Source organism: Phymastichus coffea, unplaced genomic scaffold (assembly GCF_024137745.1).
Source record: "Phymastichus coffea isolate CEN01 unplaced genomic scaffold, Cenicafe_Pcof_1.1 PCOF00066, whole genome shotgun sequence".
Classification (NCBI taxonomy): Eukaryota; Metazoa; Arthropoda; class Insecta; order Hymenoptera; family Eulophidae; genus Phymastichus; species Phymastichus coffea.
Genome location: NW_026706877.1, coordinates 940,282 through 1,083,293, shown reverse-complemented (window position 1 = coordinate 1,083,293; position 143,012 = coordinate 940,282). Strand labels below are relative to the sequence as shown.

The 143,012-nt window shown below is 38.4% G+C and overlaps 12 protein-coding genes and 1 long non-coding RNA gene across 21 annotated transcripts; 4 read left to right on the top strand and 9 right to left on the bottom strand.

Annotated features, from left to right (window-relative positions):
• The first annotated feature begins 19,692 nt into the window (after positions 1–19,692).
• Positions 19,693–21,048, top strand: LOC131667474 (uncharacterized). Its single transcript, XM_058940905.1, has one exon. It carries the CDS (start codon positions 19,693–19,695, stop codon positions 21,046–21,048), a length of 1,356 nt encoding a protein of 451 aa, XP_058796888.1.
• Positions 21,049–29,059: 8,011 nt separating this feature from the next.
• Positions 29,060–34,329, bottom strand: LOC131667507 (cytochrome P450 4C1-like). Its single transcript, XM_058940957.1, has 9 exons — positions 34,206–34,329; positions 34,016–34,125; positions 33,841–33,931; positions 33,503–33,767; positions 33,308–33,434; positions 33,154–33,229; positions 29,912–30,024; positions 29,596–29,833; positions 29,060–29,501 (listed from the first exon to the last, which is right to left on the bottom strand). Exons 1-9 carry the CDS (start codon positions 34,222–34,224, stop codon positions 29,374–29,376), a joined length of 1,167 nt encoding a protein of 388 aa, XP_058796940.1. The 5' UTR covers positions 34,225–34,329; the 3' UTR covers positions 29,060–29,373.
• Positions 34,330–35,619: 1,290 nt separating this feature from the next.
• On the bottom strand, positions 35,620–41,141 carry LOC131667473 (cytochrome P450 4V2-like). Its single transcript, XM_058940904.1, has 11 exons — positions 41,119–41,141; positions 39,231–39,251; positions 38,636–38,715; positions 38,464–38,573; positions 38,289–38,379; positions 37,059–37,323; positions 36,858–36,984; positions 36,724–36,790; positions 36,386–36,498; positions 36,066–36,303; positions 35,620–35,969 (listed from the first exon to the last, which is right to left on the bottom strand). Exons 1-11 carry the CDS (start codon positions 41,121–41,123, stop codon positions 35,620–35,622), a joined length of 1,467 nt encoding a protein of 488 aa, XP_058796887.1. The 5' UTR covers positions 41,124–41,141.
• On the top strand, positions 40,801–42,439 carry LOC131667509 (uncharacterized). 2 transcript variants are annotated; one of them, XM_058940959.1, is made up of 4 exons: positions 40,801–40,898; positions 41,405–41,773; positions 41,888–41,986; positions 42,054–42,439. In XM_058940959.1, exons 2-4 carry the CDS (start codon positions 41,447–41,449, stop codon positions 42,258–42,260), a joined length of 633 nt encoding a protein of 210 aa, XP_058796942.1. In that variant the 5' UTR covers positions 40,801–40,898; positions 41,405–41,446; the 3' UTR covers positions 42,261–42,439. The 2 variants fall into 2 exon arrangements, with proteins under 2 accessions (XP_058796942.1, XP_058796943.1); XM_058940960.1 differs by lacking the exon at positions 40,801–40,898 and adding an exon at positions 41,077–41,197.
• A 208-nt stretch (positions 42,440–42,647) lies between these two features.
• On the bottom strand, positions 42,648–45,424 carry LOC131667508 (aldo-keto reductase family 1 member B1-like). The gene is made up of 5 exons (XM_058940958.1): positions 45,267–45,424; positions 44,158–44,443; positions 43,231–43,631; positions 43,002–43,150; positions 42,648–42,925 (listed from the first exon to the last, which is right to left on the bottom strand). Exons 1-5 carry the CDS (start codon positions 45,402–45,404, stop codon positions 42,883–42,885), a joined length of 1,017 nt encoding a protein of 338 aa, XP_058796941.1. The 5' UTR covers positions 45,405–45,424; the 3' UTR covers positions 42,648–42,882.
• Positions 45,425–45,671: 247 nt separating this feature from the next.
• On the bottom strand, positions 45,672–48,019 carry LOC131667486 (aldo-keto reductase family 1 member B1-like). Of its 2 annotated transcripts, none has more exons than XM_058940914.1 (5): positions 47,857–48,019; positions 46,802–47,087; positions 46,117–46,523; positions 45,894–46,039; positions 45,672–45,821 (listed from the first exon to the last, which is right to left on the bottom strand). In XM_058940914.1, exons 1-5 carry the CDS (start codon positions 47,926–47,928, stop codon positions 45,779–45,781), a joined length of 954 nt encoding a protein of 317 aa, XP_058796897.1. In that variant the 5' UTR covers positions 47,929–48,019; the 3' UTR covers positions 45,672–45,778. The 2 variants fall into 2 exon arrangements, with proteins under 2 accessions (XP_058796897.1, XP_058796898.1); XM_058940915.1 differs by having other exon boundaries at positions 46,117–46,517.
• A 10,227-nt stretch (positions 48,020–58,246) lies between these two features.
• Positions 58,247–63,015, bottom strand: LOC131667446 (aldo-keto reductase family 1 member B1-like). Its single transcript, XM_058940861.1, has 5 exons — positions 62,849–63,015; positions 60,222–60,701; positions 59,834–60,040; positions 59,602–59,750; positions 58,247–58,601 (listed from the first exon to the last, which is right to left on the bottom strand). The coding sequence occupies exons 1-5, from the start codon at positions 62,921–62,923 to the stop codon at positions 58,559–58,561; spliced, it is 954 nt and encodes a 317-aa protein (XP_058796844.1). The 5' UTR covers positions 62,924–63,015; the 3' UTR covers positions 58,247–58,558.
• Positions 63,016–69,312: 6,297 nt separating this feature from the next.
• Positions 69,313–79,130, bottom strand: LOC131667472 (uncharacterized). The gene is made up of 20 exons (XM_058940903.1): positions 79,029–79,130; positions 78,705–78,872; positions 78,477–78,593; positions 78,200–78,394; positions 77,865–78,062; positions 77,645–77,793; positions 77,535–77,565; positions 76,891–77,010; positions 76,619–76,786; positions 76,423–76,539; positions 76,145–76,342; positions 75,800–75,997; positions 75,592–75,732; positions 74,519–74,644; positions 70,429–70,596; positions 70,243–70,359; positions 69,971–70,165; positions 69,661–69,858; positions 69,431–69,579; positions 69,313–69,355 (listed from the first exon to the last, which is right to left on the bottom strand). The coding sequence occupies exons 1-20, from the start codon at positions 79,098–79,100 to the stop codon at positions 69,313–69,315; spliced, it is 2,868 nt and encodes a 955-aa protein (XP_058796886.1). The 5' UTR covers positions 79,101–79,130.
• Positions 79,131–79,370: 240 nt separating this feature from the next.
• Positions 79,371–88,806, bottom strand: LOC131667447 (aldo-keto reductase family 1 member B1-like). Of its 2 annotated transcripts, none has more exons than XM_058940862.1 (7): positions 88,720–88,806; positions 81,504–81,616; positions 81,137–81,304; positions 80,956–81,072; positions 80,048–80,407; positions 79,777–79,925; positions 79,371–79,703 (listed from the first exon to the last, which is right to left on the bottom strand). In XM_058940862.1, the coding sequence occupies exons 2-7, from the start codon at positions 81,582–81,584 to the stop codon at positions 79,661–79,663; spliced, it is 918 nt and encodes a 305-aa protein (XP_058796845.1). In that variant the 5' UTR covers positions 81,585–81,616; positions 88,720–88,806; the 3' UTR covers positions 79,371–79,660. The 2 variants fall into 2 exon arrangements, with proteins under 2 accessions (XP_058796845.1, XP_058796846.1); XM_058940863.1 differs by lacking the exon at positions 88,720–88,806 and adding an exon at positions 83,189–83,207.
• LOC131667449 (tubulin polymerization-promoting protein homolog) lies at positions 87,847–93,121 on the top strand. 5 transcript variants are annotated; one of them, XM_058940864.1, is made up of 5 exons: positions 88,925–89,061; positions 89,128–89,297; positions 90,990–91,293; positions 91,507–91,639; positions 92,209–93,119. In XM_058940864.1, the coding sequence occupies exons 3-5, from the start codon at positions 91,007–91,009 to the stop codon at positions 92,386–92,388; spliced, it is 600 nt and encodes a 199-aa protein (XP_058796847.1). In that variant the 5' UTR covers positions 88,925–89,061; positions 89,128–89,297; positions 90,990–91,006; the 3' UTR covers positions 92,389–93,119. The 5 variants fall into 5 exon arrangements, with proteins under 5 accessions (XP_058796851.1, XP_058796848.1, XP_058796847.1 ...); XM_058940868.1 differs by lacking the exons at positions 88,925–89,061; positions 89,128–89,297 and adding an exon at positions 87,847–88,208 and having other exon boundaries at positions 90,993–91,293; positions 92,209–93,121; XM_058940865.1 differs by lacking the exons at positions 88,925–89,061; positions 89,128–89,297 and adding an exon at positions 87,852–88,208.
• A 459-nt stretch (positions 93,122–93,580) lies between these two features.
• On the bottom strand, positions 93,581–122,831 carry LOC131667444 (protein TANC2). Its single transcript, XM_058940858.1, has 17 exons — positions 122,572–122,831; positions 102,059–102,441; positions 101,884–101,977; positions 101,669–101,809; positions 101,298–101,438; positions 100,214–100,558; positions 99,875–100,144; positions 98,642–98,958; positions 98,250–98,528; positions 97,736–98,179; positions 97,445–97,651; positions 96,991–97,257; positions 96,623–96,918; positions 96,074–96,534; positions 95,680–95,981; positions 95,167–95,592; positions 93,581–95,084 (listed from the first exon to the last, which is right to left on the bottom strand). Exons 1-17 carry the CDS (start codon positions 122,645–122,647, stop codon positions 94,773–94,775), a joined length of 4,761 nt encoding a protein of 1,586 aa, XP_058796841.1. The 5' UTR covers positions 122,648–122,831; the 3' UTR covers positions 93,581–94,772.
• LOC131667445 (probable E3 ubiquitin-protein ligase bre1) lies at positions 103,291–107,880 on the top strand. 2 transcript variants are annotated; one of them, XM_058940860.1, is made up of 3 exons: positions 103,291–103,436; positions 103,678–104,001; positions 104,871–107,880. In XM_058940860.1, exons 2-3 carry the CDS (start codon positions 103,740–103,742, stop codon positions 105,965–105,967), a joined length of 1,359 nt encoding a protein of 452 aa, XP_058796843.1. In that variant the 5' UTR covers positions 103,291–103,436; positions 103,678–103,739; the 3' UTR covers positions 105,968–107,880. The 2 variants fall into 2 exon arrangements, with proteins under 2 accessions (XP_058796843.1, XP_058796842.1); XM_058940859.1 differs by having other exon boundaries at positions 103,291–104,001.
• Positions 122,832–141,880: 19,049 nt separating the features above from the next.
• Positions 141,881–142,783, bottom strand: LOC131667485 (uncharacterized). The gene is made up of 2 exons (XR_009302200.1): positions 142,533–142,783; positions 141,881–142,447 (listed from the first exon to the last, which is right to left on the bottom strand). It is a non-coding gene; the product is annotated as an uncharacterized LOC131667485 (long non-coding RNA).
• Between the last annotated feature and the right edge of the window lie 229 nt (positions 142,784–143,012).

The window sequence follows — 143,012 nt, the reverse complement described above, 5'->3', positions numbered from 1 at the left end:
GCCTGAGAGGAAATGCGGTCGGTCATCGTATTTATTGGTTGCGAGTCTGACGAGATCGCTGGTAGACAATTCGACGATTTAGTTGACTGAGCCCCACTGGGCCTCACTTATGGCGGCACTGGGGCTAGTGTTAGCTACCATATTCTGCAATGAAGTCGGCTGAGAAGGAATATTCTGGTCGTATTGCTGGGCTAGCTGTTGTTGTTGAAGGAGGTGTTGCTGCTGCTGTGCGAGGAAATGCTGTTGCTGTTGCTGTTGCAGTTGCAGTTGCTGTTGGTTGAGTTGCTGAGGCTGATGTTGGAAATGCGAGGTGCGCCGGTAGTTTGGGTTTTGCTGGTACGACGTGTTGGGAAGAGGTAGAGCATAGGGGGGCTGGGAGAGTTGCTGACTGAGATCAGAGCCGTAGTCTATTAAGAATGTCTACTTCGGAAAATCACGTGCGCGAAAGACTCGGGACATATGCGCAAAAGATTCGAAACATATGCGCTGAAAACGCGGCTGTTCTACTCACCCGTGGACCTATTCGTAATGCGAGCGAAAACACTTTTTAAGGAACAAGAGAGGGTGTTATGGTCGAACGAACGATAGTGCGAATATTCATGTAAACTTACGTGCATTTTAGAAATTTAAGTAATTTATGTCAATTACCTGCTAAAATGTACGCGTTTTGCAAACCTCGAGAAAACGAGACGACGAGACTGAGCGACGAATTGAGTGTGTGTGCTGACTCGGTTTTTACTCTCTCGTAACTCTACCTCTGCGTATGGACGTGCGCGAGTGCATCATAGCGTCATCGTGGCCATGATACCCACCCTGTTGAAAAATATTGGTCAATAATTTGTTGCAAAATATTGCTCAATATTTTTGCCCAATAATATCGGACGAAAATATCGGGCAAAAATATCGGGCAAAAATATCGGGCAAAAATATTGGGCAAAATTATCAGGCTAAAATATAGACGAATTTTGCTGTTTCTATGGACTATTGCATAAAATTTGTTTAAACATAATTGATTTTGGAATTGAAATTTGCAATTATTACACGTTGATTCGTAACATTCTTTATTATTTTTTATCACGTACGAGTACATCGTAATCTTATCGTTAAAAGGTGCGTTATACTCAATTTAGATTTACAGAATTATTCTCCAGTACAATTAAATATTTATAGAATTTATGATACATTCCATTTTTAGTTTTTATACGTTAATAAAAGTATTATAATTTCGTACTTTAATTTTTACTAGATCTAAATACGACGACAATAAAATTATGGTACCATTTGTTGAATAACAGTATTTGAACTACACGTGACTTTTATTTATACTTTACGTAGTTCCTCTACCATAGTAATTACTATGACATGGGGCTATTTCATAAAAGTCACTTGTTAGTTAGAATGAATATCAATAAAATTTGTAAAAGAAAATTAATCAAATCGTTCTACATTTGAGCAGTTAATATGCTCATTTTGAAAAACTCTTAATGATAATTGAAAATCAATATATAGAAATATAAGGTAAGCATTTGAATGTAACACAAATAATAAGTAAAGTAAATCACAAAATAAGTGAAGAAATACTGCAATAACTTTCTGTGATTAACTGTGAATCGACTCTTCATAACATGATGACTGGCTAAGCTTCATCTGACGAGGAAACGCTGGATTCTTGTTGTCTGGCTTATTTAGCTTTCCGAGCTTTCAATACTTTTGCATCTGGAAAAGAGGTTCATTTTTTATTGCGAGACACAGTGATATTTTCAAAGGGTCATTGCGTATACTTACGCATACTCTTCTCTCTTTGAAGCAAAGCATTAATGTGGTCACTTATGTATGTTTTCCAGTGATTCTTGTACATTTTAGCTTCCTTCTTATTTTTCATATACTTATCTACTTGGAGGAAAAAGGTTTATAGAAAAAAATGAATGGGGCGCCCCGACTGACGGACTAGTAATCCAGGGGATAGCTCCTTCCGTGGACTGGTAGCGTGGTTTCCGCGACGGCGGCTATCGGCTAGGTGACAATCAGGTTATTCGCGTACGCGCCTACCGATCTCAAACCGATCGCGGAAGCTACGGGGGATAAGGCGATCAAGTGGGTGTAGTCAATAACAAATCAAATTTAAAGGTAACTCAGATTTATTAGGCCGAAACTTCCCAGGTCAACCCCAGTGATCTATCCCTCGCGATGGTTAGCCTGGTCTAGGTTACTGGGGGACGCGAGTGGCGCACTACGACGCGAAATCAATCTAGGCAGACAATAGCTCGGATGAATACTTCGGGTTTCAGATACGGTTAAGCAATGTCGTTTTTTTTTTTCGCGGCGATAATTCCAGCTCGTTCGAGGTAAATACGCGTAAGAATTCGGTCGGTCGCGCGAAGGTTAGTCACTGCTCGCGGTGTTGTTGGCACTTTGTAGCGATGATCGCGAACGAAACAAAGACGACAACGTATATCCGAACTTTGCCGGTCAAGCGAAGGTCTAGCACGACTCGCGTAATGTTTTCGATCGGCTCGGAAAAGGAATTCGTAGACGCGCACACTTAGGAGACTCGTTTCTCGGATGACAACAGTATAACGACGCATAAGACGATGCTCGAAAGGTCGGTGGCGAAAACACGCACAGCAACGACGACGGGCGCGTGAAGGTCATACGACATACCCGAGCCGCGGACATTCGGCAATCATGCGGCGATTTCGCCTTCCGGATATAGAACAAAGACGACGCAACAAAGGAAAACTCGGGAAATCAACGGCAAATGTATGATCGGGAAGCGTAAGGCGCACGAAGGTCGTACGACACTCCCGTGCCGCGAACGTTCGGCAATCACGCGACAACTTTGCCTCCCGGACAATAGACAACACAACGGCTCGACAAAGAGATTTTCAAAGGTCGGCAATAAGTAGGCACGAATGTCACATCATCGAACGTGCGAAGGTCGTACGGCACTCCCGAAACGCGACGGTCAACAACTACGCGGCAATCTCGCGTTCGTCGGTCGTATAAGAATTAAGGGAGGAAAGCGTACTTACTTCGACAGAACTTAAGGGTGATTGCGGTTACGGCCACCGCCGCCAAGGCCGCTGTAGCGGTCGTTAAAATTGTCGTTGGCGTCGCCGTTGTTGCTATTGTTGCGGGTGTTGTCGCCGCTGCTCTGTCACTTCGCTACTCTATCATTATCTCTATCGCTGCTACTATCACTGCTCTTGTTACTATTTTTCACTATTTTTCACTACCTCTCACTACTTCTCACTACTCTCACTACTCTCACTACTTTCATTACTCTCACTATGCTTTTTTCTGCTTCTATTTCCTGCTTCTATTTTCTGCTTCTTTCTGCTTCCATCTGCTTCTATCTGCTTCTATCTGCTTCTATCTGTTTCTATCTGCTTCTCTCTGCTTCTATCTGCTTCTATCTGCTTCTATCTGCTTCTATCTGCTTCTATATCCTGCTTCTTTCTTGGGTACCGTTCGTCAGCAAGGCTCAACGGGTACTGGCGCGCCGTTTTTCGGCGACGCGCCGCTTCTCCTAGCTTACCTCTCCTTAACTATTTGTTGATTGGTCGGCTTGTTGCTAAGCCGGGTCTCAGCGCCGTCTATACCGATCTTCCTAGCCCGCGTAATTTATTCATTGGTCGGTTTTTCGCGCCTAATTTGCCTACTGGTCGCGGAGATAGCGTCGGTTTCGTCTCATTAGTCTAACCACCCCTAAGCCGATAACGATTGGCCGGTCAACTAGCGTCGCTTGTCTATCCTTTTCTATCCATTGCTCGTTTGTCTAACCGATTCCCCTCACTCGCGTCCGATCGGTCTAGTATCGGCGGTCTCGCTCGCTCTCACGCGCTCGTTTGCCCCTACCTTAGTCTAACTAGGTCTGCCTTAGTTAACGAGGGCTTGCGATTAGCTGATCGCGGCTGGAAACTTTAAGGGCTTCCAGCTTCCCGGGGGAGTGTCGGATCGGGTCTTGAGTGCGCGAGGGGTTGTACGCGAGCGTAAGGGTCGTGCGAATCGGTTAGGGAGACTTCTGGGGGTCATAGTTCGCGAGATCCGGACGTGCGTGGGCGGGTGTATGCGGTCGTGACTGTTCTGCCGCATAGTGCCGGGAGTGAATATTTTCGTGTGATGACGCATCATCACATAGCCCCCCACTAATCCGGTGCATACACATGCACCGTGATTCGTCGGTCATCGCGGGTCTACTGGTGATCTGCTCATACCTGGTCCTCAGCTACTGGTTTAGTGACCTGAAAAGGGGTGCTTAAGGGATCGGATTAGGTTAAATAATTGAGGCTGAGTTTGTTAATTAAGTTCGGTTTATTAGCCAATTATTCACTGCTGGACTCATTATTGGTAGGGTTTCTTCGCCGTCTACGCAGGTTCAGCCGATCCCGCTCCGCGGCCAGCATAGCTTCTACTGCTTGTCGCAGTCGGTCCAGCTCTCTCAGACGGTCTGTGATCGCTTCGGTGTCGTCTGGCGGTGATTCTGTCCGAGGTTTAGTATGGTTGCGGCGGTGATACGGGCGTTCCTCGGGACGGGGTTGTCGGGGGATAGCGCCTGTCGATGGTCTCGGCCGTTCCAATCCTAGACGTTCTAATCCTTGTCGTTCTAATCCTGGTCAGTCTAATCCTGGACGGTCTAATCCTGGACGTTCTACAGCTTTATAGTAGGATGGAGGTGGAGCTTCTGGGTGTTTCAATTGGAGCGGTTGGTAACCTGGGGGAAGTCCCCACCGGTCACCGGGTCTCCCCCTTCTAACCTCAGCTTCATCCTGACGGCGCCAATATTCGCGGGCACAGCGTGGACAGGTGTGGACCGTGGTCCCCCGTCGTCCGCAGTTGCCACAATATTCGCCGGTGGTCTCCGCTTGGCGTGGACACGTTCGGAAGCTGTGTCCAGGGAGCCAGCAGTGGAAGCAACTCCAGCCTGGTGGATCCACTTTCGGGTCCGTTGGGATTAAGTCCAGGTTCCCGAAACCAGCCCCGGTGTCTCGGGGGCGGGTCTCGGAGTTCGTCCACTGCCGGGGTCCCCTGATCTTGGTCGTACGCGTTGGAGGGCCTGGTTCCTCGTCGGGGGATTGTTCGATGTCCACCGCACTCACGAGGTCATCCATCTGCAGATGTCTTCTGGGGTTATAACGCCGCCGACGGCCATTTTCCCCACGCACCATGATTGCACTGAGTTCCCGTTCCGTCGTTCTGGTAGCTGAGGACGAGCTGGGGTTGGTCGCTCTTCCTGTGGTTACCAAATTTGTTGGGCTGTTGACTGGTAGCCATCCCAGGTGTGGGGTCCTCTTGTGGGATTGGTCTGGTGTCTCGGGCTGGTCTAGTTGGGGAGTCGGCGGTGTCATTTGTTTTAGGTTTGATTCTGCTGTGGGTGGGTCTTCGGTGGGGCTGTCTAGGCCTTCTCCTTTGGTTAGAAGAACAATACCTGATTCGTCCGAGCTTTGGCTGCACACCCCGGGCTTGTTTCCCTCTGATTTTCCTAAGAGTCCGGCCAGGTGTAGTATCTTCTGGTCGTCCCCGGTCTGTTCTTTTTGGGGGACCAGGATTGCCACTCTCTTAGCGGCCACTGCTAACCATTCCTGTAATCCTGAGGGTGGTGGCTGGTCTTCTTCGAGGCGAGCCTTTTCTCTTAGGATCTCCTCCTCGATCTCCATGATATAGGAGGAGATCGAGAAGGAGGGGAATGGCGCCGCTGCCCTCTGGTTGTCAAGGGTCTTGGTCGTCAGGTCGTTTTCTTCGTCCGAGGAGATGGTGACGAGCTCGGGTCGGATTGGTGGTCTGTCCTCAGTTGGTCTGAATCCCAGGTCCGGTCGGTGGTGTGGGGACCGTTGTGCGCGTGTCCCAAACTTGGGAGGCATCGTTGAGTCTGTAAATCGAAAAGGTTTTAATTTTCGGTCAATAGGGGAGGTCTGTTAGTCAAGGTCATCAACCAGCACCAATCGTGCGATGTTAGTCTGATTAGTTCATTAGTGTTTTACGCGACCTGCACCTCTCCCCCCCCCCCTTTTGTAAAACTAGAGAGGCTTGTCCTTTTTAGTTCTCGACTCAATATGATCTTCGGGGCGTGATCTTATCTGCTTAGTTTCTATGGCCACAGTTACGCGGTGGTCGTTCGATAACTAACCTAACATTGACCGGATTTTTCTCCTTTATAAGGTTTTAACTGGGTGACATGGACTTTTCCTGTTTCTTTGCCGGATGCGTTTTCGATAATGTACACGTTATCTGATAGCTGTTTCTGTATCCGGAATGGTCCCTCATATTTCCCGGCTAATTTTGCCGAGAATTGGTTGGTCGCACTGGATAGGTGGTGAGCTTTTCTCCATACCAGGTCTCCTGTTTTGTATTTTGTCGGCCTCCGACCTTTATTATAGCGGTCGGCCATCTGGCTGTGGGCTTGGTCCAGTCGATCTTGAATCGTTTCTCGAAGGTCGTCCAGTTTCTTCAGTCGGTTCACCCATTCATTTGGGTCTGACGCCACTTTAACTTCGGTGGACTCCACTTTCCGGCGTAAGCTCTTGGGAGGCTTCGGTTGCCGTCCGAAGTTTAGAAAGGCTGGTGACGTTCGCGTGGTCGACTGTACTGCCGTGTTTATCGCATAGCGGAGCTCGTTTAGATGTTGGTCCCAATCCTTATGGTTGTTGTCGACAAAGGTCGCTATCATGGTCTTCAGTGTACGGTTCGTGCGTTCGACTGGGTTAGCCTGCGGATGGTATGGCACGGTGGTGACATGCTTGATACCATACTCTTGTAGCATGGTATCTACGCATTTATTGGCATATTCCTTGCCGTTATCAGTTAATAGGTAATCCGGAGTCTCCCACCGAAATAAAATCAACTCTTCGATAGCTCGGGCGACATTCTTGCCATTAGCTGCTCGTACCGGCTTCAACTCTATCCAACGAGTGAACAGGTCTTGGAACACTAGTAGGTATTTGTTCTGGGTCTTGCTCCTAGGGAATTCCACGGTGTCAGCTGCAACTACGGCCCATGGTCGGTCAATATTCCGCCGGCCCATCAGGTCTTGGGGTCCTAGTTGACTGGCTTTATACTTTTGACACTTTTCGCAACGGGTCACGTAGTTGTACACGCTTGAATACATCCCCCTCCAGAAGTAGTCGTGAGCAATTCTCAGATAGGTCTTTTCAACCCCTAGGTGGCCGTTCGTTGTCAAGCAGTGGGCATCATACATTATTTGCTGTCTATATTCGTCCGGTACCACAAGCTTCCAGTTAGTCTCTCCGTCAGTGACCGGGTCGGTTGAGTCATCCAGTCGGTGATAGTATAGCATGTTGTCCTCGACCTTCCAGTCCGGGAATTTCGCTGGGTTCTGATTAACATCCCATCGACGTCGCAGGTACCAGGTGTCTTTGATCAGCTTGAAGGCTGATACGACATCTGGTCCTTTATTTATCGCATATATCACTGCCAAGCACTCCTTTTCGGTTACTGAATAGTTACGCTCCGGTCCTGTCAAAGATCTGCTGATGTATACTATGGGATGTTGGCCGTCGTCGAATTCTTGGCTCAACACCCCTCCGATGGCGAAATCACTCGCGTCGGTCTGGACGGTGAAGGGTCGACTGAAGTCGGGACGGGCTAATACCGGAGCTTGCGTCAAGGCTTGTTTTAGTGTTTCAAAGGCTAGTTGCTGTTCCAAGTATACACTTGGTTCTTCTTCGTTAACTTCTGTAGCGGGACTTTAATTTCGGAGCAATTCTTGATAAATCGGGAGTACCACTCCACCATCCCTAAGAAGCTCTTTAATTGTGTGACGGTACGAGGTACTGGGAATTCCAGTACTGGTCTAGTACGGTCTGGATCTGGTCGGAGGCCGTCGTGGTCCAGTAGAAATCCCAGGTAATTAAGGCGAGAGCATCCAAATTCGCATTTCTTAGCGTTGATCTGTAAGCCAGCATCATTGAGTCGTCTGAGGACTAGTTCTAAGAAGTGTAGATGGTCATTAAAGCTCTCTGTTGCTATTATAATATCATCCAGGTAAGGGAAAACATATGGTTCCCAGTCTGATCCGAACAGGGCATCAGCTAGTCGTTGAAACGTGTCTGGTGCGTTTACTAATCCGAAAGGCATTACAACGAACTCCCACAACCATTCACCAGGGCTTGCGAAAGCTGTGTATTGGCAACTATCTTCTTCTAGTGCAATCTGGAAATATGCTTGTCGTAGATCTATCTTGCTGATGTACCTTGCATGCCTAAGTCGGTCTAATATCGAGTCCATGTTTGGCAGCGGGTATGCGTCCTTGCGGGTCACCTTATTCAGATCTCTGTAGTCAATGCAGAACCTCCAGGTTCCGTCAGGCTTCCGGATCATTACAGGTGCGCTTCTCCAGGCACTCTTGGACGGCCTTATAATGCCTAAATCATACATTCTTTTAATCTCTTCTCGGACAATCTTCTGCACTGCTGGTGACATCCTACGCAATCCTTGCCTTACCGGTTTAGAGTTTCCTATAGTAATTAGATGCTTTACTACGGGTGTACGTCCTAGCTTGTCTGTCTCAGGCGGTAGCAGCCTTTCTATTACTTCATTAAGCTTTGCGGTCTGGGCGGTCGTCATTTCGATCAACCCCGCGTATTCCGCAGAAAAGGTTATAATATCGTGGGGTTTGCGAGGCCTCAAATAGTGCCATCGCCCCCCAAGTACTCTCCATTTCTTATCCTTGAACAGCAACACCATGTCCCATTCGGTCAAGAAATCTAGTCCAAGGATGATGGGTGGTCCGGTCAGGTTAGTCATAGCTTTGAAATTAAACCTGGCCGTATGCCCATCGCAGCTCACTTGGAGTGGTAATTCTCCTTCAGTCCTCTCAATTACCCCGGTCACTCCTTGTACCTCACTGAAACGCGATATTAGTCGGTCTCGGTACTGGGCTGTGATCGAGGGTCCGATGATAGATACTGACGCGCCTGAGTCTATCAGGGCGTCGTATACTATCTTGCCGATAGCGATAGGAATGAACAGGCGGTTGTCGCAGTGTGCGCTCTTAACCGAGAGGGTCCCTGGCGTATGTGTAGCCCCATACTGGTCAGGTTCGGACTCGTCTGGTCGATCGGTTAATCCGGCGTCGAATGACGTAGTCGTTCCTGAGCAGTCGGCCGGCCCGCATAGCTGGGTGTCCTCCTCCCTTTGTGGGTTCGCATGTGACTCCGAGTTATTTTTGCTGTCCTCGGGGTCAGCGAAGGTCACCGTCTTTTCCTTGGTGCCAGTGTCTGTCCCACCTGGCTCCCAAGGTCCTATCGGTCCTTTCGGCTCCCGTCTCCCTGAGTTGTCGTAGCTTTCCTCAGGGCCAACGGTCATTGCTTCCTGCTGCTTCATTCTCCTGAGGCCTACAACTATCTGGCCTGACCCACAGGAGTCTCCTTCGCTGCACTTCCCCCTGGGGCCTACAACTATCTGGCCTGACCCACAGGGGTACTCATTCGCTCTTACGCTCATCGCTCCCGACTCTGAGTTATTTTTGCTGTCCTCAGAGTCGGGTGGTTCCTTTCGCTTCTTCATCTTTCTCCTGGGGCCTACAATTATCTGGCCTGACCCGCAGGAGTCTTCTTCGCTACTCTTCCCCCTGGGACCTACAACTATCTGGCCTGACCCACAGGGGCCTTCTTCGCTATCTTTCCCCTTGGGGCCTACAACTATCTGGCCTGACCCACAGGAGTCCTCTTCACTACTCTTCCCCCTGGGGCCTACAACTATCTGGCCTGACGCCCAGGGGTACTCATTCGCATGGCTTGCTCGCTCTCTCACGGGTCGGTCGCCGGGAATCTGGTCGTTGCTGGGTTTAGGGTCCGATTCTTCCACGGCCCGTTCAGCAGTGTCCAGGTTTCCTAGCTTCCTCTTACTCAGGGGTGGGTACTTTGCGTTTTCCACCCTTGAGTCGGCCGGGATGCACTTGGTCGGAAGTTGCAGGATGAGGGTGTCCGGCGTCTCGAGCGTCCGTAGGAGCTTGCTTAGAGGCTCGTCGTCCGTCCAGAGAGGTCGGTCTATGGGCATGTCTGACTCCTCAGAGCTCGTCTGCAGGGTCAAGTAAGGCGTTTCGACTACGTCCTGGTCCATAGGCCCCAGCTCCGTAGTCGCTTTTCCTCGTCCAGTGCGCCAACTCTCTATTTTCTCATCCTCTTCTCTCCATTGTGCGTCCGTCTCGAAGCCCTTTATCGCAGATTGTCGATGGTTCGGGGAAGTAGCGGGCTCGCCTGCTCCCCCGAAGCCTCGTTTCCCAGAAGCCCAGTACGACGATTACTGCAGTTTTTGCAGAAGTCAAAGGGGGCTCCTGGTAACTTGCATACTTGGCAGAACGTTCCTCTTGCTTCTCGCGGTCTCTCTCTTGGAAATAGTGCGCTCTTTTTGGACATTGTCCTGCCATATGTTCAGGCTCGTAGCAAAAGTAGCATTTCCGTCTCGGGCATCTTCGGTAATCGTGGTCATCTGGGCACGCTCTACATTGATCGGGCCTATACAGCTGGCGGTCTGGCTGGGGCGGCTGAGGGCTAACAGGCGGTCGTAGGGGGAGAATCGAGGGTCGTAACCATCGAGACTTGAATGTAACCATCCCTTGATCTAGCTGCGGGGGACTTGAGTTCATCATACCGGTCGAAGGTGGAACGGTGACGGTCGGGGGGATCGGTGGTAGCCCCAAATACTGGTGCGGATTCATCGACGACATGACCTGGGCTAACATCGGTGCATCAGGAGGTTCCTTAGGTACCGTGGTCGTGGTGACCTTCACGGGTTCCTTGGTCTTTGGCTTCCTGTCTTGCTTCGGTGTCAGGTCAGGTAAAGTCTCCTGACTCCGGTTTGGTTCTACCTTATCCGAACTTATCGAAGAAATCTTGGCCATTCTTTTACTGGTCTTCGGAGCCGCTGCTGGAAAACGAGTCTTATTCGACGGAGGATGATACTGTTCATCCATCTCCTCCAGATTCTCCCATTTTCGCCCATAGTAGGTTAGGTCGCTGAAGTGTCATATGGACTTATCAGCCATATACCTCCTATAAGCCGGCAGCAAGTTACGCTGGGCAATCTTGATCTGGGTCGAGGTGGAGAGTGGATGTTTAAAGAAGCTCGCGATATGTCGAAAAGCATCGAGGTAGTCGATGATGGTCTCCCCCTGGGCCTGTGATCGACGTCGTAGCTCCTCTTCAATGTCATCATCGGTCAGCCTGCGTCCATAGTGGTCTCGTAGGGCTCGTTTTAAATTCTTCCAGCAGTGGATTTCTCTGGCCAGGCTACGGTACCAGGATGCGACTTCCTTGGTGAATGTGGACGATATCACATGCAGTAGGTCGCTGCTGGTCATTCCGGTCCGGGCCTTAACTTCCTCAATCTGTCCGATAAACTCCTCCGGGCCGTCTGATCCATTATACTTTATCTTCCTGCTTTCCAGTATCCTGATGTTCCTCAAATCACGTTTAGCTACATCATACTCCTCGTAATGCCTGTCTCGATGTGGACGCCGTCGGTCCGGGCTACTCTGGAGGTCGCTCGAGTATTCTGATTCGCTGGTCTCGGATGCGTAGCGTTCAGGTTCACGCCAACGGTCACGGTCACCCTTATGACGATGGTGTGACTGGGCCTTAGCGGATCTATGGCGGCGGGCTGGACTGTCTCGTTCACTACTGCTGTCTGATTCCGAGGACGAATCCCTACTTCGATAGGAGTGTCTCGAGTGTCGGTCAGCTCTCTCAGGCCTACGTCTTCGACCGCGGCTCTCATGCCTTTGGCGTATTCGTGGCTTCGGTGAATCGTGGTCGCAGCAGTGGGCCTTTCCATGTGATTGCACAGGGCTCGAGCTCACTTGCTTTGACCTAGACTTGCCAGAGCGGGTCGATTTTGTTGGCCGTCTGATAGTCCGATCGGGGGATCTGCAGTCAGTCGTGTGCGATCGAGTACCGCGTTTGTCGCTACGTCGGTCCGGACTCGAATGCTTAGAGTGTCTCTGCTTATGCTGTTTTGAAGAGGGTCTACGCGGCGACGTCCTCCTATCGCTCTCACTGGCCGTATCATCTGATGATAAGGCAGCCATACAAGTAGAAGTCCTGGTCTGGCGGTGCGAACTGATGAGCCGATCTTCACTAGGGCGCAGCTGCCTACTGCATGATTTCCTAGATCTCTCTTGCCCATATCCGGTCAGGTTACCCTTCCGGCAGGTTTCTGGTTCAGCTGACAGGTCCATTCGGTCCTCTTCTGCCAACTGAAGCAAAGATCGGTTCAGGTCCGCCCTCCTAAGAGGCTCTTCGCCCCGGCCAGTCCTTCGGCTCTCCTTGATGGCTGGCTCGTCGGTATCGGTCCCTCTGTCTACCCCACTTGATTCAGCGACACCTCTCTTCGTTCTATTAACTCGGCGAATGGTTCCGGTGCGTTTCGAAAGCTCCAGATGTATCTCGGGTTGGTCGGCTGCCCCATGCGGCGGTATCCTTCGAATATTTCTGCCCTTCTTAGCCGGCTGTTCTACGACAGCGTCGGCCTTCTTGTGATTGTGTGCTCCACTGATCGCTGAGGCTTGTTGGGTCCGTTTAGATCGCCGTAACCTTCCTGTCGGATCGGCTGTGTCGTCCTCTGAGGTACTTGGATCAACTAGGTCGGGCGGGTTAGCTTGACTTGGTACTTTAGAAAGCGGGCGGACTTTATACGCCTTCACTCCCGGTCTGGTGTTCTGGTCGTGGTCGCTTTCTTCGATAGTCTTAGCAACTTTAGGTTTTGGGCGTCCTTCTGCTGCTGTGGATTCCGATTGGTGCGTTTGAGCATCACTACTGGTTTCCACAGGGCGCCATAGTACGGTGCAATACGCTGGGAAGGTGCTAAGGTGTAGGGATCCTTTGATTCGTTGGTCCGATTTTACCCGCTCCTCCCGCAGACGGTACCGCAGGTAGTCCAGGCGGTCAACGTCAGGTAGTCCAGTGATAGGGAGTCCAAGTCGCTCCATTTCCCCATGTACTTCGTCAAGCGTCATCTCCTTAATCGTCACTGCTATTTCTCGTCCGGCATGTGACTTCTTAAGGGTGTCCCACATCCTCATGTTATCCCATGGCTGATCCTCGGATCCTTCAAGGGTGTCCACATCCTCGGTCCTGGAGGTCGGTGCTCCTGTACTTGCGTTGGATGCCATTCTACGCCAAACAGCTAGTGCGTTAAGCACTGTGGTTTCCTGGCTTAATACTCGGTCTAACCTAGTTATCACTGAAGAGGTTAAGTCCAGCCGAGGTCTATCACTGAGTTCTACGGTCGCGAGGTCATTCGGTTTCCGAAGGTCAGGCTTACCCTTACTAGCCAGTTCGACTGGTCAAGTTTGGTCTCACTCCACACTCAGAGTTAAGTCCAATCGGGATTTGCTACCCGGGACAGAAAGTCGCGAGGTCGTACGGACCAGTGGTCAAACCCCTAATCAACGACCTATCCAAGGACGGTCAATAACTGGTTTCGAGCCCTTAGCTAAACAAAAGGTCTAGCCGGATACTCTCGCAGGTCAACCACAGAGAATCTTCCCAACGCAAACACAGGGGATATAAAGGTCCCAGGTCAGGCCCAATAATCGCAATCTCCTTAAGATCTACCTGGACAAACTTACAATTATTATTCTCTCGGTCAGCCCACACACAGGTTAGTAAATTATTACTTAGCAGCGTAAATTTATACATATATTCACATATAATCACACATAATCACATATACATCGCATATAATCACATGTAATCGCCAAATTCATCAAATTATTCGCTTCGCTAATTATCGCCGTATTCGCGGTCGCGGTACGCCACTTGGTCGGATCGGGGGCGGGGATGCTATCCTAACAACTAGTCAGTGATCGACTCGATGGCGTGGGCCCCACGTTGGGCGCCACTTGCGACGGGGGAGAGGGAGGGGAAAAATGAATGACACCAATTTTTCCGGTCTCGCACTGTCGCCAGCGGCACAGGGAGCGGAATAACGCGTGCAGCTTTATTTAGTTTGTTGGGCGCCAGCTACCGTGCTCTCGCGTTAGGAGAGCAGGTAGCGCTGCAGCGTTAACTGGTTCGGCGTGGTCCTGCTGGTCGCTGTGATGGTCGGGTGGTTTCCCCGCTGCCTCCCTCCTCGTCGCCGTCGGTGCATCTGCGCGCGCGGCTGGCTGGCTATCACCTGTGAAGGATGAAGTGGGAGCGCGAAGTCCTAGGTTAAGAATTCGTTCGAGTCTGAAACGGGGAGACACATCGAGCGAAAGGGGAAGGGGGACAACGGGTGGTTTACAAGGCCACCGACGGCTGCGGCTCGTTCGGCTAGCTAGGTGTAATTCGGGGCATGGCGGCTCTTAATTCAGAAGCGGGTACATCGAGGGGGGGGACGTCACAGGGGCGCCCCGACTGACGGACTAGTAATCCAGGGGATAGCTCCTTCCGTGGACTGGTAGCGTGGTTTCCGCGACGGCGGCTATCGGCTAGGTGACAATCAGGTTATTCGCGTACGCGCCTACCGATCTCAAACCGATCGCGGAAGCTACGGGGGATAAGGCGATCAAGTGGGTGTAGTCAATAACAAATCAAATTTAAAGGTAACTCAGATTTATTAGGCCGAAACTTCCCAGGTCAACCCTAGTGATCTATCCCTCGCGATGGTTAGCCTGGTCTAGGTTACTGGGGGACGCGAGTGGCGCACTACGACGCGAAATCAATCTAGGCAGACAATAGCTCGGATGAATACTTCAGGTTTCGGATACGGTTAAGCAATGTCGATTTGTTTATTCGCGGCGATAATTCCAGCTCGTTCGAGGTAAATACGCGTAAGAATTCGGTCGGTCGCGCGAAGGTTAGTCACTGCTCGCGGTGTTGTTGGCACTTTGTAGCGATGATCGCGAACGAAACAAAGACGACAATGTATATCCGAACTTTGCCGGTCAAGCGAAGGTCTAGCACGACTCGCGTAATGTTTTCGATCGGCTCGGAAAAGGAATTCGTAAACGCGCACACTTAGGAGACGTCAACGTGTGATGACGCATCATCACACGTTGACTATCGATGGATTGTACATCAAATTGCGAGATTTGATTTTTGATGAAGAAACTTCTAGCGAGTATGTTTTATGCAAAACAATTAATGTCGGGAATATTATATATGATAATATTAATAATTCGTTTCCTACACGGAGAGAAGGATCAGCGTAAAAATTACGGTGACCGTCCCGTAAAGCAGGGACATCTACATCGTACTAGTAATTTGTACGTAGAAGCCCCAACAATAATTACGAAGATGTCCCAGTGATTTTTACGTGATGAACAGTAATTTTTGTGTACTTGAATATTTACACAGAAAATCTTAAAGTTATTGCGCAGATATCTCCGCACTTTTTACCGAGTGTCCTGTAATTTTTACCTGTACACTTTGCGTGCTCAATGGTCACGTGGTCGGTCATGAGTCGTTCATGAGTTGAATGTTCCGACCGCTGACCGGCAACTGATTGCTTGCTTTTCAATATAAAATCTCTATGTAAGTACATAATTGTAATAAAAGTAATTATTAACAGTAGTGTCGATAGTGTACATCTTTGGATAAATAGTATTCTATAATACGTATTTCTGTCAGGTAACACGCACTTTTCTCGAATCTATTTCGTAAACATAACCTCTTGCATGCACTCATTATTTTTCTTGTTATTTATTTACAGAGTGTCGTAATGGTAATGGTTGACTATTATAAATCACCAAGTCGTTAATAGAATTTCATTTATCGCTATGTATATCATAGAATTTCTAACCTCTATCTTTGTTTGAAGGATCCACGACCTTGGCCGGCTGGACGTGAAAATCTTGTGAGTTTTTCAGATGAAAAGTTTTTTATTTTTAATTTACTATTTTTATTTTCTGCAGCCGTTATTTAGATTACTTAATGACAGTGTTGATGGGAAATCAGTTTTGTCAGTGTACAAGAAAAATGGACTGTTATATAAAAATAGTAGAAATTTGTTGTCAAGAATCATAATAAAAGAAGAAAAAGACAGAATTTTTGAAAATATAGTGATAGGTCAAGAGCCTGATCATTTAGAGAAGTTCATGTGAGTCAAAGATTGCAATAACAACAAAGTATTGAGTATTACACTATTCATATGATATGTAACTGATGGACTGATGTCGATTCTAGCATTTCTCCAGACACATTCAAGCGTTTAGCTCAATCAATTGTTGATCTTTTCCCCAGTGAATGTACTGAAACTTATTATATACCATACCATAGAGTGAATAAGAGAAAAATAAATCCATCGGGCACTCTATTTGATCACTGTGATTACACTAGAAGAAAGTTGAAAAGGATAGGTTTGGTGGTTCGCAACCAGGAAGAAGATCCTTTAGCAATACCACGGCTTTTATTTAATGGTGAGTCATAATTGAATAATGAATAGTCTCTTGCATCATTGGGCATATACTCAGTCGAACATTGTTTATTATCAGAATAATTTTTATAGCATAGTAGTTTGAGAGTATAAGAAATCAACTAACAGAATTGCACTTGAATATTTTATACTGATTTCTGTATAGATCAAAACCGAGATGATATCGACTGGCTTTCTACGTACATTGAACCTGAAGAAGAAGTTGAGTTGAGATGGGAGAGAACTTTTCCTACTAGGCAGAATTTACTAAGACAAGAGAAATTTCCCATTCATGAATATTATGATAAATTCAGGTGTCTTCAGACAAGCCAAGGAATATGTACAGTGACTGCAAATGACTGCACCTACTGGAATAGACATTCAAGAAGAATCTGTTATAACGCCTCCCAAACTACCTGAAAGTACTCTTCCGTCGAAGAATAAACAAAATAACCTGTTTGCTATGCCAGCTTTGCCTAAAAAAAGACATCTGTCTTTAAGCAATAGCAGTACTTCGTCACAATCAAATTCTCCGGTAAATCTCTCAACAACTGACAACAAACTTGATTCCACAAATAAAAATAAGGATGGTCACTTTGTGGCAGTAAAAACAATTCTAAAGCCTGCTTCAGAAGTACTTGAGAAAGGAAAGGATATTTACCCGTTGTGTTTTGACGATTTTGCAAACTTTTTAGTGACATCCCACGGTTGCTTTAATATCCCCGAGGAAGCAAAGAAATACACTGAAAAAACTGATGGATTGCTGCTAATGATAAAAGCTGCTCATGATAATATTGACGATCGAAATTTAAAATCGAGCATGAACAGAATTATTAAAAAACTCGAAAAAAACAATTCATCTATTAAGCTCCAAGTTAGTGGTGAATCTAGTGCCGATGAAACGTAGGTGTGAAAAAGTAGTATAACATTCAAAAGAATAAAAAAAAAAAAAAAAAATGGATCCTGATCTAAAAGACATTAACCTTAAAATAGTTTTCTGGAATACCAGAAGTTTTGTAAAAAGAAGAGCTAACATTGAACTTATCCTGAAGGATGTTGACATTCTTATATGTGTGGAGTCCTGGCTAACAAAGAAGCATATAATTCGCCATCCTAATTTTGTTGTCGTTAGAAGAGACAGAAGAACGGAAAGAGGAGGAGGCATCATTTTCCTCGTTCGAAAAAATCTAGCGTTTTATGAAATTGGCAACCTCACTTCGCCAGCTGAATCAGTGGAAATATGTGGAGTTTGTATAAATAATGTAAGTCCATCCGTTGACATCATAGCATGTTACAGATCCCCGAGCCTCACATTAACTCAGTCACAGTGGTACACATTGCTCGATAATGTAAACAGTCGCTCGCACTGTCTGTTAGTCGGCGATTTTAATGCGCACAATACAGCTTGGAACTGTAACGATACCGATGATAATGGCGAATATTTTTTCAATTCAATAGATTTGCATGATTTACACATTCACAATTTTGATACATATACCTATGAAGATATACATCGCAATTACAGTTCTAACCTTGATCTAATTTTAACCTCTTCTAGTTTGAATGCCAAAACCTCAGTCACTGTTTATGATGAGCTTTGGGGATCTGATCATTACCCGATTTTCATTGATGTTAGTACGAAAAAACATTGCTATGAAAAAAAGTCGTTTAAAATAAAAAGCGTCCGAACTGATTGGTTAAAATTTCAAAATCATCTGGAAGAAAATCACGAATTATTTTTCACAACAGAGTACAACTGCAAATCGGCTAATGAAAAATATAAATTTTTTACTTATTTAGTAACTCAAGCTATGGAAATAAGTACGCCAAGAACTAAAAATTTTGTAAAAAAAAAACACGTGAATAGTAACCCGCTCCCTTGGTGGGATAACGAATGTGCCTTACTAAAGAGATTGCGTCGCGCTTCGTACAAAAAGTGGAAATTCTCAAAAAGCCTCGCAGATCTTATAACTTATAAGAAACAATGCGCTCTCTTTCGCAAAACTACCAAAAAGAAAAAAAAGGAATGCTTCGTGAAATTTGCGGAAAGTCTATATGCACATTCGAACATGAGCTATGTAATGCAAAAATGTAAAGTTCTAAAAAATAGTTGGACAAAACCGTGTAATCAAAACTCATCGAGTAACTTCAGAAAAAATAGACACAGCGCTGAAAAAATTGTGCTCGCTACCAACAAAAATTTCCAATTCATCGTGGATACCAGAATGTCAGCCTAATCTTTTTTTCGATTCGCCTTTCGATTTTGTCGAATTCAACACAGCTCTCGATACAAAAAATACTAAATCAGCCCCCGGTATGGATGGTATCGACTTTGAAATACTACAGAAATTGCCAATTAAACTGAATCTAATTTTATTAGATATATTTAATGAAATTTATCTCACTAATGACTTTCCACCAACTTGGAAGCAATCATACATATACTTTATACCCAAAGCAGACAACAACGGCGTGAGACCCATCTCTCTAACCTCTTGTATGTGCAAACTATTTGAAACTCTTATAAAAAATAGACTTTCTTGGTGGATTGAATTCAACAATCTCCTTCCAAATAGTCAAAATGGCTTCCGCAAAAGCAAATCCTGCGCTGATAATCTCACCACGTTAACACTGAAAATCGAAGAGGCATTTATAGAAAAAAAACATCTCCTTGCGGCTTTTCTTGATGTACAAGGGGCTTTTGATAGCATTAATATTGATATTCTTCTTATTAAACTTGTCGATATAGGATGTTCAAGAAATGTAGTTTTATTTATTAAATTTATAACTTATGGAAGACTTATTTATGCGGGTTTCCTTGGGGATGATCATCGAGAAACCTACAAAGGGGTGCCACAAGGAGGTGTTTTGAGTCCGTTGTTGTATATCATATATGTAGCATGCATCCTCTCAAACATTCAAAAAAGTATTATTATATCACAGTTTGCTGACGACATCGCAGTATACATAAAATGCGGCTCGATTAAAAGAGGAAAACGGATTCTAACTAATTGCATTAAAAAAATAAAAAGCAACTTGGAAAATATTGATTTAGATCTCACGTCTTACAAAACTAAGTTCGTCCACTTCAACAACAAAAATATTCCCCCGGGTTCGCTCGAAATTCACCTCGACAATTGTTCTATCAAATCAGTAGAAGCGGCTCGTTTTCTCGGAGTTATATTTGATTACAAATTGTCATTTTCTCAACACGTCAACGCAGTCACAACAAAATGTTCTAAATCGCTCAATATAATTCGTTTTTTGAGAGGTACGTGGTGGGGTGCTCACCCCGAAACGCTTATTCTTCTTTACAAAAGCTATGTAAGATCCATAATGGAGTATGGTTCTTTTATCTACTTTCCCAAACGCATCGAACTTGCTGAAAAGTTAGAATTAATTCAGCGAAATGCAATCAGAGCTGCTCTTGGCTATAGGAACAGTACTCCGAACAATGTAATCATCGCAGAATCGAAACTACCTTTAATGATTAAAAGAATTGAATTCCTTTGTAAATGCTTTCTAGTCAAGTCAATTTCTAACAATAACAGCCAAACCGCTCAAACGATCTCTAAATTCTATTACATTGTTCAAAAGAAAAAAAAGATCAGTTCTCGCCTCATTTCTAAATGTTTAGCCACTGTTATGGTCGACCACTCTGCTATCGAAACACGCCCCAATTTATTAATATATCAATATCAATACGAAACGCTAGCAACTTCCATTCCGATCGAAACCGAACTAGGCAACAGACTGAAGGAAAGTAACAATGCGAATGAAGAGTTCATGCAATTTATGGAAAAAAGTCATGCAGTCTCTGTGTACACGGATGGCAGCAAAATCTCTGAAGGGCTCCATACTGGAGCAGCTTGTTATTGCCCAGATTTAAACATTCATATTAAAAAAGCATTACACAGCAGGGCATCTGTGTACACGGCAGAGTGCTTGGCTCTTAATGAAGCGATTGATATCGCCTTTCTTACTAAAAACCGTGAAATCTTTATCTTCTCAGACTCACTAAGCGCACTTGAATCTTTGAAATCGACTAAAATCAACTCAACCACTAATTCATACATCTTAGAGATCAAAAGAAAATATAAAGCATTGTCAACCTCTAATCGTAACGTAACTTTTTTCTGGATTCCTTCCCACAAAGGTATTTCGGGCAACGAACAAGCAGATGTTCTCGCCAAAGAAGCTACTGAAAGCACTAGTTCTGATATCACTGCCATTCCGTTTACTAACCTTTATGAAGATTTTAAAAAGCAGGCGTACGCGGAATCTGAGAAGATTTATTTAGATAAAAGCGTTACTACAGGCACTATATATTTTAATAATTATTACAAAAGTAGCAGAAAACCTTGGTTTGTCGGTAGATCTCTCAAGAGAGAATTTATTATTACAATAAATAGATGTCGAGCTAACCATTATAATCTAGCAGCGTCGATGTATCGCAAAAATTTAGTAAATGATCCTAAATGTAAATGCCAAAACGAAGATGAGGATTTAAATCATGTATTATGGCAATGTGCCCTCTACGAAGAGCCTAGGAAAAAACTACATAACTCTCTTATGAAATTTAAACTGTTTCCACCGTTATGTATTGAAATGCTTATTGCGGATCCAAATATCGAAGCTTGTATTTGCGTCTTTGAATTCCTAAAAAAAATGCTCTTTAAAAGTGTAAATTAATGTAACATATGAAATGAATAGATTGTAAGAAAACTGTACATTCTGTAAATTAAAATTGTAACTTTACTGTAGCATATATATATCTCTATAGAGATATGAAATGCTTAATAAATAAAAAAAAAAAAAAAAAAAAAATAACCAACACAGGTAGATGTGACTTTGAAACTCACATAAAAAAAATATTTGAATATTTATTTCAGATATACATAATAATTTCCTACTGTCAACTGAAACTTTTTGCAATTAAAAAACTTAAGCAATGATTGTTACTGTTTTTGGACCTGGTATGAGTTCCAATCTTTCACGAAGAGATAAATATACAACAATTCACATAATTATACGTAAAAATAAAATAAATAATATAAAAAGTCCTATTAAAGTAACTACCATTCTGTACATGAACTAATGAATATTTCGGCAGACTATGTTAGTTAAGAATGAATAATTATGTTTATCACTTAATTTATTCTTAATAATAAAGAAAGATAGCGATGATGCATAACGAAGATTGTTTGAATTGTGTATAGTTGAATGAACGGGGGAAGAAATTTTTTAAACTCTTTTGAGAACAATTGAAAAAGATGTTTTATACACTTTTACTCCATTCCTAATGTTAAAAACAAAATTTATTTTATAGGTGTAAAATGCAGTTCAATTTTCTCGTTATGGGGTCTTAAAATAAAGTTGAACACCATTTTTATTTCAGATTGTTTCATAGTGCTCGAAACGTGCCATTTTCGTAATATTGCAGTCAATGCTGTTTTTAGTTCCAATAGCGCAAATTTTTGACCGATGCAATTTCGAGGTCCAGCGCTAAAAGGTATATAAGCATAAGGATTTTTAAAACGAATATTGTCTGGTAAAAAACGATCAGGATCAAATTTATCGGGATTGTGACGTCGGGGTCACTCTCAGGTACGCTTGGAGCAAGCGTAAACTCAGGGTTGCTCTGATTTGGCTATCGTGTAACACACAAGCCGGGACGAGCAATATTGTTGCGTTGAGAAAACTGTATGCTAACGGGGAATGTAATAACCAAATGTTATTACGAACACACCAGACTCACGCTTAATGTGTTCTTAAGGGACTTTAATGGAAATTCACCAGACTCACGCTTAATGAATTTCCAAAAGAAAGGCGGATTACTTAAAGAAAGAAAAGGATAGCCAGGTTTAAGATTTTACTTACTTTTATTTTATCAATTTAGTTATTATTAATGTTGCGTTCTCTCTCTGCTCTTTGGCCTCTTTCTCTCTCTATATGTTCTGAATATAGTTGGGTGATTTGATGCTTGCTCCGGGACTCGCTCACTAGTAAAAACTTCTTATTACGGACTTCCTGGTGCTCACTCCGCACTTACTCTATCTGAACTTGACTTCCTCTAACTTAACTGACTGAACTGAGCTTAACTTCACTTAACTTCCTCTCCAGCCTTGTACAGAGCTTTTTATAAGCCGTGGGTGGTTGGGTGGAAATCCCTTTCCTCAGGCCCATGAAGCGATAACGGCTAAATTTTGTATTGGTCGGAAATTTTCTAATCATATCCAGAATTTCTTTATTGGTCTGTGGGCGTGAATTTTCAGAGAGAGAAAGGGCGGTCCCTTTTTAACTTGGGCCCTTTTCTCCAGAGATGGCTCTCGGAGTGCCACTTTTAAGAGCAAGAGTAACGCTATAGCTTATAATTACTTATACATAATTGTACTAAACTTAATTAATTATGACGATACATAGTGACTATTATGAACATTCAGAAAAATTCAAACCTTTTACGATTTATTATAAAATACATTATTGTTCTATTTATTGGTTATTCGGTGACAAAAAGGTGCGCATTATAATGGCTTACAAAATTGATGAAAATCTATTTAATATTACGGATATTTTCTTAAAAATCGGTGGGAAAAAAAAAGATAGATTGCATTTTTATGGTCCCCTTCCATTATCGGCGTGATAACACTTCACGATGTATACGCGATGATCGTAGGCCCCTGTCAACACATACGTGTGGGACAAAGCAGGATAGAGCGTTGATTGTAAGCTTGAGTACGCAGGCTCGGGCCACTATCAAAGTTTATATTTCGAATGCGTTTTCATCGTGGGAAATCAGGAAGGTTCCCACTCCGTTCGTCATATTTAATAATTAAATATAAAAAAAACTAAGTTATGGCTAGCCGTCACACCCCCACACTTAAACGATTGCTAGAGGAGTGCAACGAGGAAGAGCAATCGAAATTTTTATTCTAATTATAAAGATCTTGTCGTATCATGCTGTAATCAAGGTTTTATTATTATTTTTATTATTTTATTAATCTCGAAGATCTTACCCTAACATGGGAGGAACCCAAACGATGGTTTAACTGCTTGAGATTGTGATGCTGGAATCGAATTACTCTGGTTGTGTTGTGTTATTTCATTTTCTGTTGTATGTAGAGTCGGATATAACTCCTGTCCAGGAGCGGTGGCAATATTTGCTGGTGATTCTACATCCCTTTTCGCTTCTGTGGGTTTTGGTGCTAAATGTATCAGAAACGTAGTTAAACTGTTCCATATGGCCCCAATCAGATGAAAAGACCATCCATAAATGCTATGTAGAGTTATTCCATTGATGAGGACTTCTATTAATTTTTTTGTAGTTTGGACAATTAGTATAATTGCAAGTATACCGGCACTGAAAGTACCAAAGGTCATAAATTTCATCCACATTTTGCTCCAGGTATTGATTATTAACTGCTCCATTACATTCTCGTTCATTAACCTTCCAATTATTCCATTACTGTCTCTTATGGTGTGTCCACGAATTTCTCTGGTTACATCATTTATTACTGCAGGTTGCTCCAAGGGGAACAGGATTCTGTTCATTAAATCTTGTAGATCCTTTTCTGTATATATTCCGCTGGTGGCTAGTGAGGGAATATTCTGGTACTTCCAAGTTAATCCAGAAAAAGGCTTAAGAGTGGTGGGAGTTTTTGCTTCTACTGCTCTTGGTAAAAACTTATACCAGTCATCATTAAAGTAAAAAAATGTGGGTAGGAGAGCATTACAATCAACTACTGTCCCATAAGCCTTCAAAATATGTGTTTTTGGAGATAAAAATTTGGTATGGTTGTTATGGATTACTTTTAGTTCAGCATAACATTCGTCTCCTTGCGATACCTTCACATCAACGGGTATACACTTAACGATGTGTACTACCTCTCCTGCTGTCACAGCCATGTATCCGGGTCCTTTCATGAGATTATAGGCAAACTGATCGGGAGATTGACTAGCAATTGCAAGTGCATTTTTCATAATTTCTCTTTCTTGCTTACAGCGATGTACGACAACATCCTTGTACATACGACTTAATTGTACTTTTATGTGACGTTCTACATATACAAATTTAGAATTTACATACGCAAATATATCTAGGTTGTTCATTGATATTTTCTTACTTAGAAAAAATGCATTATTTTCGACAATATAAACGAATAATTTTGGGTGTTCAGTAACTATAATTTCGTAACCACATAGATTACGTTTAGATTTGGATATTAACGCAAAAGCAATGTCTTGTGTTACTAACGAGTATAATGTTTGTTCTATTTCACCTTCAATTTGATTAGCTGTTCCTTCATACAATATTTGATACCGATTAAATTTGCATACATCTTTAGGTACACTTTTCCAAAAAGTGTATCCTCCTTCAGAATCTACACAATGTTCACTACCTAAAATACATCTAACGCCACTACGTAATATTATTTGGTTATTATCTAAATCGACAGAAGCGGTGTATTCTTGTAAAGTTACTTTTATTTTAGCTTGGACAACTACGGAATTCCAGCTTCCATAAGCATCGGAATAACTACCATAGGTACATTCTCCATTATGATCTACACTTCCTGCAAGTATAGCGGGTCTAACCGTGGTTTGATTAACTTTAATATCTCGAAATACATGTGAATTGTCAAAATAAAATGTACCGCTTTTGTGTAAATCATAACACGTTTGTTGGCTTACATCCATTAAATATTCTATTGCGCCATTCTCTATTATGGAATTATGTGAATGCATTCCACAATAATAAACAGTTCGGTCTACTTGGACTTTACATTGAATCACTTGAGCAGTTTCATAGTTATTTAACTGTAACAATTGAATGTACTTTCTTGTTGCGTTTATTTTTGTAGAAGGCATTTCACATTCTTCCACACTTAATAAAGATATAGTGGTTATATTAAGAGATCTTGCTCCGCAGTCGTATCCTATGATGGCTGTAACTGGATTAGTTATTGTTAAAAATATTAGTGATAACAGAGAAGAATGCATCATGTTTTCGGTTCTGTAATCAGAAAATATTTCATTATATGTTCCTTTTGATCTTTTGTTTGTTTCATAATATATATATATTTTGTTTTATGATTTATCTCATTTTATTTTATATTATATTATATTTTTCCTCTCTACCCCTTTTTCTATTTCGGCTTATTTTCTTTGGTTGATTTGTTTATATGTGAAATTCGGAGTCTATTTGAATGAACTATTTTTGTGCCCTTTTTAGTCTCTATTTTTACATTATGTTTTGGAAGAATACCAACTATTTTATAAGGCCCTGAGTAATGATCCCCGAATTTCCCTGGTTTAGGTCCGGATTTTAAGAAAACGTAATCACCTAAACTAAAGTCTTTTGGATTTATATGTCTATCGTAATATTTTTTTGATTTTTCTTTAGAGCTAACTAAATTTTCGTAAGCTAATTTTCGTATACTACATAAACGCGCAACTAAATCTATTATATATCCTTTATATGTAGGTAACGTATCGCTTTCACGAAGGGGATTATTTGAGGGCATTCGAGCTAAGCGGCCAAATACAACTTCATACGGCGTATGTTTGGTACTTTCTTGTACACAGGTATTGTAGTTTAGGATAGCTAGGTCGAGCCAATCATCCCAATCGTTGTCAAGATCGGTGTATTGCTTTAAGTACTCAATTAACACGTGATGAGATCTTTCTAGGGAACCGTTCGACTGAGGCATGAATGCTGTGGTTTTTAATTTCTTTATTTTGAATCGCTTGGAAATACGCGTCATTAGCGAACTCAAAAAATTTCTGCCTTGATCAGTAAGCACAGCTTTCGGACATCCAAAAACACAAATGAATTTCTTAAGAAATGCATCCGCTATTGTTGATGATAAGGTGTCTGCTAATGGGACAGCTAGACAAAATTTACTTAATTGATCCTGTAAGGTTAAAATGTATTCGTTTCCTTTTATTGTTCTATATCCTAGTTCCACTAGAACAATATCGAAACAAAGACACCAAACTTATATTAATACTATATTTCAATAATTAGAATGATTTTAAAAAAAAGTCTGAACTTCATACTTTTACTAGAAATCTCAATCTAATTTATCGTAATAAAACCTTATCTATTTCTGTGTATAAACTAAGGATTATCGCGAATTATTTTACTTATAATTGTAAATTTTCAAATGACTTTGCTAATTTATCTACTTTATTTGCTAAAGCCCTTTTTGAAATCGTATTCCTATTAATTAGTTTGTTATTAATTTTTACTTGCTTCCTAAGATTTTTAACTTGTTTCTTTAGGGCAGTATTTGTTTTTATTAAGTCTACACAAATATTTCCCAAACTAGCTATCTGTTCAATTCTATGCTTATTTTCTAATTCAAGTTTCGCGACACGTGCGCTAAGACTACGACCGTTATTATTTATTCTTGTGATATCGGAACTATGATTATTAACCCTATCAATTACGGATATTTGACTGTCCTTTAAATGTGTAATATCTTCGATTAATTCATCTACCGTGTCGACTACTTCGTTAGAAAAAGTATTAAAACTTACGAACGGTGGCATTACAACTAAAAGAAAGACCAAAAATCTTATTTATCTAAACAACGAAATTTTATTAAAACTTATTCGTTTGTAGAATTATGAAAACTGTATGTGAACGTTTTATTAAAATTTTATTTTTACAGATATATTGCGGCAATTCATTTCTTAGATATAAATTTTGATTCCTACAGAAAGATATTTATCTTTATTTTTACTTAAACTTTCTTAATTAAACCTTTCATTCTTTGATACTATTTGTTTTTAAAATTATTTATTTTACTTATAACAGGCAATTTTCTTATTTAAATTTTTCTAGTTTGCAAAATTATTTATTTCAAAATTTCTACTTTTATATTATTTTTCTCAGCAAGATTTCCTAAATTTCTTTTAAACACAATACTCTTTTATTTTTACTCCGAGTTTTATTTATTTATTTATTTTTAAGTTTTCTTCCGCAAGATTTCTAATTTCTCTAATTAATTTTTATTGCTAATGTATTTCTTTCCGACTCAGACAAGATTCGTAATATTATCTCAAAAAATTTTCCTGTATGTTATTTTCAATCTTTCTAAATTAACCTTTTTATTTTTAAATACAATTTTTAGAACAAAACATAAATTCAAAACCCTCTTTTTTCTATAATAAGCATTTATTCTTATTTCTCTCTTCAAGGCACAAAAGAAGACTTTTCTTTGGACGAATTTTCTATTCTGATTTATAATTTTACTTTCATAAAAAATGATTCTTCTCTGAAAATTTTTTCAAATTTCAAATATTTTTCAAACTCTTTTCTTAAACAACTTAATTTTCTTTATTTTTCTCTAACTCTTCTATTAATTTACTCATTCAAATTTCAATATTTTCTAAATTATTTCACTATTCTTTATTACAAAATAAATTCCCATTAATTTTCCCAAAATTTTCCTAAGTTCAATCCAAATAAACTCCAATTAATTTTCACTTTCAATTTAACCTATCTCCTTGTTTAACACAAAACTTATTTTCTATTTTCTCAATTAAATCAGTGATTTTCTGACTAATAAATTTGTATTCTTATTCAAAAAAAAAAAATTTTATTACTTTATTTTATTCTTCACAGATTTCAAATTCAATAAAATACTTTAAGTAGTATCTATTCTTAATTTTCTTTTACTCTAACTGATCACTGATATAATTTAAGAAAGGAAAACCCTAACAGTTTTCTTTGCAACAATTTAATCCCTCCGGGGCCTCCAAAATTTTTATGTGACGTCGGGGTCACTCTCAGGTACGCTTGGAGCAAGCGTAAACTCAGGGTTGCTCTGATTTGGCTATCGTGTAACACACAAGCCGGGACGAGCAATATTGTTGCGTTGAGAAAACTGTATGCTAACGGGGAATGTAATAACCAAATGTTATTACGAACACACCAGACTCACGCTTAATGTGTTCTTAAGGGACTTTAATGGAAATTCACCAGACTCACGCTTAATGAATTTCCAAAAGAAAGGCGGATTACTTAAAGAAAGAAAAGGATAGCCAGGTTTAAGATTTTACTTACTTTTATTTTATCAATTTAGTTATTATTAATGTTGCGTTCTCTCTCTGCTCTTTGGCCTCTTTCTCTCTCTATATGTTCTGAATATAGTTGGGTGATTTGATGCTTGCTCCGGGACTCGCTCACTAGTAAAAACTTCTTATTACGGACTTCCTGGTGCTCACTCCGCACTTACTCTATCTGAACTTGACTTCCTCTAACTTAACTGACTGAACTGAGCTTAACTTCACTTAACTTCCTCTCCAGCCTTGTACAGAGCTTTTTATAAGCCGTGGGTGGTTGGGTGGAAATCCCTTTCCTCAGGCCCATGAAGCGATAACGGCTAAATTTTGTATTGGTCGGAAATTTTCTAATCATATCCAGAATTTCTTTATTGGTCTGTGGGCGTGAATTTTCAGAGAGAGAAAGGGCGGTCCCTTTTTAACTTGGGCCCTTTTCTCCAGAGATGGCTCTCGGAGTGCCACTTTTAAGAGCAAGAGTAACGCTATAGCTTATAATTACTTATACATAATTGTACTAAACTTAATTAATTATGACGATACATAGTGACTATTATGAACATTCAGAAAAATTCAAACCTTTTACGATTTATTATAAAATACATTATTGTTCTATTTATTGGTTATTCGGTGACAAAAAGGTGCGCATTATAATGGCTTACAAAATTGATGAAAATCTATTTAATATTACGGATATTTTCTTAAAAATCGGTGGGAAAAAAAAGATAGATTGCATTTTTATGGTCCCCTTCCATTATCGGCGTGATAACACTTCACGATGTATACGCGATGATCGTAGGCCCCTGTCAACACATACGTGTGGGACAAAGCAGGATAGAGCGTTGATTGTAAGCTTGAGTACGCAGGCTCGGGCCACTATCAAAGTTTATATTTCGAATGCGTTTTCATCGTGGGAAATCAGGAAGGTTCCCACTCCGTTCGTCATATTTAATAATTAAATATAAAAAAAACTAAGTTATGGCTAGCCGTCACAGGATCATCCCAAACATCAGGATTGTGGTGTAGTTGATAAATGTGAATGTTCAAAATTGTTCCTTTGGGTATTAAATAATCACCTACAAACACATGTATTTTTAAAACAATAAATGATAGTTATTTAACATCAGAAGACATTTTATTTTATTTTAACTCGTGAATTGCATTGCTTACCAATAATAGTATCGCTGTCAACACGTCGGCTAATGGACGGAGCACTGGGATACAGTCTAAGTACTTCTTTTATCACTCGATCTAGGTATTTCAATTGGCCTAATTGCTTCATTGATGCTACTTCAGTTTTGTTGCTGAATACTTCATTAAGTTCTTCATGAACTTTATTTTGAATTTCTGGGGCATTGCCAAGTGCAAATAATGCCCAGCTAATAGCAGCGGAGATTGTATCATGACCCTAGAAAGCCACAAAGTTATAATCTTTCAAATATTCAGAACATATGCTTTCTTACAGCTATAAGGGCAAATTTCTCACAGCAAACATAAATGTGTCAACTTCTTCTCGAATTTCTCGTAATGACAACGCATTTTCAGTCTTCTCGCTAGCATCAAATAATAAATCTAGAAAAGCTTTTCGTTTTCGTTTTCCTAAAAAAGATAAAACTTATATGAAATATAAGCTAAATTTGTAGCAATTTTTTGCTTGATCAAACTTAAATAAGTATTAAGTATAGTAGAGAATGGAAATTTAGATCTATAAATATTTAACTTAACTGGATTTACGAAAAAATATGTCTAGACTATTCGAGTCTTCAAATTGAATTTTACGAAATGATAACAGTGCAATACGTGACTCTTTCTTAGAATTAAAGATGTAGTTCCTTCCATTTCCATCAATCTAACCGACTTTCCACAAAGTAAACGGCTCCAAACTAATCTCTATAATTCTCAATAATCACAAAAGCAGTCTGAAACCTAGCTAACATTGTAATTATTTAGGTTTAATTTAGGATTACTACTTTCTGATTATTAAATTACCGCAGAAGAAAAGATTTTGTGCATCGAGATTTCAGTTGAAAAATTATTAAAATTATGAAAATTTATTAAAACATTAGGTTACTTGTTGCGGACGGCTAGACGATCATATGGCCGAACACCTAGAACACATCTGACCAACGGATGTTGGCAGCTCAAGACAATACTGAGAAAAACCCGGACCAAAAGAAAACCTGGTCATTAAGGGAAGTTTGCGCTACAAAAATGTGCGACACGTGTCTCCTTGGAAATAGTAAGTGTGCAGGCTAGTTGTTCCGACGCTGCGAGCACCATATTTATGGATTCGGCATGCCTCCTCAAGGTTTCGCTCGTTTGGTGGTGTGGCTTTTAGCCAGGACAAGTGCCGCATTTTACTCAAGACTGTTTCAGCCTCTAAAAAGTTTCGCCTGCTTTTCAAGATAACAGAAGATCGCACCTAAATCACTCAGCGACCCACGTGCGAGTTAGAGGGTAGAAGAAATCCGATAAGAGTAAATAGGACCCCGCCCTTAAGCGGAGGAGGTGGGAGGCTCGGCTAAGAGAGCTGATTGTGGCGGAAGAACAATTAGCCTAGTTACTTGTGTTCTAACATCGGATGAGCGAAGTGTAAATTTATTGTATATCGGCGAGCTACATAAGTAATTGTATCGCGATGACGCTATTATATGCACGCACGAATGGAATATACAATTTTAGTAATATAATAACGTGTATGTGCGTGAATAAAATCAAGATACTTTGAAATTCGATTGTTCAATTACTTGCTCCCGTCCCCAAAATTAATTGATATGATGTGTAATAGTAAATTATAGTCTGACACCTTGAAAGCCTGTGAGATATATAAATATTTAATACAACTGTAGAATTATAATGATTCAGGCGTAAAACTGAAACATTTAACAGAGACATAATGAACAATTGTGTTGGACTTTATGGTTTTCTACAACGTTTCAACCAATCAGAAATAATTTTTTTGAACTTGAAATCGTTAGTGGTCGAGTCTCTAATAAGTCGGATGTTTTTAATGGAAAATAGAAAGAAAGTGAAAAACTTCAAAATATCAAATATTTAAGTGCCATTTTCGCACTACAATCGTGTGCATATAACTACCAAATTATTAAACTCTATTGCGATAACAATACAAACTATATTAACCGTCAGAGTCATGGTGGCCTGTATGGTGAACAATACTTTAAAACAATAGCAAAATTAAATAAAGACTAGATTTAATCTTTAAATTACACCAATCGATTGAACAATTTATATTTAGTTCACGGTATCTAATAGGATAAACTAATCAAACCAAAATTAAAATTACTTAAAATTATGCTTTGAGCGTAAGTACGAATTAATATTCATGCTACCGATGCTTTTGTAAAGCTGTGACTGTAACAATAAGGGTTAATAAAATGGATGAAGTTCAGCTCGAAAATTTCAATAATATAAAACGACCGATTTTTTTGGTGCAAAAATAGGCATATTTCGATATCTGAAGCTTACATCATCTAAATAAAATGCAGATGCTGATTTTGAATTGCATAGACCGAAGTAGATTGCAAAGATTCAATTATGAGATAAAGCTTTCAGACACATTAGTAATAAATTTAGTGTTCTTCAAATTGATGTGTTCAATTCTTGAGTAAAATATATTAAATGTATCAATTATCTTTCTTGGAAAAACATCCAGATTATTTTGCAATCAATGCGTTCATATTACATTAGACCGAATTCTTCTTTCATACATAAGTGATGAAAAGGTAAAAGAAATTATGGCTATACCAGAGTGGCAGGCCAGGACTATTACCTATTATTCTTTGATTTGCCGATATCAAAGCCATCGAGCTCCAAAATTAAACATACTATATTTTTCTAACAGAAAATCGAATCCATTCTGAATCAAGGTTATTCTTGTGGTTGGAATATTTGTCAGAATACCGTACGAGTTAAGGGGAATACCGAAAACCTTACTTTAGACGTTACGATTGCATATATTTCTACTTCCTCGTATAAGCAACAAAAAAATGTCATATTGTGTTTGAAATAACGTCGATTCATTCATCACGTCTATTTCACATGTTTTGATTTTCTTAACTGAAGCCGAAAAAACACGGAGTTGATAATATACTCGTAATCTACAGGGTGTCCCATTTTAAAGGAACCACCCCGAAATTTTCAACGGTTGGCGTTGTACAAAAAAATTGTTCAGACAATAGTTGTTTGGGACAATGGGGGCAATCTTTCTGTGAAATCCGATTTGACCTTGAGATTCATTTTCAAGGTCATTTGAAGGATAATTTTTTGGGGATATTGGGGTTATTGAATTATTGGGGTTATCGGGTTATTGGATTATTGGGTTATTTGGGTTATCGAGTTATTGGGTTATTACAATTAACCTTACCCTTGCCCGATCATCCTTGTGCATAGATGAAGAAAATCATAAATTTGACCCCTACATGACCTTAGGCGAGGGGGAGGGGGCCGCACCCCACACATAATACGTTATCTAAACGTAGAATTTTCCGCTCTTTCCGAATCCGGGATCAAAAATATGGGTTCCTATTCAAAAAATGAGTTTGACCTTCAAATGACCTTGAAAATAAATCTCAAGGTCAAATTGGATTTCACAGAAAGGTTGCCCCATTGTCCCAAACAACTATTGTCTGAATAATTTTTTGGTACAACGCCAACCGTCGAAAATTTCGGGGTGGTTCCTTTAAAATGGGACACTCTGTATACACTTACCGCAATCATCAAAGTTATTTTCACTTGGATTCTTAGCCAATTTATTTCGCCTTTCCAGCTGTTTGTATATAATCACCTGTTATTTAATAACATTGAATTATTATATTAAATGATATATACGGTATAATGACATATAGATTTTGTATACATCCACCTTTTCCGTAAAATTATGCATAGTTTTTATAGCTTTCAAAAATTCTTGACCTTTTTCTGTATAATAATATAGGGCGTCCCATCTCAGCCAAAATCGAAAAAATCTATCAGACGATAAGTGAGCAAAACTAGTGGAAAAACAACTGATGAAATAAAGTTAGAAAAACCAACAATATACAAATACAATTATCATTACTTGTGTAATGCCTTAACATATTCACTATTAGGTATTCGTTGACAATCGATATTTATACCCATAGCTGTCTCACAAATTGTATCGAGCGTATATTTTACAGTTAATTCGAAAACATTTATTGGACTATTTCTACTTTTGTCTAGTTGCGCTTCAATACTGTCAATTAGAATTTCGACCTTGTCTCTCATAGCAGCAGCATACTCTTCCAGTATGTTAAAATGAAATGCTGGTGTTATTATCCGTCTATGTTTAAGCCATATTTCACCTATAATTATTCTTTTAGATACAGTTGTACAATGTACTGTATTAAACGAATGATTGTAACGTTTCATTTTTACCTGTTGAAGTAACGAGCCCATCACCTAGCCACGGTTTGATAATATCATACATTTTAGCTTTAGTTATGAGCCTATTACTTGGTAGAACTACCTGAAAATTAATAAATAAATCATTACTATTATTACTCATAAGAACAATGCTCTTTCGAACTAAACATTAAATTATATTGATAACCTCCATGTACTCCGGTTTATTAATAGTCACAATCGGTTCGACGCCAATCCACGTTAAAATTATCCCATTTTTGAATTTCCTCGTTAAATTATTAAACCATTGGAATCGATCTAAAAAGTCAGGTTTTTATGTTGCTATTAAAACATAAAATTATTTCTGATATTCAAAAGTAGGTTGAATAATTACTTACCTTCATTTGGTGTATGCATGATCTGCAAAGTTAACCCAATGAATGGTGCGCATTTCGGACCAGGAATAACACTTAGTGTTTTCTTTAGTATATAATAATGCCAAAACCATCGACAAACGATAACAGTTGATATTACAAGTAGCCCTCGAAATATTGTTTGTATCATCTTATCAATTGTTTTCACTAAAAAAATCATTAAAAACACGTGATAAAATATTATTCATAACGCGTTGACAACGTCGTGAGGTGACAGCCACTGAGTAACTTAAGGATGCACAAGATATGACCATTCTTCTTGTTACGTTCTTCTAGTTAAGATGAATTTTAGTGTATTGCTACGAGAACCCGTCCTAGTCATAAGAATGTAAATTATATATACATTTAGTTAAAAATATACATCTTATGTAAATACAATTTGAAGCGATTGCTCTTAATAAACAAATCTTACATTGTGATATAACAAAGATATATGTCAATTAAATTTTTTAGTATATATATATATATATATATATATATATATGCACCATGAATAAATATTGTTATACGAAACTATTCCCCGGAGGCTCATGCTCAATTCACGTCCAAAAAATAAAATTCAATTGAAAATTTTCGTTGTCTTAACAAGCGATGTAATATGCACTGGTCATGAACGTTGAATTATTTTAATGTATGGTCGAATCAAGATTCGAGCAAAATAACTAGGCAATTTATGGCATGTAAAGGAGAATGAATGGACGCCCTTCAAAATAATAACCTTTTTAAACATACGAAAAATTTCATTCATCTATCTCGTTCAATTATTGTATTATATTGTTATTGCTCATTATAATATTGCTATCATTCAGTAATAAATAAACACGTTTCTTTCAAAATTATGATACAATTTAATTTGATAAAATGTTAAAAAGTAATGTAAAACTGTCTACAAACAACGAAGATTGATTTACAAATAAAGTAATTTAAAGTAAAAATATTCTTCAAATAAAAAATAAATATAAAAGAATTGCAAATTCATATGGTTTCATTCAAAGTCGAATCATTAATGATCCTGTATTAATATTTTTGAAAAGTTAGCAATGACTTCAACTATAAAAAACTGAAATATCTCTGTAAATACTGATAAATATTGTTACCAGAAAGCTAACTAAATACAATTAATCATAGTTATGTGTTAAATTATTTATATTTTGTCCGATAGATCAGTTGATTTTTATTGGCAATTGATTTTCATATTGCTTTGGGTACAGATTAGGTCATGAAAAAATGTTTATATAATTTTTATCTTTTATGAGCTAAACTCATAAAATTTATAATTATTACCAGAATGTATTTGTTTTAATTGGTAGGATAACATTTTGATAATATCAAATTATATAATTTCCGTCTTAAAATTATATTATATCTATATCGAAGATTAAGCATTCAGTAGGGGTTGAAAGTATAATTCTATTTTGTTGTTACTCGGCCTTAATGTAAAGTTAGATATAAATTTAAGTTCATACGGTTTTAATAAACTAAAAACACGCCATTTACGAAGTATAGTGATCAAAACTATTTTTATTTCTATGAATGCAAGTTTTTGCCCTATACAATGTCTTGGTCCAGCGCTGAATGGGATGTAAGCATAAGAATGTCTTCCATTGCTATTTTCTGGTAAAAATCTATCGGGGTCAAATATTTCAGGATTTTTCCAAATTTCCGGATCATGATGTAACTGATAAATTTGTATATTTATATTTGTTCCTTTAGGTATGAAAAAGTTATCTGAGAATCGAATAATTGTTGTTAATTAATTAGTCACAGCATTTATCTCTTTATTTTATATCATAAGCAATTTTGCAGTATAATGTCTCAATGTACCTATTACTGCATCATTTTCTATACACCGAACTATAGATGAAATACTTGGATATATTCGAAGAACTTCTTGTATTACTCTATCTAAATATTTTATTTTTTCTAATTGTTCAATATCTATTGCATTATTGCTATGATCAAAAATTGTATTCAATTCTTTATGCACATTTTCTTGCACTTTCAATTCATTCCCAAGAGCAAATAAAGTCCAAGTTACAGCAGCTGAGATTGTACCGTGACCCTTGGCATGTAAAACGTAAAACTTAGTATTGTCTAATATTTCATAGATCAACTAACAACTGTTATGAAATTTGTTTACATACAGTAAATATGAGTGTTTCAATTTCTTGTCGCATTTCTTGTAACGTCATTGGATTTTCAGAATTTTCATTGTATTCTAGTAAGTGATCCAAAAATGTTTTGAATTTAATCTGTTCTGAATAAAATAAATATAAGCATTTCCTTCATAACAATTTTTTAACTATTTATTATTATTATTATTATTATTAACTCTAACCAAAGTTAGAAAAATGTTTTAATAGTGATTTCTCAAATATTAATGGTTTCTCACGAGGCTTCATACGTAAAAATAATGATTTATCTTTTATTTATATTAAGAAAACAGTACTTTCGTACAAAACAAAACGACACGAGTTCATACCTGGACTTCTAGAATCCTGCTCCATGAGCATTCTGCCATTATTAATGCTTATTTTATTTCTTATTATCTGTTACCAAGAAATAATAAGTTTTAAAACATCAATACCTATGAATATTAATTCTTATCATACCTACTTGGTCAATAAAATTATGCATAACTTGTATGTCTTTCATTATCATCTTTTTAGTTGTTGCTTGGTAAAATCGTGAGTTCCATTGTGACCATAAATTACTAGATCTTTCTATACATATTTGATAAAATCTATATTAAAAAGTAATTTAAAAAATAACTTCAATTATTGCAGAGAAAAATTTAATTAAAAAATGATTACAAACTTATAGAGTGTCTGGGTATAAAGGTTGCCTTCTGTTTGCTGAGTATTAACTATCAATCCTACAGCAATTTCATAAATAGTATCAAGACTATATTTGGTAATAAGAGATAAAATATTGACAGGTGCTTTTGAATTAAATTTGATTTCTTTATCCAAACATTCATCCAATATTATGGAATTTTTGTTCATAATCTCAACGTAACATTTTATTGCATCAAATCCATAAGCCGGTGAAATCAAATGCCTGCAATATAGCCACGCGTTACCTTAAACAAAACAATATATATAATTATTGATTTTTCAAGTTTCTATAAAATATTTGGAATTTTGAATGACTGATATATTCTATAGAAGTTCTTTGTGATAAGTTAATTTTATTATTTTAAATATGAAAGTCACGATAAATAATAAATATTATTCAGAAATCAATAATAACATAGGTGAAAAAATTTTACACCCAAAAGTCAGACTATACGTTCTGGAAGGTTTTTGGTGCGCTGAATCCAAATATGGCATTACAATTGCTCCATTACATCAGAATTCTGAGATATTCTAACCTAAAAGTATAATAAATATTGTTTGTCCCCGATTTTAGGCTCGAATAACTTTGCGAGTTTTGATTTTATTCAAAATTCGTAAAAACCTTTAGAAAGAACAACTTTTAAACTTTGATGTTATTTTGTCAAGGTTATATTTATATATCATCTGAGCCCTATCTATGGTGGGTCTATTGCTGATGAGTTTGAGGTTATAGGTTTCAGCCTACTTGGGTGTTAAGCAGGTAAGCGCTACTTCTAAATCATTACTTTTATGAATCATCCTTCGTTTATGATAAATTAATTTTAATAATAAACGAAAGGTTAAATGCTGTAATTGTTCTTCTATATAATGGCTATAGGAACAAGTTGATTTTTCCATATTTTAATCAGCGATATATCTCGGAGTAAAAAATGTAGAAAAGTGAAATCAAAATTTTACAAGTTACTCTTTTTAATGGTTTTTTTGGATGTTGAATAAAATCAAAACTTATAAAGTTATTCGAGCCTAAAATCAGGGAGAAACAGTATTTTTGTGCTTTTAGGTTAGAATATCTCGGAATCCTGACGCGATGGAGCAATTTTGATGCCGAATTCAGATTCAGCGCACCAAAATTCTTTGGGGGTGTATATTCTCGTTTATGGATATGAAAGAAATAGAAAATTTATTGACCTGTGTAATAATCATTACATACCTGATGACGTAAGTATTCCATTATTCAACCAAGGAATTAACATGCTATAAGCATTTGATTTTGCCATAAGTGAATAACTAGATAACATTATCTACAATCAAACGAAACATGCAAAATTTATGAAATTTTTTCGTACTTAAACTTTTTCATATTTAAAAAAAGAAAAAACTTTTACTTGAATAAGCCATGGTTTACGAATATTAACAACGGGTTTCATACCAAACCAAGTAACTACGATTCCTCGTTCAAATGAAAAACATAAATCATTTAACCATCGGAAACGATCTACAAATATACAAGTTTTAGTATTTAATTATTTATCATTTCTCATATCAGTCAAATATTACCTTCTATGGGAATTCTTGAAAGTTTCCAAGATAATCCAACAAATGGAAGAGTTTTTGGTCCAGGTATGTATCCCATTATTCTTCGCAATTCAAAGTATTCGGATAACCATAGAAATATCGAGAGAATTATTGTAAACATAATTAAAAATAAAATTGACAATATGATTGGTGACATATCGAAATTGTAGCTTCACATTAGTGCAGTGTATACATCAATCCGGTGTCATTTCTTAAAATTATCGTGTAATTTCATAATTTTTAGTATAATTATTGTACGACCGCACGCATATTAGTTTCATGTTGCAAATGTCACAGTTACCATATGTTATAAAAACAAACAAGCAAGTTACTTCTTTTTAACTCGTAAGACTTATATATTTTCATTTAATTTACGATAATGCAAATGAAAAAAATCAGATTGATTTACACGTATACTATAGATTTTATCGGCAGTACATGTCTCACTCGAAGTGAACTACTTCTACATAATACATTGCGCTCTACTCAAGTACAGTAAAAGTAATTCAATACTGTGAAGCCACGTAAGACTCAGACCTGGCGGTTCAGCATCCTTTCTTAGCAGTTAGTTCAATACCTGCGGTAGATGAACATCATGCTGAAAACAACATTTTGATGAGAACTTCCAATAATTTTGAAATATTAGACACTGAATGTAGTGATCTTACAGTCGAATTTTGAGATACCGATTAAAAATTCGACTCTGTTTTTTATTTTTTAGTTGATGACTGCTATCAATTGTCGTTCCATTCGGGTTCAATAACATTACATTTGAGAGGGGGTATTGGTAATGATATTATAGACGGTAAACGATTTGGCATAAATTCACCTGGCCAAAGGTGTATTGTATTCAAACTCATCAGCCCAGTCAAAATTATACGAATAATTGAATAGAGGTTAGGCATCAATGAGCAATTTCTCGAGGCTTGTTGAGGCCATATAAATACGTATTTTGAATCACCTAAATGAAAGGAACTTTGAAACTTTTTCAAGTTTGATAATCAGTATTGGTTTGATAAATAGTGCTAACTCTAATAAATTATATGAATAAATTTTTCTTTGCACCTGTAGCCAGTTTACGAACTTCAGTAGCGGCTACATGAAATGGATTAACGCCAGGCGGAGCACTAAAAATTCCAGAAGTTTCTGAAGATACTCTACGATAATGAACAATTCGAATTGGGTTTTGCTTTTCATTGAAACTATTACAAAGACATTGCTTTTCCTCTTCTATGTCTAATACATCCAATTTTTTGATGTGTAGATCGTCCATTGCAATTCAATTAATATTCGATGCTTTTTGAGAAAATCAATTTATTTATTATCAATTAGGCATTTTAAACTAGCATAAGGAATAAAACGAACATTATATTATGATTTAATAATTTAATTTTTTTTCAATTTGTCCATTACTATTACTTTTTAAGCTATAAAATGAACTTATATCAGTCACATACACGTTGTCAACTTCAGGTAATACTTTTACAATTTTTATCTCTTTAGTTTACGTAAAATAACCTTTCAAAATTAATTATTAAAAATTTGTTGAGTGATCAAAAATCCAGTTTTTCAAGAACTTATTCAAGTAACAAGACCATATTTCGTATTAATAACATATGAAAAACTTGATAATGGCAAGCAACAATAATGGTAATAAACTTAAGTATATGAAAATTATAAAACATAGTTGCTTGATTATTTATGTTTTTATTTATTAGACGAAGCAATTCTGGATGTTCCAAGAACAAACATTATTGAATCAAATTGTGGTGAAGGTAGCATTATTAACTTTCTAATTACCTTGCTTTTCTATTAACATTCATAGCAGTTATTATAATCTCGCAAATATATACGGAGGCAATGAATTTATTAACATGATTTTTCAAATGCTCAGCGATGAGCATAGATAACGAGGACAAAGATAATTCAACAACGAAATGCCAGGTATTTTTCAAAAATACGATAGATCGTTACGAGGATCGACAGAACGACCTCGACTGCCGTCAGAAAATGCTTAACGCGAAAATCGCGGTAATGGAGCGCTCGATTCCAATGCTAATGGCTTTGAGCGTACGGAAAGCGAACGACTCTGGCAAAAAATGCAATTCGGCTGGTGGCGTGGAGCAGCTGCGCGAATTAATGAACAGCTTAATGCCATCCACGCTTGATCCCGCCGAAGAGCTTCTTGCTGATCTGGCCGTGCGTGTCGAACAATTGAATCACGAAACGGCAGAACTGCACGTAGGTACGACCTTCAAATTTGGGTAGGCCTAATTTCGTGGTCTGTTCGATTACACTCAACTATTCATTATGTTCGCGTTTTCTGCAAGTCAGTTACGTAAATTATAAATGTAGCACGCAGAAGAATGACTTTAATTAGTACATCGTTACGTTTGCTCATTGCCAATGTAATATAAATGTATTTTTTCCGAAGTATCTGGTCGCGCTAATGGTTATATACTTACGTCATTCTTGAGGTAGTCGTGTTTGTTTCGTTTGCTATGATAACCTGTTTGAGCTGTCATTGGAATAGTAATATTAACAGTAGGATAACTTTAAATAAGTATAATTTACTTGATAAATTGTATTCGCAACAAATTATAATTGTCAATTTGTACTTTTTATAGATTACATTGATAGTTAATAAATTTAAGAAAATAGTCAATCTCATAAAAATTAAATAATCAGTTAAATTTTACGTTTAAATCAACACATATTGAGCGATCTTACTGAATAATGTTTATTCCATAGGGTAAAATAATTAAAGCTGACTTACAACTCGAGGAAAACTGTATGGAGTTGCAATCTCTAGAACTAGCAAATCGCGAGCTTGAAGAGCAAATACAACACTTACGAAGTACATTGGAAAAAAAGTCAAGCCTAGGGTCAATCAGTTCAGATGATCGCATTTGCTTAGGTAAAATTCGAGAATTAGGAGAAATCAAAGCCCATAAAAAACGTAAGATTCAAGAACTTGAAGAAAAGGAAACTCTTTTACGATGTTTAATTGAAAAAATTCTTGGACCGAAACCTATCAAACAAAAGAGGCTTTGCGATCTTCTAAAGAATAATAGCAAGCATCACATATACAGATCAAAAAATCATAAGATAAAAGATCCCGTAAGCACAATATTTAGGATTGAAAAACATTTCGATATCAAAATTATAATATCAATAATATTTGATTTTTATATTATACATATTAATATCATAGTAATTTCTTAATACTTTCAGCAAAAAATTGACAAATCAAGACAGCGTCAAGTAAATAAACATATCTGCTTTAACCTTGGTAATGATACATTGAAAAGAATGGTAAATCACAATCCTATGGTACGTATTCGGAAAGCCATCTTGTATAATTTACCTAATATCTCGTTAATAAATATTCGATACATAGGCATGTAAATGTTACGACAAATGCCGATCTCCAAATCTAAAAGAATTGTATGTGGATAAAGATCTCGCAGGAATTTGTTCCTGTCGTCAAGAAAATGCAAAAAATTGTAATGTTAATGAATTATGCAAATGTGGAAAATATCTTTTACAAGAATCACAAACTGAATGTAGCGATGCACAGGAAGACCCTCGGTGCTCATTTTTGTGATAATGATTTTGGCAATATTAAAACAATCGACGTATTCTCCTCCAATACAAATATTCTTTGAAAAACGAACATCTTTAATATATGCCATAAATTAATTAAAAATCCATTAACATTATTTTTCAATGGGTATACCTTCGTCGAGTGTGCAGTATAATTTTGATAATATATGTTATAATATAAATGTAAAAAGTTTTCATCATATTACAGAGATTTATTAATAAATAACAAATATAAAAAAATGAATAAGTCCAATAGATAAGTGCAATTATAGTGGATTTATTGCAGTGTACTGTGACCATTCATAGATACACCCTATTTTGTATAGGAAAAATAGAACAGAAATCAAGCATCTGTTCTAAAAATTCATTTTATTAGATTATAGATTATTTTATTTTTATTTAATACTTACAACTTTAATATTTAATACATCTTTTTAATTTAATAATATATGCAACTTTAATTTTTAAATCTCAATCAACAATAAACGTTGTAACCTAATATCGTGACATTTGAATTAAAAGTTACAGTACTTGAAAAACTATTTAGATTAACTTTAAAAAAATTAAAAAGAACATTAAATAACGTTGAAATAAAATTGATTTCATTTGCATTCTCGAATTGCTTAGAATTCGTCATGGAATGGGTAATCTTTATGTTCCACAGAGCTGAAAAGATATACATTATTAAAATAATTGAATTGTAGAGTGTAATGATTGATTACGATGAGATTTAATATTTAACCTGTTCATGGGACAAACTCTCCATTTTCGATCAAAAGTGTGCAATAGTTTTATATCTTCTTCTGACAACTGAAAGTCGAATATTTTTGTATTCTCTTCTAATCTCACTATAGAAGCAGATTTTGGAATGACTATATGACCACGTTGTACCTAAAAGTGTTGTAAAATATTTATTTATAATTCTATTTATTCACGAAATTTTTTTTCATTATATAAAAACTTAACGTTACCTGATATCGTAATACAACTTGAGCAGTAGATTTCTTGTATTTCGCTGCGATCTCTTTAACTTTGGGATCCTCCAATAAGCTAGGATCGCCTGGCTGCGCCCAAGGTCTGTCCGGTGAGCCAAGAGGACTGTAAGCCGTAATTAAGATATCCTTGGACTTACAAAATTCAGACAACTTGACTTGTGGTAAATAAGGATGGCATTCGACTTGATTAGTCACTGGTTTTATTTTGCAATTATCAAGAACCCTTGAAAGTTGTTTTGAATTGAAGTTGCTCACACCAATATTCCTTACTAGACCTTTTTCTTGAAGCTGCTCCATCGCCTTCCATGTGTCGACGTAATCAACGTCGCTGAATTGCACTTTTCCATCGGGACCTTCTGGAAATGGTTCTTCCAATTCTAAGATAAAATGAAACAGTTGGTTGTTATTAAAATTTCTCAAGTTGTGTGGTAAAAACGAATGTTGTTTTCATTTTTAATGTAATAAAATATTGATTCATTTCCATTTAACACGATAAAATATACATTATATCAGTTTCATATCTATAAATTAACTAGTTAAAAAAATCGAACTGATCGTCTATTTTATCGGGAGAAAATTAAAAAAAGCCGTTAATTGATAATAATTTATAAAATAAATATTAAATACAAAAATGTGTGAGATTTGGAATGTGTAAGGAAGTTGCCTTTTTGGTCTAATTATTTTACTATAAAAATTAATGGTAAATAACGCATTTATCGAGCCAATGTTTTAATTACAATAATCACTGAATCTATTGCAAAGAAAAATTGTCGATTCAGCATTTTATTTATCAACTTCACTAAAAGTTTTTTATTAGACGGGTGTTGTATATTGAAACTCATTAATTGTTGAATTAATAACTTATCAAATGCAAATTAAAAAGTGTAATTACTTGTAATATACCTTTGAAAGCGAAGGGCCAATGTATTAAATAAAGATCGAGATATGTAGTCTGCAAGTCGGATAGAGTTTTTCTCAATGCTTCTTCAACAAGATCGGGACGATGACGAGTGTTCCATAGTTTACTTGTTATGAAGAGATCTTCGCGTTTGACAACATTTTCGGAAACAAGTTCTGTGATAGCTTGGCCGATTTCTTTTTCGTTGCCATAAACCGGTGAAGTGTCGATGTGCCGATAACCTATGCGAACGGCATCTTTAATTATGTTGACTGCAGTACCACCTTTAGACTAAATAAATGATATTAAACATACAAGTAAGTATGGAAAACTATTCTTTTTTAGACAATTAACTTATTAATTAAATAACAGAAGTAAACGTTGCATATTTTACAATATATTATAATTTTTTTTCCTTTAATATCTTACTTTAGAGATTTTTTTCTAAATATTTCATAAATAGTCGTCATTATACATCTTGTGTCACTTAATGTTTTTCTAATGTCTCAGAAAATAATCGAACTAAAAAATCAAAAGATTATTTAGGTATACATATTATATGATGACCAAACTTTTTCCATAATAATGTAATGCAATAAAATCTGACCAAAAAAAGGTAATTTTTAAGTCAATATTGAAAAATTTAAGTAACTTGTCTTCTGGCTGGCACACAACCTACACATATTCTGATGCTCGCCGATAGCATTAATGTTGATGCGTTGAATAACCTCTTAAATAATGCACTTTCCAGTAAAAGTAAATAACGCTTTATCCTCGAGATTTACTGTAATTATGTCTCTGTGCAATGACTTCGTTTCTCAAGATACATATCTACGTAAAGTGATCTCTCCGGGCAACATTAAAGTATTCTTTATATAAATGTATTTATAAAGTATAATATATAGTTACTTAAACTACTTCTTATCTTTTAAGATGCTGTCTCGTTTTCACTTATTATAAGACAAGCAACAGAAAAAAGTATCGAAATAAATAAATCACACCTTTAAAAACAATTCAGCCGGTATTATAACCTAAGATGTTACTTTCACGGTTAAATTTAATAAAACTTAATGCTTTTCAGGAAAAAATCTGGGGTATGATACAACATACATACTTTCCAAGTTCCTAATCCGAGGGCAGGAATTTTATTTCCATTGGAAAATATAACTGATTCTATTTTACTCATTGTTGTTTTGAGATGTTTTGGAATGAAATTCTGGAGAATGACTAACGCTTTACGCAAGAAAAACATGTGTTAGTATGGAAATTGTCTACTCCCACCAATCAACAAGAAGATGTGCGCGGTCGCAGTTACGCTACCGCCTTTATGTACAATGTACATAACTATATATATAATGATAGGTATGTATATACGTATGCTTATTTGTCGTGTATGTGTGTGTGTGTAGTCGGCGGTGAAAAGCTTTGTGGTTCCGCAGAACGAATGGAACGCACCCTAGTGTAAAATATGCGCACCACATATAAGCATTCAAATTTAAAGTTATACATGTACCTTTATTTAAATGTTAAATAATTGCAGAAATTTCGTATAACAGTTACCAGTGACAAATATTTTTTAATATCTACAGATTCATTAGTGATTTACAATTAGAACTACTAAATAATCTAAAACTCGTCGTGAAAAGGATAATCTTTGTGATCTATAGAACTACAATAAAACATATCTTCCATTGAAATAAATTAATATAGGAATTATAATTCAAAAAGTTATTATACTTACACAGTGAATGGGCAAAATCGATTACGTTCGAAAGTATGAAGTGATTCAATATCATATTCTGATAATTCAAAATCAAATATCTGCATGTTTTCTTCTAATCTATCTAATGAAATTGTCTTGGGGATAACGATATGTCCACGTTGTATCTGAAATCATGTAAATTAATAATCAAATTAGGTAATATCTTAGAAAATTATGCTTTTCTTCGAATTGATGTAGTAACCTGATAACGTAAGACGACTTGGGCTGTAGATTTCTCATATTTTTCGGCAATTTCCGTTATTTTAGGATCTTCTAGTAAAACTGGTTCTCCTTCTTGCATCCAAGGCCTTTTGGGAGCACCAAGGGGACTGTAAGCCGTGATTAGGATGTCTTTGGACTTGCAAAATTCAGATAACTTAATTTGAGGTAGATAAGGGTGGCATTCGACTTGATTGGTCACTGGCTTTATTTTGCAATTATCAAGCACTCTTGAAAGTTGTGTGGAATTGAAATTGCTTACACCTATATTTTTTGTTAGACCAGTTTCCTGCATTTGTTCCATTGCTTCCCAAGTTTCAAGATAATCGACATCGCTAAACTGTATTTTTCCATCGGTGTCCATAGGCACTGGATTTTCCGATTCTACTTCTGTAAACAGTTCAATAGAAATAAGTTTTGGCTTATCTAATATTGTATTTTTAACTGAATTTATTATAATAAAGTGCAATTTCAATAATTCAAATTGTTAATTCGATCCCGCGATCTTCCAATTTTACCTTTTCGAGGCTGTGAAGCCTCGAAAGTTGGAAATTGTAATCCTACGAGTTTCAAATTACTCAGGTTGCACCGTATTATATTTTTTTGTGACAAACTACCGTAATAGTTAATGATATATAGATATTAAGAAATTAACTAAGTTGTCAAACCTTTAAATGCCATCGGCCAGTGTATAAGATAAAGATCAAGATACTCAATGTTCAAATCGGACAGAGTTTGCCTTAAAGCTGGTTCGACAAGATCTGAACGATGACGAGTAGACGATAATTTGCTAGTCACAAAAATTTCTTCACGAGTTATTATACCCTCCTCAATAAGATCAGTGATGGCTTGTCCAATTTCTTTCTCATTACCATACACCTGTGCAGTGTCGATATGCCGATATCCCATACGGACAGCATCTTTGATTAAATCGACCACACTATCGCCTACAGACTAAATATTGAATTTTTAAAACACAATCGTTAAACTTGGAAATTCATTTTTTCGAAGGTTGCACGTAAATTAAAAAAATTTTTTTTCAGTTACAATTACGATGATGCATAATCGTGGAGTCTCAAAATTTTGAAGGGAGCTTATTTTTATTCTTATTGTTTTTTCAAGGTCTAAGTTTATTTAAACTCTACAGAAATACGAGTGGTAAAATAAATTATAATTACTAACTAAAATTACTGTTTTAAATTTATTAGCTCTTTCAAATTGAAACTTACGTTAATTGTCTATTTGAAAATTTTGAATTGACTTTATTTATTGTAACATGAACAATAATTGACATTGTCATATATTTAGATTTTTTGTTTACCTATGTGTTCAAATAAAATACCTAATAATTTTTTTATTGTACTACGTTGTAATATACGTAGGTATATTGAGTGTATAGACTGTAAGTAAATTTTCATTACCAATCGATCAATGGCTCTACGAATAGTTCTTGAACTCCACGTGTTTTTTGATGCTATTATTTAATGTGATCTTAACAGCTTTGAAAATAATGGTTGCAAATTTTCTAACTCGCAGCAGATATTAAATTAATATAAAATAATTTTTCGATAAGTTAAATGAAAATAAATTATTAGATTATGATTATTCAAAAAACTCATTAAAATTTTTTAGTAACAATGATTTCAAGTTATCAAAAAGTTTCATTTTAACTCATTATATTCCAATAACATAAGACAAATACTACAACTTGAAATAAATTTACCTGCCATGTTCCTAATCCAAGTACAGGGATTTCATATCCATTATAGAAAGTTGCAAATTGTAATTCACTCATTATTTCTAAATATTTAATAACGTTATTTCGGTATGACAGTTTGTACTTTATAAAGTTAACATGAAAACAATGACTGCTAAACTTTATTGCATACTCGTACTACTGACAAGTAAGCAATGTATGGTCGCAGTAGAGAATCTATACAAGGTAGGTGAAGGTAAAGGCGTATGTATAGATAAAAACGTTTATACGATATTTCCAGCTTTACATGATAGTTAAAGTTCACTTTTAAAAATTGAATTGATTATTTAAGTATTTTACAAGATTTCACACTCATACACAAATTTTTTCAATATTAACTTCGCTTGTATATGTCATCAATATAATCAATGTTTCATAAACGAATCCATAATGAAAAATAAGTTTAATGTAATAATTAAAAAGTAACTGAGCGTCAATGCACAGAAGTAGAAAACCTAAATAGATAATAAGAAAGTCAAAATAAATTAAAGCAGCAGTAAAATAGAAATCAACGTAAAAAAAGATACTGATAACTAAAATGATACAGTCAATTGCATTGTTCACTTAATAACTCTGAATAATATTAATCTTGAAGATAAGCTAATTATTTTACATGTTAATATAAGAAGTTTGAAAACAAATATAACAAAATTGGAAACTCTCATGGAACGAATGATAAGTAAACCTCACGTAATAGTACACAAGAAAATTTGAATACAAAGACAGAAAACATGAAGATTGATAGAGTAAATTTACATAAATATCTAGGAATAATTTTCGATAGCAAATTAAAATGGAAACCCCATATTGACCATTGTGACGGTAAACGTCAAATTAGCGCTGATTATTTAACTTAATTGCTGCCTGTGAGGGCAGCACCTGCCGGGGGGACAAAATACGTAACGAAGGAATTCGGCACGCGAGCAGACGGAACGCGCGCGATTGAAATCGAACTAGTGAAGCATTGACCGTTGTTGTGTCCGCCCGCTTTCGCTATTACCACCGCCGATTCACGTGCCCTTGACCACCAGACGCTGAGACAGTGATATCCAGCTGAGAGCCAGTTATCCAGGACTGCAGCCGCCAAGGAGCCATCCAGCTACCAGCTTGAGGCCAAGCCGAGTGTGTGTGTGTGAGGTTTCGCCATCGAGGGCGAAACCATTCCGTGCGCGTATTCGCGACCCGCGAACTAAACATTAAAAACTGTTCCGTGCTGTGCGATTTGTCGCTGTGTTCTCCGATCGCCTGCAAATATAAGGTAAGCTGGCCAGCTTAATTTCGCGATCGCGATTGCGTGATTAATAATCAATTTCTAATATTCGATGCGTGCATGCAACGGCTCTAATAACAAAGAGCAGCGAGCGTACCGGCAAAGCGTGTTGCCGATGAGCGAGCGTCAACGTAAACAAACGCGCGGGCCGACCTTCTGTAGAGTATGAGGGATAATAAAAGATCCAATTTGTATTACTAACAAGTGCTTTTCGATTCACTTATACCTCATAGCTTCCACTCACTTTCCTTCGATAAGAGAACTTACTGGTTGACTGGCGCCTGTCTTTGCATGCTCTCCGATTTACCTATTGAGCACATAATTAATTACGCGCGTCCTTTTAGTATAATTGCGCGAATAAAATAATTAAACGGTTTTACCCCGTTACATGGCGCCCAACGTTAAAGAACCTACGGTGTTTTTGATAGTGCAAAACACCGGTTCTTAGTAGTAAACTCGCGCCCAGTCAACCAGCGACTTAGGTGGCAGTCAAGTGTTGTGCGCACTTGATACCGAAGGCCACGTTAGTAAACAAAGCCTGTTAGCTAGCTTGCGAAGGCCCGCCGCGGCGAAAAATTGTAAATATTAGCTGTGAACGCGTGCGAGTGCGACCGAAAGATTCTCAAGCGTAAACACCAACGAATTTTGAAAGTTGCCGCAAATAATATTATTATACCCGTTGGCCCGGGGAAAACTAACACCGGCAATTTTCAAACAAAATTAATTTAATTAAATAATTTTCTTTGACATCATATTGTCGTAACGTAAATGTGTTTTTTTTAATATTATTAACTGCGGTTATTGGTGATTACGCGCAACGCTCGTTACAATATTTTAAATACTAACTCACACAGCCGTACTAACAAACAGTTAGTGCGTCTGATAGGCAGGATAATTATATTGCGTACTAACGAGCGAAGAATCTTTCGGCAAATAATTCGTAAAACGCCGTTGATCAAGCCCAGTGTTGGCTAATAAAATTTTATTATTTTTTCATTCGGCGTACGAATTGTAATACAACACTCGCACCCGCGTAACATAACTGTAAATTTTACAAAGAAGGCAAACGCAAGCAAACAAACAGACAATTATGGACCGCACTCAGACTGAAGTAGAAAATTGGGTATGGACGCTCCAGGAGGAGGAAATCGAAGAATACCTCGACCAACTGGAACTCAAAACTAGCGGGAGCAAGCTCTCGAGAGCTGCACGACTGCACAACTGGCTACTCGGCGACTATTCCGCAGCAGATTTCGCGGAAGTCGACAACCAACACAGCAGTCCAGCCAAAAGAGCCGCCCTATGTTCGGAGCTAATCGTATCCCTATGCCAGAAACACACAGCATCCGAGCAGGAGGGAGAACACCCGCTAGCCCAACTATTGCAGAGTGCGGATGTAATATCGCGAGTCCAAAAAACCGCGATAAACATCGCGAATGCCCTGGACAGCGGAGAGAACACAAATAGTAATAAGGAAATTACTATAACGGCTGTCGATGGCAGCAGTTCAAACTCCCGCCGGCATTCGCGATGATGATTCAAGACCTCATTTGCCGGTCCAGAGAACATGAGAGGAAATGGGAGGTACAAGACTCACGGAATTCGAATGCGTCTAACCTAACCCAAATAGTAGAACAAATGGTCAGGACCAACATCAAGGTGCAGGAACAAATCGACAACCTGTCAGCCAGGATAAAGGAACTGGAAAATGCCGTACGCAGAAATATGCGGCAAGACGATTCGACCAGCTCTAATGAGGAACCACAACCGGAAAACACGCGTAGGAGCGTCGCATTCCAGGATACATTTACATGCCATTACGACGCCAGGCTACCCCAGAGCACTCCAGCCCGACCCGGACTGAGGCCCACGGGGGCCGCCGGCAGGACCCCCCGCCGGACGCCCCCTTTCGGAGAGGGTGGACAGCATCAACTCGGTGGAGTTAATGCTGAAGTGAACAACCACCCGCCGAGCATGTGGTCATCCCAACAGACGTCAAACCCGTTGTCGACAACAAGGGACGTCGGCCGCATCGTCCGGGGATGGAAACTCAGGTTCTCCGGAGAAGGCAACGCGAGTATTGACACCTTCTTATTATAGTTGGACAACTCGAGGAGCAGCGCTGGACTTACGGAAGACGAGATGCTCACATCTGTCTCCGAGCTACTCGCCGGTCCTGCCCTCGTCTGGTTCGAAGCAATGCGGAACGAATGGTTCTCCTACGCGGATTTCGAGGCAGACGCCAGAGCATGGTTTGGAACCAGCAGGCAACAGCAGCAGCGTCTAACCAAAGAGGTTCAAGGCCGATACCAGGGCCCAGACGAACCCGCGAACGTATACATCGCGAACATGATGGGCCTAATGAGTCGGCTGAACCCCAGAATGACGCACGAGAGCCAGCTGGACCTGCTACATGCCAACCTCCTACCGGAAATCCAGAGCCAAATACGGAGATCAAAAGTTGACTCCGTACGGACCCTAAATGACCTGGCCACGACGGCCCAGAATAACTTGCATCAGCGAAGGATGGAGCGGACGATACCAGACCCTCAGTCGACTTTGTATCCTGAGTTGGCGTATCACCCCCGCACCGACGCGAGCAAGGGTCGTAAAGGGAAGGTGGCGTCTATGTCCGGTGACAAACCGGAAGTCAGTGATAGATTGGACCGCATGGAAAAGGTACTCGAGAGGGTGCCACACCAGGTCGTCTATACACCGACGCCCTCGGGGGCGACACCTAATCCGAGTCTGGAATCCGTCGATGGCGAGAAAAAGGTTCTGCCCATCGACATGTTTAACCAAATGCTGTTGTCCATCAAGGAATTGACGGCGGAAATAAAGAATAACCACGCCGACAAAAGCCTGACTTCCGAGGACCGAGCCAAGAGGCCGGAGACTCCTCGCGGACGAGGAAGGGATTTCTCCGGTCCGCTCAAATGCGCCGAGTGTGGCCGATTGGGGTACAGTAGGAGGTACTGTCCCCAATGCAATAAGGGAAACGAGGAAAGGAGTGGTTAGTTGGGGTTGACCCCACTCCTTCATCCCGTAACCCAAACCCCGTTAAGGAGATCTCGCGGCATTCGTCAGCACAGCCCGCACCGTTAGTAGCGAGCGTGCTGAGCGACGAGAACGAGAACTCCCTTGGTGACGCCAATGATGAGCGTAGTGGTAGAGTGAACGTGGAGAGGAAGGGTAATGACGTTAGTAAAGCCCAGGACCCTGGACCAGCCGAGGTGGTGGCGAATGGATCGCACACGCCCCCGGGGATCAGGGTAACGGCAGATAAACCGTCAAAAGGTATTGACGTTAGTAAAGCCCAGAACCCTGGACCAGCCGAGGTCAGATAAACCGTCGAAAGGTAGCCCTATGGGAACTCCGATCGTCCGGACCGAGGTGGTTCGAACGAGAAGTAACGTCACTTTACCACACGAGAGCACGGTGGTTAGCGCTATGATGGGCAAGGAGCAGAGCTGTGGAGCCGCCGAAACTGTTTCCCGATATTCCCCGGAACAAGAAACGCGCTGGTGGCTACCGGTGAAAATAGGAGACTTCCAGTTACGGGCTCTCTATGATCCGGGAGCTTCCACCACAGCCATGGGTAATATTGCTCTGCAAATAGCGTCTGTGCTAGGCGTCAGGTTAGATACCTCCCACGCAGGTACGGCAGGGCTACCCGACGGTCGTAAGTTGACGGTCGTTGGCCATGCCACGTTGCCATTCACCGTAGAGGAGATGACGATGCCGACGAGGGTGGCTATCCTCCCAGCCCTCGTCGATGAATGTGTCTTAGGAGTGAACTTTATTAGGTTGTTTAGAGCAGTACTGGATCCGGATGATGATACTGTAACGCATCGATTTGAATTAGTCAAATCATGTTTAAATGAGTAAGTAGGGAGTCGTTTCATGTATGTTAGACCCTAACTGAGTGACGGGTTCTGCTATATAAATCCCACTCTAACGTTGCTCGCTCTCCTTTGCTCGGCTGCCACTCAGCGGGAAGCACCTCTGAAGGCGGGATCTTCTCACCAGCAACTATTTTTGTGACTGCATTCCGGCGACTACTTTCTGCGACTGAATACGTTCCGGGATCAAGATGATTTTTAGTATTGTGTTGCAAAGAGATTCAGTGCAATTTAGTGATTGTCGTCTATATCGAGAACTATGACGAGGCCAGCCACGTTCCGCTTTTCTTCTCGGATTCGAGATTACTTGGCGGCTGTATCTATACAAGATTCATCGAACGATATGTGGCATAGAAGAACCGAGCATCGTGAGCGAAGATCATCGAGCATCTCAAATGTGAGCTAATCCTTTGTTGTGTATCCGTGTTGACGAGTCGTAGTTTGGATTTTAATTTAAAGTAATATATTGATTTTAAATCTATACACCTCAGGTTTCATATAGGAGAGTGTAAGCATGTTTTGTTTATTGACTATAACCGAATAAACCGTTTATATATGTTCTTATTTGAATTATAGCGAACTTCCTTTCCTGTTGCTTAGTTCAACTTAATCGCCCAGAGTCTCGCTCTACTGACTTAGCCGTTTTTATCCTTTATATCGTTTTTAATATTTATAACAACAATAATATATTACAATACATTACTGCTTAAGAAATCACAAACCAAGATGAAACTAGAAGTAGCTAGTTTGGAGGCTGGTCCGAGATTAGCTACTATCGGACTAGCCGAGGTAAGCGCCTCTCAACAGGCGATATTGCAGAGGACCATCGACGAGGCCTTATCGCAGGCCCCCGTGGGACTGGGACGAGCAACAGGCACTGAACTCGAGATTCGAGTCAATGAGATAACATCGTTCAAGACCGAACGCCGACATTTCACTGCCTACACCGTACCCAGACTGGAATACCTCCGATTCGTAAGAGTATCGTTCGATCCCTCGTACGCCGGCTCCACCTTCCAACGGTTAATAGACAGCGTGATCGGACCCGAGCTTGGCGGTTTCTCTTCCGCCTGTTTGGACGATATCATAGTAGTATCGTCCAAATTCGACGATCACGCACCCAGTCTTAAAACAGAGTTGGATATGTTGTATAGGGCTGGCCTCTCGATTGATCGAGAGAAGAATGTCTTCTGTAAGTCTGGGGCCACATACCTTGGTTTGTCGATTACCCACAACAGAACCGGACGAGATGACGATTTACCGGAAGATAGGACCCGACCACGAGATGACGACGAGATCCCTACCACCGAGGGAACCAAGGCGACGAGCGTCCCGCATAATGCGAGCGATACAACGATACACGGGAACGGGAGCGCCGACACTGCGGGTAACACACTCCAAAATGACGACGCGACAACTCCGAGCTCACCTCGCCGTACTCGTCGTAATCCCACCAGTCGAGTCCCAATAAATACCTCTCCTACTAACACGATGAAGCGCCCACGAGGGAAACCTCGTGAGTGCGCGCTAACTACATACATTACACAACATCGACAGACTACTCAAGCCCCTCCTCCCATCGTCGGGAAAAGGAAGAGGGGCAGGCCACCGAGAACACCAACCGTGAACGCATGAAACACAGCGAACGAAGGACCTGGGAGACCGACGCCAAGGACCCCACCTTCGACTCCGGCGACGAAGGCCCTGGGCAGCCGAACAGGCGTCCACCTTCGATATCCAAAACTATTCAGGATACTAACTTGCTGGATAATTACAGGATGCAGATCACGCTCGAACAATTCGAGCAAGCGGCAGCCGCCCTCATCGGCCTGGACTTGGGTCCCGCCGTTGAAGGGGTGGTACATGCCGCCTTGCACCTCATAAGTGCCCGAAGAGAAAAGGAGGAGCAAGCACGGGTGCGAGCTCACGAGAGCTCGTCATCCGTGCTCATCGAAGAACTCCCGACAGCGGACCCTACCGCGATACCGTCGACGACTCCCGGTATCGCGCACGGCGATACCACGCCGCTACCCGGACCCCCAGCGGGATCTATCCCGCTGAAGGCTCCGGCATCATCCATTGGATGACCAGGGCGCAGAATTACCCGGGAGACCAGCCAGGTGATCTTCCCCTGCCCCCGTGGGCAGGGCCACCGTTATACTACCCGGCGAATAAAGATTGAATTAAACATCACATGGACTATAATCCTTTATTATCCTCTCTCTTCTCCTCCTCGGAAGGGACAGCGCTAATGGAATTATCGTCGAGGACCCTATAGGTCCAGACTGGAAGGGGACTGTGACGGTAAACGTCAAATTAGCGCTGATTATTTAACTTAATTAATTGCTGCCTGTGAGGGCAGCACCTGCCGGGGGGACAAAATACGTAACGAAGGAATTCGGCACGCGAGCAGACGGAACGCGCGCGATTGAAATCGAACTAGGGAAGCATTGACCGTTGTTGTGTCCGCCCGCTTTCGCTATTACCGCCGCCGATTCACGTGCCCTTGACCACCAGACGCTGAGACAGTGATATCCAGCTGAGAGCCAGTTATCCAGGACTGCACCGCCAAGGAGCATCCAGCTACCAGCTTGAGGCCAAGCCGAGTGTGTGTGTGAGGTTTCGCCATCGAGGGCGAAACCATTCCGTGCGCGTATTCGCGACCCGCGAACTAAACATTAAAAACTGTTCCGTGCTGTGCGATTTGTCGCTGTGTTCTCCAATCGCCTGCAAATATAAGGTAAGCTGGCCAGCTTAATTTCGCGATCGCGATTGCGTGATTAATAATCAATTTCTAATATTCGATGCGTGCATGCAACGGCTCTAATAACAAAGAGCAGCGAGCGTACCGGCAAAGCGTGTTGCCGATGAGCGAGCGTCAACGTAAACAAACGCGCGGGCCGACCTTCTGTAGAGTATGAGGGATAATAAAAGATCCAATTTGTATTACTAACAAGTGCTTTTCGATTCACTTATACCTCATAGCTTCCACTCACTTTCCTTCGATAAGAGAACTTACTGGTTGACTGGCGCCTGTCTTTGCATGCTCTCCGATTTACCTATTGAGCACATAATTAATTACGTGCGTCCTTTTAGTGTAATTGCGCGAATAAAATAATTAAACGGTTTTACCCCGTTACACCATATAACCAAAACATTATGTTATATATGTATTCAGACGGTTTTTAAATACTAAAACATTATTAATAATGTACTACATATTATTTTAAATCATTAGCACTTATGAAATTATTATATAGGGCACTACACATAAAACTGCTACATCACGCTTACAAAGAGTACAAATAAAATCATTAAAAATCTTAAATAGTAACCGATATAACAAGCATTCTTTAACTATTGAACAATACTGCCTACTTGAAGTTGTGATGACAAATTATGATCAACATTCGCCTGACTACAAGCAATCACTATAAAAACGATGAGGAATACTATTCTACAAAATAGTACTACTCCACAAAATAGTAATAAAACAAATAAATTATAAATTCATAGAGCCATAGCACTCAAAATTTTCAAAAAATTACATTGTAATATAAAAATATTGAATACAAAAAATATATACTTAAAAAAAAAATAAGAAAATGGATCAGAACAACATTAAACTGATGAAAGATTTTAGGATAATGTATGATTATAACTGTTAATTTATTGTATTTTAAAAATTTTAAGTATTGTAGAATATATATACTCAAAAATTTAATAATATCTATGTATACAAGAATATTATAAACAGGAGACACTAGTTCGTAAGCTGAGAATTATCATATATTGTAAATAGAATTATCATATATTGTAAATTTTAGCTCTATAGATATATTATTATAATTAATTCTAATCTGTATATATTATAATCAAACTAGTTTGATAGAAAATAATCCTATGTACAGCTCAAATAGTTGTTTATTTAAATTTAACGGGCATTACCGTTACTCTAAACTAACAATACTCCGTTCTATCAATCAACGTGAAGTCCATCTAACAGTACAATCAAACTGATATTACCAGTTATTACAAAACTTATACAAACAATTAGCAATAAATCTTTAAAATAAGTAATATAGAACGTTCATTTATGATAAATCATAATAAAATAAAATACTTAATTTTTCTACAAAATAAATTGTTTGTGTTGAAAAATAGTTCTGTACTCTTTTTATGCGTTCTACTTAAAAAATTAAGATTCTGTAACATCTAGGTACCTGTAATACAATGATTGAGTATGATCAAGGATTTAGGACGTCGCTTTGTAAATTACTTTTAATAAATGGATGCTGTAATTTAAGAATTTAAAATTTAATAACGTTCTGAATTTATAGGTATTTTTTTAATATATCATGCAAAAAGAAAATAAAGCAATAAAAATATCATTTTTATCACATGATTGACGATATATCATATCGATCGATAAAGATTTATCCACATTTTTTTGGAAAATCAATAGAAGTCTCTGGCAGAATTCTGCAAAGTATTAGACCACATTACTATACTTTTTAATTGCATATTAATACAAAGTCCTACTTGTAAAAAACTTGAAACTTATCAAATCACGTATATCGAACAGACAGAAACATTACTCCATAGAAGTATGTATCAGCATTATAGCATTATAGTGCGAAATCACCAAATTTTAGATACAAATCGGTAATTTAAAAAATTTTGCTTTTATCCTACATTAGAGATCGTCCCGTTTGCTCAACGAATAACAATTCAGACCACTGTGCAAGAAGTTGTGGATTTGAGTCACAGGCATGTGAAAACTTGACTCTTGATGCTTCGCGTTCTACTTTAAAATGTAGGTTGAATTATGATGCATGTAAAAATTCTCACGTACGCTTCCAATTGCGGTAACGAGGCTGGTTACATGCTTCTCATAACTAGGAACCAAGATTAATACGTACAAATATCTATAGTGTATTTCTGCAGCATTTTAAATGAACGTAATTCTTGATGTAACAATAATAATAACAATAACATTCATTCAAATACATTATTTGAAAAAAGAACGAATATATCTTTGTTGATAATGTTAATTTGTAATGAACATATTGTTACGGTATAAATAACGTAGTAATTATATTTTTATACAAATTATAGTATGAGGCTCATTATAATAAATCTCAAATTACAAAAATAACAATAAAAAAAACAATGTTATTTCCTGTTATTGAAAAAATACATTTTATTTAATGTCATTGTATGAACATAAGAGTTTAAAATTTCAAGCATAGATTATTATTGTATATTAAAGAAATTCATTAAATTTATTCAATCAAATTATCATCTTTCATTTGTCCAAGTAAATTGAGATATAATAAAATTAATTAAATTATTATTTTGAACAAATAAGATTGTTGTACAAAATCTGATACAATATTTTCGAAAACTTATGAAACAGAATCTGAGATAATCTATATAATTTGAAATTATTCTGTTAGTGTCTTGGAACGTTTGCTCTTCTTACTCTCTCCTTTATTTAAAATGGAATATGGAATGGATAATGCGGGCTGGGTTCACAACTGAAAATATCAACAGATAATAATTAATGTAGCGCATATTAGTTTTTAGATTTTATTATGAGTCATTATAAATGTATGAAAGCTTGTATGAAAATGTTCTTTAGATAACACAGGCTTACAAAATTTCAAAAGAGTCCGGAATCAGAGACCAAGCATAGTGTAATCGATGGAATTTGGTATACTAAATTCAAATCTGGGCACAAGATTGCTCTAGCACTCTGGGATTTTTAAAATATCCTAACCTAAAAGTACAAAAACAATGTTTTTTCAAATTTTTTGGGCTTTCTTGATATCGCGAATTTTTATTCTATTACAAATCTGAAAACGGTATCGGAAAGAGCAAATCTTTTACTTCAATAAGCACTGCTGTATTTTTTAAGCCGATTATTACAACCAGAGATATCATTTATTGAAAAGTAAGAAATATAGATTTAAGGTATACACGTAATATGTAGAAAAACATTTGTATACTTGTAAAGCGCATCTTGGTAGATCACATAATAACTTTAGATTCAAAAGTGGAAAATAAAGTTTCGATTTGTTATTTAATTTCTGGAAAGTTTTTTCTCATATATTACTTGTATACCTAAAACCTAAATTTTCTACTTTTTAATGAAAGATATCTATAGTTGTAATAATTGGTTTCATAAAATTAAATAGTTTTTTTTTAATTAAGAGTAGTTCTTTTCCATGCCGTTTCCAGATTTGTAATAGAACAAAATAAAAAAAATGCCGAAAAACTACAAAAAACAGTGTTTTTTTTGCACTTTTACATTAGGTTATCTAAAAATTTAGGATAATGGAGCATTTCTGAGCCCGGATTCGAATTTAACACACCAAAGTTCTTCAGGTACACTACCTCTGATTTCTGGAAAGTGTTGGTCTGTGTAATTAATATTATTGCAGTTAAGTATGAGTAGTTTCATCAGAATTAAAGAACATTTTGTTTTATTTAATTTAATTATAGTCAAACTGTATTAAAAAATAAATTTAATTTTACCCTGTCATTGGACAAATTCTTCCATTGCAGTCAAAAGTATCAATGTACGCAATGTCTTCCTCGTTCAATTTGAAATCAAAGACTTGACTGTTCTCAAGGATGCGAGATTTTGTAACAGATTTAGGGATAACAACATGGCCTCTATCCAGCTAAATTAGAATGATCGATTAGAAATCTGATTAAAGGTTTATTAAAAATTGATTTAATTCTTGAATATCTTTAGTGTACTCACTTGATAACGGATTAAAACTTGAGCGGGTGACTTGTTGTATTTCTTGCTCAATTTAACGAGCTTCTCATCTTCCATAAGTTTTGGGTCATCAGGTTTGGCCCACGGTCTATCTGGAGAACCGAGTGGACTGTAACCAGTTATGACTATTCCTCTTTCTTTGCAGAAGGCAGATAGTGGTTTTTGAATCAAGTAGGGATGACACTCAATCTGAAGAAAGGCATACGTAATAAATAGAATTATTTATAGATATACATAATAATTATATATATTTTTTTTTCGATCAACAATTGTGCTTTTGCGTGTAAATAAAAAGTAATTTCACGGTAGATGTAAATGATAAAATTAAAAAGTATTTTACTGTAAGAAAAGATTATAAAACTGTACGTACTTGGTTATTAACAGGTTTCACTTTACAGTTCTTAAGAAGCCTGTCAATTTGTTCAGAGTTGAAGTTGCTAACACCAATGTTTTTGATAAGGCCTTTGGCAAGTACTGCTTCCATGCCCTTCCACGTATCCAAGTAGTCAACGTTATCAAGAAGTGGTGTACCTTCGGGAGTTTTAGGAAAATTGTCTGGACCATCTTTGTAGGCCATCGGCCAGTGAATGAGGTAGAGATCAAGGTACTCCACGCCCAAATCGGATAAAGTTTTCTTGAGGTTGACTTCGACAAGCTCGGTTTTATGATAAGTATTCCACAATTTGCTTGTTATGAACAAGTCCTCCCGTTTGATTGTGCCCTCGGCAATTTTGGCTGAAATCGCAGCACCTACTTCCTTCTCATTTCCATATACGTGTGCACAGTCGATATGACGGTAGCCAATGTCGATCGCATCTTTGACAGCTTGTGTCACTTCACCTGGTTTCGACTAATAATTCAAATATTTCATCAGCTTTTTTGTTGATTTTATTTATTTATTTTATCTGCATTATTTTTAAAGTAAATTTTTCTATGAAATGACTAAATAAAAATTTCGTTTCTTATTTATTGATTATTTCTGACTATAGAAGTAAAATCATGATTATATGCTTATGATAATTCTCAAAAAATGTATTCACTTATTTTCAGATAATACTTTTTATGCGTTAAACTGTTTGAATTAAAAAAAAATTTCAGCATAACATATATATTGTTGTACAACATGACTTAGTAATATACTCACGTGAAAAAGACAGGTAAAATCTTTATCCATCGATTATTAACATTGCAATTAAGTATATTTGAAAATAGTATATATAATTAATTTTTAATGTCATGATTTAACGCATCGCGAGCGCTTTTTTTTGAAACCCAGTTTATATTTAAATTCAAAATGAATATCGATAAGAATATATCAAATAGAATTTTTTAATAGTAGAACACTTTGACAACTTTTAAAATAGCTATAATAGACGGAAAGAAATTTCTCTGAAAAATTCCGTCAATGCTCACTGTAAACTTGAGACATCGATGGCATTCCCTAATTTTTATAATGATTTCCATTAATTTTTAGAAAGTGAACTCTAAGAAAGAGAACTCTAGAAGTAATTTTTATTGGTTTGACAACGGCAAAAAATTTATATTAATCAATACAACAAACAAACATCCAAATACTTTGATTAAATGAGAAAGATTTAAAAGTAATTGTTAGATTCTTCAAAATAAAAATAAATTTTTTTGTTTTAAAATTGAAGAAAGTTTTTAATATATGTAGTTGTCAACATTCAAAAATAATTCATTATTTATTGACAATACAATAAAATGCATTTTATAAAATTCGATTTTAAATAATTGTCCTTACTAATCATATTTTACATGCTCTTAATGTAAAATATAATGTAAGAAACGACAATTTGTAGTTAATAAAATCTGTTTTAAAAATATACAACTTCAAGAATAAATGTCAACATAGTTGATTTAAAAGAGTGAGGGAATTTTGACAATGAACGAATATGAAATTTTCATGAGCGCCATTAAAAAAATTATGCGTTTTTCATGAAATTTTTTAGAATAACATTTAGTTTTTAGGTAATTTCAGATAAAAATTATCATGTGTTAATAATTTTTATCGATCAGTCATGATGTACCAAGATTACGGTTACGTATTGTAATTTTTGTAACGAATTTCGTTATAATTTTTAAGAGGAAATTCTCTCCGTGTAAAAACTTCACATCTTGCAACGCTATTTTTAATAATGTTAGTACAAGTATGATTCTTTATTCATTCTTATTTTAAGCATACGCATGAGAAAATTTTTTCTGGCTATTTTGAGACTTTTATGTTGCTGCACGGAAACTAATAAACGGTAAACTCTGTGGATTCAACGGCGAAGTAATTTTCTTAGTATTTTTGAGTAAATAAAAAAATCTTTATCTCGAATCCAGATAACGACCGGAATGATTGATCTATTTTACATAGCGTATAATTTGCGAATAACTGATAGTGGCTCATGACGAATTTCAAATTTTCTTTTTAGATAAATGTTAGTTCTTATAAATTATTTATCGTGATACGATCATATTTTTGAGGTAAAGATATAACATTTTTAACTGCAAAAATTTATGAAAAATTATTATTTGCAGTTTATATAATAATTTTTACAAAAAAATACTTCGTATAGAATCTTGAAAATTAGTCAATCTTCTCTTGCTTGCCTTAACTCGAATATTACTAATAACAATAAGTACTGTAATATAAAAATATATAAAAGATTACTTTAATAAAAAAATGCAAAATATTTGAACATATAAAAAGTTGAATAAATATGAAATGCGAGAAAATTTGATGATAACCAAGTATTTAATGGGTAATAAAGTTTAAAAAACAAGATAAGTAAGTAAAGTAAAAATTCATATATTTTTTATAGAAATAAAGATGAATTAATACGCTTTGTGGAAAAATATTAGAAATAAATAGAATAGTATAGAATTTGTATGACTAAAAATTGATTTTTAAGCAAATCTAACGAACAGAACAATAACTAACCACACACTATTTGTAACATCTAAAAAAAATTATCAATACATTAACCTCACCTTCCACGTTCCCAAACCAAAAGCTGGAATTTCATTTCCGTTATAGAACTTGATTTTTGGTACATTTAAAGCCATATTGAATGAGATGAAGCTTCTAGAATTCTCTATGTTAAAAAGCGGCAACTCACTTCAACGCTCAAATTATCACTGAAAAAGTTTTAAGCACATTCGATTGCCGGCGTTGCCGGTACATACACACATATTTAACACATTATATGTATACGCACATTTACACTCCTATACCCCCTCTCTAACATTCACCAGACACGCACTATATGAACTACATCCCGCGGTTAACATGGCCATGGTCATTAGTCTAACGTATTTTATTTGTATTGATATATTAACATAACGAATAATTCTATATAATAATAATATAAAATATATAATAGAATAATCTATATAACAATTCTATATAATAATATATAAAATATATACGTTAATTCATACACGCCAGGTAAATAAAACAAAAAAAAACATATTATTTGTAATTTTTATATCGCAAATAAATAGAAACATGAACAATTATACTCTGAATCAAATGTTTTAATAAATTTTCCAAATAATAATAAATTTGTGTATAAAAGAATATTCCGAAGTTAGAGTATTAAGATGAATGTAGCGTGGAAAAGTACTCGGGCGGTTACTAATTCAGTCTTGACATCTGCAGCAACCGCTATCTAACGTGATTATGACTCCATGTATTAGTTTCATCATTGTTTACTTTTAGAAGTAAAAAGTTATTAGCAATCAGAAATCGTAGCAAGCGTTAAAAATTAATTGACTATGAAATTTCAGCTGAGCAAGTATTTATGAATTTCTTTGAATTTTAGAAATATATAAAAGATGACATCGGAATAATATAACCTTGTTATATTGGGCTACATTTATAAAATTTTTTCATGAATTTTCGCGAATAAAATTTATACAAACTATTACATATATAGTAATTTTGAAATTTTGTATTCATGAAAATGTAATTTAATGTAACGATCAGATTTATTTCCGATTTTTTAACTGTTACTTTTTATTATCACGATATTTGATAGTTTATTATTAAATTAAAAATTGACAAGTCTTATATATTTTACGTCAAACGAGGAATAAACATGGCTATTGCAAATTAATTTTGGATTGTTTAACGGCGTCATCAACAACTGACCAATTGCGTTTTCTATCGTAATAAGTTCCAAAAGGAAGTACATCCTCAAAATATTACGAGTTCATCGTACCTACAGTACCAAGATTTGTAACGATTAGATAACATTACGTACGGGTGGAAGATTCTTTAATGGGATCAAATGATGGAAAGTAACAGCTACCACGGTTAAAATATTCCATAAACTCTGGGCTACTTCATACATGATTGACGAAACAATTTAGAGTATAGGGACGCTTTATTTGAGAATGTTACCAAGGACAAATATTGCAGTTAAAAGGCTACATTAGCGAATTTACTGATTGCATGATAAATGTCTTATAGTAGTCAGAAATTATTATGACTCAACGTGTAAGAGCCCGCAATTCCTAGCGTAAAAAAATTATTTTTTTTGTTTTTTAAATGATGGATCACCGACATCATATGTAAGATTCATATTTTAACACTAAATTCAATTTATATATAATTATAATATGGATAAGAATATACAAGAATCGAAATGCGCTGTTAATAAATTTTTTTAAGAAAAGCAGTGGTGACGTTGTAGAATTACTCTGCAATTATTAGTACAAATCGATAATTTAATTACCATCTGTGATAATAAAATAATATTGTCGTTTTAAAATTTTGTTGGAAAAGAGAAAGTAAATAGAATAAAATAAAGCAAAATACATTTTTTATTTTTATACATTGTGAACTAAGAGATGCAAACTCATCAAAATACTAAATTCATGACATTTGAATATTCACAGATGTTTTCGATGAAACAATTAAAAAACCATCGTTATAAAAATATAGATGTACACTATATCTATGTCTCATTACACTTATGTAGAAAGCCTCTAAATTTGTAGGGCTTGAAAAGTCCTACAATTTGAAAGACATATTCTAGCTCCAAAATTTACCAAGATATCAAAAACGTAAATTTCAATGTATAATTTTTACGCACGCACACATATTTTAAGGTTTAAAAATTTAGACATTAAATATTCTATATTGATATCCAACATGAAGACATATTCACTTTTTCACATAAGACAGAAAAAGATTCGACTTTCTTATCCGGCTATACGCTTTGCTAAACTTATTCATACAAAAATTATTGTTACATTTTATTAATTACAGCCTCTTGTTACGATATTAGTCAATAAAATTTTATAAAAACCATCGCAATGTGTTTCTTATCATCGAAAAATTTGTTGATAATTAAATAAATAATTTTATTAAAGCTTCTAAAGGCTTAATAACCTCTTCATTTTTTGGAGTCTCGTCTGAACCTCCGGCGAGGAAAGACGTGTTTACAAACAGGAGCGAGAACGAGTGCTTACCACAGCGCATGGTAGCAAAGTACACGCTTGTGACTGTTTCTATATAGCGCTGTTCTAGTGTATAGTGATTATACACTAGTGAGATAGTGCGTGTGCACTATCTCAGCTGTGAACTCTCAAACCTTCAAGATGACCTCTGACTACAGGGGCCCCATCTCTCAAAGTACCTCATCTCCAAATGGAATAAACCCCTCACAGATCCAAATCAAACCCAAAGTGTCTTACTCCAGAGTAGCGCAGATTACTCAATTTCCCAAAAAAGATCAAGCCATTGTTACCGATGTTATTGAAGGATTAACAATCAAAGACTATACTCTCGCCATCGGAGCAATTGTCAAGCCTGTCAACATCCTCTTTGTCTCAAGAATTTCGAATAGCAGAATCTGTGCATACCTAAGTTCACAGGAATTAGTCGACAAGCTTACTGAGCCGGGCATGAAAGTAAACATCGACCAGCACATTCTTACGCCACGACCTCTGATATCCAAAGCAAAGAGAACAATTATTTCCAACGTTTGCCCTATTATTCCTCATTACATTATCGAAGATGAAATCAAGGCCCGAGCGGAGTACGCTCATGTCTTGAGCTTTAGGCGACAAGTATACATAAACCCCGAAAACTTCGAAAAGCTCCGGAGTAGCATGAAAATCGAGTACGACAAAACAACATATTGGATATATTTCTCGAGCGGTAAAATTGGCTGCTTCTTATGCAGAGAAGAGGGTCACGAGACTAAGAACTGGAAAGCACACGAAGTAAACAATAGCGCAGACGCAGATATGGTAGTAGACTCAAGTAATGACCAAAACAAAAGCAATGTAAGTGACATGACAGAATAGATTATTATACGCTGCAAAAACTACCAATCAAATATAAGCTTCTTCTTTTCGACATTCTCAATGAAATGTACACCACTAGCGATTTCCCGGCCGATTGGAAAAAATCTTATGTGCATCTCATTCCTAAGCCTGATAATAAAGGTTATAGACCTATCGCTCTTACATCCGCTCTATGTAAGCTGTTTGAAACTATGATAAAAAATAAACTTCAATGGTGGGTTGAGACACAAAAGATACTTCCAGATAGCCAAAGCGGCTTCCGAAAAGGTCAATCTTGTCAAGACAATTTACTTAATTTAACGATCTCGGTTTAATCAGCTTTTCGTAGAAAGAAAGATGTATTTGCTGCTTTTCTTGACGTTAAAGGAGCATTCGATAACGTTAACATTAAAACACTACTCGATGAACTCGCGAAAATTGGCTGTCCTCTTATGTTAATTAAATTTATAAAGTTTATAACAATGGAAAGACAAGTCTTTGCGGATGAAATCACAGAACCTAAAATAGCATATAAAGGTGTACCGCAAGGAGGAGTCTTAAGTCCGCTCCTCTATATAATTTTTGTAGCTAATATAATAAATAACATATCAAGTAGAGTTTTAATATCACAATTCGCAGATGACATAGCGCTTTACTCTAACAATTTAAAATCTCTTCAGAAAGCAGTTGATCAAATAAAAACAAATCTCTCAATTATAGATCTACTTCTTGCTCCAGAAAAAACTATTTTCATTCATTTTAATAATAAAGATATTAAGCCCGGAGAAACAGTTATTAAAATGGATAATCTGGTAATAAAGTCCAGCGAATCGACCAAATTCCTCGGAGTAATTTTTGATTACAAACTGACCATTATCCCACAAATAAACAAAGTCATCTCTCGATGTGCCAGAGCATCGAATTTGATTAAATACTTACAAGGAATTTGGTGGGGTGCAGACCCAACGACACTGTTAACACTCTACAAAAGCTATGTTAGGTCGATAATAGAATATGCGCTATACGTATACTACCCAAAACGCAAAGAACAGCAGGTTAAATTAGAAAGAATACAATTCAACGCTATCAGACTTGCACTCAGATTCCGCAAAACGACTCCTACTAGAATTTTATTAGCTGAATCCAAACTACCTACCATTCACGAAAGAGCAAAGTTTCTTTGTAACACTTACATAGCAAAAATTCTATCGAATGAAAGCTTGGCTATAAACAAAACTGTCAAAAAGTACTATACCCGAAACCATAAAAGCAAAAGAAAAAAGAAAAGGATCTATGAAACTTACATCGAAAACGTAGTTTGTCTTGCAAAAAATACAATCAAGTCACGAAATTATAGTATTTATATGTATTACTACAGCATCATTATGAACCCAGTCCCGTTTAAGAAAATAACTGAATTAAAACGACAGCAAAATATATCTTTGAAACAAATATGTAATGACTTGAACTCTCCAAATTCTAAAATTTCAATACTGACGGCAGTAGAAGTGAATCCGCTCTCTCTACTGGCTCAGCCTGTGTAGATCTTAAGGAAAATATTGTAATTAATAGAAGCCTAAACAAAAAAACTTCAGTGTTTACCGCCGAATGTATAGCAGTAAGAGATGCGTTAGATCTGGCTCTTCATAACACTGATACCTGCAATATCATTATGTGTGACTCGCTCAGTCTTCTCGAACGCTTACAAAATCCAATGATGAACATCAAAACTAAGCCTTACCTATCAGATATTAAACTTAAATATTTTCAATTTCAAGACCAAAAAAATGCAACTGGAGACATTCAAATCTATTGGATTCCTTCACACTCAGCGACCACGGGTAATGAAATTGCAGACGCACAAGCTAAACATGCAGCAAGTCGTAGACCGGTTGACTTAGATAAACTTCCCTTCTCCGACTTGAAAGAATCTTTTAAATGCAGCATGAAGGACAATACCAAAATGACACTCTTAAATACTGACCTGGATAAAGGCAAACACTACTTTGACCGCTATTATAAAGACTGTAACAAACCGTGGTTCCAAGGAAAAAAGCTCTCGCGTGAGTTTATAATTACAATAAACCGGCTGAGAGCAAATCATTACAATCTAAATGCGTCTCTCGCTAGGATGTCAATTATCGGAGATGCCAGTTGTCCGTGTTCATATCCTTCCCAAGATATTGAACGCTTAGTTTTAAAATGTCTAGGAACGTAGTGAATCACAAAAAAACTAAAACTAAGCGTAAAAAAAAAGTTAAATTCCTTAATTTTTTTAATGCGCTAAAAAACCGAAAAAAAATTTTTTCTCTATTTCTTTATTTTAACTTTATTTTCGTATTCTTAGACACAAAATGAAACTTTTTTCTCTTTGGCATTTTTTTCCAAAACGTACGCAAGTCGAAGTAATTGAGGATTGGAAAAAAAGGTTGCTTTTTACAAAAAACGCCGTAACTCGGTTAAAAAACATCGGATAGAACCCCGCGGGAGCTCATTTTAAAGGGAAAGACATTACCCTCCGAACACCTCAGGTCGATTTGCCCTCCACCGCCTGGTTCTAAATTGGCATTGATTTAAGTCGAGGTTAAAAAAATTTCAATTTTTTTAATCAGTTTTTTTACTATAAAAAACACATATTTTCATTTTTAAGTCTCTGCACGTCTTAAATGGAAGCTTTTGCAATTACCTTTAAAATGTCCTGCGGTGTTTTGTGATACGATGATTTCCGACCGAGATACAAAACTTCAAGTTTACCTAATTTTGAGGTAAGCATGGCAAAAGTGATTGACGGGCAGTGTATATCTTGAATTCAGCAGCATGAATATTTAACGCGTTGCGAAATAAATTTGTAGATCATATCTATTTTCCCATACAATATAATGTTTCTAACTGTTTTGCACCTAGCGAAAACGTAATCGCTTCAACAATAAATGTAATCAATATTAGTTGTCTTTCAAAGTTTTTATTTTCATAAATAATTCTTAATTATTAATCCATTTTTTTGTTTTCTTTGAATATTTATTGATCAGTGTAAAATATAGATATATAATATTTTACTTCATTTTTTAAAAATAACCAAGTGGATGCGCAAAAAGGAATATGAAACATCCGTAGAACTGTAAATCTATTCTATATTGATTATAAAGATAAGATAGAAATTAAAATGGAATGTTAAATGGGTAGTATTTAGAGTCCACTGCCCTGAAATGAAAAAAATTAAATTGTATTTATAGCAATTTATATTAATTTAAATTACTGTTAGAAAAACTTTTTTACTCTGCCATTGCAGCTACCCTATCTCCGGTCTGGATAGATTGAATAGAATGCATTTCATCTTCCGTCAAAACAAAATCAAAAATGTCGAAATTTTCTTTAATACGTAAAGGAGTGACAGATTTAGGTATTGGTGCCGCGCCCATTTGCAGCTAAAATTATGTTTATCGATTTTACAAAATAAAATAATGGAAAATCATTTCAACATACAAATAAATTAAATATATATGTACCACAAATCTGCATGCAACCTGAGCTGCAGTTTTACCGTATTTTTTCATAATTTCTTGAACTACTTGGTGATCCCATGAGTTTTTAATTCCGTATCGATTGCCAGGTCTGCCGAGAGGAGAATATGCAGTAATTGTTATATCGTGTTTTTTACAGAAATCTACTAAATGTTTCTGATTTAAGTTTATAGACAACTCAATCTAAAATATTATCGTATTTATAGATAAAGTTACATAAAAAAGCACAACACGAATTCATTTAAGTGTATATACTTTAAATATACTTTTTAAAGTAATAATTATAAATATATACCTGATTATTTACTGGTTTGATTTTAGCTTCAGCCAGTAAACGTGTAATTTGTTCTGAATTAAAATTACTGATACCTATACTTTTTGTAAGATTTTCCAATTTACAAGCTTCCATTCCTTTCCATGTTTCCAAATAATCGGTATCAGAAAGTATTAATTTTCCAGAAGCATCTTTTGGCATTAATTCATCTCCTTCCTAAATAACAAAAAAAAACAATTCAGGAAACATAAAAATTAATATTACTACAAATTAAATGTATAATCAAATGATACTTTGAATGCAAACGGCCAATGAATGAGATACAAGTCAACATAATCAAGTCCAAGATTTTGTAACGATTTTTTGCAAGCAGGAACAACCATATCTTCTTTATGAGCATTACTCCAAAGCTTTGATAGTAAAGCTATTAATTGTTGATCTTTAGTAAAGTATTTGAAATAAAACAATATAAAACAAACCTTTGTCGTTACAAAAATGTCTTTTCTTTTCACAGTACCATCTTTAATTTTTTCTCGAATAGCATCACCAACTTCTTTTTCATTGTTATAAAATGATGCAGTATCAATATGCCGATAACCAATTTCAATGGCATACTTTACCGCTTCTCTCACTTCCCCATGCTGTGACTAAAATCGATGATTCATTTTAACATTTCATTGTTTATTTTTTTATATATCTTTATTGAGACATAAAACAAGATTTATTTTCAGATGCATACGGTAATCTTTTTACAAATGAAAGATCTCAGCAGTAAATTGATGAAAATTAATATTGAAAAATTATAGAAAAAATGTGTGTGATCAACAAGGATAGTTAAACTTATTGATAATTACGTGCAATTCAAATTTTGTTAATAAAAAAATTACAAAAGTTGAACGCTCCCAGATTAATAGAAATAAAATCTACGTAGTTGTTCAATTCCGTACTAATAAGAACGAGTATGTTGAATCGTTCAATCAAAATATAATTGTAATCATCAGTTATAAAGAAATAAATATTATTTCTCATTACTATGATACATGCACCTGAAATGTTAGTAGGTACTATCCCCTTATAAAAAAGTGATGGAAGCCATATTGAAGCATTTTATTCATGACTTGATTTGCCCAAATGAAAAAAATCACGAGAATTCAAATTGATTTTAGTTGATTTTTTATTTCAGATTTAATTTAATTTGTTTTTAGCAAATAAATAAAATATAAAAAATATAATCTTTCATTCATCATTTATAATCATAATGTAGTTCATTGTTTATCAGTATTACCCCTTATAAAAAAGTGATGGATGCCACGTTGAAGCATATAGTGATCTGATGGCTGAGATATAATTGCGTGATATACTTATGTGGCGGAAAATAAGCATATAGGTGTGGTTTGAGTTGAGATTTTACTAATAAAAATTTAAATCATCATAATTTATCATACGGATAATTTTGAAGATAAGGAAGTAAAAAAGTAGACTGTAATATTGTTTATACACTCATAATATGAAACTAATAACGAAGAAATCGTTTCATACAAATAATATAGGTTGAAATTGCTCTAAATATTTTCTATTAATAATCGAAAATTTGGTTTTTAAATGTGTAAAATAAAAGTTGTAATGTTGCAATCTTTATTCAAAATGTAGAATAAAAGTTTAATAATAAATTAACCCGTTGAAAAAAAAATAGTATAAGATTATATTTATTGCAGTTTTTGATATAATAAATCATAAATTTGAAAACGTGTTTCATCACTAATACACATTTTCCGCTGTGATATGGATTTAAAAAAAAAATTGAGAAATCTACCTTTGAAAAAAGTAATTTGTTAAATATGTTAATATTGATATAACAATAAGAAATGGAAAATAAAATAAAAGCACGCATAGTGTATCTAATCCTACATATTTTTATTTTCCTGTATGAAAAAGTGATACTGAGTAAACCTCAAAATAAAAACTAACTGATACATAGATAGAGAAATTATTTTAACTTTGCTCTGTGCGACAGTTTAGTTTAAAATAAATAAATTAGGCAATAACAGGTATAAATTGATAGATTATTATGATAAAATATTGTACAGTGATACCCTTTATTAAATTATGTAAAATATTAGAAAATTATTATGAATTTTTTTAAACATCTACTGAAGTATGTTATTTACATTGACAAACATATAATTATAGAGAGCTATAATGTTTTTTGAACTTATACAACATTTTTATCGTGTTATTCAAACTTTTGAACTTACAACACAGAGCTTTGGATGATAATAAAAACTTAAAACTTCATTAATAACATGTTTAAATCATGAGTATCAACGTAACTATGTATTTATTCATCAATAAATAATATCGTCGACTATATCTCATATAAAATCATGAAAATATTTAATGCGTATTGAATTTTCGAATTTTTAATTTTGCGAATAAATGTTTTGATCCATATTCGGGCATTGAAATAAATGCGAAAAAAGACAATAAAGATGAGCGCTCGAAATGTGTTAGACATCACTAGTATTTATAAAAATCGTATTAAAACGCTACGTAAATTCAATTTCTACCAATCTAAAAGTGTTTAATTTTTGAAACATTTTTATTAACAAACACTAAATTACGTAGAATTATCAATCAGTTTTGCTATCCTTGTTAATCACGCGTAGTTTTTTTAATCATTTATTTGTCCGAGCCAATTTCTGTTTATTTCAAAAAATTTGCGTAAACAGAAGTAGAATACTTTTTTAAGTTGAACATATTGTAACGGTCCTATTTATGAGCTGTTTATTAAATGACTGCAACTAGTCTAACGTATTTATCTGTTAGTCAAAACAACACATTAAGCGGCGCTACCTCACTGTTTACGCGACTGTATACAAATAAGAGTCGAGTCAAAACAAATAGCGTGACGTCACAAATAATAGACATAGATATAATGAACCATAATATTCAGAAAAATATGTTAATTATAGATAATTTGAATATAACAAAGTATCAATTATATAGATTTTAACATACAGATTCACAATATCTCATTCAATTATAAATTAACAATGAATATCGATATGTAAAGTTAATTTATTTATTAACATATGAAATATTAGAAGAATATAAATAATTTATATGCAAAATGAATAAGCATAGAACATGAGTAAGAATTGGTTTCATTAATAACAGCAGAATAACAACTGTTATTAATAAATAAACAATTAATAATTTATTTAAACAATAAGCTATATATAGAACGAAAATATTAAGTTAATAATTGATAATGACAATTTTATGATTTAGAAATCTTGGATAATTAATCTAATAATCGCATATTAAGATTAGAAGAAAACCGTTACAAATATGAAAAATTAGTCATAATTCAAATGTTATTAATTAATTTAAATAATTAATTTTGGATAATACTTCCAAAATTAATTAACTATAAAGCTATATGAAATTCTAATAATTTTCTATTGTAAATAATGTAATATCACGTCAATTAACTTTATTAGTTAATAACTTTTGACGACACTATTGGCGATAATTGTATACTATATAAAATTAACAAATAACTAACTCTGTAAAATTTACATGTGTTAAAAACTTAATATTAATGGTTATTTACTTGTAAATTAAGAAAAATCATTTCTCAAAATTCGCGAATGTCTCTCGAATTTTCGATGAAATCTCTCCTGCAATAATAAGCGGGAAAATCTGTGTATAAATAGGCCCACCTTTGCACAGGCTAGATTCATTCACTTCTAGCCTTGCAAAGTGAGCGCATGAGTCTGAATAAACTTGGATTAACACCTAAGTTCTTTCTCTCATTGTGATTTACTAAGCAAGACTAACCTTTCCTTATAATTTGAGCTCGACTTATAGAACATCTCGCGCTATAAGAAACTTGGGCCGAATTATATCCTATCAAAGAAAGACTTTAGCTCTGCTTATGGGACAATTCGCACCATAAGAAACTAGGGCATTGTCTGACTTTCCTCGACATATCGCAATTACTTATATATATTTGATTTACTTATTTATTATATTTGTTTCATTTATCTATCTTCTTGACAATTAGAGTAAAATCATCAGAAACAAATTCTTACTCATTAGCTACATTACAAGAGTTCGAACTATTTTTATTTATAAGTGATACGAACATCACATATATGTACGGTGTCTGGATATTAATTTACGACCCCCGAAAGTCAAAATCCAAATTATTTTCGACGATTAAGCATCAAATGGATTTTTGACAAGTTACGAGGAACAACTTGCCAAAATAAACCCTTGATCTAACTTTATTTGATGTCATCACTGTTATCCATGCTCAATCGTCAAAATAATTCGGATTTTGAACTTCGCGGGTCACGAATTAATGTCCACGCAGAGTACAAATACTAATGTATTTCACGTAAAATACATAGTGTATTCAAAAATGACATTACTCGTATAATTCACGCAAACAAAGAACCTTTAATAGGTTAGATTTTTGGACATTTACATAAGCTAATATTTGATAAAATATACTGATATGATTAATAATTAAAAATAAAATTGTTACTGAAATTTATTTACCAGATATGTACCTAAACCAAACATTGGCATTTTCTGTTCATCGTTGAAAATAGCGAAAGGCACAGCCATATTTTTGATCCACAAGAACGCACAGTTTCGAGTTTCGACTGTTTGAACATGTACTTTCTTGATAGATACAATGACATTAATGTAGGTTTATCATTGCACATGAGTGCGTGTCTATGAAAGATTGGAGTTACCTTTCATAATTTTTGCTATTTTCACATTGAATTATTTTAATCCTTAATCATACATAATTTATTTTTAAAATACATTAATTTGATTGGCATGACAATTTAAAATTAATTTTTTTTATACAGCCATATTTATAATTTGAGTAAAAATTAATAACATAATCAAAATTATTTCACTTTTAAAATGCGATACAGTAACGAAAGTTAGTATAAGCACATTATATAGTAGAATAAAGAACTTTTTTCATTACATTTCTCAAATGGGTAGGAGAAAATGTTACAATTAATTTTATTAAATAAATAAAATCTTTTATGAAATATACTTTTTTGACTATCTGGTAAGTTGATTACAATGATTTTATAATAATTATGGCACGAATTTGATTGTTTTCCATCCGATTGAGAATTTTATTTAATTCTTTATCACGCAAATTTTAAAAGCTTTCTTTTGTTTAATTATAAAACAAAACAAGAAAATATAAATGTTTTGTCATACACGAATCTTAATTCCACAAAAAGAAATATTTCATTACGATGACTGTGCATCATTATAATATTATTATCATGCACGTTGAATTTTTATTGGAAATCAAAAGGGATTATGGGTGAATAAAATACATTCGGATGAAATTTTATATATATAGTGTAAGATGTTATTGTGTAAAAATAGAATGAACAATATAATAAAAAAGATGTAATTTAGCAATGACATTTTTTATTCACATAGATCAGTATTTTGAATACATCAAAATGGTATTTTAAAAGGATAGTATATACTTTCTTTAGCACTGAAAAAATAAAATTTTTATAAATTTTATATGTTCTTCAATTAAAATTATTTCAACTAATTTTTCAACTTAGTATTTTTTACCTTTCTACAGTCATCATTCGCCTACCCGTTTCGATCGCACGCAGTTCAATTATTTCATCTGGAGTTAAAGTAAAGTCGAAAATTTCAAAATTTTCTTTTATTCTGGATTTATTGGCTGATTTAGGTATTACCGCTGCGCCTAGTTGCGTCTAAAAGTGATAACATATTAACGTTTTCGTTTTATATCTTGCTTAAAATTAATTGAATAGAACGTACAATAAATCGCAAAGCGATTTGAGCAGCTGATTTATTATATTTTTTTCGAAGATTTTGAATAGCCATGCTGCCCCATAAGTTATCCAAACCAACAGAATTGCCAGGTTTCCCAAGAGGAGAGTAACCAGTCACCGAAATATTTTTGCTTTTACAAAAGTCTATTAAAGGCTTTTGATTTAAATTCAAAGATATTTCAACCTTTGTTCATGAATAGGATTATATATTTTTTTTTAATTTGAGAACAGATATAACTAAATAGTATTTATTTCAAAATAATTATATTAAATAAAAGCTATACTATCTATAGTGTTCTGTAAAAGAATATACGAAAATTTGTCAACGTACCTGATTGTTGACGGGTTTTATTTCCGCTTTAGATAGCAATCGACAAATTTGTTCAGAATTAAAATTACTAAGGCCAATACTACGAGTAAGTCCCAGCTCTTGGCACTTTTCCATTCCTTTCCACGTCTCTAGATAATCAATGTCATCAGCTAATATCGTTTCTCCACGATTTTTAAGAGATACAAAATCGGTACCTTTCTGTGTAATAATATAAAATATTTATCATGTACAAATAATTTGATTTCAAGTGCTGTTAATTCAAAGTATTAAATTATTACTATAAGAGCGAATGGCCAATGAATAAGATAAAGATCTACGTATTCTAAACCAAGATCCTTAAGAGACATCTCGAGTGCCGGTACAACTTCGTGTTCCCTATGTGAATAAGACCATAACTAATAAAAATTTTTTTAGCTTTCATATTATTTCAATTAAACAAGAAAAGGATTTTACAAAATAAAATGTTATGCCTACTTTACTTGTTATAAATAAATCTTCTCGTTTTACGGTACAGTCATTTATTTTTTCACGTATCGCTGCTCCAATGTATTTTTCATTTCCATATAGATATGCTGTATCTATTAGGCGGTAACCAATGTCTATTGCATATTTTACAGCTTCGATTAACTCTAATGGTTCTACCTGCATATGAAACATTGTATGCGTCATCGTTTTAAAAAATAAATTCTATAAAGTTTGTCGATTTTTTATTACTAATTATTTATTACTATATTGAAGTGACATACTTTTGCTGTTCCAAGTCCTAGCATCGGCATTGAATAATCATTATTTAAAGTTAATTGAGGGACAATCATTTTTTTCAACAATATTCTAGTTATTATGATCGAAATTAGGTTCGAAACAAGCTATATGTATTGAAGATTTATTCATTTACCACAAATGAAATTTATAGTTATAGGTTATGCCTGCAAGACACTATTTTCTACTGTAATAACCTTTCTTGAAAAATACACGATATATACTGCGTATAGGTATTATATTACAAATCAGCATCTTATCAAATATGAAAATTTTGATTATAACAGATAACGTTTATGACTTTAAGTATAACGAATAATTCCAGCTTTATGAACTGGTTATTATCAAGGCTTATAAATGCGAATGGTAAATCCAAATTATATTAAACGTAATGCGTATAAATACATGAGTAGCTAAGAAGCCACTGTTTTGATAAGATTGCTGTTAATTGTTTAATGTAACACAGGATTAATGATACAACCAATTTTCATTGAATAAATATACAGCGGAACTCATTTGAAAAAAGATATATTTTTATTTTTACTAAAATACATTCATTATGTGCAATATGCACCGATCGAGAAACTGTGTATATATATATAACTCTGTTGACTGTAATTTAGAAAGGTACAGTAAAAGGATAAAATTTGGCTTCTTTTGCTCTAAAACATGACGTATATTCATTTCATTAATAATTTTTTTTATATGAAAATTAAAACGCCAATCTAGCCAAATACTTACTCGTCAAAGGGAGCAACTCTTGCCCCAGTCTCAAGATCTTCGATCGTTTTAACTTCGTCAGCAGTTAGAGCAAAGTCAAAAATGTTAAAATTTTCCTTGATTCTCGATTTAGTTACCGATTTTGGAATAGGTGTAACACCTAACTGGATCTGAAATGTGGAAGAAAATGCTGATTTTACATTACTTCTGCTTTACTTGCGCGAATGTGAAATATGCTTACAAGAAATCTACATGCAATGTTGGCTGGCGTTTTTTTATATTTTTCGGCTATTTCTTGAATTTTTGGATCGTCCCATAAATTTTTAATACCATGTCGGTTTCCTGGTCTTCCAAGAGGAGAAAATCCTGTGACTGTTATGTCATGCTTTTTACAAAATTCTCTCAAAGTTTTATTATTTAAATTTAAAGTCACCTCAACCTGGAATTATTAATGTACTATTACTATTTATAAAGTATAAAAATTGAATGAAAAATTTGGTCAAAACCTTTAAAACATTTTTTCAATATTTATTTAGAAATAAAATCGAAATAAAACTGAATTTTGTAATAAAGCACCTGATTGTTAACAGGCTTAATTTTTGCAGCAGATAACAATCTAGTTAACTGTTCCGAATTGAAATTACTGACACCGATACTTTTGGCTAAACCCTGACGTTTGCATTCTTCCATTCCCCGCCATGTTTCAAGATAATCAGTATCGATAAATTCTATTTTCTTAGAAGCATCCCTAGGTGTAAGGATATTTCCTGACTGAAAAATTCAATAATGCACATATACTGCAATGACTTGAATATGACATTTATATATGTGTATCTATAAGACCAATAAGTACTTTAAAAGCCATGGGCCAATGAATTAGATATAAATCTACGTAGTCTAACCCCAAGTTAATCAGAGACTGTTTACATGCCGGTACAACTTCATTTTCATTGTGGCTGTTACACCATAACTTGAAAAAAAGCAACATATATATTATTTTACACAGAATTTCATTATTGATCAGACAATATAATATGAATCGATTAAAAATTTCATCTGAACTATTTGAAATTCTATTTACCTTTGTTGTTATAAAAAGTTCTTGTCTTTTAACCGTTCCATCATTTATTTTTTCTTTTATAGCTTTACCAATTTCTTTTTCGTTTTCATAAAAATATGCCGTATCTATGTGACGATAGCCAATCTCAATTGCATGTTTTACAGCATCTTCTACTTCTCCAGGTTTCGACTGTAAAATTTTCGTTTTTATTTAAATTTTTGTTAAGATACAATTAGATCGTATTTGGCAACGATTCCAATGTCATATTAAGTGATGCGACAGTAAGTGCAACTGATTAATCAAAATTACTAATTAAACATTAGAAATATATGTTATTCAACATACCAAATAGGTACCTAGCCCTAACATAGGCATTTTATTTCCATCGTTAAAAGTGACAGTCGGAACAGATAACATTACTACTGTTAAACAAACGTTTCTACTTCTGTGCCGTGCTACGATGTTTAGAACCTCTACGCATGAAGTTGCCAATGCCAAATTCTTTTATATAATTAGTCTTATAAGCAAAGCTAATTAAAAATATTCTTCAATATAAAAATAAATATATGCATTTATGTTATAGATAAATTCATTGTCATTACTTATATTTTGACATATTATATGCAAATTGAATCATATCGAAACAAAATTTTTTTGTTCTTTTAAAAAATATATTTCACAGTATAATGTAATTAATATAGCATACAAAAGTCGTGTTGCTTATTTTTAATTTATGTAATATATTTACTGTTTAACAAATAACGGCCAAAAAAATAACAATACTTTGCAGATGAAATTATAAAAAGCTTTTATTAAAAGAAAAAAAGAGCTTAAATAACAGATTCTATTAAAAATTGTAGATGGAATGATAATTTAGTAATTTACTTTTATATATACACTGAAATCAAACGACTATAATCCCCATGTTTAAAGTTTTCTTATACGTAAACCATAGATCATTAACCATTAATCTTTTTTCAAAATTCAATATTAAATGGATATTCTTTGCATTCTTTGTACCTGAAAATAATCATTTATGAATTTTATTAAAAATAAGATTGTATTGCAATGAACAAATCATATTAATACATACTCGATAGCGTTGCAAGTTCTGAAACCACAATCAAGTTGATCTATTGCTACTATTTCCTCTGGAGTCAATTTGAAATCAAAAACATTAATGTTTTCTCGAAGACGCTTTGGTGAGCTAGACTTTGGTATTGGAATGATACCGATGTCGATCTGTAATTCAGGATTTTATAAGCATAATTATAAAATATTGGCAAGTAATAAAAAAGTTATATTAATTTAAATAAAAATGTATTAGTTCGGCAAAAATATGGTAATAAGTTACAATTACTTACAGAGTAACGTAATGCAACTTGCGCGTTAGTTTTATTATATTTCTTTGCAATCTCTGTGATCACGGGAGATTGCAAATTGATATCAGGACCAGGCGGTTGAAATCCAGTACAGCGACCAGGAGCTCCGAACGGACTGTATCCAGTGACGGCAATGGCTTTACTAGCGCAGAACTCCCTAAGTTTTTTCTGGTTGAGATTGATGTGTACTTCGATCTGATTCATAACTGGTTTAATAGTGGCAGAGTCTAGTAACCTAGTGAGCTGTTGTGAATTGAAATTGCTCACGCCGATGCTACGGGTGAAACCGAGCTCGACGCACTTTTCCATCCCACGCCAAGTTTCAATATAATCCACATCATCCTGTTAGAAATTGTCCATATTAATTAATTTTTACAAGTTGCCTTGATGAAGATGTTTAAAAAATTATTTATTTTTAATGTTTACAAAAATAATGCCATAAAATCGAAAGAATACATTCCCTTGAATAATTATTGTATCTCTTATTGTTGTCGACTTTATTCAATGACATCGACATAAAATTTTTATATGTATTCACACATATTTCTGAAACAATTCAACCGAATTTTATGGGTGTGGACTTATTTGAAAGGGTATGCCAGCAAGTTATTTCCATTTTACTATTGGCCTGATTAATGATTACCTTCGCGAGCTATTGCGAATAATAAATTTGAAGTCAGCTTTTTTATTACAAAAATTACCCGTATTAAAATAAATAAAGACCCTACAGTGCTTCGATCGTTTCAAATATATTTATCTGACGCATGGGATAAAAATCGTTTGAAGAAATAAAAAAAAAATAAAACTTGATGATTCTTATGATTATCAATTTCAACTGACCTCATTCGTTACTTAAAATTATAAATACGATTATAAACATGTATTCATACAGGATATGATAATGGCCAATGCACAAGATATAAATCGATGTAGCCCAATCCTAATTTCTTTAACGATCTTTGGCACGCAGGTACCACAAGCTTTTCCTTGTGTTCGTCATTCCAGATCTGAAAATTATACGCTCAAATTTATTATATATAGTCTTTTGGCTTCATATTACTCAAATTCTACCTTCGTGACTATATAAAGATCTTCTCGCTTGACGACTCCTGCTGTGATTTTTTCTTGAAGAGCTTTTCCAATTTCAGCTTCATTGCCGTAAACCGATGCGCAATCAAAATGACGGTAACCTTCGTCAATAGCTATTTGAACAGCTTCATAGACTTCGCCTGGATCATTCTATTACAAATAAAGTTTTGAATATTTAATAATATAATTTCACTGCAACATACATATGATAATAATTCAAAATTAAATTTTAATGTCAAATAATAACAAATTTTACATTATACAAATTTTGATAATATATTGAATTTTTTTTCAATATTAAGTAACGGTAACAATTAATAGATAACAAGACTTTTTAATAAATACTCACTCCTCCTTGCCATGTTCCCAGACCTATAGCTGGTACTTTGTAACCATTGCTGAGAATTATTGTTTCTACTTGTGGAGGCATGATTACACAGTTAACTTATAACTGCGTTGTTTCTAAAAGCAACGGCAATATATAATGAATATGCGATAACAAATCTTCCATTTTTTGCAAAGTTGTTATCTCTAAAGATAGTTATCGGAATACGCCGCCTTTAGCGTGGAGTTTCGATAGTTTAATCGAAAAAAGGGCCCTCTGACGCTGTTTTCAGTGCGCTTCACCAGAGCTCTTTCCTATTCCACATTCCTACAATCCTACTATTTTTTCTGATTATAGGCGCGAACTTTGAATATTACCTGGCAACTTACGAGGATCACTGAGAATCCAAAGTTGTTTATAATTATAATTAATAAGTTGCTGTGATTGCTGTATTAATTTTATAGCGACTGTACATAAAGTGACTGTTGGAAACAATTGGAATTTTCAAGTGACCTAGACAATAGCAGTATATTTTTAGATAAGTTACAGTAATGAGTATGTTTACTTGTTTTATTAAATATTAAGTGGCTGACCTATTACATGTAGTCATGTGTTTATGACAATTAGTTTGTATTTAAAAAAAAAGTAGTTATTATAGTATGAAAATTTTCTGCCTCAAAATTTGCTGAAGTTGTCATGGAATAAAAGATTACACTTTATCTTTACTTAAAATGCCTGGCTCATCATTGTTGTGTATATTACTCTGTATTATAATACATTTAAAGATAATTAAAGATTTTCAAATTTATGCTGAATTTTTTAAACTATGTATCTAACGAAATGTGTACTTAGACCTAATGTGTCTTAAAAAAACATAAATGATTTTGTAATAGTATGTAATTTGCTTTTGTAGTAATTAAAGTACTGAAGAGGCTGGGAACGTATCCAGCGAAACGTATACGTGTACAAAATATGGTGACTTTATATGTGTGCGCGCGCGCGTGCATGTGTGTGTGTGTATATGTGAATATTAATTATATTATTATTTCTCATACATTTTTCGTTAAATGTATAGTTTAAAAATTCAGCATAAATCTCAAAATCCTTAATTATCTTTAATTGTATCACAATACAGAATAATGTACATAACAATGATGAGCCAGACTACATTTTGAGTAGAGAAAAGTATACATACTCTCTTATTCAATGACAACTTCAAAAAATATTTTATCCAGACAGTAAATTTTCATATTATAATAACTACGTAATTTTTAAAAACCAATCTAGTTGTCGTAAATACATGACTACATGTAATAGGTCAGCCACTTAATATTTAATAAAATAAGTAAACATAGTTATTAGTATGATTTATCTAAACATATACTGGTATTGTCTAGGTTACCTGAAAATTCCAATTGTTTTCAGCAGTCACTTATATACATTCACTATAAAATTAATACAACTTATTAATTATAATTATAAACAACTTTGAATTCTCAGCAATCCTCGTAAACTGACTAATAGCATCCAAAATTCGCACCTAATAATTAATTGAAAACAGTGGAAATATGGAATACGAAAGAGCTCTTTGAAGACAGTGTCAAGGGGCTTCTTTTTCGATTAAACTATCGAAACTCTAAACTGGCCGCTTTCCAAATAAAACTATGCAACCTCTCAAATGATTCGATCTTCCATATAAGCATACTTACGAAATAAGCTTATACTATAGATGATAAGATTTGTGACTTATCTTCAATATGTAACTTTAGTAATAATAATATAATGAAATTTTTATAACATATTACGGCCCCAGTGGCATGTGTATACACGCTTCCGTACGAAGCGGACGATTCAATGGAAACACTAGAAGTTTGGGGTTATAGTTACTAATCCCAACATGATGCCAACAGCTGATCAAATAAATAATGAACTAAACAAACTGCAGGATTACTGAACACCACCTCACCCACCTCGGCTTGCAGATAATGGCTGAGCTGACAAAAAAACTACAATTCGATGTATCTTTAATTAAATCCTCTTAATATGCTTCTAGTTTTAACTGTAGCTTTCTAATTATTTCAGAAAAAATTAAAAACTAATAGTCATTTTTTTGCTTCTTTGTAACCTTGATCACTTTGGAAATAGTCAATATTTTTTAAAAGTAATGCAGCAGAAATACTGCACTTTGGCTGATTTCAATTGCACCCTTCTTACTTTTCTGAAATAATTAATGTAAATGGAAAATAATGAACAATTTAATTTAACGGTTCGTTGATTTTACGCTGGGTCGACGCATATGCGCGGCCGATCAGCTGGAAAGCGGGAAGATGGGGTTCTTCAAATTTGCGATTAATCAGCTACTTACTAATCACTGTTTTACGATATCCTATCAATCAATAATTATTAAAAATAATATTAAAAAGATTTATGAATTCTTTAACGAAATTTTACAAAGATAAGCTTAATATCTAATATTACGACGGATCTAATATTAGGCCTACGTTTCAGAGACCCTGTCGACTAAGCAAATTGAAAGCTGACAAGCATGCTGCACAATACCACTTCAAAGAATTTTCTTTCTCTTCTACGAATCTGTCCATGACTAATTTTCTCTCTTTCTATCGTTAATAGCTCTCAAGTAAGATTGATTACAGTTGTTGTAGCTGGTACGTTTTTATTTTTATCTCGGTGTCGAATTAAATGATTAGATAATTATTGAAGCCAAAAAAAAATTATGATTGCCTCTATCAATTATTATAATAACTTTTGGATTAACCTCATGGGCATGTAAGAATAATTAATATTTCACGAAAACGGATAGGCAACCACAATCTCATATCTTGGCTGCTATGCTCGTGACACGTATATACAGAAAAGCTCGAGTTTTAATTGCACTCTACGAAAAAATCTATCTAAACCAATGAGGAATAATTACGAGCTACTGATTAATATTAATTACTCACATATATGAAGGTAGTTTATCATAATCTATACCATATGCATGGTTACGACAAAGGTAAATTAAAAGGATATAATTGTAAGAGCCATTAAACGTTGAAATGACAATTAATTATAAAATAATTAAAATTACGAGTATAGAAACTTTGAAAGTTAGCGATAAACGACATATGCTATAGTAAAAGCACCGAATTGCAACTTTCTAATAACTATCGCGCTGGAACGAATTCATCAAAAGATGGGATTTGATAAATTTTATGTATTCTACTGGTTTCCAGAACACATAACATTGTACATTGACATTTAAAAACCATTAAACAGTATTGTATCTTTTGATGCTACTGGATCAATAGTTCCAAAGATAAATAAACCAAGAGGAGACAGCAGTCACATATTTTTATCCGTAATTGTTACACACATAGGAAACATGATAATTCCTGTGATATAACTTCTATCTAAAAGGAATGATACTAATTTATTAACATATTGCTAAACTCGTGGATAAAGTCAGGCGCTAAATCTCTTAGATATATTGTTACAGATATGGGTGCAGCAATCCAAAACTCTGCGTGCCTTGCATTCAATACTGCAAACCATTAATCATCATACACATCTCTTTTCAAATGTGTACCCAATTGTAAACTGATGTAGCTCGTCTTTAACATATTGTAGCAAGATGGCCGTGCTTCACTAATGCAAGAAGTTGATTAAAAGAATTCTATTTATTTACAATGCACAGGCTTTGTTGAAACTGTCGAAGGATTTTATGAATTTTTTTGTAAGTCATTCATTTGATAGTCTTTATTAAGAAGCTTACAATAACATAATTACAAAAATAAAACTTTTTGTTTCGACGATGATACTGCTGCTAAAATTGATACTTAAAAAAAAAAGCAAACATTGAATTTTTTACTAATACGAGCATTTGTGAGTATGTTAAAGAAAAAAAAATAGTTTAATGCATCAATTCATCAACAGACTCCAACAAACGATAAAGCTTAACATTTATGTTTATAAAGAAGACAATTTTGAATTACAAGATAACAATTTTTGGTTAAAGGCTTTGAGGACCGTTTCAGTACTCTTCACTATCAATTTCTTTACTAAACGAATGAGTGACCATTTTGAAATTCCTTAGAAAGTAGCTACTTTAGCAGATCAGAAACGTACTTTGTAGCATTAAAAAAATTCACTTTTAGAGAACAATAAAACCTTCAGAGAAGATAAGCTTATTATTGAACACTGCAGGCAAATTGATAGTGGCAATAAGTTAGGTCGAGCCGCATTGTCCAATGTTCATCAAATTCAAATAAAAAAGAAAGTTAAAAATACTAAAAATAAAAAGCCCTTGTATGCATCAATTTTCGATAAGTTACCATACATTGGTAAAACTTTCAGAATCATTTTATCAAAACATATATTTTAAAGTTCAGTTGTTAGTAATAATAATAATAATAATTATTGCAAATATAAAATTGTTAACATTACAGGATATAGAATTTACGTAAATTTAACTTCAATTTAAGTCACATACAAGAATTGATTTCCTTAGTTTCATTAAAAAAAGTGGAAAATTTTAAGCATAAAAATAATCTTAAATTGTTTATTTTAAAAGATAATATTAATAAGTAGTTCAAAAATTTGTAAGAAAAAAGTATGACGCTTGTGACATAAATAATAATATCGATGTATTATCCATGTATCTCGCAGTATTTCAATAAGACGTCCATCAGTCGCTCAACCTTTGTACGTCACAAAGACGGTGAACTTTTACACGTTCATCAAGCACGAGAGTATCGGACGTCCTTGACCGAGTTGTTAACACATTTAGGGTGCGTACGCTAGGCTAGCGTGACGAGTTTTCAACGCGAAATAAAACAGGGAAGAATTTATGTAATTAATTTTTAAAGGAGTGACGATTAAAATTTTGACAATGCAAACAATATATAAAGTTATTGATAAACTTTTAAAATTACCTTTTACAATTTCTGACTCCACTACCATAATTTTGATATCTAAAAAGCATTATTATTTGCATAGTAATACATTTGGATAGAAATAACAGAAATATTTTCAAAGCGAGTTTGAACAAAACAGAGTATAGATGCTACTTTATTTATTAATAAGAAATATCATTTAGCAAATTGCTTGAATGCGAATGAAAACTTGAATAAATTAGTTTTCTTAAAATATTACATAGTTCAGAAAACCGATATTACTTTACTTATATTTGTCGCAAATGAAAAACTCCAAATTCTTAAATAAAATGAACAGAAGCTTTTTGACAATTTTTTGATTGACTTGCATTAAAAATAAGGATTTTTAATTGTGAATAATGAAAAGTCAGTTTGAAAGTATAACTTAATCTTGTCAGTCAAGGGTCTGTACACGAGTGTAACAATGTTGAACGTACTAACCAACTACCGAATAATCGATCGTTTCTTGAGCGTCAGTGCAGTGCATCGACACTCTACTGCCCTGCTTTTCTTCACTTGTCAGATTCAGGTGATTGAAAAACTGTCTACTCTGCAGTAGCAAGGCATGCTTGTACTTACTGATTGATTAGTGCAGAACGTGCGATTGGCATGTTATCCTTGTGGAGGCTTAGAAAATTTTAGTTATACCGAAAGAGCCTAGAAACTGACAAAAAATATTTTTAATCGATGCAACAATAATGTAAAATCTGAAACGCTAATAGGTGCACAGACGTCAATGTATTTTAGTTATGATAATAACTTAGGAACATAAAAAATAAATAGTTTGAGTTCGCTGCATAAGAAAGAGATTATTGCTGAGATCTTGGAATGCTATTGAAAATATTAATGTTAAGGAATGTATTACAACAATCTCAACTTCCTGCTCGGTTATAGTTACTGCTAACTTTGACCAGACTTTCTTACTGAGTTGACGTTAATCGGGGTATAGATGACGAAGTTGACTAGAAACGCACTAATTGCACGAAGTAGAAATGGACTTTATTGACTAGAATCAGAACTTCAAGTTACTGTCAAAGCTTGATTCTCAAGGTCGTTCTTCAAAAATTAAATAACGTGAATCATGATAGACCTACTCTATTTGACCGAGCGCTTAAATGACTAGTTAGATGTTGAGGCTATGTAGGCTTAACATGTGATAAACTGTAGTTGTGTTTGACAATTATCGAAAGAGTATTTTCCGATGTCGTCTAAAAAATACGACGACACGATATCTCAATTCTAGCTAAGAAGCGATAGAAAGATGCAGACAGAAAGCGTAAAGAGGCGCTCTGAATGATCTATATCTAAGTGAAAGACAAATTTATAGTGAAACGCGAGTGACAGGAGGCGCGGCACGCTCGATATCGTGACAACGGTAGTTAATAATAGCAAGCCCATGTGTCGTGCGTCGGCTATCATCGCGGCATTATCTCGCCTAGCGATGTGCAACAGATGAGCGCACTCGCGCGAATTTTCGATCAACCAAATGGCTATAATATGTATATGGAAGAGAAGGGAACGGGTGTTAACGGTCTGTGGCGATGGAGTTGCGCGCGCGGGCTACGGAACTCTCGATACGGCGTCGCAGTCAGCCAGTCAGTCTGGCCGACGAGCGCCGCCGCCCAGGTGCTTCGCTTCTCCAGCCGTCTGAAAAGTACGCCGTTTATCGTTGTCGCGAACGGATCCTCGGTGGGTTCACCTCGGTTTCGTTTGAGTGCTACTGGTGCCGCTGTAATCTAACGTGCACCTCGTTCGATTTAAGTCCAAGTTGACAACCAGTTACGATCAGCAACAGGTGAAAGAGCTGTCTTCTCTTTTAAGTGTCGTGTTTTTTCTATTTTTAAACGCTCACTTTTCCACGGATGTCGGTGTGCGTTCGTAACAAACGCGCTACTATCTCGTATCACAAAGCAGACATTGTTACGTAATTTTGATCGTCAAATTAAACGTTACGGTATGAACAAAGCGAGGTCATGAGAGTTGTCAATCTTTTGACGAAATGCGAGACAACGCACGTATCCTATATTCATTTGTATAGACATCAGAAGTAGCATAGGGACAAGCTTTTTACATCGCAAGGGACGTTCAACGAGGCATTCTGCATCTCGTGTGTGACCATGTGCTCGAGATAAATGAGAAAGGGCGCTGAATGCATAGTGAATGAGAGAGCGCGCGCGTGCGAGAGAGAGAGAGAGAGAGAGAGAGAGAGAGAGAGAAAGAGAGAGAGAGAGCGTCGTCCCGTAAAAGAATTGCGCAACCGAAAGTGTAAACACGCGCGGCAAGCCTATTTAAATTCAGTAGCTCACGTCATCCGAGGCTGCTGTAAAATAACCACACGTCCCCACGAGATCGTCGCCGTCGTGTAAATAGCGTCCTGCGCGTGAAAAATTAACTAGAGCACACGCGTATCGCATGGTTCTCGGAGAGAGCAGAAGGGATGCCGAAGAGCTTTCGTGCCTGTCCGACTGAGTGGAGCTAGCGCGAGAGCAGGCGGCCCCCGGATCGATAGAGGACCTGCGCTCTGCCCGCGCTGCCCGAGATTCCTATCCACGCAGTTTCCGGAGCTTGCACACGAACACACGCTCTCTCGTGAACTGCTTTCGGCCTCCACACATATCTCTATTGGCGCTCGTCGATCTATAGTTCACGTTCGTTTCCATTTTGCAAGTTTCGAGCTATTTCTAGATCGCGCTTCTATGGATTATTTTTTCCAGTCGTAATCGCGACTACGTCTCTGTGTGCCCGTGCGTGTGTTTGATTTTTGGTGGCGGGTGTGCTATATACCTGCGCCACTATCTCACTCGCTGCTGTGTGTTGACGGAAGGAAAACAACGCGTGTGAGAGGAGGCTATTCAGCTCACTTCTCGTTACAAGTGCTCTCGAGGTACATAGTCGTCCTCGTTTCTAATACTATATGTTGTAAGCTTAACAATATTTTTTGTTTGACAAATTGTGTTTCGAGCAAACGATGAAATTTCATCGCTCACTCGAGCGATCAGTGTATCGATGAATATGGCTTATGCGACTGTTGCCGGGTGCTTTCACAAATCTAATATACTAAGAGCGACGAACTCGCGCACTCGATAATTAATTAATGTGTACTACTCGGGGATTAACGCGATAAAAAACATTGGAAGTTGGCCTTCGCAGCGACTCATACGTAATGACATCGACGAATCTCAATCGTCGTAATCCTCGTTCACATTGCGCGTGTATAATATGCGTATGTGCTAAAACTGTTAATTCGTTGTGCAGCTGTATTAGTAGTCTGACAAGTAAGTGTCTAGTTTCTAACGTAAAAGAAAGCTCGTGGGCAATAGACACTCGGAGTAGCGAGCGCACGTGATAAGAGGCATCGGTAATCTCTATTTTTAGGCGCGAATTATACGTGGAGACGCGCGGCGAGATCGCACGCGAGCTTTCCCTCCGGGCGAGCGCTGCTTCGCATTGCGCATCCGCTCGGTTTTTCTTATCGCTGTCCGCGACGCGACGACGCGCCAGTTAAAGGGGGGAACGCGCGCTCGCGGATGAGATTTACGGTGAGAAGTGTGCTGCTGAGCCGAGCCTTTTCTTCGATTACAAAGCGGATCGTTGACTATGTACGAGCGCGCACAAACGCAGCAAACGTGCGAACGCTGTAGCGTGCTACGAAAAAAGTATAATGCGCGGGCTGCAGAGTCATTGCGAGTTTTCACGCACCGTGCGCGTGAGCTTCGCACTTTGAATATTTACCCGTGCGAACGAGGATGAGGCGCGAGAGGCGCTAATTATATTTGGTTTTTTGCTCTACCTACTTTAAACGTATATACCGTTACGTTCGTTACTTTTCATTATATCCGCGGCACTTACGCTGATGAGCTATCTTTCTTAACAATGTTCGCAAATCATCGACTTCAACGCTTTATGATTGCGATTCGTATAGGCTGTCTACGATATCGGGTATGTATGTATAATAAAGCAATGATGATTCTACTAATCGAGAGAATAACACTCAAAAGGAGATAACAATAGCAATTGTCATTACCTTGCGATTAAATTACTTCTGTTAAATGCCTGATAAATATTATTGCAAGCTTCGCCTATTCAACAGACTCTTGCCATATATAAGCTATTGCATATAATATCGGTTACATCACATGCGTAAAAAATAACGTTCCACGCGTCTCGAGCCACAATATATTTTTAACAAGAAAGTTTTTGTTTATTGACTAGATCTGAAAAAACCGTCGTACATTCTCGGCGCCATATGAAACTTAGTCACGCAGAACTGAGTATCGACCTTGAAATATTTTAACCGGAATAAATGTACATATTTTGGTACAATAGTACCCTTGTTATAAAATATATTTGTCCTGCGTTGAAAGGAAATTTTATGGAAATATTTTGTTCTTTCGTTACAACAATAAATTTCTTTTTTCACGAGAAAATTAGCTCTAGAATGATTTCTCTTGATCTATCTTAATACAAATGTTTAGATTGTTTAGATTAACTCATTGGCAAAGTGTAGTTTACTCAGTGAAATACAAATGTCAATTAATCAAATAATTATATCAAGCAATTTCTTCAATCGTTTCAGAAGTTCGTTGGCCGATAATGGAGTCAAAAGACGAAAAGAATCTGGCAAATGACGTGGCAAACCTAAAGGTTAACGATGGCGAACAACGACCAGGTAGCACGAGTCCTGCAAACAAGGAGGCTGGAGGTGTGGGTACTGGTTCATTTATCGCTACTTTCAAGGCCTTCTCCAAATTCGGTGATACCAAAAGCGATGGCAAACATATTACCCTCAGTCAAAGTGATAAATGGATGAAGCAAGCAAAGGTTATCGACGGCAAGAAGATCACGACAACCGACACCGGCATTTTCTTCAAAAAACAAAAGTACGTTAGATTTTTTTATCTCGAAGCGATCATTTCACCATTTTCAATTGCACCGAATTCAAATTGCATTGAGAAAAATATTATTCCAAGTTACATTATCAAACTAAACTAAAGAATGTAGTTGAATTTGTGAAATATTTCGATAATCCACGTAGTTCATCTGTTTACTGAACTCGTTTTGCAAACTATCAAAACCTGATTCTCATATCGCAGAGCAATGAAGCTTAGCATCGAACAATACAAAGCTTTCCTTGAAGATCTGGCCAAGAACAAAAAAATGGAACTTGCCGATATTAAATCTAAAATGGCAAACTGTGGACCACCTGGAATTACAGGACCATCTGTGGTACGTTTATATATTCAATGTAGAGAAACTAAAAATTGAGACTGATTTCGCGAATAGATAACAGCTTATATTTATAAGTATTGAAATAAATTCAATTTACAATTATAAACGTTTTATAATTTTTAAATGTCGATACGAACTGATTAAAAAAATCCAAATCCAATACGATAACTTAATTCAGTTGATCTATTTTTATTATATAATAGATGTTCGATAGTGATAATCCGGTTGTTGCAGTCAAGTGTGACTTATAGAACTATGGCTCTGCTCTTGTTTATTGTAACGAAGTTGTGTATTGTGATGAAATCTTCGTTCGAAACAACGTAAACTTATCATGCCTTCCATGCGGGTGGACTAGGTTTAATTTTCGGTATATCAATAGTCTCCTCCAAAAATTGTATGTGCTAAAATAACGAGCTCCGTAGCTTTCACGTTGTCAAAATATGAAGGAATGTATCAAAAAACAGAAACAAATTAATATTAATAACACGAAAAGTTGCAACCGCAATAGTTTAAACAAAAAACATTTATCTATAGATTAAAGGATAAGAAATCGTATTATTTGACAGGGTGGAAAAGCAGCGTCAGCAGTGGAAAGGCTAACGGACGTGTCGAAGTACACGGGATCACACAAACAACGCTTCGACGAAACGGGCAAAGGTCGCGGAATCGCCGGCAGAAAAGACGTGCCAGATGCATCAGGATATGTGCAAGGCTACCAGAATAAAGACACCTATAAAGCCCAGTAAGAATTAGGCCTGATTTTCATCAATGATAACTCAAAAATTTTAACAAGCAATCACTCGCTGCCCGAACCGCCCCATCACTTTCGCCTAAGTCGCGGGATAATTAAAGGGACCGCGAGTGTGAAATTGACGGAAATGTGCGGGCGAGTAAAAAAGTGCACTCAACAAAGTTTGTTTACTAAATAGCAATGATTTTTCTGTTTCAACTCGATCGCTTATAGAGCTTATACGCGCAAATCGACAAGTCGATAAGTGTTAGGCAGTATTGAAATAGGTGTTCGGTTGGATGCAGATACACGTATTTTTTCTTTTAATATAAATTTCAGCGCAATATATGCGCATTTTAGCTATAATTTTAGCTATAATAAAGTTGGTCTTAAGCTGTGAATGTATAGGTGTAAATGAGTGTGACAGGTAACCGAGAAGAAGATGGAATTTTAGAGAAATGGCGATGTTGTTACATATTTATTTTCTCACTGGATTCCGATATTTTATATAGTTTATATGATTTGTTGAAATGTCTTGTGAATTGAAGGAGATCATAATAAACAAGCAGTCTTCATCAGAATATTTGTATATTTCAAGGCTATTATCTTTAAAGAAATTAATATGTGTAATTTTTTTATTTTCGATCTCAAATCGGATCATCATTTGATCTTAATACATTTTTTTAACTAAAATGTCTCAGATGAACTTATACGTATCATAGATGTAAAATAATTTTCTTTAACAAACAAAACTAAAAAAAAACTTTTTTTATTTTATAGTAATGTAATTCATATTTTTATAAATTTGAAGCTATAAAAATTTATATTTTTATATTTATTATACTTTATTCATTTACATATCAGCACCATAATATTATGTATATACAAGCAATATATTGTTTAAATTTGCATCAATGACTAAGTAAAATTAAACTCTCTTTGATTTCGTCTTCACATTCTCGGTAAAAACGTCATTCAAATTACAATTAGCTTGACCTCATCTTGTAATTTTGTGTACTTTTACAATGTATATTGTATTTCTGACTTTGTAAATCAAAACTACGTTTTACCTGATATATATTATAAAATTTGAATGAAAATAAAAATATCTCATTGAACGTACTAATTTATTATCTATTTAGAATTTACGTTATTAATACAAGGATGAATAAAATTAAGTTATCGTATAGGTATGTATTTCATAGTTATTTATTTTATTTTCCGACGGCGTGTTGGTACAACTTAACATTTTGTATTCGGCAAGATAACATGCACATTCGGTTGAATTATATATATATATATATAAATATTTTTATACATATATTTAAATGCAATTAAAATTCTCTTGGATAACCCGATAATGATGGAAGACAAGTTAACTCTGGTGCCTAAAAAAAATATACTTTTTATGCCTTCTAAATGAATCATGTTTTAATAAAATTCATATTACTGTCGCACGCACCACATTTTGAAATGGTAAATCCGAAAACTAAAATGCCTTTTTTAATATGAAAAAATACTTTTGAAGTACTCATCATTATATCAAATTCAATAAATATATAAAATACAAATAATCTTTTCACAATTGAACAAATTTTGTATACATTTATAAATAATTATCATTTAATAAACGAGACTTTGTTTATAAATTGTCTAAATCTCAGTCGAACTGTGTACACGGCCCAAGACTCGTTCAAATATTTATGACCGCTTAAAATTTTCATTACATAATTTTTCTACCAAATTTTTAATAACAAAAAATATAATAAATGAGCTGCTCAAAACGAATCGTTTTTGAAATAATACTTAGGAAAGCGAAATAAAGCTTTTTCTAGGAAATATTTCAAGTTAATGCACTTGTATCGTAGGTAATACTTTTCTTTTAGAATATCTTGGTCATGATATTAAATAATTTAGATAAAACAACAGTATAGTAATTAATCGCCGTCATTTAGAGAATATCCGTAACGTAATGCACGAAAATTAAAATTATATTAAAATTGCAGATTACATAAAAAAAGCTTACATTTCAGATTTGCGCAGGAAGCACATTTCTTTCATTAAACGTTTCTCAAAATAACAAACTATATACTCAGAAATGTTTTTGTTCAAAGTTTCAAGCGGATCTTTATGAACAATTTCACAAAATATAAAAGGTGTAATGTCGAAGCCAAAAAACATGAAATACATTTTTTGGTAAATTTCAAATTTAAAAATTTGCTCTTGTACCTTCTTTATTTCATTCGTTGAAGGAACTGAAAAATGTCTTATTAAAAGTTGAACGTAATAAAAATTTGTAATAAAAGATTCTACCGTCTTGAACAAATAATAAATAGATAAGCGATTCGACACCATACTCTTAATATTCTCCCGATTCATTATGATAAAATAATAAATCGCTCATAATTCAGTCAATGTGTCGATAGATGCGCGTATTATTGTCTTGGAACTGCAACTGCCGAATGCAGGCTTACTACTGCCGATGCCTGTACCTTCGATGCTTGAAATAATTTCATCGCGAAGCGCCACGAGAACGCGACGATCCTGTCGATTTTGAGGAGGCGCTACTTGTAAACCTTGCTCGATGTCATCAAGCGCCTCGTCCAGTCGACTGGAATCGAGCTTTGCCTTGGCACGCGCGTAATACGCTTCATACGAATGCGGCCTGATTTTCAGAGCTTCATCCGCAAGCTCAATCGCCTCTTCGCATTCCTGAAAAAAATCAGAAAGTTAACTCGGCTTTTCAACCAAATGGCAAGGAAGAAAGTAAGAAAAGAGGTTTAAAAAGATTCACCTCCATCTTGCGCTTGCATCTGCTGAGATTCAAGAGGAAATTGAGCTTGAGCTGAGTGAAGGACTGCATGTGCGCCATCATGTGATTCTGATCCTCGTGCTCAGGAATTTGACTGAGCTCGGGCGTGGTGGGGAATTTCCTGAGCGCGTACGAGTATCTGTAAGATGCCTCCTTGAGACGAGCCTTCCTGTAAAGCACGTTGCCATCCTCGAGCAACTTGTTCAGCAAAATTAGAAGAATGTCTGGCTTGCCAGCAGCCATGGCCCAAGTGGCGGGCCCGAGTTTCGCTCCCCTGCGCAGAAAGCACTGCACCACCGGAATGTTGCGACAGCCGATCGCCCGGTCCAACGGACGCATGCCGTGCAGATCGACGTGCTCAATCGCCGCGCCTCGCTCTAGCAGCAATTGCACCAGTTTTGGGTTACCCTGAAAATAGAATTGACATTGATCGTCCTGTCCTGTCCAATAGAGAAGTAATAAGTTAGCATCGATCGCGATAGTCGACGTACGTACCTGAAACGCGGCTAAATCCAGAGGCGTTCGTCCAGTCTTATCGCAAGTATTAACGTCGGCAGCCCGGTCAATGAGACACTGTGCCGCGTTGAGTCGGCCACGGACACAAGCCCAGGCAAGTGCTGTCATGCCTTCCTTGTCTGTATCTTCTAGAGCGGCTTCCTTGTCGAGTAATAAATCCACCAGATTCGTATGGCCTTCGGAAGCGGCGAGTGACAAAGCTGATCGTCCGACTGGGTCTTTCTGTTTGAGTAGATGCATCGTTGTTTCGAGATCTTCTTCGGTACTCATCGTCAATGATCCTATTAGGTGAATAGTAAATGAAGATCAACGGGCACTTGGATGAGCGTACGGAAAATTAGAATTATTAAAAAAGCAAAATGACAATATATACCTTGGAGGAGTCTTTCGGCGGTACCCCAGTGTCCTTCTCTGGCGGCGAGCATGAGCGCCGAGAATCCCTTAGCGTTGTGAACAGCAGGATTCGCACCTCTGGCAAGCAAAGCGGAAACTGTGGCAGTGGAGCCGTTCGCCGCAGCGATCGTCAATGCGGTCTCGCCCATCAAAGTATCCGGTTTGTCAACGACAACTTCGGACATGTCCAGCAAGTACTCCACAACGGATTCGTATCCCTGCGCTGCCGCGGCTACCACTGCTTGCTGTGCTGCCTCTTCTCTACTGACGTCGCTTGCCAGCGAGGACGCACTCGTCGCTTCATCTCCGGTTGCCGCTGCCGTCCAGTCGCAGGCTAGCAAGTAGCCGACCACTGACAGATGTCCGTGACGCGCAGCGTGAACTAGTGCGCATTGCCCCGCCATGTCTACGTGTCCCAAGGATGCCCCGGCAGCAGCCAACCTACCATCGCAGAGGTCAATGGTTAATTGCCACCTATAATGGTTAATCCCCACTCGAGCTTACTCATCCATGGGTATTCGTCGCTTACCTTCGCACCACGTCACAGTGGCCTCGAGCAGCAGCCAAAGTCAGAGCAGTGCAACCTTGACTATTCGTCAGCTCGACATCGGCTCCGAATTCGAGCAGAAGCGAGACCATTTCTGCGGAACCTTCATGAGCGTACATACACAGCGCTGGGGCACTTCCAAGATACTCGGTGATGAAATTCGGTGATGCTCCGGATAAAAGCAGCAGTCGGGAGACTTTGACATTTGGACTGTATACGTTGCGCAGTGTGCAAAGTGCCGAAGACACGCACTCCGACGACGATGCTAACCATGCGGCCTGCAAGTAAGAATCGCGCTTTTAAACTCGTTGTCGCGTCATAAGTTTTTCCAGATCTTTCAAGTTGCGAACCTGCAAGTCGCGCGATGGCCAGGCAGTTGTTGCACCTCGATAGACATGAGCTTTCAGAATATGATGTCCAAGCTCAAGAGCTTTTTCCCCGTCCAGCGGAGCTTGCAAACGGGACAGGCGAAACGCTATCGCAGCGTGGCCGAGGCGCAGATCACAGAGAAACTTGGTCGATTCGCCTTCGTCTCTCCTCATCAACCATTCCCTGAACGATGGATGAAAGAACATGTACGTGTTGTCCAGCCGCTTCACCAGAAAGCCGGAGAGCATCTGTAAGTTACATTTGAACTTGATATTAGCCATAACGACATTAACACGATAAAATAGTCAAGTAGCTTAAACGTGTGACCGAGGTGCTTCGTAACTTACAGCCAGTCCTTTTTAGCAGCAAAACAATTCAAAAAACATTGACATTTGAAAAGTCTTGTTTGACGACGTCATCCTGAGTTTTACATACCTTGAATCTCTGTAAGAAATCATCCCAAGAAACGACGATGCCGTTATTCAGTGAATTCGCGGAATAGAATATTTCTGGCAAAGTTAATGGATAGAGCGCTGCAAGACATACTCCGAGTATTGGTTGAACTTTATCGAAGGATGTTGCCGTTGGAAACCTCAGATTAAAATGCAGTAAATAGATTTGCGCAAGAGATACGGGCAAGACCTGTAAAACATAATCGATCATATTTTGATGATTGCGGATGACCCATTGGCAATCCACAGATCCAACAATGGACAAGATACGAACCTTGTAACTGGCAGATTTGGCAACTAAATGTCCACTTTCGAGTAGATCGAGCGTGAGTTTGGCAAAGAGAAAGCTGCCGTTGGCGAGGGACAAAAGATGCGTAGCGAATCTAGTCTGGTTTGCAGAGCCCAACGTCTCGGCTTTACCATTGACCACCGCCGTGACGTTTGCTTGAATCACAGGGCTCTGAGTCAGCCTATAGCCAATGTAGTCAGCTAGGTCTTTGGTGACATTGACGCCAGCTGCCTCGTTGGCGTTCTTGTCGAGGCATATCCTCGTATAGGGCAACTGTTTGGTGCACTCGTACAGCTGGCTACGTACCGTCACCACGAGCTTCAACCAACTAGGGAAACTTGGCGCGTGTCGAGTGAGGAAGGAGGCTATCGTGTCGCCTCGATCGGGTCTATGGTATTCAGCTTCGCATACAGCGTCGATCAATATTACCTATTGCGAACATAGTTATGAGAGTCACAACTTAAATGGGCGTGTGAGGTTGACGGTGAAAATAACGCACCATGTTGGTCTCGGGCAGTCGTCCAGCTTTACGAAGACTAAATAGAGGCTCAATAATACCTCGGTGAAGGGCAAGATCGGGATCGACGGTACATTCTTTTTCCGACAGAGATCCTTGCATGTGGGGCTCGGAGAGTAAGTATTCGCGGTATGAGGAGAGCTGAGGTGCTTGACATAGTTGGGCTGCTAGGGAATGGATGAGATCGGGAACAAGACACGTGCTGTTGTTGTCGGCTTGGCAAAAGTGATATGCAACTACGTGCGACGCTAGTTCGCGAATCTGCAATTCCGATTAGAGCTTTTATTGTATTGTGGCTATGTGATAGTTGTTATTATTATTTTGTGAATTTTATTATGTTGTGAAATCAGTTAAAAATTGAAATCATAACAAACCTTGTCATTAGACTGCTGCACGTTAATATGGGACGAGCTGAAAGTCAATGAACTCTCTGGTCGTTCTTCATCGGCGTCGTGTTGAGAAGGCCGCTTGCGACCGAAGCAGCTATGGTCGACAAGCTGAAGTACAAGAGCAGTTTTACCTGTGCCTGGCGAACCAGAAATCAACGCGCCTGGACTTGAACCTTCGATCAGGTTTTTCAATTCTTGCAGCAACCAATGGCGTCCGGTAAACAGAGGATCGCTTTCGAGCAATGGCACCTCGAAGAACAGCGGCTTCAACGTTAGCTGTATGTGCTGCTGCATCAACCGAACTATATTTACAAGCAAGAGTTTTATTAATTCAAATAATTACAGTTTTTTTCATATAGGTCAGTAACTACAACTACAGTGATGTTCGATCATGATACAATGAGCTTTAAATTACTGCTGACCACTGATAAGGAATAGTGGTATTGTCTCGCTATCGACTCTCCTAAACTAAACTACTCTGTAATGACAATGAAAGTGTTAGCAATTTTAAGGCGCTATTGTGTAAAGAAAATAGGTCATTCTGTACAAGTTCGACAAATCCACTGGAGCTTAAAATATTTTTTGAAAGAAAGAACGTGACATTTATCTACTTTAATTATCCAAGATTTATAAATTACACATAATGACTGTGAAATTTGCCAATATGCATTTGACTTTCGAATACATACTCAAACGAAATCGTTCACGTTGCATCAACAAATTTATCTGAAGGATGCATAAGACGATGTGACGTGACAAATGATTATAAGCACCTCTGCGATGGCAATTTGGATATACGGTCAGCTTTCGCGTGAGACCAGCGCAGCGCCCGGTGAAATTTGCGGGATAATTTATCGATGAAATCTTTTATAGAGAGTAATTGAGAGAGCAGGGTAAACAAGATAAAGGGGGCCTAATTAAGAATTGATTCATGATTTAATTGAGGTAAATATCCGTCACACAATGGTTCAGCAATTCAATGGCTGCGTGTAATTTAAAGATTGGTATTGATAATTGAAAAATGAGGTAAGAGACACAATGATTTGTCGGAAATGGCGCATCGCGTAAGACATTGGCGATTGATTGAATGCAATCGGCAATGGAATTCGGGAATGGGTGCGATGCCAATTTAAATGTTTATGAAAATATTTATGAATCGGTGGAATAGAAGAAACCAGCGTAAGTATATGGATTCTTAATTGTTTGTTCATCACTCACTTTTCGAGTCTGCAAGAGATCCTTTGTAATTGGAGGTCCTGGCGGATCGCCTGAGGCAGGTGCGACGACTCTTGAAAGCGTCGTCAATTTGGCCCGGTTGCGAGGTTGTGACGGAATGTCTCCTGGAGGTCATGGGACTCGAACTGCCATTCGACAGTCCCGATACCGAGACCGACATTGACATCGACATGGACGTAGAGGCCGAAGTCGAGATGGACGCCAAGCTGCCAGCACTGTCGCAGTCCCTCGATTTTTTTCCTTTACCTTTGCCTGCAATTCACCAATTCAGCGGGTCTTCGGCACCTCGAACGAAATATAATGGTGCGACAGAAACGATACCTTTGGACTTGAGCGGACTGCGGATCGCAGCAGCTGCGATCTCAGCCTCGCTGGAAGTGCCGGTAAGGGTAGACACTGGGCTGGTATTACTCGATGCGTGAGTCCTGGCCTCGAGGCTAGCCAAACTGCAGACAGACGCGGCTGTTGCATCTTGCTGAGGCTGTGTAGAGGCTGGTCTTGAGGCAATCGGCAAATCGTTGATCACGTTACCCGAAGATGAGGCACGTTGCTGGCCGAGCAACAGACCCAAACGCATGTACAGATCGGAGCTACCGGACTTACGACCGCTGCTCTTCGCGGGCAACGCACCTTCGGTTAGCGTTTTCACGGGGACACCCTCGTCGTCTGTAAAATTTATAAATAATCGCACAGTCATTTACACGCTTACATTTACAAGTTTCGGATTATAAAGCAAATCATTTTTTATTTGTCGGTAGAAAAAATCGAAAACTGCATCAATCTATGAAACACTTTCAGACACTCTCTTGTGTTATTTCACACCAAACAGTACAACAATCTTTTTTCATTATTCGGCAAAGATTAAGAACACATAAAATTTATTAGCAAACCCTGAGCATTAGTTATGTAAATATTAATTTCTCAGCATCTCGTGAAAATTTTTAATCGCAGCACAAAACATTACGACAAGATTCTAATATCTTCCTTTTTTCAGTCATTATCTTCCATTTAAGAAAGCCTTATGAAATCCAAGCAAAATTGCTAAACTAATTGTCTCATTGGTGAAGGTTCGTAAAAATATACAACTAGTGTATAAATTAGTCAAAAAGAAAAATAAAAAAAGGCAAACACTGTTTTCTCAAAAAAGCTTAATACTTATTTGAGAGATCCAATCTCTACGAATAAATCCGGGCAAGCATCGATGAACCAAGCCGATCAGCACTGAAAGCGTTGTTTAATATTCGTAAAGTGAAGTACGTTACGAGAATTGAGTGCTGATTTGACAGAAGAATTGGGATAAGCAAGAAAACAAACAAGAAAAAAATTTTCAATGCTAAGGACGTTCTGCGTAAATAACAACGACAACAATTCTAGCAAAACAGTTCTCGGTAAAACTTGTTCCTGCCTGGCAGTTTATTGGACGAATCGATGAGTTGATTGAGACCGTCGTTGGCCGATCCCTGGCTATTGCTCCAGAGCGATCGGATCTTGCCAAGTACAGCGCCCGGCCACTGTGACTTTCCTTCCCAGGAAGTGGTCATCCAAGCTGCGCGTACACACGCGAATGCAAGCAAACAGGTTCTCTCTTTACACTTTGTATTTACAGTTTTTCCAAGCTTTTCCTTAACTATTGCCTAAACATTCGACTTTGGTATTGCATTGAAGAACTTGTATTGGAGATTCGTGGGTAATTACTCAAAGCAACTTTGTGTTTCGCTGCATTACTCAAGTTCATTGTACCCTACTTTCTATGTAGAATTACAATGAAAAGCTCACCCGATATTGCCGAGGGATTGTCCGACGTATTTTGTTCTGGCGCTTGTGTCTCGCGCTTTGACTGTCTCGACGCAAAGGGACTCCTCAAAGCTTTGGCATTTAAGAAGAACCTCCGACGCTGCGTGGGTGGTGTTGAACAACCTGAAGCATTGATAGGTGCCGCTAAACATTCATCGATAAAATATTAGATCTCGTGCTGTATTCCTTATACTTACTTTTGACCATTGCCTGAGCTTTCTGGCGTGAAAGTGCGGATTCAGGCAGTATAGGTGGTTTTCCTTTTGGACATTTGGCGACATCGTTCGATTCCTAAAAGAAAAATTAGACTCGTGGCTGGCAACGGTATGATGTCAAGTAGAAACGAAGAAACGAAAAGCGAATCTTATGTACCTGCGACTTTTGTACGACTGTCCTACTGCCGTTGAACTTGAGTCTTGGTCTGGGGCTACCGCAAAGCGAGTTGACGGTGGACGAGCTCTCGAGCCAGTCGAGGCACTGGCTGGCATTGAAGTAGTGGCCGTCACGGAAATTCGGCCGGCAGTCGGGCGCGTCGTCGTCCTCGTCGAACTCGTTGTCGAGGTGGCGACGGGCCTCCTGAGCGCAGAGCGGACATGCCTCGCTGCGAAACAAGCACGAGTAGCATCTCTCGTGGCCGCACGAGTCTATCAGTCTGCGCTTTTTGCCCTTATCAAATGGCATCTCGCACGATGGACACGATGAACCACCGTTTATTGCACCTGTTGATTCCACTAGCGCGCGTATATGTGCCAAATCTATAACCATAACAGCATTTCCCAAAGTCAAATCATTTCATATCATAATTAAACTTTGCGTTATCCGCTTCATTGTATTTAATTATTTTCTCTATTTCATTTATTTCATTGAAAATCGATCTTTTTACATTTCAGTGAATCACGTAAAGAATGTTCAAAATTTGAAAGCTATGGCTAATTCTGTCATCAAATATATCAAAGATTTTCAGTTGAAATTAAAAAATTTTTTTTTAAATTACGTTTCATGAAGTGTCTTAGAACAACATTCAACATCAAAAGCAATTGAAAAATTAATATCTAAATGAACACAAAAGAATCAAAATTACTGAAATCGCTCCGTAGCAGAAGATATACGTGATATATGTTGTGTAGGTCGCGATGCCTGAGATGCATACGCGAGCGATTTCGCTTATTAATTGGAAATTCCTTCAATTCCAAGTCTAATCATTTTGTAGTAAAAGCTAAAAGACACAAACGACATCGTTGTGTCGAAAAATATTGATTATGTTGAAAAATCAAGAGGTGTCGATATGAATGATACTGCAGTGACAAAATCTACAATGAGGAGAAAACGAAAGAGAAAACGCTCGGTGTGCTAGACGTGCTAAAATAAGTACAGAGCTATGTATATATGTATATATTTGTGGACCGTGTAGCGTAGCACTTAAAGCGAGAGCTAGCAGCGCCGCGTGTGGACGCGGCGAGAAACACAAGAAGCCAAAGCAAGAGCGACAAAGACAGCTGCTAGGGCTTGGCGCATTGGATAAACAAGGACAGTTTACAGCAGCGCTCGCAGAGAAGCCGGCAGCAGCCATCAAGCGTTGGCTGCGTTTGTGCGATCGCCACAGTCGTTTCGTTAGCGCCCAGAGTGAGAGTGTTTGACTGGTGCCGGTAGATTTTTTTTAGCAGTGCTCGACTTCGCGGGTACGCGTCTTCAAATGCCGCTCTGCGTTAAGTCTTAGTACAAAGTGTTCTTCTGAAATAGCGCCAGACGCGTAAGTATAACAAGTTTGTGTGGTTAGCCGGCGGCCGACGAGTGGACCATGGCGTCGCTGGACGGCACGGTTATGGTTTCACGCGCGCGTCGTCGCCCGGCCCGCTACTCGCCCGAGCTTACTACCGCCACCCCCTCGACTGCCGCCACTACCCCGCAACAGTCCGTTGCATCAGTTCTAACGGACATGCTCAACAATAACAACGGCGTCGGTTCGCTAATCGAGTCCACGCCACCCACAGCGCCGACCGAATTACGCCACGACCAACAGAACACCTTGATTACGGGCCCAAATCACGGCGATATGCCACCAACAACCAGGGGTCGTCCCCGACATGGCAAGTCCAAGAAAAAGAACAATAAGAAGCGTCATACATCGGTAGACGTTAATATACACAATTACACGAAGAGGCCGAGAGTTGCTAACGTCCTTCTTGAAAACGAGATGCTCATCGACGAGATCAGGACGCGGAAGGCACTTTGGCAGAGAACGCACGAACAGCATCATTCATCCACTCTTACTGCGCCACTTTGGGATGAAGTAGCAAAAATCCTTGATTCCACTTGTAAGTCCTGACAAATATTTATTCTCCACTGCATAGATGGTGCATTCTAAATCGCTTTATGCTCCTAGCAAAAAACCTTCGGTTTAATCAAAATCATCTATTTTTATTGCACGACAAGATAGGTCAGGTGTTCAGGTTTACATAATATATATAGGTAATTCGCGTGATAGTTATTGTTTTGATTTTGGTTGTTGACTTTATAGTATCAAATACACTTTTATCCCACGTTGTCTAAAAATATTGACAAAACGAATTTTATGAGTATTTTAGGAGTATTATTTTTTCGATATATTTATTTTTATTAAATGATGTCTAAAACATTATTAATCAATATTTATACGAAAAAATTGATTTTGAATTTCAAAATTATCAAAATGCATAATATACTTACTTACATCATTGTTTATTTGAAATATTTTATGATATAGTTTTGAACTAATAAGCCAGCTGCTAATATAGCATTATGAGAAATGTTTTTATCTAATTCTTTTATGAAGTCATAATATATGTCATATTACTTATCATATTCTTATTCCTAATTGGAACTAAGTCATAGTGCATATGTGAAGTAAAATATGTGTCAGACACTATATATTCAATGATTAAACCAAAAATAGGCAAAGCACATTTATCCCTGTCAATTCATAGAAATGTTAATCACTACATCAATGGAAAATAATTTAATAAAGAAGATTTTTACGTAAATCAGTAAAAAAAAGATTAATTTAATTAAAATTGATTTTTTTTCATACTCTTTGTAATATATATGGTTTAGTTCTTTTGTGTGTTACTGAATATGTTATAATTTATATATTACTTAATTTAAGTTAATTTAAAATGAAAAATATAGAAAATTATATCTGTTTTAGCGGACAATATACGGAGGAGGTGGAAAAGTCTCAAAGATCACTACAGAAGGGAATTGAAAAAGTCAATGACAGATGCTACTGCTCCACCTTCTGCTTGGCCTTATTATAAGAAAATGCGTTTTATGAAAAGTCAAATGTTTGTATCTCTTCGTCGAAAAAACGGTGAAGATCATCTTGAAATTCTAAGCGATGATGAAGAAGAAATAAATAATCAGTGGAATGGTCAAGGAGCACGAAAACAAGAATGTGGTTCTGATACGATTGATGGTTACGAAGTGTCAGATGAATACAATGAAATGGTGAAATTTGAACAGCATATGCAAACTCATGATGACATTGATGCTACTCAAGAAGATGAAGAAGAAGAGGATGACGAACGGCCTCAAGAGGAAGAGGAGCAAACTGAAGAGATGCAGGAAGAACAAGAACAGTCTGTAATACCACCAATGCAAGATGATAGACTTTCTACTATGCAACAGCAAACTGAAATGCCAGAATTAACTAGTATTGCCAATATACGCCAACAACCTGTTATTACGTCTGATATGAGAGCGACTGATTTGGTAGGTCTTCCGAATATAGTAACTACCACTGCCAGTTCTTTATCAAACAGACTGTCAGGTATACAGCAACGGGCTGCAGAAATTGTTCAACAATCAGAACGATTGTCTTCACTGCAGCAACAAGATGATATGAATGGGCATTTAGAAGACATGAACACAAGGCATAACACTTTGCAGGAACAACATGCTGAGATAAATAGTAGGATATCTGCCATTCAGAGAAATGCAGAAATAGCAGCAATTCAGCAACGAGCAAATATCTCAGCCATGCATGAGAGGGCTCAAATGTCAGTTCTACAACAGAGAGCTGAAATGCAGCAGAGAAATGGAGGTGTAGATAATGGTGTTGATAATTCGAATGTTTCACCTATTACTGGAGATGGTAGCATTTCTGATGACTATCACTTTTTCATGAGTTTGATGCCACACGTAAGGCATTTTACATCATTACAAAAACTCAAAGTAAGAAATAGAATACAACAGATCATTATTGAAGAAGCATCAAACTGCCAGTATGATCCTCTAGCAAATTAATCAGAAGAGGTTAATCTGTTTTTTTTTTATTTTTATACATTTGTGTATTGTCATGCAAATGTATTTGTTCTTAAAAAATTATGAATGCGTTGTTAAAGTGAATTTCAATACCAAAGTGATATATGCATTCAAATGTATAATTCTGTATATTATTAGAAATATTATATAATTTATATATGTAAAAATCTAAATAGTTTTGTTGTCATGAAAAGTATATAGGGTTAGATATATAATAGGTAATTATAACTACTCTGTAGGAATCAAAGCGTTATAAGTTATAAGTTTAATATACTTAACATACATTCTTATGATAAAATCTATTTTATTATAACTTTTCTATTCAAACAAATTATGCCACATTCTTTATATAATTAAAATAATGTATTTTATATTGAAAAACTGTATTAAAAGCTTTGAAGAACTATAAAACACGTTAACCAAGCAATCACACTAGTGCAGTGACAAAAAGTTTCTAATAGTTATATGGATCTAAAAAATTTAAAGTTTACTACTATGGAAGATACATAATAATAAAAATAACTAATTACTATCTTTGATTGCACCTACCATTAATGAACTATTTTGTTTATGATAAAAAAAATTATTTTTTCCTAAGAACACCAAGGAACTTTACTTTCACTATTACATTACTATTGAAAATAATAATAATTAACACTCAAGGTAATAATGATTGGTCAACTTCAGAAAAATTTCGAAACTAAAGTAGAAAAAGGAAATATATATTCGGTGAATGACATATTGTTCTGCATTGTTCTATGGTATCCAACCACAAGTAAAAAAGTAAAGTTTAAAAGTTTTTAAGTTTATTATGAATTCTTCGCTGTATGTGTGCATTAATATTACATGTTAAACAAACCAAATAGTTGTTTAAATGCGTGACTCGATACTTTTAAAAATATTTTGTATGTTTAATATTTCTAAGAACTTTTTATTATTTGTAAACTTGTAATGAATGAAAACGTTTACATACTGTATATATGTGCTCTTATTCATAAGTTTTTTACCTCGTAACTTGAGAATATAAGCGTTAAATTTGATTGGAGTTATTATTTGGCCTGAATAATACGAGTGCTGGCACTAGTGAAAACAGATTATAAAGAAATTTCCATTCGAATAATTATTGAGGGATTCAATATGTAAAAAATTATTTTCGTCTATACCTTTGTAGAATATAAAAATTCCAACACTACGAATTGTTAAAAATGTAATTTAAATCAATTCGAGTAACTCTCACGGTTGTATTAACACATTGAAAAAGTTATCAGTCTAAAATTAAGAATAGGAAAATAATATAGATTGGCTTATACAGAAGAAAGGCTAAACAAACGATGCATGAGAAGAGTAGAGGGTTCACAATTCAAAACAGTATACGCGAAGTAATTAGAGAGGAGAGGAAGAGGCAAATCCGGTCTCCCTTGCCCTGACCTTATCCGGCTGACGCGTCGATGGGTTCACACGTCAAGTGCACCAGTCGCTTTGCTCGACTTTATACCGTAATACCAATAGGTCAATGTACCGAGTTTCAATCTTTACGCATTGGCTTCGATCTCATTTGCCCAAGCCATGGCTTGTACTTTATGCTTTTTGGCAAATATATACATTGAAATATGCGTTACTATTAATTGATTCATTGTATTTCGTCCGACGTTTTTATCGATTCATTGACTGCTTATCATCATGTTACTGGTGATCTGCTTTGTGAATTGTACAAATATGATTTTACATTGCTGTAGATGATTTGGTTTTCTCAATCTTTGTAAAAAATACGTGTATAAGTCAATTTAATGTGTTTACTTGTCTTGTATTACATTTTACCATAGATCATATATGTCAGTTTTAATTTCCTAAAGTTATGTATCTCCCTTGACTGTGTTGGAAAATTAAAAAATAAAAACAATGCGAAAGCCAATGTTCATTAAATTTGAAAGAAGTCAGTTTTATTTCAAGCCTTACCTGCTTTTAATTGCTTAAATAATTTTTACTCGTACTAACTAAAAATAGGCTTGCAAGCGCGGTAATGTAGCAAAAAAATGTTTGAAAAAATATAAAAAATGGCAAGTGAGAAACCGTTAATAAAGCCAGAACCAAACAAAGAAAGTGCAGTATCGCAACCGCAAAAGAAAATAAAAAGAAATGGAGGAACGAGATCTAAAGAGTGAAGGAAAAAAATAAAGTCACGTACACCGGCGAAGTAACTAACCGCAAATAAGTGCATTGGCAGCTCGCAAAACGGACTTCTGTCAGACCGTATTCCACGCGAATTTCCGTACGATCATCCTGTGACTTTTCTGCTTCGCTTCTTGTAGTGATCGAAAAGCACCAGCCGCTCTGACCCAAATCGAAAAAGAGAACATTGTCGACAGAGACGTTTGTAGATTGCTATTGCGCTCTTCAAATACTCAATACAGAGACATTGAAATGTCAAGTTGTAACGAAGCTTCGCAGCAATTTTCAAACTCACATGCAATACGAATGGAATCGCTCGTGCTTTTGTGCATCGATGCATTGTTTTGATGGTCGAAAATTGAAATGTCGCCTCAATGTCAAATCAACGCTATCGAGAAGCTGACATTGTTTCACGAGAACGCTCGAATGCGATCAATTGAAAAATAAAGTGGTGGTTTCGTTGGCGACGAGCAACCGCGCCTTCTTCAGCGAGAGAGTGTAGAGTAAGCGCCGCCGGAGGCGCAGTAGAGACAGTTATTATGCAGCGGGGAGATCGAAGCTCGGAGGTGGCTTCTGTCATGCGCTGCTCGATCGCCCAGCTCACTCCTTTCGAAACTCCATTGGAAATAAAGACTGTGCTCCGGAATGCCGTATAGCTTTTGTTTTCCTCGTGGTTCTCGTCTCGAACATGCTATACATAGACACGGGCTATCGAGATGCGGCCGCAGAGTCGATGCTCCGTGCCACGCAAGAGGCATTAAGCTCTGCACGACCAGACCGGACGTTGTTTAAGCTCTTTTGTTGGATTTTTGACTTATGTTCCCGGAGTAGACTCGGTATCCTTACCCCCCTTTAACGCTTACTTACCGTCAACGATGCTCTCATTATATCGCAGCTTTAATCTTCCTGTGAATCTGTTGACTATCGGTTTTCCTGTTATCTCAATTTTTTGTTCTCAACAGCGATATCCAATGAAATTTTTTTTCAACGATGCTTTTTTAATCGAATGTCTAGTCTAATATATCTGTCATCATCGCTCGTTTAAGGCCCGGTGGATCACTCTTCACACCAGAGATCTCATGGTCATTTTTCCGTTTCGACTAATAAGGTTGTAGTTGCCTAGGGGCACACGCACATCCACAGGTGAATTCTCCATAAGTCATTAGAGCATCGATTGCAAAAACAAGATTTCTACCTAGCTACCGTGTGCGCAACAGGGAGAATCTTAGGATGGCAACGTTTTCTTATCGGTTCTCTACTACTCACGGCCACTAATCGCCACCAATTTATGAAACGCAGATGAAAAAGAAACGCTCGTCGAGACGTAAAATCGTCGTGGAGAAATCGTGCATCGCCCAGTAAATTTAATTAAATGTACGCGTAAAACCATCGCTCGCTCGCGAGCTTCGGCCGCCTATGTAGGAATGCGATTCTATGATCGGTGATACCGATATACCGCGCGTTGAAACAGACCGCGAGATTCGTTTTAGCGGTTTTACCCGTCTTCGTAGCTTTTTTCCCTCCTCCGGCAAAATTAACGTTAAATCTAGGAGTGATTCCAATGATAACCGGTTATAATCTGTCGAGATAAACTACTCATTCACCGCCAACTTTTCCACGTATTTGGAATTCGTAATTTCCAGATGAAATTTATTTTTCCGTGCGCTCGCTAAATAGCCTCTTTCCCGAGCGAATCCTATATATATATAAGACTTTACTTACGGACAGTTAGCTTATCGCGAAGGCCTAATGACTGTCGGGTGACCTGTCTTATTATTTCAGCAAAGTCCGCATAATTTTTAGGCCGAAAAATATAGAAATTTTAGGTCAAGTGATTCCAACGTTACACACAATTTATGAAGGCAATATGTTTGTTAACTTTCACAGTCGACTATTTTCATCAGTCAACTGTGTAGTTTCACAGGAAACATTTTTTTCCTCAAATATATTATCATAGAGTGTAGATCTTGTTCGTCGTGCATTTCATCGGGAGCATATTTTTCGAAGAGAAAAAGCACAGTGACGGCACTTTTATCAGAAAGACGGGAGCTTATCGTCCGTAGCTTATCTTGCGTTTAGACGACTTACTCTCTCATAACTCGTTCTAAGCTTCCCTGCACGCAATTCTCACCTTGTCGGATTTTTTTCTCAGAGGTTTGCTTCCTGTCACGCAATTATTATTCAGAGATTGTAAAGCTAATCGATGATCAGAGAAATACGTGCATGCGTGCAGCTTTGCGTTTCGCGGCGTGTATTGTAATTGAGAGAAAAGCTGGTTTATCTATAATGCATCGTTCTCTTTCCTTCTCACTAATTGCTTTATAAATTGGCAGTTCCTTGCAACAACTTACGGGTCATTTGTCTTATTTATTTTCATTCGCTACGAGTGGTGCGCGTCTTCGTTCCATCTGTGGCATCAATCACCTTAATAGTACCGTAATGTATTTGCAATTTTCAATTCAAATGAATTACGCGTAAAGACACGGCTGTTGTACGTACTCGCCGCCAACAAATACTTTTACGCGGCTGCGTCGAAAACCTGAAAAGCCTCTCAAGTTCCTTTTTTTCGGGCCTCTTATCAATCGGCATTACCGATTGCACTTTACAATAATCCCGAATTATATATATATATATACGTTTTCATCGAAGCGATAACTACGGTGCGGTTCGCAAATGGCGAAACTCGTTAAATTTTCAATCCGCACAAAGCCTCTTAATAAAAAGTAATCTCGAGACATAAATTAACATGAAAATAAAGTGGAGTGCGCAGGCAGCTGCATACTCGCCGGTGCGCGAATGAAAATGAATAAAAACGAAAGAAAGAAAGAAATGAAGTTGAAGCACGCAATACGGACGCACTGTAGCTACTCCCAAGGCGCGCACGGGAGAAAGAAGTGAAGAAGAAAAGTTTTATGGCGAGATTTACGACGCCTTTGCACACTGCTGGCTGTGGGATACGGCAAGAGTGGTGCACTCGCTCGCTCGCTAAAGCTATACGCGAAGGTGCACTTGTGCGCGCCAACCGTTGACTTGCCGACGCAGTGCACCGCCACGACATATCGCGCACCTACCTGCCGAAACATGCATTTGCGCTTAAGATTTTGACTCTCGCCTTCGAACGGCATGTGTATGTAGCTACTTCCGCGAGCAGACGCTGTTATATGCTAATCCACTGGACTTTTAGTGACGGGCACGCCGTGCCTCTTCGAATACCGTTGGATTAAATGGAATCTACTCTACGATTCTCTCGTCTCGAAAATTTTTCGTTCCACGAGCCGTGTCATGGTAATTATCTTTTACGGCGAGCGGCGGCGGTGGCGGCGGTGGCGGCGGTGGCGGCGGCTTTCGAACGGAAGCGAACTAAAAGGGGAACGCACGATTCATCCCAAGAATAAGGTGCGCAGACGAGAGCTCTATAACGATCAAGTCATCTCTCCTGGAAAGCGAACGGCCGTTTGCTTCGCGCGCGACCGAAGACCTCTACCTGCCGAGCCACTCGACGAATCGTAATGGAGAAGGAGAACGAACGGAAAGAAGCTGCAACCACTGCGTTCGCCAGCTATATCACGCCTGTACATCTGGCTGCCTTGTGTCCGCTTTCCCCTGTTGTCGAATCGTACACGTGCAGCAACATAACGGCACGGATCGACGCGCGATCTGCACTTTGCTCTCTCTCTCTTTTTTTCTCTCTCGCGAGCATTACTTTCTCTTGACTTGTCGCTCTTCGTACACATACCCCTCGTCGCGCGTCAATCCATTAGCGCTGCCGAGCTTTCTTTTTCCTCCCCCTCTCTCGCTCCTTTATCGTTTATCGCATCGAAAACGTTTATCCAAAGATAGAACCAATCCGATAATTTGCAAATAAGCGGAGCTGAGCTCTTGTTGCGCGGAAGCAACGTGCGATACATGCTCGGCCGACCAGCGTTACAACACGGTCGGCGCACGCGCAACGCTATACTTATTGCTCGCGCGTTACCTGCATCGTAATTTGCGCCAGAGTAATGACGATTTTCAATTATTTTAGCCTGATTAAATGGGATCGCCTGCGCTTCAGCAAGTTCTACCGACATTTGAAATATTTATGACGCCAGGCGCGGTAACCGCAACAACGCCAATTCTTAGCAAGCTTCTGTCTTTCGCGTCGGTCATTCATTATTTTAGCACACTTCATAACAGCCCTGAAGCTTTTATGATTTTTCGTTACTTACGGATTGACCGATCACTTGTTATGCATTAATTATATCTCACACAGATTTATAATTGAAAAACAAGATATATCATTTTTTTTCTTTTTCGTAGTACGGCTTGACATTACTGAGAGAGAAGGGGAAGATACCGTACGATGATAACAATAAGCCAGCTTTTTACGCGAGCTGAAAAAAGAGACAGGAAAGAATATAAATGTTCCCGGCCCAAATTTTATAATTGATGTTGAGAACCAAGCGAACAATAAGGTCAGCTTCCGTGAAAACCGTAAAAGCACACGCAATCCAGCCGCGTCACCCGACAAAGGCCCTTCGGGCGCATATTCTCTAAAAAAATGTTCGAACGCCCAAAATGGAATGTCGCCCGCGGTGTAATCCAATTTGCAATGACCGCGTAAGATTACCATCAACTCGACGATTTCAAATTCGCCTCGGTCATTTCGCTTGGCGCTTTGTGTTGAGCCAAATTTACGACGCGATGATTTTTAGCGCGACGTTTACAGCTACCTTATGCTTCTTTTCTTTTTTGTCGCGAGCCCTTAATTGCCGAATGTTTTGTGCATGAATTGCCGAGCAATTAACGGCCCATCGTCATAATTGCCTCGGATGCCGTTACTGTTGTTCGTAATAATACTATAATAGTGAGAAGCTAATTTGAACAAGTTGGCAATATTTTTCAGACAGGAGCTTGGTGATGTGTAAAATGGGCGGATTTAGTGAGAGAAGACAAGAAAAAAGTAGCGAAACCAGCTGATCCGATCGACAAGTTGTCGCGGTATCGATATGAAAAGAGCGAAAGATCGCTGAGTCCGCGAATGATGCAGCAGAAAGGTACGAGGAACAAAGGACTGCAAAGGAGGATTGAGATCCGCAACAAAAGCATCTAAACACATCGGCAGGAATCCGAGCGCGCGAAATGACGAGATACAGAGAGAGAGAGAGAGAGAGAGAGAGCGAGAGAGAGCCAAGGGAGCACGAGAAGAGCGCCAAGAGTTAACGAACTCACGCGCGTAGCCGAGGGGGTGCTGTGTATGTGCGTGAGCGCGAGCGTAGGTGAGGGGCCGAGCGCCGACCGGTCCGCTCTGCCCCCTGCGCGCGAGTCTTCTCTCGGCCTCTCGGCGCCGCGCACAAGCCAACGCCGCATAGTTTTCTCCTTGACTGTACAATGCACTTGCTCGATTGGGCCTGGCATCTCTATATGCGCGCGGCCGCAACGAGAGCCCTGGGAATTGCAGGCCGCGCTCGCTCGGCCTCTCCTCCCGTGCACACCTGTGAGGCGCCCAGCGCGCTGCTCCCGTTCGCGCGCACTGGCCTCGAGCCCGTCGGCTACTCGCGTGGGCTTCTCGGCGATACAAAAGAAACGAGAAAGGACGCCACGGCGGGCCAGGGGGGATCGCTTTCGTTTTTGGGAGCAGCGTGGGAACCTCTCGAGACGCTCGCTCGGCTCTATCCTAGATTACGCGAGCTCGAGCAACGCAGCGCCGGAATCACCGGAATCGCTGCAATCGCTCGATCGAGAGAGCCTCGACTGCGGGTTCAGCGAGCAGGTACATCAGCCGCCGAAAGAAAACCGGTCAAGAATATTTTTATAATCGAGCCTCGATCCGCGGGCAGCAGGCGTCAGCTGCGCGCGAAAGCAAACACGAAAATTGAAGGCCCACAACGAGCAACAGCCGACTGCCCGTGACGCAGAAAATCACTGACAAGTGTATCTCTCCGACCGTTTTACAACGTAATACCCTCTCTGGCCAGCTCGTGCGCTTGTCGCTTATTTTCCCCAGTGCACACGTTAGCTTATTTATTGGCGCATAAACCGAAGTCAGCGAGCGAATAATAGTCTTAGCAGAGGCCGCCAGCGGCGGTGGCGGCGGCGGCGGCGCTTTGCACTTGGCACACGTACACCTACGATCTCCACTCTTTTTCTCGTGTTTATCCACGCATGTAAGCATCCTGCGATGCTCTCCTACACTCGGGGAGAGCGGACGGATAGGAGAGAAGCAGAGTCGTTGGCTTGGGGGGTGTGGGGGGGGGGTATCTTTACGACTGGCAGACCTACTGGCCCAATGCTTTACGAGTCGGACGTGATGCACAGACCTACGGGTTGTGTCCGAGCTCGTGCCAGGAATTCGACGCGCCGCGTCGCGCCAACAATGCAGCCTGCCGCGATTAGCATTACAACGTGTACGACGACCAGTTGGTTTTCCCTCACCCTCGCTTGGCCGAACTCTCACAGCTGTCTTTGTCTCTCACTCGCGCGCTCCTCGGGGCTACAAACTGGAAAGTTTACGAAGGGCCTTGCAGCGTACAACGAGGTTAATGGCGTGGAAAAGCAGTTTTCTTATCTAACTGCCAGCGAGGACGATACTCGCGCATCGCCTAAACTCGGAGTTTCACTTTGCTGGCTTTCACGAAGCTATGGCGTTAGAAATATTTCACGCGTTTTTTCCCTTTCGCGAAAGTCCTTAGAATTATAACGCGTGCGCATCGCAGTAAGAGAGAAGTGACGTTTAATAATGATATCGTCACCGTACGATATTATAATACTGCTATTACTTATGCGTACGAGTCAAAGTAAACACTCTTCACTCGATAATTGTATAATTAAACACTTGAGATGCTTCGCGTATGTACATATACTTTATGCGCTGACAAATAACGCGTGAAATTTCGAATAACACGGGATTCCATAAAACTAGCATACCGAGCTTAGCCAAGCATCTCTAACTACCTGATGGGTTTCGGTGGTTTCCCGCCTACCAAAACACTCTATTAATTATCGAAGATTAGGCAGCCATTACATCGACCCGGAGACGTCTGCAACCACCTGCAACCAGTAAATCAAGTTCGTCCGCACAGCTGGAGATCCAGCTGGTTTTCGTTGTAACACCTCTAGAGAAAACTTTTTTTTCTCGTCCCCTTAAGACCGCACTTCTCGTGTTCGGCCTTTCACCGATCATCCTTACAATTTTTCCAGCCATTACACGTAATCAATTAAAGATTAACGTGTCAGACTGAGTAAACGGCTAGCGATGTTGCGTCGAGTAGAAAAGTGAAATTGATCTATCGTTTTACATCGTCATGGTGAGTTTGTAAACGCGCGGATAAGGAAAAAACATACCGTTAAAGTTAATTGTGTAAAAGTATTTGTCGGAATGTCGGACGCACAGGCTAGCACAGTGATCAGAATCGAAGAGCCGCGTCATTATTTGCACACGGCTGAATCCATCAATCGGCCGGAAAGAAAAGGTCAATTGAACGAGGCCGTCGGTGGCAGCAACGCGAAAGTAAGCATACGCCGACTCCCTCTCCCCCTCCTTCTCTCGCGGCGATTCTTTTGCTTCTCTTCGATTCGCGCATTTATATGGGCGGCGTCAGGTGTCGATCCGAACCGAGCTGGCACTCGCCGGGTGTTTTGCAACGACCAAAAAAGAGACGTGTCGATGCGCGCTGTTGCCAAACTATATGCAGTGTAGAGGAGAGACAGTGCCCTCGCTCCAAAGGGAGCGGCAAAGTGTTGCACGCCAGTTAATTAGAGCGGTCTGACTGAGGCTACAGCTCTCGATCTATCAACGAAAGCTCCCTTCCTATTTTCGGGGGAGACTATTTCACGTCACGCGAGGTGAAAAACCGGGACGGCCGTTTATTTTTACATCCCCTCCCTTCCCATCGCGAAATGTGCCTTCGCAGCTCAATAATGCAGTGTGCCCATTACCACTTATTAGCTCTGTGCTTCACTAGGCTCTCATTATTTCAAACGTAACTTCAATATAAAAATAAAAGGTTTGCGCTTGTTTCAACTGTAATTAATTAAGTTCGATTAGATCCACTACTGTGTTAATCTTGACTGACTCGATGCAAAACACAATTCGTTGAACTGCGTTGGAATATAACTATGCGTAATGAGCAATGTCCCAATACTCGTCAAGAAATAATTAATCGATCTCGTCGTAATTAAATTTCATAAGCACGTAGAGTTCCCGCAGCGCCGTGGGACATTGCTAGCTATGATTACGATCTCGGGAAAAGTGCCCGTGTAACGAGCGCTCGTACTTTGATATACAATCGTGTAAAGTCGGGCGTGAGTAGCTTGAAAAAATGTTCTCACAGCACATAACCACGACACGGTACGAGTGCTTGTACTTATAGCGAAGACCGATTGACGGTCCATGACATTGTTCTCATCACGCACATAAGTGTAAGAATACGGATTGGAGAAGCATGAGTTTGCTGTGCCATCGATAAATTACAACCGCTTGCATTTGACTAAAGCTCTGGAATCCAGCGAACTTGATTATCTAATTATTTAGCGCGATCAATCTACAACACCAAAATAAAGTTGATTGAAATATCTCGTAAGCTTGATCGACCAAGTGAGGTTAGCGTTTTTCGACGATCGGACAGCTGGAAAATGAAGCGCGCAGATGCAGGTGCAGAGTTGTTTATCGGTATCTACGCGATGTTTCCGTGTGCGCGGCTTTCTCATCGAGGCTTCGGGTTTGCTTGCCGTGCGCGTGAGGTTAATAAAAGTTGGTTATCTTAGCACGTGCGCGTTGCCTTATACGCCATAAAAACAAATTGCCTTTCTGTAGATAGTTTGTTACGAAAATCAACTTCAAACGAAGATCATGCGAGCTGCATAATACGACACCGCGGGACGACGATCCGTTTCAATTCGAGCCACTCAATGGGATATGTATCGTATGACAAACAGGCTGAACAATCGAATCGGTGCTTCAACGAAGCATACAGCTTGCAATCTAAACAAAGGAAGCTCGACAATGAGAAGTAATCGCAAATATTCAAGATATGTAGAGCGAGAATTGCACTTAATCAAAAGATTGTCTTAAGAGCGAGCTGCTGCTGCACGTTTATCTCTCGTTGCGCGCCCGCACATCCAGACCAATCACTCGCCACTAATAAGCGGTGATAAACGTGTAGTGCTATTTATCGAGTCGCGCTGAGCTCATTCGCAACGGGTCTCGCTATTTATGCTATCGAACGGCTAATGCTCCTTGAAATACGTACGTAAACGCGCGTCTTCCTTCGCCGCGATGTGCGCCTATTGCCATCGCATTGTTACACAAACGCTCGCCGATAGGGAATTTAAGAGATGAACGAAGCCATATGAAGGTGTAGTAAAGTCATGCCGAGGACAGGCTCGAATCGAAGGCTCGCCGAGAAAGACGAATCAAGTGAGATGTGAAATGCAGTAGACGAAAAATTGTTTGACCAAGCGGCAGGCGGCGTGTTGCCCGCACGAGACTATCAATTTATATTCATGCCATTCAAATTTATTCCAACGGCTTTTTCACACCATTTTGCATTTGTCACACAGACGTATCAGCAAGCGCTCGCGATCCTTCGTGCAAGTACGTTTACTTACGCCAAAGGTTTGACCGCGCGCGTGCCACGAGTTGACTTGTCCGAATGCAGAAAAAGCCCGGTTCTTTTCTTGTTTCTTTCTTCCTCGCTACTCTCCGCGCCACTGAAGTTTGATTTATCGGCTCGTAAATGTAACATGACAGAATTATCTCCGACGAGACTGGTACTCCGACAAATTAATTTTTTCAACACGGCACACCCGATGACCTGCATCGATAGAGAAGCGAAGTAACTTTCTGTTGAAAATTTCTTCATTAAAATTGCCCTTTTGTATTTGCTCGGGAATACTTTGACCGCGCCAAGTTATTTATGACTGCGGTACACCGCGGTTACGCTCGTCATACGCAAATTTTTACAAAGGACCAGCATTCAAGTTAAACCGCGATGAACTATAATCGAACGCGGCCGCTAATGTAGAATTACAGTATAAGATCTGAACGCATAAAAATATAGACACCAACTGATCCTCGGCAATAAAATCGTCTCGGAATAGCGCTGCTTTTAAGTCTACTCCGAGCAATATCGGCCCATCGGGAAAAATAAAAAGTGCGCTATAAAACCAGACTGCACGTATAACACGTCTGACTAACATTACGCGAAAAGCCAGCGGTAGCGCTCATACTGGATCGTACGGTGTCTCGTAACGAAATTGGTTATTAATTTTTTGGCGTAACTCACATCACGACTGGCTGCGCGCGAAACGCGCCAAAAAAGCCAAGTTTAAGCAGGCGCTTTAAATTCAGCCTGATCTCCCGGCTGTAGCCATTGGCCGGTCTCTCTCTCTCTCTCTTGGCCGCCGACGCACGTCGATGATTCACTCGCGAGGTTCCGATATAATTGAGTCGAGCCCAACGAAAAAATTCTGCCTGTACCAGACGCCGGCGCGAATCGACTTCTTTTTATTTTCACCAAGCTTCTTTTCGATATTCGTCACGCGAAGAAGTGTTAACGTTCGCGATGAAGCCTTGTTGTGTCAGTGTGAGTCTGTTTTTTTTCAAGAAGGAAAAGAGATAGAGAGATAGAAGATTTCTTTCACGAGGCTAACGATTTATATTGACCGACACAAGTCGCACGCATATCAAGAAATACAGAGCGTGGTAAATTAGCCAAGACAATTTGAAGCCTTTCTTAGTCGAATAATTCAATAATGCGTGCGTGCGACTCGCAAGAAAATTTCCTGACAAACGTCATTCTCAGTTTCGCAATCGCTGCTTATATACATTTATGCAGACACACACGCGCACGTGACCGTGAGTTAATAGGCTTGCATTTGATTAATATTTTTATTGATGATCTAATGGATTGAAATATATATCACGAGCGGTCAGTACAAGCTACTATTTATCAAGCAGTACGCGCGATTGATCAACTTTTCATCCCTGCGAAATTGATGGCGTATATATAACGGTACACTATATCAGGCCTAAAAACGCGTCTCGGTTGTGCAGGCTCACGCGACGCAAAACCTATATATAGAACAACAGTCACGTGAGAGATACCTTGTCAGAAGGAAGAAAAGAATCTTCACCAGCCGAGAGGAACAAGGGCCGGTGAATTTATTCACTGAAAGCGCGTGACTTGTAAGCCGCGAGCGCGGCGACGTCGACAAATTTATCGCTAGCGAGCTAACGATTCCATCGAGAATCGTGCGGATATCTGACCTACTAGTCTGTCAAGCACGCTCATTTCTTCTATCTATAATAATTAATATGCAGTTTGCTTCTTACGGAAATTAACAATTCGCAAATACACTACATATCAAATTATTCTATGATTCGAAATGCTCAACATCCGTCGGTCTTAATCAATAAATAATTATTCAATTACATTGATAGTCAAATTTAATAAGGTAATGGCTCGTACGTGAGGTACACGTCAAATTTCTTTCCGCTTTATTTTCTAAATAAATTGAACCGTTAGCTGCGCTGATAAACTTTTTATCGGATATCTCCATGTCATTGAATATATTACCTTAAAAATAATACTGTACATGAATTTTGGCTATTTCGGCGCCGTTTTTCACATATCATTTTACGATTCTCTTCATTGATGATGATGTGTTCGTAGCTAAAATTCGTAACAAAGATTTTCAATGACTTTATATGTCCAGGGAATAAATTAAATTGAAATGGAGCATTCGAATTATTTGACGATATGATTTTGAAGCTAGACCGTCGAGTGAATGCTGGTTTTATTATCCTTTTAAAGTCTGCCAATCGTCTTACGTATTTTTTATTTAATCACTTAATCGATAATATATCGACATAAGATGCCTAGTTATAGCCTTAGGACTCGTAATTAGAACCTATTTGCCGAACATGCTAGCTGCTCTGCTGAATTATACTACATATCACATGCTCGCTCATAACAGTAATCCCCGTGACTACATTCAGGCAATCCGATTGCGAACAATGGATTCACTTAGCAGACCATCAATCTTTGAAGAAGAAAAAAGGAAAAGAATAGATCGGTGTTCCGCGATTGACAGCGGAAAGAACCAAGACAAAAGAGAAAACGCTCGGTTGGATGGAAAATCGAAAGAACGGAGGGAAAATAATCGCAGCGTGGTTGCGACGCTTGAAAAAGCCGGGCTTGCGAGGGCGAGCGAACGAGCGCGCAACAGGTGTCCCCGCGATTATGCATGAGCAGCCAAGGGGCGACGCCGACCTGTCTGGCCAGCGGACTTTTCTAGCCGGCTAGACTGCTCGGTCGTGCGCGCTTTATTCTTTCTCCATCAGGCTCGACTAGGCCTCCACTGCGTATAGCTCGTTAATTGGCTCGGTCGACAACAGTCGCTAGAACCTCGCTCGCTCGCTCGCTCGCTTGCCACACCGCGTATTTCTCCGCAGATTTCGCTGGCGATATGCAACTGAACCATTTAATTTTACGTTTATAGACATTCAATTAGCAGCTTGCCGCTATGATCGAGAACGATCTTACGGCTCCTTTTTATCTCTCCGAGGGATTGAATAAGAAAATAATATGTTCGACCCAGTTATTTCAGCAATCGCATAGTCAGCAATACGGGAACACTTTCGCGCTGTACGACGAGCCGCACGCGTAAATATTTCGCCGATTTTATTACGAGCAGCAGTGTGACGCTGACACAACTGCGGATAATTAATGTCCTGTAACGCGAAACGGTGCGCCAGAACTCGCTGGAACCCGACGCACACGTAATAAGCCAGACAGGATAAGAAGCATCGTTTTCCACCGATTTTGGAAGCGAGGAAAAACCATTCGAGGGACTCGTGAAGAACTGCGCACGCGGACGCGACGTTCTTCATAACTCATAATTCTTACGTAAGTCCGTGGGCCGAGTGCGTGAGTATGCGCGCCATTATTACGGTACACTCCTCGCTTCAATACGTAGAACAATGTGGTATTCCGCGGGCCGTAAATTAAGCGGCGCGTGACCTCACGAAAATTTAAGTCCCAAGATTCATCCTGTGGATAAAGTGCAGCGTGCGCGTGATATACTCCCGGAAGACACGGTCACGTGTAGATGTAACGACATAGAGATCGACCGTCCGAAAACTTTGCTCCTCGAGTCCTCTCTCTCTTTCTCTCTTTTATTTTTTTCTTCCTTTTTCACGCTCAAGGAGTACGAGGGTACAAGGCCTTTGTTTGGACCGGTCCCACTATTGAGATTAGCCCTGAATGGACTCCCGCGCGCGTCACAGGTGTCTTTGTCTCCACCGTTTCATTCACGTTTTTTCGTGTACGGCAACATTCGTAGGATTTTCACGAGATTACGAGGTGCACGTACAACCTACATCGCAGAGGCGTTTATAACATTTTTCAGCTAATCACACAGCGTCCGTGCGAGAAGAAAAATCTTGTCAAGGCTGAAGGAAAACAGCAGTACTGCACGCTACTGATGTTAACGAGCAACTCCTCTGCGGATAGAGGTACAGCGGTTTAATACACCTTTGGCCTCTGCCAAGCCTATCGGTTAGCTTTCGATCGTAAAGTGTTCTTAATGATTACAGGAAATTAGCAAAGTGTCCCATTAGCCTGAAAAACTGGAAACTTATAAAGTATTTGCTTGTCCTCCGTGCACTTTGCGAGAAACACACAAGTAACGTAGGTTTTAATTGAAGTCACTTGAGCCCATAAATTTCAATGCTTTTTCAAGTGCTGCAAGATGTATACATGCCGATCGGCGATGTTCTAATCGATTGATGAAAGGCAGTTTCTGTAGAGTATACTTGGAATGAACTTGAAATGGAGTTATATCAAGATTCATTTGATTTACAATTGTGCCGACCGAAGGAAACAAGCGTGTTTTTCTTGTTCTTTTTCTTTTTTTTATCATTGCAATTCACATGGAAAACAATAACTACGGGAAATAAATCAGAGCCTGCCGACTGGCGCAACATTGCGACGGCTTGATAAACACATCGAACTGCAGATTGCCGATCAATGACATCACTATATGCGATCATTTTTCGACGCGAAGTCAACGCTCGCGATTTCTCTGTTAATTTTGACTGTTCAAATAGAAAGTGAGCCGCACGGAAATGACACAGGCAAAGCCGAAAAAAGTACATTAGCAATTGTATAGGAAAAATCGGCAAGCCTCTTTTTTGCCAAGAGAATGTCGCCGTCGAGTGGGCTAGACGAGCAGGACGAACAGAACGAACAGGCGACGCGACCGCGAAAGAAGATAAACACAGGTGAAAACATGTGTCAGCACTGTCGCTGTCGGCAGCGCCTGCCGTCGACGTCACGGTGGCGCTAGAATTGTTCGCCGAGTCACAATATACGCGCGGACACTATGGAAGGCTAGACCCGAGTAAGCTGGAGGCACAGGTGCGAGAAACTCACCCATAACGGAGTGGCTGAGGCCGGAGCCGGGTTGCTTTGGCTGGTAACTCGACCTGAACCTGTCGGGCGGCGCCATTCTCGATCTGTCAAATTTATCACTGCGATGGATTATCAGTTACACTCGATCACCACCGTCACTACCATCGCGAGTGAGTCGCGAGCAGGTGCACTTGGCAAAACTGATTCGTTCGTTCGGAGGTTGGCGGTCTATAGAAAAGAACATTCGTTGGCGTTGGACCACGTAGTTCGCGCGCGATGCACGCTAGCTCGAGTCGAGCGCTATACTAAAGCCGAGTAAACGCCACTCGCAGCCGCGGCCGTCGGTCGGCCCGAAGCAAGCGCGCCTGTGTCCGCGCTCCCCGCAGTCCCACTATATGCGACTATACTCCACCGGAATCCGATTCAGGTGCGGAGAGCGCCGAAGCGGAGCCCGACATACTTTCTAGCCGTTTATTTTTCTGCGGCTCCTAACTACCTTTCCTTGCTACCGATTTTTAGCCTGCTCTCTCGCATCGATATTTTACGTTCGCACATTGGCATAGATAGCTCTATCGAAATCCTGTCGAACGGCCATTTTTCCCATTCCCGAGCTGCCTTGACTTTTGCTTGTCTACATTCATTCATTATAGTTTTTCATAGTGGAAAAAAAACATTCTTCTTTATCTCTCAAAAATGACAATCCAGCAACACTTAAACTGCCAGATGAAACATTCTGAAGAAGTAACGTTTTAGTAATCTCTGTACGATAAGATACGGCGCCCTTGATTTTATTTTCTATTCGTCTATTCCTTCGAAGCTTCCAGTTTGCTGTTAAAAAGAGTTGTTGAAAATTATGGTACATATGCGATTGATGCGTTAGGTTTAAATGGTTAAAGGCTTCATTTCAGAAAATAAATAATGAGAGTGATTAACATGCATTATTATCAGAAAAAAATTACTGTGAACGATGAAGATGACGAGAATCGGCCCAATTCGAGATGCAAAAGTAATCTTTTACACGCATTAATTATTATTTCAGATAGTGTTTTATCACGGGGAACATTATAAATAAAGCTGTAACTGAGTAGTACTCTCAACAGATGATATGCGCGTATTTCTTTGAACAAATCAGTAAGAGTCGCTGATAACGCACGATGTAATCAATTGCAGAGCAAAATGTGCATCTATACTGAGCACTGAGTTGTACGAATCCGCTAAAGTACGTATTTCGGTGCATGTCTGTTTTCCATTGATAATGTCATAATCGGTTTATATCCAATTTTCTATTTTAAGTAACAATGATTGTACGGGAGGAATAAATGGAAAATGTTACGAAAACCGTAGAAATCGTAATGCGCAAAGGTACACTTTTATCTGTGATCGTAGGAGTAAATTTTGAGGATTCTCAAATTGTTTCAACAGTAGATGGTTATAACGTATGCAACGAGTGAAAAAAGAAGACCTATAAAGTACTTGTACTCGGATGTGGCCGTAAGTGAAAGAGCTGCGGTTGGTCAGGACCATAATCGTACGAACAATACCGAGAGGATTTCCAGCTGGTGTTGCGGTGGACACGACGGAACCGATGACAGGCGGTGGCAAACCGCAGCCAAGCGTGCGCCAAAATTCGAGCGCCCGCGCCGTTTGGTCAGCCAACCGTTGCGCAAGCACGTGCACTCCAACCCGCGCAAGCTTTGCACCTCGCATACATTCGAGTTGCTTCCGTCTTCTTCTTGTCACACTCACCAGGCGTGCATTGTCACGAAGATTGTTCGTCGTTAAGCCAGGAAGCAAACTCATTAGAATTTCTAAGAACAGTATTAGTTCCAGTTTGCATAAGCGTATAATGCGTTTCATAATGGAGTCGTTAGACTATCATTCTTCGAGTCGGCGCGCTCACTTACGCACCAAGTCATACGATGTCTACGCCCAAATCATAGAGTTGACTTTGCACTACAGTTACTTCCAGTGTTATAATTTTACGCAACGCCTGTACGACTTTCTCGTCAAGTGGCCGTTAATGATTGAGCGCCTGGGGAGGAAGCAAAAAGAGAACCAAGGCTTCGTTCTGATTCGATCGTATACTGGCTGAGAAACTCGATAATCTCTGCTCTGCCTGTTTCTCCCTTTGCTGCTTTTATCTGATTCCCTCGCTCATTCACACCGACCATCGGATATGAGATCAGATCTAACTTGAATAATGATATTATGAATATCGAGCGATCGGTCAATAAATTGCACGAATAAAAAAATACCATTGAAAAATAAGGGCCGATGCATTTTGCAACGTGCCTAATTGTTCCATTTAGTAGCTGTTAAGTAAGAAATTGTGTAAAGAGTGAGCTTTTTGTTACGGGAATTCGGCTGATGCACTTGAGTCAACGACGAACAATTAAACGGTTCAAAGTATCGCAAAGTACGTTATATCGTTTACGGGATTGCACGTTTAAAGAAAAATTATAGGTCTTACGAATCGGTATTCGCATGTTTCATTGCCAGATATAAGTTAATGATCTTTGAAAAAGCACGCGCCAAGACTTATCGCACTAAAATGACCTGGTATTACGTACTGTATCGAGTTATCTTGATGATATAATACGTCGACATCATTCATTGAAAGTGATATGAATTACCCGTGAAAATCATTTGATATCGTTGTTAGCGTTTCTAACGAACGTTTGAATAAACTTTTACTGGACTTATTGCATGATTGTAGAAGAACTTTGTTATAATATCTACTGGAAATAATATATTTATATAATACTCTTTTAATATATTTACTTAATAAATAATTACTCTTAATTACAAATCCAATGGCAGGGCAATTTAAGTATCGACTGAAAGTTTTTCGTTATAAAAATTAAGTTTCATCAATGTACACTTTCATCTCGGTGAAATTATTGTCACAAGGAGATATAGCGAACGTCAGCGTAATCTTGATCAATTCTTCGAGACCACCAGGTACGATAATAATAATTATTTGGTAGAGAGCGCGTTGCAAAACTTGCACCAGTTTCCGCAAACACTTGACCAGATGAGCGCAGCACTTTGAGTAATATCGTGAAATTGATTGGAAATTGATTGGCTTGTCTGGACTACAAGAGAGTCAAAGCTGCAAAACGCTGCAAAGGTCATTCGTTTCGCGGTATAAAAGCTGTGCGAAGCATGATAGCAGAAGAACTTTGAAAGAATGAATTTACTGGGCGCACAACGAGCACGATAGCGGCAGGAGGGCACGCGGTTCGTCCGAAAAAGGGAAATCGGCATGGCTACTCCTTCCATTTCGGAAGTGCCGGTTACAGTCTTTCTCTCGGCGTGCGTGTCGCTCAATTCTGGGTGCATGCAAATGCAGACGCAATGTCCACAACGGATGCTCGTGGGCGGACCAGGCGTCAGTTCTCGCGGGGCCCTTGCCCACACGCACCTTTTATTTTCAGGCGTATACGGCCAAGCGAATGCGTGCGCTCGTGCGTACGCTTAATTGTACGCTTAATTCAGTCATTGGAAAACGTCTACACGCGTACAGTCGCGCTCTGGCGACAACCGCAGCTGCAATGCCAATCTTGCGCGGCCCTTTTCACCGTAGAGAGCGCGATCCTGTTGTTGACCTCCTTCCTTGGCAATTACACACCGCCATCGATCGTGATACATATTGAATTATAAATTATTCAGTTACACACAGAAACGGTAGGCGCGCCCTGACGACCGCAGCGACGACGATCGACTTACTTTTTTCCCTTCTCCCATCACCTTCTCTCTCTCTCTCTCTTTCTATCTCGCTCGCGCATAATAATCGACGTCGAGTTTTTAACTGTGCCGCCCGAGTATTAACACTTTCATCTTATCGAACGCTCATCGATGCATATGTGTGCCAAATTATACATCGCATGCTCGCCAACTTTATTTATCGGTGCCTTACGTAAATTGAATTAATAACTACGTTGACGATATTTTATCAGGGCAAAAGAGTTATACATCAGACTGAATTTGGGCCAAATAATATGCTTTACTCAATCATCCTGTCGAATATTTTGTTATTGATAAAAACGAAAACAACTGATCTTCGACCAGCAAACATCCTTTTCCAGATTTTAATATGGCAGGCTTGATTTTTCATGCAAATGCTTTTATGCCAAGATAAAACTTGTTATTTTATTACAAGCGCGCGCAGTGCAGTACGCTTCGATCGTTCAAGTCCAAATTTGGCTTTCCTCTCCGAGATATTCTAAACATCATAAACATTTTACAAGCAGCTGTATCACTTTCATTCCAAAAAGAAACTGCGCGTGGAACTTACAACTGGTACAAGAGCTAATCGTCGCTAGTCAAATTATTCCTAAGTACTTCCGACGCTCGGGAAAGATTTTTTAATTAAGTTGATGGAAAACTCAATGTATTTTTTTTTCGAGATGATCCTTGCTGTTTCCTCTCAAATGATGTCGACGAGGTACTAGGTAGATATATCGAGTTGCGGTTAATTAAAAAAAAGAAAAAGACTCTGGAAGCCCGGCAGTTAGCTTCACACTCGATGCGCACGCTTTTTCTTTTCTAACGATGTAGCTATAATATAAATAACGTTAATAACGTTATAGCTATGCCTGCGTGCCGAGGGAAGATTATGAAAATTGCATAGCGCAATTGCACGCGGGCGTCCCTAAATTGGATCAGCTGCGCTACGACATTCGCCAAACGTCAGCCAGCAATTACCCGCGACGATGATTCAAACCGATTTTCTATGCTCTTTCTATTCTAGATATGCTCACGCCGGCAAATTGGCTGAACCGATTTTTGCGCGCGGCTTGATTTATTTATTGTTTCTATCGTGCGATTATGCAACTCGACTGGCTATTCGCTTCAGCTCAACAAAAGTGACTGGTACCGAGTGAAATATACGAACCAATAGCTAATTACAACCTTATCTACGCGAGCCAGGAAGTAGACGTAGTTGTTGAATTGCTCGTCTACAAAAAAATTTCACTTGAAGTTTTTCCCTATAGTATGCATTTGTAATGAGATTATTGTATGGAAAGTAAAGTTTTACTCAATCAATTTCCGAAGCTGCCGCATGTCATAAATAAAAGTTGCTCAAGCGTATTTTTGCGCGGTGAGCTGCTGCATCGGATGCAACCCATAGACGGCATAGCTTGGTGTAGGTAGCCTCTGCGGTATGCCTACGGCAGAGAGCTCGTGAAACTTAAGCCTCGCGTCTGGCCTGGACTCTCTAATGGCCAGATTTTCGTTTCTTTCTTTCTGCTCGCTAACACAAATTGTAAGCTAAGACGATATCTGCGTGCACACGAGAGGCGCATAGAAACCATTGCGATTGGTTGGTACCGTTAGACACGGCTCGCTTGCTTCCTCGTCGCTGATGACGGCGTAATTAAAGACGATTCCCAATTGACTCGAGTGCGCCTTAACAACGTCATCGTTGCTTCTTCGATGCTTCGCTTCGACTACTTTGTCACCGCCTTGTTAAAACTCCCAAATCGTGTATGCCTGAACCGTAAGAGCAGACGAGCGTTCCGTTTTTACAAACAGTCGTTACAGCATGATCGTAATCTCGCGTCGCGGCTCTATTACATCGAACAAGCAAACCAGAAACTATGCGTATACCATTTCTATCTACATCGTTCTTCACCTTTTGAGATTTTATTTTGCGTTCGGCAGTTGTTTTCTGCGACGATGAGGTATCTCGTATAATGAAAGGGGGCGACGAATGTCGTGGAGCTACGTTGAAAAGAGCAACAAGTGACGGATACAGTATAGGCAAGATAATTCGGAATGGGCGAAAGAGCGCCGATGTAGTCAGCGGCGACGTATGCGCTAGGATCGCGGGTAGGATGTGAATCGAGGGAAATCGAATGGCGCAAAGTGGTGAAACGGGGTCGCGGGTCGCATAATTGGCGGCGATAGATCCTACTCATGGAAGTGCGTTGCGGTAGACTTCCTATACGCACCGTCGCCACAAAGAAAGCGACTTAGCGCGCGGGAGTGTACAAGCGTGACAATTCTCTCGCGGCAGCAAAACGGCAGACAGACTGGCGCGAGCGCGCGTGGGATTGGGCCGTAAAACAAGGCACGCAGTCTGCTCGCAAAGGAGTCTAGCTGCACTCCTCGCGCGTACTGGCTATATCTATAGATGACACGATCAGGGGCGCAGCGAGTCTGCACTCGCCTTATAAATGTCAATCCCTCGCGCGCAATCATCCTGTTGTCCTTTATTGGCGGTACAATGCGCCTATAGCTAGCTGCGTTCCGTAGGCCGCTTTGTGTACACGGAGCGAAGCACCGCAGCAAGCTTTTGAGCCCTCGCGCGCCGTGGAATATCTGCGCCTGTCTTGCGGAATTTTAATGGAAGACTCTGGCTCATTTTCTCTTTATTTCTTGTCGCGTGATTTTGGCGCACGCCGAGCGAAACCGTTTAATAACTTCGATAAACACACCACGGAATATACAGTTTTCAACTCCATCTTCGCGCCAGAGTGCATTTTGCCCTTGGCTTAGCCTCGAACAAAGACAAGCCGGGAGGATTTTCCGTTATTGAGGCGCGAACTGGCGGCGCGCTCAATCAGATACGTAAGAGACGGGCGCTCCGCCTCGTTATGGAAAGCAGTGTCGAAAAGCGCGCGAGATTATTAGATTGCGGGATTGGAGTAACGAGCTCGTTGGAAAAATGAGCAGTTTGGCGGCGTTAAGGACGAGCGTTCGGCCGCTCGCGAATGCCGCGTCACGCGCGATTAGCTGGGACGAGATCAGATAGCACTTTGGCGCCGCCGCCACCGCGTGAGTTATATGGGAAAGGATGTAGCGAGTTATGCGCGGATGCAAGGCGAACGCTTTCGTCTATAATCAACTGGTCGGTGCAGTGACATCAGCCCGTCCACGTTTCCTCCACGGCTGTTTTGCATTTATCGCTCGTCGTGCCTACGATTATCAATTGCTGCTCCATTAGCGTCTGCCGTATAATACCTTACTTTACGAAGCCTATCAATTTCTGTACATCATTGACTCCGATCTGCACACGCGCGCATCTCTGATACGATAGCATTCGCAGCCTGGTATTAATGCATTCACTTTATTATGTTTGGCCTTGTTAATGACCAAAGTTCCGAGCAATTTATAGCGATTTCGCCACTACACCTGTGTGTTAGAAATCGTATATAATAAAGATCCTGAAAGCAAGCGGCTACTATAATAATACGCTTGGAATTTCACATCGAAGTTCGGAGAGCTCAACGTATATTCGTTCCACGACTAGCGGATTCTCGGCAAGTATGGGCATTGAAAGGCGTGCAAAAACTATATACTTCGCCCGCGCGGTAGACTCTTGATACGGTTATTGAAAATAACACGCGTCAGCGGCTCTCCCATTCGTTATCCGGCAGTGCTAGCGATTGCCGCGCGGTGAAAATATTGAAAAACACGTTACTTTCACTTTATCCGACATCTCGTGATTTGTCGATGCACGCGCAATCCCACATTTCGTCTTTTTTATGGATCCACGTAACGACAGACTTGATCTGCCAGCGAAAATCGTACCAGGCAGAAGCTAGACGCGCATACGACTTGTCGAGAATCGACCACCGACCTGTAATAATTGTCGCAATTAAGATACTCGTGACTCGACTACCGACACGCATATAAACGTCAATGCGCGCGCGTACATACGTATACGAACGTGGGATGATGGACTTTATTTTTTCCTCCACTTGGTAGCAAGTCGTTGCGACTAGTATATCTATACGCACATACGTGAAAGCCCCGGTTTTGTCTGGTAGCAATCGCGCATAAATCGAAGGTCCGCGTTACGCGGCTGCCTGCCGCGTGTCTCCTAGCCAATGTACGCAGCGCAAGTGCAAAGTGTCGCTTGAATGGCGAAGCGAGAGAGCGCGTGGGCGCGGACTTGGCGAACTCACCGTACTCTTCTTTTTTCAGCGAAAAAAAAAAACTTACGACTCGTACACGCTACGCCAAAAGTTTCAGCTCGACGTCGCGTTTCATCGGCTTTTAATTATACGACAAATGATCTCATACTCGATCCGAACCCAACAGCCTTTTTAATTAATGGATTCGAAAGCTCTCGGTAATTATTATTGAACTGAAGAGACATTCACCTTTCAATCGAACCCCAGAAAATATAGGTTTTTATGAAAATTTTACGATTTTCTTACGATAATAATGTCATTCGCGTTACAAGTCAATTAACTTGTTATTGATGTTGATTAAATTTGAAAAAAAATATCCGAAGAAATTTTGGCGAATGCGACGTATCGTGAAACGGTACAAAACTTGAAAAAAAAAAAAAAATGAGATCGCATACTTGGATTGATTTGATTTTTCACTGTCTCACGAATACGCGCGATCGTGCGAATCAGATAAGAACAACGCGCTTGCTTATACCACTCTTTATTTTTTTATTGTCGCGACCTTTTCCTTTTTACCGACGTATCGAAATTGCAACGGGACTTTCAAGGATAATGTAAGCTACATTGTCGCGTACGCGCACGCAAGCTGAATTTATGTATTGCCGGAAGAGCTCTGCCAGTTGAACTATACACTGAAGATCGGAACAAGTGTCGTATTGAATTGCAATCTATGATATGATAATTATTCATACATTAACTGGAAGATTAATCATCTCTGCAACGCGTTTAAAGTGCGTTTATTTGTGCGGGTACTGTACGATCATTACATATAAGTAAATTTCTCAAGATATCAAATTGAATAGGAACGTGCTAAAAAAGTCCGTGATAGATTCTTCATATAAACTCGGCGATATATTCCGTAAATTAAAATGTCGCAATAGAATGATTAACGAGCCAACTGGCTAACGTCGTTCGTTCATCTTTCACAAGAAATTATCACCAACGGCAGTATAACATCAGCGCGGTGAATGCGAAATCGTGGTTTCACGCGTAATTAACAGATCGGCTGCTTAAATTCAAAGATTTTTCGATTATTCGCAATAGTTCATTTGCCAGGGTGCACGTGCATCGTACGATTGCATCATTTATTGCAGTCTGACGAAATATATATCACCTATCGACGCTAACAGCGAATGTAAAAATCGACAGCCAGAGTCGAGCCTTGGTATACCTGTCGTTCTCACGGATGACATAGGGGCGCGCGAAGATAGGGACAAGTGCACATCTGTACCGCGCGTGTCCAAGCGGGCTATACTCGTAAGTGTTGTCGGCTCGACCGCGGTCAAATGATCCACACGCGACGCTGAACATAACTGGCCTTCGCCCACCTTCGCTCCCACGTTTCCACGTTTGCGCCTTGCGGCGCGTCGCTGTCTCTCGGCGCTCGCACTGCCTTTCCTTGTTTTTTCGCTTGCTTTTTCACTACGCTTCGCGCATCTCAGTCGTGCGCGTTATTTTCCACGGCTTCTGCGGAACGCGTCCTCGCTTAATTTATCTGCACTCGGTTGATTTCGAAACAGACGCGCAACTTTCTCATCAAACTATCACCTGTCACCTAATATTTTCGAGACCGCGCGGCCCTTCTTTAAATTACACGCACGCGTCTGCCGACGCTCAGTTGACTTCTCCAAATACACTGGCTCATCGCTGATTCTCTTTTATTTTCCTTTTGCGCGCCTCTTTATAGCATCCTCGTGCTCTCCTCTCGCGTTTCTCGCAGGCTTTTGGCGACTCTTTCCAAGAGAAAACCGCGCGTGGTCTTCGATTACAACGGCTACTCCGAACAAGATAACGCGGCGAGGGTTTCTCCAGACGCGCCTGCGGCTCATTCAAGTCGACGACGCGCTCCAGTAAGTCGATTGTCCGTGGTCGCTCTAACTCTCCGGCTATCTTTCGACCGGACATTGCACGCGTCCGCGCCGCACGCCATTAGCTCGAGACACTGTCGATCGAGCGCAAGCTGTACTTGCCAGACGGATATGCTTTGCCGTACGCATAACCGACGACGTTCGCTCCGGATGCGCAAGCAGAGGACATACGTACTCGCATGTACGCCCCTCGTAGCCACATGTACCTCGCGCGTAACAAGAGGAGCCTCTTGAGCACATTACCAGGGCTCTCTCTCTCTCTCTCTCTCTCTCTCTACGCGCTCGAATTAAGGTCGCCATCGCCGATTGAGTGGTAACGTTAATTTCGAGCCGCTGACCGCTAGTATGTCCGCGCACTCGATCGTCGATTTCGTGATTGACCGCTGAATGATTCGATTACACGAAGATTACGCTAGTGTCACGCGAAACTCTATTGAACTTGCACAATATCTCCATCGAGACTTTTCATATAGGAAATAATCAGAAATCAGCTTATATGCTTGAGAGGCTTAAACGCACGACAACGGGCCGAAAATTCATCGTTGGAAAGCGAACGCGAGCGGCGATGCAGAAGCGGCGAAGCTCGGGGAAAAGAAGAAGCGCCAATGGAAAAGCCGGGGCGCGATAGAAGAAACAATAATAAGATAGCGCGTGGCGTCGGGCGCCGTCGCACGCGCTCGCCGATAAAACGCCCGATAAACCTTTATCGCGCCGAGCGTGCGCTCCTCTCGCGCGGGCATATTATCTCGCTCGTTTTATGACGAAACCCGCGCGATTCCCAATCAATTTACGGCCGCGCGAGAGCTCGCGAATCGGCACCACGGAAGCTCCGCTGCCTGCTCCGACCCAGCTTTCGAGCTTTCGTCCCCCTGCTCGCGCTCGGCTGGATTATTACGCGCTTGCGCGCATATACGAGCTGCCCGTTCAATACCATCGTCGAGTTTTAAGAGCTGTCCCGCGCGCGCCGCTGTTATTTCGCTTTTAGCTTCGAATGCGAATGATAAAAAGCGCGCGTTCGTGCGAGCTCTTTTTATGGCCATACAGACCGCGTCGAATGCTTTAGTCTCGTCTTCGGCTACGCTGCTCGGCAAGACAATCGGTCGATCTTGTAGATCCGAAGGGATCGAAGAGCCCTCGACTTTCACCATGTCGCTACTAGAGCAGCCAGTACAGACTGCAAAACGTTTTATCTCCCATGCAAATGCGCGCGCGCTCTCACTCTCGATGGCTGCCTCGCGTTGGAAGCCGCGCCTCGCGTGTAGGCCGTTCGATTGTTCATTTCTCACCGTTTACGTAGACTTCCGCGTTGACCAGAGTCTCCTCGTCGTCGGTGTCCGGTCCCAGCGAGACCGGCGTGTACACCATCGACTCCCTCGACCTCATCTCGTGCACCAGATTCGAGGCGACCGGCATCGACTGATTATCCTCGGCGCGCGTTTGCCAGCGCTGCTGCCGCTACTTCCTGTAACAGAAAATGCACGGCCGACTCTCAATCTTTCAATTCGCTCACTTTCCGACGTTCCTCCTCGTTCATCTTTCGAGTCGGCCGACGCGTACGTCGCCGTCAATAGCCCTCCAAAGCTTTTTTTCTCGCATGCATATTTTGAGGAAGTTGCGTCTAGACGCACATCGCTCTTTCACGCGTATCCGTTTATAATTAGATATTACATCGCGCCAGCTTGATAAAACTCGCCACGGTGATTGATTGTGTCGCGATTTCATTGCTTCATCCGAGATACATATATTGGGGCGTGTTACTTAAACGCATATAAAGCAAGCGCACTCGATCTTTCAAAAATGTAAATAAGTAATATTCGAAGGATACCAAGAAACAATAATTTATAAAATTATCAAATATGTCAAAGTAATTTTTAACTGTGCCCAATTGACGAAATAGTATAGAATTTTCTGTCCAACGTGACTAAATCGTAAAAGAAAGAATCTAATTTCTTCGTAATTTTCCAGATAAGAGCAATAAGTTGAAATGAAATATAACAAAGCGATTGAATTGATCCATTGTCGCGTAGGTTGAACCGAAAAGGAATAAGCACGACGGCGACAAAAAACATTGGCAGCATCCCGCTACTTGTCGCAGACGGTCGTGGCGCGTTCGTGACTCAGCTATCACCAAATATAGTGTGATCGCGACGGCAGCGCGTGCCGATTTCCGTGCAACCGGTTGCGATCACTGTCGTATCGACCGAGTCGAGCCTTACCTTGAGAGTCGAGCTCCGCAGGACGGATATTTATCGAAGCGCGCTTTGATCTTGAGGCGCTCGCAGCAGCGCGATTCGAATGTTTGCGCGCGACAAAGGATACCTTTTTCCTTTGATGAGACTTGTATGGAGAACGAGTTATACTCTTCGACAGGATACAATGCGAGTCTTTGAACTCGAACTCGCTAAAGTCAAATTGTTTTTAATACTTTGCAGAGAAATGTTTGGTTCGTGAAAACGCGACTAATAGAAACTCCAATAACCTCACGGATCGAATATAAATCTTTGAATGAAAAACGAAAAAGCAGTAATTTTGAAAAGTTAACTTTTGTATTGTTCGAAGGCAGAATAATATAATAAAAAGAAGACAGCTGAGTTTTAGCAGACACTGCACGTAGACGTGGATGATCAGTCTGAGAGCAGCCATAGACCTATGTGGAACCATTCCAAAAGGCGCCATCAATTTTAAGGTCAAAACCACGATAAGCGCTGGCCGCTGGTGCCATGCCGCCTAGAATGGCTCGTCGCTCATTAAGTCTTACGTCGCGTTAAAAATAACTATCTCTATATATGTACGCGCGGCTGCACGCGCGTGCACTTCAATTCGAAATCCGGCCCAGCGACAGTCGTAACATTAGCAGCCGGCGAAGCTTGCCGCCGTCCGGCACATTGTTTTAGCCCAGACCGAGACACGACGGTGAGGCACTTCGACGACACGAAAATGGAGCAGCGCGAGATAAGTGCCGGCGATGTCTTCGTCGCGCTGCGACTCGTCCGACTATTTCCGGCCAGAAGTCGGCGCAAAGTTTATGCATATCTCGCGCGGCCAGACTGCCCCGGTATTCCCCGAAAATTCGCGCACCGCCGACGACGGTCGAGCTGGCCTTCGCTACAGTCAAAAACTTGGCCGATATCGTTGATACCATGGCTCGAGTCACGCGAACATCGAGCGCTGAACGAATGTACGAGAGGAGCAATGAGACCGCGAGCTACTTGAATAGGACACCAAAAGTTAAGGCTCATCGTTCGCTTCACGAAAGATCGTTGACACATCGACTTTCCACGGAAATCTATGAGTCTGTTTCATTTTGAGGCAGGATGTTTCAATGCAGAAGCTTCGTCTGTCGTCGAATCCTGTTTAGTTTTACACTAATCGACCGAGGAGATAGACGCCACCATTTCGGAGGCGTCACTTCAGCTATTAACATCCGACCAGCCTTCATCTAATACTTTGTCAATACTAATTGATATATTTTACCGATTTGAATTTTAAATCGACTTCCCGGTTCTGAAACAGTCTTGCAAGCGACGGATAATCACTGTCTATTCAAATTAACTTTTGATAATTGAAAAAATTGAAACGAAGACAGCCATCCGTCCGTTTTAAGCCTCGTAATAAATCCTTTACAAACTTAAATGCTATCGCTGGAGTCCTAAGTCGAACCTTGCTATAATTGTTTGCATCATTCGTCACGGAGGTCATTGACAAACGATTGAACCGCTGATGGAGATACACGAGCATCGGATACGAAAGGAAGTGCTGTCAACGCATCAGCAGTTTTAAGCTTGGCTGGCGTAAAACTTTGCATCTCTTTCCTTATCCCTTCAATGATAATCGTTCTTCGCGATGAGTACAAAGTGACAAAAAGAAGAGCTTGAAGATCGCGCCAAGGCACTCGAAGGACGGAGACAGAATTCGGTTATTCTTAGGCGCATTCTTCTACTTCGGTATTATCGTATACTTTTATTTTTTTTTACTTTGCCCTCGAACGTGCACCCTCGTTCTTTTTTCTCCTCTTTGACTGCACTTCTTAAGGCTGCGTGCCGGAACGTTTCACCTTTTTTTCCCACTTTTTCTTTAGTTTTCTTCTTTTTCTCTTACTTATGTACAACATTTCTTTCTCCACTGGAACACTTTTTTTAAATAGTTTTCTACAAGTAAATGACCTGGTACCCGATATCAATTGAGCTTGGAAAGAAAAATTTTATAGTGGAACAATTTTTTTTTTCGGACATGCATCGCGTTCATTTTCCAAAACTACAAATTTATCTCATTCTATAAAAATACCACTAAACATTTACACGTTACTTCAATCTTGCCTCATCACTGAATTGCTTCGAAATTTTGACACAAAACACGTACGAGAAAGAGAATGCAATTTATCTTTAAAAAGCAACACGGTAACGATTTCATTTTTTCATTTCTATGAATTTTATTTTTATGATCAATATGATCACAAATTTAGAATACAAGTAATTTAGATGTATATTAATTTATCCTTAACCAATAGAATTCGAAATTATTTAATAGAGACGTAGTTTAGTCCAAAAATAAATAATGACTCGTTCGTTGAATAACTTTCGTCTGGGCGAAAACCGCGATAAAACCTACCTATTCGGCTTGAGTAGAGATGCAAGCTTGCAATCTAATAAATTATCAACTTCAAGATGCGCCGGCTTCTATCTTCCATAAAACTGAAATTTCGAAGTTAATGTGTCCTTAAATAAACAAGTGAAATCGAGTTAAATCACTAATGGGCCACTGCTTTCTTTTAACGGCTTTCGGAAATAGAAGGATTAGGGTAATCTGCTTCGCCTATTAAAATGTTTTCCTGCTGCACTACGCGCTTGCATCCGATTTGTAAAGATAGAACTGATAGAACCTTAGCATTGTCGCTTGATATATTTGTGACTCGTGATCCGTCAATTGACTTGTTATTTATGTATGTACAATCTAAACATTCGGTGAATGTTGACTCAAGTGATTGATCGCTATTGAATTACATGAAGTGTTAAAAGTTCTGGCATTACGCGTATTTGGAGCTACAAAAAAAAAAAAAAAAGAAAAGAAAGGCAGGGAAAAGAAGGAGGGAGCAAAAAGTCTCTTAGAAAAGCAACAGCTAAAACAATTAACCTCGGCGCGCCAGTGGGCCGCTTGGCGGTCGTTCGCGGGGGGTCGACCGCGAGAAAGATAGAGATAGAGCGCTCGCCGAGTTGAACGAACTCGCGGTCGTAGCTCGACACGAGGACGGCTGCCACCGGAATTGCTCTGGGGTGATACCCTCGAGTATCTAATGTCTCCTTGATAATAAAAAAAGACCAGGCGCGGAACGGGAGCTGGGCAAGGGAAGGCGCTTCCCACTTTCGTTCGTCATTTTCTAAACAGCCGCCCTCGCTCGCGCCTGCCTAGAAGCCGCGCGTGTCGGGGCACGCGTGTGCCGTTCTCGCGCTCTACGATACCCTCGTCATTTCCGTTTCCAGTTCTTGCGCCACGGACCCCAAGCCGATTTCTACCTTAAGCTCGCAGCTCGACGGATTTCCAATGCCAAAGCCTGTCGTTAAAATCTTCAGCAACTATAATCGCCAGCTTGGTGCGTGAAAAAAGGAAAGCGGGTAGGCGGTGCCTTAGTCGTGGACGGAAGAACGCGTCGAGTATTCGTCTAGCATTAAAAGCCCGTGTTGCGGTAAAAATCTTGTCGCTTTTTCCTGACACTAACGGGCTGTTAAATGCTGACGTTCCCCGCGGGACTTGTTGGTGCCTGTAAATATCAATGTTGATAAATAATGATAGGATGATTTTGCAACGATGCATTCTATGACGATAAATTTGCATTTAGGTTTTACGGTGTTGCAAAAAAATCAGATTGCTCGAGCATCCTAGTGAAAAATAGGCTTTCACGCCTCGGACGAATGATTTACGATCGTGCGTAAAATAATATGAGAAAAGAGTTCAGCCGAACGAAGTAAACGTCGCAGCTCCGCTGACTTCAGTAGATTTCTATATCTATCTATCTGTCTGTTGCGTCGTTCTCTCTTTCTCTAGCTTGGCACGAAGAGGAAGGGTGCGGTCGCGAGAGAGAGAAGAGATCGTAAGTAACTAAGCTCGAGGCGCACACGCAGTGGAAGAACGTGAGCGGGACGGGAGACAGGGAGCTAAATGATGTTTGCAAAGGGTGCCGTAGCATCGCGGCTGACGAGTGACTGGTGGCTGGCTGTTGCTGCTGCCGCTACTCGGCTAGTGTCTACGCACTGACGAAAATAGCCAGGCACCCAAGTGCAAGCTTGGCCTAGACTACGTCTCGGGGATTTGAGGTCTCCGCGTGACTGTCAACGAAGAAGAGGGGACACCAAGCCGGCTTCCGCTGGAAATTCCGATTTCCCGGAGCGACTGCGAGATCCGGGCTCCGATACACTGCCACCATTAATCAGGCTCCAATCTTACGAGTTCACTGAACTTTTCATTTTTATATGGTCAGTTTTCTCGGTAAATTTCTTCAACTTAACTGACCTTGTCTCACTCTTATTTTCACGTTACATATTTATGTACAACATACTTCTTTCTGGAATTTATGTGGCTTGTGTTTATTATTTCAATACCTGTCTACACTTCTCTGTCCACGATAATATCAACATTCGTTTTTACTTGGTTAATGTTATACAAATATAGAATTGCCAGTATAATCACATCTTAAACTGACAATATAGTTTCAATTATTAATGATGTGATCAACTAAAAAAGTACCCGTTCGATAGTTTTTCGTAATATTGAATTACACGATCTGCACTTGTTTTTTTCTACCTTCTATGCTTTTTTATTAATTTTACATTATAATATCAGATTATTCAGTAATTCTTTACTGGTTTTTTCACTTCTAGCACTTTTGGTATAGGTGCTATTGTAAAACCAATAGCCTTATTCTATGTATTCTACGCAAAAAAATACACTGAAAACTGATATTTGGAGATTTTAAAAAGATGTTAAATTGTCTTGGGATTTGAAAGTAATTAAAGTATACACTGTCAGTTGGTTGAGCTAATTGGTGTAAAATAGCTGGGATTTGATTTATTAGGTATTGAAACTAACGACTGTAATTAAGCTCTTAAACGTGATTATTAAACCAAAATATAGAATTATTATTCCTGACACCAAAATACAATCTAATGTCTTAAACTACAATCCATTTCTAAAACCCTTCCTACAGATATTAGTTTATTTGATAAGTACGTTAATGAATATCAAAAATGGTTTCCAAAGATGCAATACATGTTGAATGTCATTTCTTGCATATTAGGACGATAGAGTTTATATCAAAAGTTCTGACGCAAACCTCTAGTTTATAATATAAAAAAGCCAAAAAAATTGTCTCACTAACTTTATTAATGCTTACGAGTATTTTCCGTTACTGTAATCCTTTAGTAAGAAGAAGAAAAACATTTGTAAGCCATAGTATTGTAAAAATTTTTGCAATTCCATGAGCCAAAAAAATGCATTTCATTTTTGGATTTACACTAAAACACAACATGCAAGTATATATGCGGTACACGTCGACAACGTACTCGTAGGTGCACGTTGGAAGAGGTTTCCCTCAGCCGCGCGTTCGCCTACATATTGTTGATTCTACCTCGCGCGCCACGAGGCTCATCGAAGTCACGTCTTTTCGGGTAATTCATCGTGACCTCTATCATATATACCTTTGACAATTCTCGTGCGTCTCGTGCTTCAGAACGTCTAGGCGTTGATTTGAGATTAAAGCAGAAAATTGTCCAAAAATGAAAATGAGAAAAAGCACGAGCTCTGCTGGCTTGAATTTTTCATGCGACCAACGAGTGTCGCATGACGCATTGGCATTTCAATGGGCTCGAGTAGACAAAATATTATTGAGCAAAGCAGAAAGCATGCAAAAATGTGAAAAAAACGAGAGAAAGAGAATTTGAATGGCGCTCTAAGGCAATTACTCACCAGGAGCTTTGAAAGCTTAAAATAACGCTTCTCGATTTCGCCAGCAACGGCAATCCTTTCTTCTCTTGGAGCAGAATGTTCAAACTAATGCAGGCAAGATTCCAGTCAATGTCCTTGCAATCTTGCAGCACAACATTAAATAATCTATTTCCAATAAAACTGTCTAGACATACCGTCAACGGTGCGATTGTCAATGGAATATATTAAATGTTTTCGGATTGGAGGCTAATCAATAGACACATATAGTTTTAAAGACTAAAGCAGGAATAAATAGTTGCGAATGTTAAGAGTAAGTGACTATAAATAATTAATGAAAGGAACCGTCAAAGTATAGGAACGAGTGTGCAAATAAGGAGCAACGTTCGTGCAGTCGCGGGAGATTTAAATGTGCAGCGCGCGAGTCTTGCCCTCAGAGGGTGCACGCGGCGCGACAACTTTTCTGAAGGAAGGCGTGAGCCTCCGTCACTCTCGCGGGGCGACGACCGAATGCACTTCTCGTCGTCTTCGTCGTGGACTTCGTCGCGACATACTCGCGCCGCCGCCGCCGCCGCCGCCGCCGCCGCCGCCGCCGCCGTCGCTGCTGTATCCGTTGCTTCGGCCCCTCGCAACCGCTCCTCTCGTTTTTCGGCATTTCTCTTAGTACTTGTCCTTTTTCCCCGTGGATTTTCTTCCTCAAAGCATTGCTACATCCCGCTCGACCATCTAATTGACAGATTATTTATTTTACATTTTTTTCAATCCCTACGTTTTGATTTATGTTCATTGTAGTTTCCCTAGTAAGCAGATAATTTTATCTGAATTATGCCGGAAAACAATATCATAAAAGCTTGATCTGTCATCAACAATTATTGTTCGTCCATCGTATACGCACACATGCTATATTATTTTCTTCACTCGGAGTCACGGAACATTCAATTACAAATAATATACTTGTGGTCAAGATACATTCAAACTTAACTAATTGTCCGACGATTATTACAAAAATGATGTTTTATAAGTTATTGCAAACAACTAAAAACTTTGCAAAAATTTTATCTTAAAAGATAAACATTGAAAATATATGTCTTCAAGTATTTTTATTTTTTGAGACCAAGAATTTTTGCAAATTTTTGGAGCGATATTTGTATAATAGTTATTTTAACATCGAAAACTACTAAGTTTAAAACAAAAATTGAATAAACCTAATCTATCATATGTACATTAAGAGATCACAAATTTTTCCTTACAGTAAAAACATAACTTAATGGTAATTCATTATTTGTCTTGACTTTAGTTAACAAATGATATTGGAATTTCTTAAAGGTAATGCAAATAGGAAAATAACAAGTTCATGCCTGTTTACGATGACGCTGAGGAAATACGAACTCACTTTTTTTCTTTCTCCTTCACATAGTTCACTTCCTTGTGTGACAAGTATCCGCCGCTTGGATGATCTTTCGAATCCAAATTGGGCATTTTTTTTCAATATTTCTGCCACCATTTTCTTTCAAAGAATCATTTTTAATACAAAAATGTCTTTTTTCATTCTATAGTAAAAAAATATGAAACTCCATCAGAGATCAATGTTTATAAAGGCCGACATCAAAGTTAATTATTCATGTATATTTGCGTATAAAACCATACATTGTTTATATGCATTGGAAAAGCTTGTGTTAGTAGAAGAAAAACCACAACTTTTATCACTGATATTAGTAAGTTTTAATAATATAAAGCAATAGAGTTGTTTTAATAATTTTCTGCGAACCATTGCCATTGACGCGCTTGCTATGAAACTGAACATAACAAATGAACGTTCCAGCTAATCCTTCATTTTCGTCTTTCAATTATTCCGGCGAAGCCATCATTAGGAAAGACGAAAATTTTAGCCATTTTATGCTTCGTTGTGTGCTTGAAAAATTCCCATAAGCCCCGAAATACTTGACGAGCAAATTGAACTGTGGTTGAATTATACAAAATATAAATGCTTTAAAGAGACAAAAAAATAAGTAATTGTTGCTTGATCTTTTAAACTTTTTCTAACTATTATGCATGTCTATAAAGTTCTGTTTGTTCTTGTAAACAGGACCCCAGGCACCGTATTTTCCACCCGTAGCTTTGTTGATATTTGATCGAGAAGCAACGCTCGCAGCTATTGTCTCCTTTTCTTTTCTGTCGAAAATCACAAGGTTTAACAATAATGTACTTAAATTTCCTGCGGGAAATAGATATTAAAATGAAAGTGAAGGATGCTTACTTTGATGAGTTCTGGAAAGTAGCTCCCTTGGCAAGAGATGAGGATAATCTTTCTTGCACCATTTTGATATAGTATCGTAGTTCCTATTGTTTTTATATTGAGATAAGCGAATACTAAATATTCGGGAACGTTCCTCGCGATGGCAATGGTTCGAGAGCAGCCTGCTTTATGCTTATGTTGGTTTTAACTTCGGAGGTTTGGTTCGAAGAAAAATTGCGTAGGCTGCTACCGCAAGTAAAAGCAAGATGTTCCAGTAACTGTAAAGTTAAATTTATTTAAATATTATTTCATTGTAACAAACTTTAATTCACCGATTATTTTATTTTTTGGTTTTGACTTTCCCCAATTTAAAAAATCTGATATCATTATTTCATATATAAAATAGCTTCTTTAGTCTTTTAAAATTTGACAAATTTATAATTTGCCTGAACAGCAGGTAGCCTGAATAGTTGACTCAAGCCAGCATAAAATACGAAAAAT

Excerpts from the sequence above, each read along its gene's own strand:
- LOC131667474 (XM_058940905.1), top strand. The coding sequence starts at position 19,693 with ATGGAGTATGGTTCTTTTATCTACTTTCCCAAACGCATCGAACTTGCT.
- LOC131667507 (XM_058940957.1), bottom strand. Across the intron at positions 33,435-33,502 it reads TATGTTAAGGCATTACACAA|TTTTGCTCACTTATCGTCTG; the intron begins GTAATGATAATT and ends TTTTTCCACTAG. Across the intron at positions 30,025-33,153 it reads AAATAACTTTGATGATTGCG|GAAAACGAAAACGAAAAGCT; the intron begins GTAAGTGTATAC and ends TATCTTTTTTAG.
- LOC131667473 (XM_058940904.1), bottom strand. Across the intron at positions 36,985-37,058 it reads TATACCCAGACACTCTATAA|ATTTTATCAAATATGTATAG; the intron begins GTTTGTAATCAT and ends TTTTTAATATAG. Across the intron at positions 35,970-36,065 it reads AGAAAATGATGCAGTAATAG|ATAACTTTTTCATACCTAAA; the intron begins GTACATTGAGAC and ends TTCGATTCTCAG.
- LOC131667509 (XM_058940959.1), top strand. The coding sequence starts at position 41,447 with ATGGAGTTGCAATCTCTAGAACTAGCAAATCGCGAGCTTGAAGAGCAA. Across the intron at positions 41,774-41,887 it reads ATCATAAGATAAAAGATCCC|CAAAAAATTGACAAATCAAG; the intron begins GTAAGCACAATA and ends TAATACTTTCAG. Across the intron at positions 41,987-42,053 it reads TGGTAAATCACAATCCTATG|GCATGTAAATGTTACGACAA; the intron begins GTACGTATTCGG and ends TTCGATACATAG.
- LOC131667508 (XM_058940958.1), bottom strand. The coding sequence starts at position 45,404 with ATGTTTTTCTTGCGTAAAGCGTTAGTCATTCTCCAGAATTTCATTCCA. Across the intron at positions 44,444-45,266 it reads TCGGATTAGGAACTTGGAAA|TCTAAAGGTGGTACTGCAGT; the intron begins GTATGTATGTTG and ends TCATTTATTTAG. Across the intron at positions 43,632-44,157 it reads TTGGCCCTTCGCTTTCAAAG|AATTGGAAGAACCATTTCCA; the intron begins GTATATTACAAG and ends ATTTTATCTTAG.
- LOC131667486 (XM_058940914.1), bottom strand. The coding sequence starts at position 47,928 with ATGAGTGAATTACAATTTGCAACTTTCTATAATGGATATGAAATCCCT. Across the intron at positions 46,524-46,801 it reads CTGGCCGATGGCATTTAAAG|AAGTAGAATCGGAAAATCCA; the intron begins GTTTGACAACTT and ends AACTGTTTACAG. Across the intron at positions 45,822-45,893 it reads CGATTTTGCCCATTCACTGT|TTCTATAGATCACAAAGATT; the intron begins GTAAGTATAATA and ends GTTTTATTGTAG.
- LOC131667446 (XM_058940861.1), bottom strand. The coding sequence starts at position 62,923 with ATGGCTTTAAATGTACCAAAAATCAAGTTCTATAACGGAAATGAAATT. Across the intron at positions 60,702-62,848 it reads TTGGTTTGGGAACGTGGAAG|TCGAAACCAGGTGAAGTGAC; the intron begins GTGAGGTTAATG and ends TTGAATTATTAG. Across the intron at positions 59,751-59,833 it reads AAGTTTTAATCCGTTATCAA|CTGGATAGAGGCCATGTTGT; the intron begins GTGAGTACACTA and ends ATTCTAATTTAG.
- LOC131667472 (XM_058940903.1), bottom strand. The coding sequence starts at position 79,100 with ATGTTATCTGTTCCGACTGTCACTTTTAACGATGGAAATAAAATGCCT. Across the intron at positions 78,395-78,476 it reads ATTGGCCCATGGCTTTTAAA|TCAGGAAATATCCTTACACC; the intron begins GTACTTATTGGT and ends TGAATTTTTCAG. Across the intron at positions 69,859-69,970 it reads TCAAACCAGTAAATAATCAG|ATTGAGTTGTCTATAAACTT; the intron begins GTATATATTTAT and ends ATAATATTTTAG.
- LOC131667447 (XM_058940862.1), bottom strand. The coding sequence starts at position 81,584 with ATGCCTCCACAAGTAGAAACAATAATTCTCAGCAATGGTTACAAAGTA. Across the intron at positions 81,073-81,136 it reads ATCTTTATATAGTCACGAAG|ATCTGGAATGACGAACACAA; the intron begins GTAGAATTTGAG and ends TATAATTTTCAG. Across the intron at positions 79,704-79,776 it reads AGAACTTGCAACGCTATCGA|GTACAAAGAATGCAAAGAAT; the intron begins GTATGTATTAAT and ends GATTATTTTCAG.
- LOC131667449 (XM_058940868.1), top strand. The coding sequence starts at position 91,007 with ATGGAGTCAAAAGACGAAAAGAATCTGGCAAATGACGTGGCAAACCTA. Across the intron at positions 91,294-91,506 it reads ATTTTCTTCAAAAAACAAAA|AGCAATGAAGCTTAGCATCG; the intron begins GTACGTTAGATT and ends CTCATATCGCAG. Across the intron at positions 91,640-92,208 it reads GAATTACAGGACCATCTGTG|GGTGGAAAAGCAGCGTCAGC; the intron begins GTACGTTTATAT and ends ATTATTTGACAG.
- LOC131667445 (XM_058940859.1), top strand. The coding sequence starts at position 103,485 with ATGGCGTCGCTGGACGGCACGGTTATGGTTTCACGCGCGCGTCGTCGC. Across the intron at positions 104,002-104,870 it reads AAAAATCCTTGATTCCACTT|CGGACAATATACGGAGGAGG; the intron begins GTAAGTCCTGAC and ends TATCTGTTTTAG.
- LOC131667444 (XM_058940858.1), bottom strand. The coding sequence starts at position 122,647 with ATGGCGCCGCCCGACAGGTTCAGGTCGAGTTACCAGCCAAAGCAACCC. Across the intron at positions 101,810-101,883 it reads AGCTCAGGCAATGGTCAAAA|GTTGTTCAACACCACCCACG; the intron begins GTAAGTATAAGG and ends TCAATGCTTCAG. Across the intron at positions 98,180-98,249 it reads GACTGCCCGAGACCAACATG|GTAATATTGATCGACGCTGT; the intron begins GTGCGTTATTTT and ends TGTTCGCAATAG.